The sequence below is a fragment of the Hydractinia symbiolongicarpus genome, chromosome 7 (assembly GCF_029227915.1).
Source record: "Hydractinia symbiolongicarpus strain clone_291-10 chromosome 7, HSymV2.1, whole genome shotgun sequence".
In the NCBI taxonomy this organism is placed as follows: domain Eukaryota; kingdom Metazoa; phylum Cnidaria; class Hydrozoa; order Anthoathecata; family Hydractiniidae; genus Hydractinia; species Hydractinia symbiolongicarpus.
In genome coordinates, this window is record NC_079881.1 from 20985202 (window position 1) to 21104919 (window position 119718).

At 34.1% G+C, this 119718-nt stretch overlaps 12 protein-coding genes across 16 annotated transcripts; 6 read left to right on the top strand and 6 right to left on the bottom strand.

The window, feature by feature from the left end:
- Positions 1–8481: 8481 nt before the first annotated feature.
- Positions 8482–9826, bottom strand: LOC130648625 (ATP-dependent DNA helicase PIF1-like). Its single transcript, XM_057454681.1, has 4 exons — positions 9437–9826; positions 9058–9324; positions 8630–8979; positions 8482–8497 (listed from the first exon to the last, which is right to left on the bottom strand). Exons 1-4 carry the CDS (start codon positions 9824–9826, stop codon positions 8482–8484), a joined length of 1023 nt encoding a protein of 340 aa, XP_057310664.1.
- A 29974-nt stretch (positions 9827–39800) lies between these two features.
- Positions 39801–46199, bottom strand: LOC130649318 (uncharacterized). The gene is made up of 2 exons (XM_057455576.1): positions 45572–46199; positions 39801–41315 (listed from the first exon to the last, which is right to left on the bottom strand). The coding sequence occupies exons 1-2, from the start codon at positions 45591–45593 to the stop codon at positions 40066–40068; spliced, it is 1272 nt and encodes a 423-aa protein (XP_057311559.1). The 5' UTR covers positions 45594–46199; the 3' UTR covers positions 39801–40065.
- Positions 46200–51697: 5498 nt separating this feature from the next.
- On the bottom strand, positions 51698–54707 carry LOC130649063 (intraflagellar transport protein 27 homolog). The gene is made up of 6 exons (XM_057455256.1): positions 54576–54707; positions 54044–54123; positions 53508–53627; positions 53047–53161; positions 52599–52708; positions 51698–51990 (listed from the first exon to the last, which is right to left on the bottom strand). Exons 1-6 carry the CDS (start codon positions 54625–54627, stop codon positions 51907–51909), a joined length of 561 nt encoding a protein of 186 aa, XP_057311239.1. The 5' UTR covers positions 54628–54707; the 3' UTR covers positions 51698–51906.
- Positions 54708–55981: 1274 nt separating this feature from the next.
- Positions 55982–56975, top strand: LOC130649062 (uncharacterized protein C2orf73 homolog). Its single transcript, XM_057455255.1, has 2 exons — positions 55982–56157; positions 56325–56975. The coding sequence occupies exons 1-2, from the start codon at positions 56099–56101 to the stop codon at positions 56899–56901; spliced, it is 636 nt and encodes a 211-aa protein (XP_057311238.1). The 5' UTR covers positions 55982–56098; the 3' UTR covers positions 56902–56975.
- Positions 56976–61142: 4167 nt separating this feature from the next.
- LOC130648824 (60S ribosomal protein L13a-like) lies at positions 61143–67483 on the top strand. The gene is made up of 4 exons (XM_057454926.1): positions 61143–61251; positions 64013–64186; positions 64272–64519; positions 67275–67483. The coding sequence occupies exons 2-4, from the start codon at positions 64041–64043 to the stop codon at positions 67439–67441; spliced, it is 561 nt and encodes a 186-aa protein (XP_057310909.1). The 5' UTR covers positions 61143–61251; positions 64013–64040; the 3' UTR covers positions 67442–67483.
- Positions 67484–67589: 106 nt separating this feature from the next.
- Positions 67590–73164, top strand: LOC130648823 (nucleolar protein 11-like). 2 transcript variants are annotated; one of them, XR_008982969.1, is made up of 13 exons: positions 67590–67743; positions 67827–67887; positions 68744–68812; positions 69535–69595; positions 69780–69826; positions 70362–70486; positions 70609–70734; positions 70913–70999; positions 71098–71176; positions 71451–71555; positions 72123–72230; positions 72860–73059; positions 73095–73164. XR_008982969.1 is itself a non-coding variant. In XM_057454925.1 (12 exons), exons 1-12 carry the CDS (start codon positions 67706–67708, stop codon positions 72974–72976), a joined length of 1023 nt encoding a protein of 340 aa, XP_057310908.1. In that variant the 5' UTR covers positions 67591–67705; the 3' UTR covers positions 72977–73118. The 2 variants fall into 2 exon arrangements, 1 of the variants encoding a protein (XP_057310908.1); XM_057454925.1 differs by having other exon boundaries at positions 67591–67743; positions 72860–73118.
- A 3352-nt stretch (positions 73165–76516) lies between these two features.
- Positions 76517–79917, top strand: LOC130649132 (alpha-(1,6)-fucosyltransferase-like). 3 transcript variants are annotated; one of them, XM_057455352.1, is made up of 3 exons: positions 76517–76637; positions 76913–77660; positions 77818–79917. In XM_057455352.1, the coding sequence occupies exons 2-3, from the start codon at positions 77105–77107 to the stop codon at positions 78168–78170; spliced, it is 909 nt and encodes a 302-aa protein (XP_057311335.1). In that variant the 5' UTR covers positions 76517–76637; positions 76913–77104; the 3' UTR covers positions 78171–79917. The 3 variants fall into 3 exon arrangements, with proteins under 3 accessions (XP_057311335.1, XP_057311333.1, XP_057311334.1); XM_057455350.1 differs by lacking the exon at positions 76517–76637 and having other exon boundaries at positions 76649–77660; XM_057455351.1 differs by lacking the exon at positions 76517–76637 and having other exon boundaries at positions 76649–77660; positions 77821–79917.
- A 2408-nt stretch (positions 79918–82325) lies between these two features.
- Positions 82326–85097, top strand: LOC130649133 (uncharacterized). 2 transcript variants are annotated; one of them, XM_057455354.1, is made up of 2 exons: positions 82326–83645; positions 83806–85097. In XM_057455354.1, the coding sequence occupies exons 1-2, from the start codon at positions 82808–82810 to the stop codon at positions 84153–84155; spliced, it is 1188 nt and encodes a 395-aa protein (XP_057311337.1). In that variant the 5' UTR covers positions 82326–82807; the 3' UTR covers positions 84156–85097. The 2 variants fall into 2 exon arrangements, with proteins under 2 accessions (XP_057311337.1, XP_057311336.1); XM_057455353.1 differs by having other exon boundaries at positions 83803–85094.
- Positions 85098–88779: 3682 nt separating this feature from the next.
- Positions 88780–95617, bottom strand: LOC130648852 (ATP-dependent DNA helicase RecQ-like). The gene is made up of 2 exons (XM_057454960.1): positions 95012–95617; positions 88780–94742 (listed from the first exon to the last, which is right to left on the bottom strand). The coding sequence occupies exons 1-2, from the start codon at positions 95599–95601 to the stop codon at positions 93875–93877; spliced, it is 1458 nt and encodes a 485-aa protein (XP_057310943.1). The 5' UTR covers positions 95602–95617; the 3' UTR covers positions 88780–93874.
- LOC130648626 (uncharacterized) lies at positions 90365–93405 on the top strand. The gene is made up of 3 exons (XM_057454682.1): positions 90365–90400; positions 90625–91581; positions 91768–93405. Exons 1-3 carry the CDS (start codon positions 90365–90367, stop codon positions 93403–93405), a joined length of 2631 nt encoding a protein of 876 aa, XP_057310665.1.
- Positions 95618–96282: 665 nt separating the features above from the next.
- Positions 96283–97533, bottom strand: LOC130648854 (uncharacterized). Its single transcript, XM_057454961.1, has 2 exons — positions 97135–97533; positions 96283–97026 (listed from the first exon to the last, which is right to left on the bottom strand). Exons 1-2 carry the CDS (start codon positions 97400–97402, stop codon positions 96284–96286), a joined length of 1011 nt encoding a protein of 336 aa, XP_057310944.1. The 5' UTR covers positions 97403–97533; the 3' UTR covers position 96283.
- Positions 97534–101726: 4193 nt separating this feature from the next.
- LOC130648883 (forkhead box protein K2-like) lies at positions 101727–110753 on the bottom strand. Its single transcript, XM_057455000.1, has 6 exons — positions 110278–110753; positions 108770–108955; positions 106614–107001; positions 106227–106414; positions 105009–105859; positions 101727–103808 (listed from the first exon to the last, which is right to left on the bottom strand). Exons 1-6 carry the CDS (start codon positions 110631–110633, stop codon positions 103342–103344), a joined length of 2436 nt encoding a protein of 811 aa, XP_057310983.1. The 5' UTR covers positions 110634–110753; the 3' UTR covers positions 101727–103341.
- Between the last annotated feature and the right edge of the window lie 8965 nt (positions 110754–119718).

The following is a 119718-nucleotide window of genomic DNA, read 5'->3' on the forward strand; positions in this document are numbered from 1 at the left end:
ATAGCCTTCGACCAAATTGTACACAGGTGGATACATTGCAACGATAGAGCAGTAATTTTCTGTGATGACCGCCTTATTAACAGTCACGAATCATATGTTTTCTTTTTAGAAGAGCTGAGATAAGAATATTTTAACCGGAATGCATCAGCAAGAGGGCTTGACTACACTCAGTCTTGTCTTTGGAGAGTGACGACTCCACTTATTACCCCAGTTAAAAAAAAAAATAATAATAAAATAAAAAAATATTGGCAGGGGGGGGGGGGGGTTGATCACACATGATCTTGTCTTTGGAGAGTAACGACTCCACTTATTACCTGAGTTAAAAACAAAGAATAGCACAGTTGAACAGAAAGTGGTCAAAGTTAATTTTAGGAAGATAGGGATGTCTAGTTTCTGCTGATGACCTTCCGCGGACCTCTTCGAGGTGACCCAGCTAGACATCCAGGGTACTTAGGTTCAGAAATATGGGTCGAAACCTACCTGCCCTTGGTTAAAGTTCTGTTCATCTTTTCAAATGTGTTGTGTCCTTTTTTTTTTTTTTTATATTTTTTTAATTCCTTGTAAAAAGGGAGAATTGTGCTTTTAGAGGCATATTCTCTAGAGGAGTACAACCTCTAGCTTGTTTCCAAAGACCTAACAGGTTGAGTTCATCATTGCGGTGGCTTGCCACCTCTTTGTAAATTATTTTCTTCACGCAGGATTAATAAATGAAAAAAACACCTGTTACGCCAATTCCATCCTGCAATCATTAACTGCAATTCCATCATTTTGGTTACAGTGTGCTTCGGAATCTTCTCTTGTTTCTCCTCTATTGAAGTCTGTTATGCTGAGTATGTCCATGCTGTCCCAGTCTTCCACAGCTGTTTACCCTTCCGCCTTCTTAAGAGCCTTGCTGCGTGAGATGTCCAGCATTAATACCCAGCAGGACGTGCCAGAAATACTGCCTCATGTCTTGGGTGAATTAACAGGCCCTTCAGTTATCGCAAATAATATCATCACCAACATTATAACCACTACGACGTCATGTAATGCATGCTTCTTATCAACTAGCAGGAAAGAAAGTATGCCTATTGTGCCACTCCCTATCTCAAACAGCGTTACATGTTCAATTAATTGTTTTTTGCAGCCCGAAAATTTGTCTGGAAATGACAGGTGACTTTGCCCGCAGTGCTCTTCTTATCAAGACAGTACAAGCGAAACGGTTTTCACCCAGTGTGGAAATATTCTAATTATCCAACTGAAGAGGTTACTTGATGGAAGAACCCTAAAAAATAACAAATCTGTTACCTGCCTTGCTTCAAATGAGGACATTCGTTCGCTCTGAGCCAACGGATGACATATCATTCAACAACAAATAATCATTAGCTGCCACTATTAATCATTCGGGCACCCTAGGAGCAGGTCACTATTGTGCATTCATTAAAGATCGCAACTGTGGCTCATGGTTAAGATGTGACGTTAAAGCAGTTTTTAGAGTTGCACCATCCGATTTAAATAACTCTTCTGCGTATGTGTTGTTTTTTGTGAAAATGTAAAAATTGTATGATTAACATTCACATAAAAGGGGGAGGGTTATCTTTCCCTAGCGGTTTTGTATTACCCGGCTGTTTCTGTCATAAGCAGTCTACCGTGAACCCAGAGTTTGCTCACTCTTCACTCTCTTATAGAGTTATCATAAGAAGCATAGCAAGGGGTTCGACTTTGTCTTGTCTTTGGGTGCGACGACCGCACTTTTTACCCCAGTAGGGAGGCCAATTTTGCTCACTTGGTCTACAGGATTAACGATCCTGCTGTACCCATAGTTATTCTTGTAAGAAGCTCTGCAAGGTGGTGTGAAATTTCTCTTTCATGTCTTCATGGTTTCACGCTCACGCATAGCACCCCAGTATCTTCAGGCTGGTCCTGACCAAGGCTGGTCCTAAGCATCAATCACCTGTGTAAGGCTGAGTGTTGGGATCCCGTAACACGTGTAAAGCTGCAGCCAGGTTCACAAGTCCTGGCGCATAGGTAGTTGTTTGCCCCCTTTTTTATTGTTTTTATTTATTTGTATATATATACGTTTTATGTCAATATATGTTTTTGTTTTTGTTTTGTTGTTGCAATATTTGTATTGTCCAGAGGGTTGCTTTTTCAGTTAACTTGGTTGTACAGACCATCCTTGTAAAAGGGAGATCTTGCTTTGCATAGAGATCTTTAGAGGGTTTAACCTCTACCACTTAAAAAAGAGTCATTAGAGTAGTCGAGTCACTACAGCTTGCAATTTAAGTGATTTTTCTTCCCAAAACACAGTGTGCTCATTAAAGGTAGGTCTGGTGATTGGCGAACATAGACCGAACACACTGCAAATTTTCAGCAATCCTCTTCTTTTTTTCTCAGCCATACGACTGGCTAGGACACTAAGTCTATTAATGTTGAATTATTTTCCACTCTCCTGTACGGAAAACTTCGTTTCCAGACCTGCTCTATAATATTTAAGTTCGACTATATTGATGTCGCCATGACTTTTCTTGTATACGCGAATATTAGTCATACAAATTTTCAACGAGTTCATTTTTAAAATCCAACGTGCAGGTGATGCATGTTCTGAGATTTCTTCTTCACTGTCACCGTCGCTTATCAATGAAACATAAGGTAATGACTAGAACATAACGGAACAGAAGATGAATTAGTGGAATTAGATTTTTGTTCTATTCGTCCCTTTGCTGGTGAATCCATGGATTTTTTTCTGCGTTTTTATTTTTCGAATTCAAATAAAGATTGTGACGATAGCTTGATACTTTGTAAATGAGATTACTTTCCATGGTTATAAAGATGTTTTATTGTGACAATTCTCAGAGGGAAATATAATAAAGACAAAGATAATTGTTAATTCATTGCTCGATTTTTTTTTTATTTTTTTTTTTATGAAAGTTCCATTCATTTGCGAGACAACACCTCTTAAGTATGACACAGAAAGAGAGTCACAAAGATCATCACAGCGTTATTAGTGGGTAAACATAACCAAACAAAATAAACAGAGATCCAGATGGAATTTTTAGAAAAAAATTATAATTTATCATAATTAAAAAGTTTAGTATATTTTGCCGTAATTTCACAAAGGAAAAAAAATAAACGAAAAAAAAGTCTTTTTTTTTCTTTACACTCGCCTTAAACAATTGCTAAATAAAACGTGGGCAATGTCATAAGAATAACAAATGCTGAGTAAAGAGGAAACAAAGTTAAAAATAACTGCGTAAACAAAATTTTGCAAAAAACGTTCAAAATTTATGATTGGCGGAAAGATGAAGTTACCGATTTGTTGCACTGGTGCAAGTTATTCACATATTTAAATGAAGAAATGGTGCAAAAATGTATGTGTACTAACACAAGATTGAGAAAGGCACTACTTTTCTTTAAAAACATAAAACAATAAATCAATAACCAATAGAATTATAGCCTATATCATATATACTTAAAGGTTACCTCCCGTGAAAATTCAAGTTAAGCTCATGAATAAGCTTGAAAGGTTGTCTAGGAATTTGAATAATTTTTTTAAAATTCTTTATTGGTTCTTTAGAATTTGGACTAAAAGGTTCACTAATTATGCATGATGTCATGAGTATGCTCTGCAAGGTTGTTAATTTAACATTTTTGAAAAGCCATATAGACTTAAAAATGTTTTCTGGCCCTTTACTTTGACAAGTTTTAAACATTTTTCATAATTTTGTTTATTTAGTTACCATAATTATGCTCAATGAATACTCATGACGTCACAATTTCGCATAATTAGCGCTACTTTTAAGACAAATATCTCCAGAACAGATAAAGATTTTTAAAAAAAAATTAAAAAATTTCTAGACAACTTTCAAAGATGTGTCTTTTGAGCTCAACTTGATTTTTAGCGGGAGGTAACCTTTAAAAAACCAGTTTAAAATTTCAAGCTTGTCTACTAAAGCAGACAGCTTGCTTATTGGTTCTGTCCACATTACGACAACTACTGTTTTGACTTTTCTCCATTTCACTCTTCTTAAGGCTGAACTCTAACCTTCTAAGTTCAAATTCCTCTTTGTTTTTTTCTCTCAAGTTTCAGGCTCTGATCTTCTTCTTTTCCGTGGTACTTCTTCATCTGTGTTGGCTCGTTTCTTTGTTTCACCGAACGTCTCAAGGGATTGAAGTCGAAACTCTTCATCTTGATTCATCTCCAACTCTGCAGTCTCTTTCTGTTTTGATTTTTGTTTTTCGTGAAGCTCATCATGTCTTTAAATTGACATATGATGTCTGCTATTTTTTTCTCCCATTCTGTTTCTTCTTCTGGCGCTATACCAGATACTTTGTTCTCGTCTGCTTTTTTTTTCAAGTATTTTTTTTCCAACAATTTGAATTGATCTCTTATTGATATTTCGTCTACTTTAAAATTGGATCAGCTATTTGATTTAAACTCTCTGCAATTCGTTTCCATACGAGACCACGCTCTGGTGATCCTCTTTTTTGTTGCCATGGTGCGAAAAGAAGCATTTCTCAAATGAGAAGAACATCATGTCCTGGGGTCCAGCACATTGGTTTCCTAAAATGATAAAAAAAATTATTCAATTTGATCCCCAACTGATCAGCCAAAAAATTATGCTTAAACAATAAAATGTTAACCTTGAAAAACACATTTGAAAGCTCTCTTATAACTGACTTATTCCCCTAGTGAAATGAGAAAGGAGACTCTTTCAGAGTATAAAAAGTCTCATGGCTATGTATGTTATGATTATAAACTTACGCTTTGGCAGCCATTTTCTTTGACGTTTTCACAAATTCATAGAAATGAAGTCGGTTTTCGCGGAACAGAACGCCAAATTGAGGATTCCTTTGCTATGCGCATGCGTACATCACGAAAAACATTGTTCTCCCGTTGGCGTTGCCGTTGCGGTCTTGTTTTCGGAAACTCGCTGATGACGTGTCACTGAAAGCTACATCTAATCAACATGAACTAGTACGTCCCATACATACATAGTTGGCGTTGCTTGTCGAAAATAATTAGATAAACGATTCCCAATCGGGAAGCCATGGTTTTATATATTTTGATTAAATTGTTATAGTTAGTTTTTTGTCAAGATGTAAGATATCATCTTGAGGGGAGCAATGTTGGTGCTGCTGACACACAGGAATGCCAGCGTTTAGGCATCCCTTAAGATCGTGTTTATATTGCAGTGTGTTTATAGTTTTATTTCTGTTGTGTGTCTATAGCCTTAAGTTTTATGTTAAATGTTTCAAGTCATTAACTTTATGTTACATGTTAGTATTGTAATATATGTTATTGCTGTCTTGTCCCTGTGTTCTTATGTCTGTTAACGGCCCACTGTGTAAAGTTCTTTTGTTTCTTCTAATTCCGTATCTTCTGAGTATATCTTCAACTTAGCAGATGCTTTTGCCATTTCAAGCTGAACTTGTATTTGCTTCTTTGTTAGTTCTGCCTCTTGCTGTTTTTTTAAGAAGTCTACTCCAATTTTTAACTCAGCAATCTTATCTTTTTCTTCTTTCACTTCAACCTCAATGGATCTTTTAGTTGATGATGATCTCATACTGCTGCGAGAACTTTTCTTTGAAGATTTTTGACTGGGAGCTTCCACAAGATGTTCTTCCTCCATCCAACTCTATGCTCTTCTTCGTAGCGCATTCATTTTTCTATCAACCTCATCGATCTCATCGGGAACCACTATGAATTTTTCGCCTTGTTGTTGGAGATGTTGATGGTCTTGTTAATCTTAGATACAGCTTAATGACCTTCATATCTACTCACAACTTTCTGCAGACCTGAATTAGATTGGAAACGCGAATACCTTTTACGATAGCAAGACTCGTCATGAAATGATCTCAAAATTAGATACAAAGTTTATTATGTAATCCTTTAGCCATATTTTCTTGAATCTTCCTTAAATAAGAGACTTTATATTGCACGACTGCTTCCATAAGCAAAGAAGTGCTTTGGTGTTGATTTTCCTGATATCAACATGTCTTTGATTCATGGGAAGACAACCCTTTATACTCCCTTCCAGTAGGTGTTAACATACCAAAGTTTTTACATAACAACTTGATCAAGAAACCCAGTGCAGTAAGTCTGTATTGCACAGTACTAGCTTTCACGCCAAATCTTTTACCAATCATTTTAGGCGCTGGATAGTGATAAAAACACAAAATAGATAGATGTTCGTGAATGGATAGCTTGGAAACGTTTCCAAATCCTCTGGCAGTACACGCCATACTGTAGCAACCTGATTTCTATGTTGTTCCGATACATTTCTATTATGTGTGTCTTGATCTATTGAACAAGCCATACTTTACGAAAATGCTTTGAACAAATCTTTTTCATCAAAGATTATGGAATTGCATGACCGACTTTTGCAGTTATCGAATTCGATATAATCTCCTCTTTGTGAGGTTTTCCCATTCCATTATTTTGTTCAAATATGCAGTTATGTGGTTTTAGTACTCGTTTATGCGACTTTATCATTCGGTATGCGGTTTCGTCATTATACAGTTTCGTCATTATGTGGTTTCATCATTATGCGGTTTCGTCATTATGAGGTTCTCGTATTATGGGGTTTCTTCATAATGCTTTTCATGTGCCGTTTTTGCACTCTATGCCCCTCAGCGCCCAACACACTTTTGACCAGATGGTGTGTAAATATGTTTTTGTCTTTCCTGCAAAAATAATCAGCAAATCAAAAACAAAAGTGAGGGTTGAATTGGGCGTATATATATTATACCTTGACCAACCGTGCTTTTTAATTTCTCTCAGCGATACATATACACATTAGGTGATGTACTGAGGACCCAAAAATGAGATTTTCAGCTCACCTCTTGCGAATAAGGATTATATAAATTTTTAGTAACTTTAGGGTACATATTTTTAGAATTTCAGGGACAGGTTTGACAAATCGGTAGCTTTTATACATTATGCACACACCTCAACAGCTCAAAACCTCCACATGTACTTTGTTAGGGATAACCAAAACTGTATAACTTGGCATGTTTTAGTGACTCCAATAGTAAAAGGCAAGAACAAAGACCAATTATTATGCCAGTATATTGAAGAGAGTACAAAAAGAAGCACAGAATCGATACAAAACTGTTCCAGTTAAAGCCATATAGAAAATTCCGCCACTTTGTTCATCACAAATACAAAACCGGAAATATTATTAACAACCAGCAACATGCAATCACCTGGTTTTAATAATGACAACATTTTGTTATTTGAGATGGTCTGTTGGATTTTTGCAGTTAACGTTATGTAAGTTTCACAATTCAATTAATTAGTTTAGCCAATTAATAGCAGAATGTCAGAAATTTGCTTATCGTTTTTTATTGGTAAATAATAACACACAAAAAAAATTTAAAAAATTACTTTCTCTCGTTCTCTCTTCTTTCATTTTAGCCAATTCAAGTTGTATCTTCTTGAAACCACTCTTATAATCTTCAACTAAAAAAGTTATTTAAGGTAATTTTACTAAAAAATATGATAAGAATCAATAAAAAGATGTTAAATTATTATTATTTAATCAACTTACTTTTTTTGTTATGTTCTTGTAAAGTTTTTATTTCCAAGTTTTAAATTGTTTCATTCTGTTCTGTAACTAAGTCAAACACAAAAACTTAAATTATTCAATAAAAGGAACATAAATAAACAACTGTTTTAAACTATAAATCTTATAATATTACTGTTACCAAATAAAATGCACTAACAATTTTTTGTGATATTATGTACCTGAAAGTATTAAGCTTTAAATTGGTTAAATGTGTTAATAAACAGTGATTGTCACACAAAAAAGTTGCTTACTTTTCCTTTCCAGACTTGTATGAAGCAGCCCGTCTTCCTCCAACGCGTCAATTTCCATATCATGAGCATGTCATTGTAAGCTATGTTCAGCCATCTTATATTTATATCTATATATATATATATATACCTTTTTTCCAACTACCACAGCCAAATGAAGGGTATAATAAGTGGTCTCACATATGAAACAAACTGTTTACTAACTCCACTAACTGTTACAGCACTTATGCTTGATAGCAGTTAGTGGAGATTGAAATGCAGTTTAGAAAAGATTATTATATATTATTAAAGTGAAATGTCATTGCATAATTTTGGAGAAACTTTACATTTTTTTTTTGAACTTTTAACAGGTTTGATCATAATGTGAAATCTTATTATTTTAAAAATTATTTCAAAATCCACCTGTGTGTGCAATTTTAAGAGATTTCCGCACTGAAATGATATTTTTTTATTTTTTGGAGAAAAAGTTATTTAAAGTCTAGGAACTTTTTAAGTAGTAAGTTCTTAAAATGTAATAATGAGTTTTAAATAAATTTTTAATTCTCATTAAATGTTTTCCACAGAACTGTGAAATAACATGATACTTTATTCGGAAAAGAAACAATGTAAATTAAATTCTGTGCACAGTATTTTTATGAATTGGTATATTATATAACATTTTACATAAAATGATGTAAATGTTTTTATTTGTCACTCCAACTAAATTGAATTAATTGATTAATTATCAATAATTTTTTAAATTATTAAATTCTTTTCTAATCAAAGTATCAAAAAGGCACAAAGATATGAATATATCATATAATTCTAACTGGATATGCAAACAAATATTACAGCACTTGACTGTAAACAATGTTTGGTGTATAACATTTATGCTGAACATAACCTTGAGCTTCTGTTTGACGAATCTTTACCTTCACATCTTCAAAGGAACGTGGACGTGAAAATACAACATATAATTGTCCATGAGAAAAGCATGGTCTGTGAAAATAAATTCCAACTTTACTAAATGTTTGTCCCTGAGATTTATTAATTGTCATAGCATAGGCCAAACGTATAGGAAGCTGACGTCTTCGTAGCTGAAAAGGAAGACCAGTGTCAGAAGGCGCCAATTGAATTCTAGGTATTACCACTTTTTTACCAGAAGCAACACCAGTAATGATTTCAGCATCGATTACATGTTGCTATAACTGTTGTCATATTAATCTAGTGCCATTACATAATCCATGTTTTAAATCTAGATTTCGAAGAAGCATTATTACTGCACCTATTTTTAGTTGCAGGTTGTGTGGTGGCATACCAGAAGGTGTAATTGAATTGATAAACTCGACTGGATAAAGTGCAATTTCTTCAGGACCATCTGAAACTACAGAGTCAGCACTGTTATATAGTACTATTTGCCCTGGAATTTTATTTACTATCTTGTTATAAATATCAAGGGCACCATCATTTGTAGGGGTCAGAATAATCCTACTGGCAAAATCTGCCAAGTTACCATCAAACACTGCATCAACATGTGATTGATCATTCTGCTCACGGATAATGCAAGTTTCTGGTATTTCTGGTATTAAGTTGTAAAAGCCAGTTTGCAAAATTCTGCTAATTCTGTCCAGCTCTCACATTGTGTGTAAGCTTAAATACCTGAACAGCTGGCCAAATATAGGAGCTTTTAAGACATGTTTCTACAATTTTAGCAGGTCTGGCTCTCTTCATTACTGGCAAAGTTTGTGGAAAGTCCCCTCCTAGAAGAATGACTTTTCCTCTAAATAAGTTGTCAACATTAGAAATATCCCTAAACATGGTCTCGATAGGTTGAAGGGCATGCTTAGGGATCATTGATGCTTCATCAAAAATGTATAAGTCTTGTTGCATCAGGAATATGGCATGATTACTGGTAGAAGGAACATTGCAAGTACTTGTCTTCACAAACGGTACAGACAATCTAAAAAGACTGTGGACAGTCCTCCCTCCATCTAAAAGTGTTGCCGCAATGCCGGTCCAGCTTTCATTCCTCTTCGCTTTGCAATTCATGTCATATTACCAGCTCCTCAGAAGTTATAGCACCATGCATCCAACTTTCTCTGCACCCTACGTTACAATCTTCCTTAGATATTTTCTTTGAAAGCGAGGAGTTGTCAGACACCAATGTCTACTTCTGCCATGTTTGCAACGCTCATCAAACTGCTCTAGTTGAAAAAGAGGTAGTGTCGTGCGGTTCCCATCTCATTTTACAGCTAAAACGTTTTGCCAGTGCCAACGGCCTTGTGTCAAAAATTGCCTCTCGTATTACTGCTTACCCTGGTACCCTTTCCATACCTTTTACCGTAGATGGAGAAGTGAAATTTCGTAAAAATTTTCAATTAAGGGCTATTATCAACCATTGCGGAAACTTAAGTAATGGTCACTACACAACCATAGCCTTCGACCAAATGGTACACAGGTGGATGCATTGCAACAATAGAGCAGTAATTTTCTGTGATGACCGCCTTATTAACACTCACGAGTCGTATGTTTTCTTTTTAGAAGAGCTGAGATAAGAATATTTTAACCGGAATGCATCAGCAAGGGGGCTTGACTACACTCAGTCTTGTCTTTGGAGAGTGACGACTCCACTTATTACCCCAGTCAAAAATAAAACAAAATCCAATAAAAATTAGGTTAGCAAGGGGGTTTGATCATACTAGGTCTTGTCTTTAGAGAGAGACGACTCCACTTATTACCCCAGTTAAAAAAAAAGCATTAGCAGGGGGTTTGATCACACATGATCTTGTCTTTGGAGAGTAACGACTCCACTTATTACCTGAGTTAAAAGCAAAGAATAGCACAGCTGAACAGAAAATGGTCAAAGTTTACTTTAGGAAGATAGGGATGTCTAGTTTCTGCTGATGACCGTCCGCGGACCTCTTCGAGGTGACCCAGCTAGACATCCAGGGTACTTAGGTTCAGAAATATGGGTCGAAACCTACCTGCCCTTGGTTAAAGTTCTGTTCATCTTTTCAAATGTGTTTTGTCCTTTTTATTTTTTAAGATTTTTTTTAATTAATTCCTTGTAAGAAGGGAGAATTGTGCTTTTAGAGGCATTTTCTCTAAAGGAGTACAAACTCTAGCTTATTTCCAAAGACCTAACAGGTTGAGTTTATCATTGCGGTCGCTTGCCACCTCTTTGTAAATTATTTTCTTTCTTTTATGATGTAATTATAGGTGTAAGTTTTGCCTGTTCCACCAGGACCATCAATAAAAAATAAACGGTTATTTTGAGGAGAGTTATTATGGACATTTATAACAGCCCTAATGATTGTATCAGCTGCTTCTAATTGTTCAGGATTTAATGTGGCACGAATATTATCAGCTTCTTGACCAAGATTAACTAAATCAGCTGGAGCTTCTACTGGTGCTTGTTCTGTTTCAGGAAGACCAAAGTCTGAAAGTCGTTTGCCTGACTGACCTCTAATACCAGCTATAAAACTTAGTGCAGCCTGTTCAGCCTGATAATCTTGCATAGTATGAAGAAAGTCTTCTATCATACTGTTTCTATGGGTAAGCCATAACGTCAAAGGATCGTTGAGCTCAACGACTTAAAATAAATGAGAATCTGTCGAAGCTGCCAAAGTGTACCAATGTTGGCAACTTGTAAAAGAGTACAATTCCATTCATTATCATCTTGAAGAAATCCCCTAGCTAAACATGCTTCACGAAAGGTTGGGAATAAGTCTTATTGTTTACTAGCTGTACTGGCCTCAGCTATCAACAAATGTTGGTTTTATAATTTTTAACTGCCATATTGAAAGGATCGTAGTGGATAAAATAAATTGAGGGTATTAGTAGTGGTAGTGTAACAAAAATTATGAGTATTTATTGATATTAAATGTGTATTTGTGGCAACTTTAATGTTGACTAGCTATGGCTAATCTTGTTTCTTAATCCTACAAAGAAGTTATATATTCTATACTGTAAGTTATAAATGTTTACTAAAATTTACTTCATATAACTTAAATAATTATAATTTATATATATAGTATTTACATAGGTTATAATTAATTTTCTAAAAAAGTTACCCAGCTTTTCATAGCTAGATATTATAGGTTGAATGTTATAGCTAGCATGTACTCAGGGATGATCTGCTGCCCAGCTATGTATCGCTATTATTGTCACACTCCCCTGCTAATATACTTTAACCTTTCCATTTAATATACATTTATAATAAACGTATTTTGGCTCACCCCAGTGTACTCAGTAATCACAAATTGTTTATTCTTTTGGTTTGTATGTTCAGATTCATATCAGTATTGTAAGTTTATCATTTCTTGAACATGTAAGGCTGTCTATTTTATTTAAAAATATCTTAACTTTCTTAGGCCATATAACTTATAGGTTATAAGTTATTGTGGTAAATCGATCAAGTACTAAACATATCTAACGAAGAGTTGTGGAGTGAGCGGTTTGTTCATCTACAATTCTCTTAGCTTTTGAACGAATCACCCCCATTCATTAAAATACATAGTTTCTGTATAAAAAATCTATTGCTCCCCCCCCCCCTTCACAGTATCTTAAATTCAGAAACTCAACAAGTATAATACATAAAAGCTTTTATGTTAGTTCTATCAGATTTGTCTACGAAGAGCACCCCTTAAGAAAAATTTTTCTATATACATAAGTTTTTGATATTTGCTTTTACGTACAAATAAATTACAATACCCATAGTTATACTTGACGTGGAATAACAACCTGGCAAAACTTATATAATATTACCGACAATACTTACAGAAATACTACCTATTGACAGAAAATTTAGTGAATTTAAAAAACAACAACAATTATCTGTAGCTGCAAGCGTAACATTCTTACAGCCCATAATTTTTAAATGATCAAGGCTCAAGGATACTTATGAGAACTATCTTGGGTGATTGCATTGCTCTGTTGAATATATAACATGATGAAGACCAATATTCAGTCTAATACCACCAACCAAACATGCTTAGGATAGGCTTGAGGAAAGGGATAGCCAAGTTATAATGTTATTTACAGATGTTTCAAAAAATATAAAATCCAAACCATAGTTATAAGAAAAACAATATCTAGCTAGCTAAACACTAGAAAAAAATATAAACCAAAAATTTTAATAAGCCCAATGAGTATAAAATAAGTGTCATGTTCTATTTTTTTATGTGCATCACTTCGCTGGAAAATTAAAATTGTCCCTAAACTAACCTCGTTTTCATGTTAGTATTTCTATTCCGGCTGTGTATTTTGCGGAATAGAAATGGATATTGAAATAAGTCTATTGGAGCTGAAAGAAATGATTTTCGAGTATAAAATTCTGAGAAGAAAAAAGAAAAAACAGTTGAAAACACCAGTAATCTTACCGATAGGATCCATTTTTTAAAGTGAAAGAAACAGCACATTAATTGTTTTCTTATTGACTTTAGGATTAAAAGAAGATTCTGGAAAATCCCCGGCTGGCAGAGTTATGCTGGACAAATTTATTGGAAGGGACAATGCCTGCTGAAAAATGCTGTATGAATTTACACATGGATAATCCCACATTCATGAAAATTGCAGATCTTCTCAGGGATTTCATTAAGGTGGATTTCCATAGAGCAGATTTTTGCGCCTGATTTCATCGCTTGTGTGATTTCCATTGAAGTTCGTGTTTTAGTAACCGCAGAAACAAAACAAACAATATGGCAGCGTTTAACAGAAACATTGTATTGAAACAACAACTACTGATATTGGTTGCATACATTGCACGGCGTAGGACTCGCCGAAATCGGATGTTAACAAGTAGAAAAAAGGCTATGTGAGTTAGACCACTATTTTTTTAAAAAAAGGCTTATAAGAGCAAAACCTCTAGAATTTAAATTTTAAGACTTAACTGGTCGAGTTTATCATTGTGCGTTCACTTTGTAATTTGATCATACATACTTTTTTAAGTATTTTTGCATGTTACCAACAAGATTTGAAGAACTGTTGTCATGGGTAGCGCCTTTTATTCATAAATCCTCAAAAATACGAGATGTTACAACACCAAGTGAGAGATTGTGCATAACACTTCGGTAACTCGCCACAGGTGTTGTTCAAATCACTATAGCGGCCGAACACAGAGTGAGCCCTACAACATTTGGGTCGTATCATATATGAAACTTGTGCTGTTATATGGAGAGAACTGTTAGAGAGAAACTACTTGGAAACAACAGACTGGGGCAACAATGGAAGACAGTTGCAAAACAATTCGAAGTCAAATAGAATTTCCCACATGGCTTAGGAGCAAGTGATGGCAAGCATATGGTCATGCAAGCCCCTGCTATAGGCGGCTCTGACTACTTTAATTTTAGCAGTGTGCGATGCAAACTACACTTTCACTATGGTAGATGTCGGTGATGCAGGTTTCCAAAGCGATGGAAGGGTTTATAAGAACAGTAACTTTGGTCAACAATAAATGAGAACTTATTAATCGACCTACATCATCAACAATAAACTCAAACGACAAATCCTATCTTTGCGTTTTTGTTGCTGATGATGCGCTTCAAATTACTTATTATATGCTAAAACCATACCCACAAATTGCCCAAGATAATTTTCAATTATCGACTGTCGAGAGCTAGAAGAATGATTGAGAACTTATTTTGGAATAGCGGTAGCCAAGTTTTTAAAGTTTTCCGACGACCAATCATAGGAAATATATATATAAAGTTCGCTTGATTACAAAAGAAGTAGTTAGTTCCATCACCTACAGGCTCTAATAACTTTAATGCTACTGCAAAGGAAGCCTGAGCTGATTTTAAAGAGTTTTTTAATTCAAGTGAAGGTGCACAACGGGAGTATATTACTAAGACAATTGATCCCTTTAATGGAGAATAAAGATATGTTTTCTAATTAAATAAAACACCAAATTTATACATATTATATTACCCTGGGCAATGTAAATATCCTTCAATGATCATAATATAAGGGGAGAAAAGAAACTTGTTAAGAAATGTTCTCCAGTCAAGCACTAGACATTCTGCTACTCCCTGTCTCGCACAACATAACAGGCCCCATTAAAGCTTTTTTGCAACCAGAGTATGTCTGGAAATAACAGATAGATGTGCCCACAGTGCTCTTTCCTTCAAGACAGTACTAGGGAAACTGTCTTCACCCAGTGTGGAGATATACTGATCATCCAACTGAAAAGGTTTAACTGTCTCCAAGGAAGATCTGAGGGAAATAATAAATTTTTTTCTTGCCTAGCCCAAGGTGACGACACCCTAAAAGTATATTCGCATCCTGCAAAGAATATATCATTCACAATCCAATATAAATTAACCGCCACTATTAATCATTCAGGCACACTGGCGGCTGGTCACTATTGGGCTTACATAAGAGATCAGGGTGTTAATACATGGTTAAAATGCGATTATAGGGCAGTGATTTTTGTCAAGCCATCTGTTCTATATAACTCCACAGTGTATGTGTTATTTTTTGTCAAAATTTAAATAGTGTGAATTCGCACTAAAACGGGAGTACATTATATCAAAAGGAGGAGAGGAGTATATTATATCAAAAGGGGGAGGAATCTTTTTTCCTGGTGGTATGAAATTACCCCTGCTGTGTGTTTTAGATACTGTTTACCGGTATTCGCGAGTTCACTCGCTCGCCGCTTTCCTGGAAAGCAAATATAAGAAGCTTAACAAGGAGCTTGGCAATTGCCTTGTCTTCGAGTGTAACGACCCCACTTATAACCTCAGTTCTGTAGGGAGATTAAGTTGGCTCACTTAGTCTACAGGGTTAACGATCGTGCTATACCTGATGTTAGGAAGAAGCTATAGTAAGGGGTTTTTCTTTTTATCTTTCTTGTTTCCGTGACTTTACAGCCACGAAGACTACTCCACTGTCTTCAGGCTGGTCCTGACCTACAGCTGGTCCGAAGCATATGGCTGTTCCAAAGCGTCAACTACACGTGTAAGGCCGAGTGTTGGGATCCCGAACCACATGTGGAAAGCTACTGCAAGGTTCACAAGTCCTGGCGCTCGGGTGATTGTCTGCTCATATTTACAGTTTTATATTTATTTTTATTTTTTTATAGTAATTTTTTTGTTGTATTGTTGTCGTTATGTCTGTCTTCTGTTTTCATGCTGCCAGTTTTTGTGTACCGACCGTTACTTGTACGTATTGTATTGTGTAGAGAGGGCTGTTTGGTTCAATTACCTTGAATTTACAGACTTTCCGTGCAAAAAGGGAGATCTTGCACTGCGTTTTGATCTTTAGAGGGTGTAACCTCTACAATTTTAACTTTAAGGGTAGTTAGACCAGACCAGCTTGCTGTCTTGTTATCTTATAATCATAACGAATCTTTAACTAATTGTCCCTTTCCTATTAAAATGCTTTAAAATTATTTAATAAACAACTTTCTTTATTAAAATATTACTTTATCCTTTTTAATCGCATGATCCATTAGAAAATTTCAAAATATTAAAAGAAGAAAAGTCACCTGTTTCTGTTGACTGTGATATATACATAACAGTTGCCTACTGTGATGCGATGAACAGCTGATACTGCTCACCATCGCTTTACAGTTAAACCAAGTTTACCAAACAAGCTTGATACCGAAAAATATACATCCAGGAAAGGTAAATTAAAAAAAGATGACAGCGATGCTACGAACAAATCCCTTTCCAACCAGCATGTTCAGTTTTATTTTCGCAGAGATATTTTCTCTTTACCAGGTGCCAAGTATTTTTTTAAATTTACAGAATCTCCATCGTAAAACACAGCACGGGTCACTTTTGCAAAATGACCAGAAAATATGACATTGGAAACCAGGCCGGAGATTACCTTATTTGTCAAAATTGTGGTCGTTTGTTCTTGTAACAACTGATCGCCATTATGGAAGAATGATGAATAAAACAATACTTCAACCATTAGTGACGATCGAGAATATCCAAGCTGTTTAAATCTTTTGCTTGGTGAAATCCAAGCCATGGAGCATCATCGAAGCATTTTTCTCTCTCAAAATGTGTATAGTTTTCTGTTGACTCGCTACGATCTGCTTATATCTTTCAACAGATTCTTTTGCTTTATTCAATTCCATTTTTAACTTTTTTGTTCCCCATGGGCACCGGAAAGGGAAATGGAAATTTTTGAATTATGAGAACAAACCTAAGTAAAATAAGCGAAAAAAGAAAATGGATGTTTATTAAAGAAATTTTCGAGCAAGCAAAAACAACATCTATTCTGAAAACTTTTCTGCCTCATTTGTCTCCAGAGTGTAGAACATTATGCACCTTTGCTATGTCGTTTTCGCTTTGTAAAGAATTACATTCAGTTGAGGAATCCGCCTCTTGTGAAGGTTCCCATGTACGTTTAAATTTGAAACAAAGTAATAGCATATTATAATTGCCATAGAAGTGAAAATGTGAAATTGAAATTTCTCCTACCAGAGTACTTTTCAATGCTGCAATACCAAGAGTTATATGGAAGTCAACCTGAAGCTAAACAATAGTAACAGCCGAGTTATACACAAAAGAATTTTCTCCTTAAAAAGCTGAGCTTAATACTGTCTATAGCATTTGCTCTTCTAAAACTGTGTAAAAACTCAATATATTCTGTCTTTAGCCACCTCACTTTTATACTTTACAAAATCGTCAGCAGACAATTATTGCTTTAAAGATTTACCAAGTCAAAGCATTTAGTCAAATCCTCTTTAACATACATTTAGCCTTTCGCTGAAAAGAACAAATTATATATATAGTGTATTCAAAAATAGTTGTTTTTAATGCAAAAGAACCAAGTTTTTATTGTTGGCAAGAACTTTTCCAGAGAAATACAGCAACCATTCTTTCTAAATTTATATAAACAAAAAACTAGTGTTACAATATCTCCAGCTGTTCTCGAAGTCTTCTTAACACTGGACGCTTTTGTTTGGAATTGCCTTTAAGTACGAGAGCTACAGCCATTCTGACTTGCCTTTAAGTACGAGAGCTACAGCCATTTTGACTTGATTCCACGTGTCTTAAAAAAGGATCCTTGCGCAGGATTAAAATCACCCAACATAGATAAAGGAACATTTGTCAACTAACTTTTAATTTCTATACACCTATCTTATCAGGTAATTTCAGGTCACTTCAATTATGCTTTTTACCTTACCCTACCTTGCCTTAATAATATGCGTGCTTCAATATGCCTAAACTTATTTATAAATTAATTTGATAATAATCAATATATAATAAATTATTATTAACTCCATACATATTTACGTTTATTTGCATCAATGTGAAAAAAATAACGGCATAAATATATAGTTATTCACATTATTATTCTAATTTAACAAAAGGTATTCTATACTAAGGGCGTTGTTAATCTCATATTGGGATTTTCCATCAAGAATAATTTAGCTGCAACAAATTTCGTCAAGAATAATGCCCAATCGGGATTTGAACGTTTACATGCATTAAACCATCGTCATAAGAAAAAGAGGTAAGAAACAATGATGTTTTGTTCTCATGTCAATATGGGCGAGAGATACTGGCGCCCAAACCTCCAATCCTGCACAGAAGTTCGAAATGGCGCATTTTTAACTGTTGTTCGTGCTGTTGTACTTTAGTCAACGAGTTTCAAAACTGTCATTGAGTAGCCGTTGGCATATTGGCATTCAAAACACTAGTTATTATTACTTGTACTTTGTCGGCCATATCATCCCAAAGTATGAAATATTCATTGATTAATCTCTCTCGTTTTCATTGAGAATATTTGGATAGATGTTCCCTAGTGATCATGCATTATACACCTTCTATAAAAAAATTTTTATAACATCACCATTTCAAATTTTATAACAGAACTTATTGGTTATAAATTGTGTGTTGGTATTGCTGCACAGATTGTTCTAATAGCAGGAAATTATCTTTTTGAAAGCATGCTATTTCCAAAAAATTTGAGTATTTGACAATTCAACAAAAATCATTCAAGTTGAATCTTCACCAAGATCAATATTATCGCTCAAATTTTTGCAGTATTTTAACTTTGTCTACTAAATCTAATCCTTGTGCTAATTGTACAGCACATAACGTTAAATTGAAATCGTCTACGGTCAGAAAGAAACCAAAATGCTTGAACCAGGAAAGTTAAAACCATCTATAAAATTCCCCTCTCCTGAACTCATAAAATTAACCATTCAAAGTTATCATTTAAAGTGCAAACAACTAGCAGCTCAATTAGTGAAAATGAGAAATGTGATCCAAGTTAACGGTGGCAATGTAAGTCGTGAAATAAGCTCTGATTTGGTTACCCTGTGTAGTGGTTGCGACAAAAAAAGATGTATCACTGTTTATGAAATTGTTGGGGAAAAGCGGCAAAGGTATTTTCAATCCTCTTTATTAACTAATGTCAGTTACCATCCAGTGATATTAAATTTTGTCTAAATCTGGCTGCAAAATCTTTTTCTGCTTATTCGGATTTGAGATATGATCCTAAAACTGGTAGTGGTATGCTGGTTTTTCTAAGCCTGTGAACACTTCCTGATTACAGAAATTACATACGACCAACCAGGGGATTTAATCCTGAAGTTATAAATGATCTTGCCAAAGAAACTGAAAATTCAGGAAGATTTAGTATGGGACAAATATTCTGGTGAACTTATCGGCTTTGTTGATTTAGGTGACATTCATACAAACTTTGCCACTTTAAAAACCGTTAAAGAACTTGCCACACATGTACTTGTGTTCCTTGCTAAAAGTGTTGTCAATCCTTTTCTTGTACAGTATCGCAACACTTGCTACATCTATAATTACATCATATCAAATTATGCCTATGTTCTGGAAAGCTGTTCTTTATCTAGAAAGAATGAATTTAAAAGTTATAGCGGCTAGAGCTGATGCTGCTTCACCAAACAGACGCTTTCTCAGAACGCAAATATTTTTACATGGTGAATCTGGCAAGGATATAGTTTATCGTGCTAGAAATACCCATAACAATGCCAACCGTTACATCTTTTTTTTTTTTTTTTTTTTTTTGTTTGCTGATGCTCCACATCTTGTAATAACATCACGCAATTGTCTCTCAAATTCTGTTTCTGGTCGAGCTACACGTTATAGGTGGAATAGTGTTTTATATTCTTTGTAGTCATGTTACACCTGGAAAGTGTCTTAAGATTAGTTCACAAGTGGACAAACGATAATGTGCAATTGACATCTTTCTTAAGTTCGTCTTGCCGCTAAGTCCTAAGTGAAACTGTTGGTAGTGTTTTGAATTAATTTAGTCCACCTGAAGCAGCTGGTACAACACAGTTTTTTCTGATGTTGGATAAATGTTTTAATTGTTTGAACGTAAAGAACACTGTTGAACATGAGTTGAAAAGAATGCCATTTCAAAGCCTTATAAGTCGGTTGATGATGTACGTTTTGCATGGTTGGATGATTTCCTTTCCTATTTTGCATTATGGAAAGAATCTATTAAAGAACGTGACGGAAATTTTACAAAAAATGCAATATTAAAGATGTTTATTTTTTGGCAGACACACGAAGGACCAAAAATTACAGTCAATTCAATCAAAAAAGTTGTTAAATTCTTTTTAGAACATGATGTACCATATATTCTTTCAGAAAGATTTTGCCAGGATGACTTAGAAAACTATTATTATATATTATTATATACTACTAAATTTGATCTCGTTAAGACAATCCTTCTGGAAAAGATATTGGGTATAATGATAATATCATCAAAGCTCAATTTCCGGTAAGACCAATTGCTGAAAATGTTCAGGGGACAAGCAGTAAATTTAACATCATTGATGACACTCCATTACCGAAAAGAAAGAAGACTCAGTAAACCCAAAAGATCGAGACATGAACTTTTGGATTTACTGAGTCACTGTCACAATGGCTATTCTTATAGCCACAAATTTTAAAAACATTATTTTTTAGCTTTATTCCGTAGTTCCTCTTATTCTGTGAAACTAGAAATTGGCTTTTGTTGATGGTTCACTCCAGATATGCTTATTTCATTTTTATTGTGGAATTAGGCAGATTAAACCATTATACTCAAGCGTAAGTTTGTTCGTTTTTACAATATTTTTTTCTATAAATTTAGCGATTTAGCATTTTTCAAAAAGTTAGCGAAACATATTTTGGCGAATGGTCTGATTTATGAATTTCAAATCCGCAAAAAAAGTTGTCACAAATTTCTTTAATAATAATAATTTGAAGCTGCAAAAACTTACTATGCAGCAGCAGTTTTTTTTATTTAGTAAGCTAAGCCGTTTTTTATTAAATGTATGGCTATAAAAATAGCCGTTGTGGCAGTTTTTAAATTTTATCCCCGGAACTAAGTCAATTAGTGTCCCATGCCTTTGCTGCTGCTTGATTTCTTTGTTTCAGTTCTTAGTGATCTCTTTTTTGCAGCCTTCTTAGCAGCTTTCTGTTTTTCACGTATATCTCTTGCATATGAGAAGCTCCGAACTCTTGTATACAAATTGAGCATATGTTCCAAAAGGTTCATACTGACTTCTTTACTGACTTTTGGATCTATGGTATAGGAAACACTATTAACGTTTGAGAATATAGAACAGTTTTTGTACATAACTTCAACAAGATAATGACATTTTAAAGTTGTGCTAAAATGTGTAGTTTTGGAATAAAAAATTGTTTGGAACTTCGAAAAAGATCTTGAATTTGTTTATTTACTCTCAACAATCCACCTGTATCCCGTATATTGATTAGTGTCTGCGAATCATCACAGCCAATTTTGCACGCCTGTAAAATTAAAATAGCCTGCTTGTTGTAATCGGTACACTTCTTTGACGGAACGGAATTTTCTGTGAAGCTTATGTACAATAAATGCAACTATATATTGCAAACTTTTCAGCTCATTTTCAGAAATCGCTAATACAGTATCAAGAAGAGACGCCATAACTTAATCGGTTCCCGAGAGATGAATTAAAATGTGATTAACAGTTAATAAAAAGATTATCCCCTAGTAACCCATAAAAATGTGAATAAAAATCCTCAGCATCACCATGAAAACTTTCAATCAGGGGCTTTATTTTGTTCCAAGGTTCGGCAGTTTTATCAGTTGAAAATGTAAATTTATCCTCTGAAAACATACATCTTGCTGATTCAGGTAAACATCTGTCACCAAAACATATCTCAGCACTTTTTTTCTTTCTTTCTTCTGTATGTAGCTTCTTTAGAATTTTTTCTTCTTTTGACAATTTTGGAAAGGACAGAGAAGGGCTAGTATCTGGCATTTCTTACAAGGCATTCTTAAAATTACAATGTCTGGTTAGACCACGTTGTGATTTCAAATCTTTTTTGCACCTTTCAACTTCTGTTACAACAGCATCTAACAATGTGTTAAAATTCACATCATCTTCCAAAAAACCACCATCAATTAAAACAAATAAATCATCAAGATCATCTCCAGCCAAGTAATCATCTCCTAATTGTGCCGCCATTATTAACTTCCGTGCAGTATGAGAGGGTCGTCCGACACAACTTAAAGATGGATAACGATAGATGCGTAAACAATGTCTTTTTTCCTTATGACTGTGATTAAACGGGCCTTGAAAGCGCTGTTTACGACGTTCTGCGATAAGTCGGAAACGAAGTTATTTTTCGGATTCTGCACTACAATGTAACCAAACCTTTCGGGTAATGCGCATGCGCATCAGAATAGTATAAATGTACGTGTTGCATCCTAGGCCAAGCCTGGGTCTTTGGTCGCGTGGAAAGCATCGCAAACTTTCCATAGCCTTCGACCAAATGGTTCACAGGTGGATACATTGCAACGATAGAGCAGTAATTTTCTGTGATGACCAACTTATTAACAGTCCCGAGTCATATGTTTTCTTTTTAGAAGAACTGAGGTAAGAATATTTTAACCAGAATGAGTCAGCAAGGGGGTTTGATCATACTAGGTCTTCTCTTTGGATAGTGACGACTTTACTTATTACCCCAGTCAAAGAAATATATATATTAGCAGGGGTTTTTTTGATCACAAAGGATCTTGTCTTTGGAGAGTAACGACTCCACTTATTACCTGGGTTTATAACAAAGACTAGCACAGTTGAACAGAAAACGGTTTAAGTTTCTTTTAGGAAGAGAGGGATGTGGAAGCGAACCTCTTCGAGATGACCCAGCTGGACATCTAGGGTACTTAGGTTCAGAAATATGGGTCGAAACCTACCTGGCCTTGGTTAAAGTTCTGTTCATCTTTTCAAATGTGTTGTGTCCTTTTTATTTTTTTATATTTTTTTACTTAATTCCTTGTAAAAAGGGAGAATTGTGCTTTTAGAGGCATTTTCTCTAGAGGAGTACAACCTCTAGCTTATTTCCAAAGACCTAACAGGTTGAGTTCATCATTGCGGTGGCTTGCCACCTCAATTTATTTTACGTAATAATAATAATAATAATAATAATAATAATATTTACTATTTGAAGCTGCAAAAACTTACTATACAGCAGCAGTTTTTTTATTTAGCAAGCTAAGCCGTTTTTTATTAAATGTGTGGCTATATTCGTAAATTGCCCAATAGTGTAATGGTGTTCTACCATTACACTATTGTGTATAGTTTTTAGTTGGCATCATGATGTGAGAGGGTATCGTGCCCTCCGCACATTTCGTTAACAGCATTGCAAGCACACATTAATCAATGTTATGAAAATTTGATTATAAGGTCAATTTTTTCATGGGTTATTATTTCCGTGGCATTACATCCACGAAGATTACCCCCACTGACTTCAGGCTGGTTCTGACCCGCGGCTGGACACGACACGAAAGGCTCTCATTTATAGCTTTAAATTTATTTTTTGTAGTAAATTCTTTGTTGTAATGTTGTCGTAATATTTGTCTTCAGTTTTTATGTTGTCTATTTTTGTGTAGCGACCGTTAGTTGTACGTTTTGTATTGTGTAGAGGGTTGTTTGGTTCAATTACCTTGAATCTGTAGACTATCCTTGCAAAAAGGGAGGTCTTGCACTGCGTTTTGATCTTTAGAGGGTGTAACCTCTACAATTTTAACTAGAAGGGTCATTAGACCAATTTCACCATCACAGCTTGCTGTCTTGTTATCTTATAATCAATTTCCTTAAGCTTCTGCAAAATACCGCATACGTAACTCGGCACGAAACTCATTTTCTGTAATATCCAATAATATAATCCCAACCGGTTGTTCATCACAACTTTGAGGGGACTTATTTGGAAAAGTAGAAAGTTTTGGAAAAAATAAGTATTGTTTTCTTAATTGGCCCACTAATGTGAGTTGATGTAGATCAATTTTTTTTTCCACGGGACGTAAGCTATAAGGTCTTACCGGTAAATATATCTCCATAATATGTTGCCTCTGTTACGCCTCATACCAATTATTATGCGACATGTTACTGTTTAATTGAATGTATACTGATTAATTAAATAAATTTTTGTTTTTAATCTTGTATGCTGTTGCATGGGTTGCTATTAAATCTTTCGTCCCATGACAAAAAACTTAACTCAACTAAGGACTCAATATTTCCTTCGGTTTAACAATAACTTTCTTTTTGCACTTACTTGAGTGGGTGGATGAGTGGGTGGGTGGGTAGGTAGGTATGTAAGTAGCTAATCCCTTGAGAAGCGGAGATCCTAAAAATCTAGCTAGATATCTATGCATCGCCATATGGCGCCGTGCTTAGTAGTTATAACTCTCGTACTTTGTGCGGAAGACCGGGTTTCAATTCCCCTTGTTGGCGATTCAATATTCTTATCATAGCCATGGGTTAACCCAAGCCATGTGAGGGAAATTGGGGAGATGGCACAATGTGTGGGCCTTTGGATGTTGCAAGGATTTGTCTGGTAGAGCACGGACCCTAAGTTGGTAAGTGGGTCTGCGTAGCTCAAAATGAGCATTAAATACTCTAGAAATCCCTATGTAAGGCATGGCCCCTCCTGGAAAAAATAGACAGGGTATTGTAGCTGTAAAAAATATTTGCATTTTGGTAAAGTGTGTGCCGCGGCACCTGACTTCGTCATTAAAGATCTTATGATAAAACACCGCTTATAATTTTTTTTTATGTTTTTCCACTCTTTCCTTAAAAAGTCTACTAGAATTATAAATAAAATTTCAAGTCAAAAATTCTAGTTACCTCTAGATGCCTGTGCAACAAATACAAACATTTCTTTCACACCAATCAGTGTGTATTTCGCAAAAAGCCCTTACCAGGCTTTCCAAACTTCCCAGATAATATTTCCCTGCAATTTTGAAAAATATTTTGGTCGTGATGAGATGTGGCTAATGTGTTCCATAGGCTGGGAGAGTTACGCATTTTGTTGATAAATGCCATTTAGTTAAGAATCTCCACTATTCTGCGGTGATGCTGCTGGTTCAAGTAGCTGTTCCTTGCTTTCGCGTTTTTAAAATGCTGCTCTATGGAAATCCACCTTCCCACCTGATCCAGGATCGTTTCGACAAAATGTCGTCTGTGTAGAGAAACGAGTAGCAACAGCACTTTACTACTTGAAGGATCAAGGTTCATTTGAATGAAAGCTTTCACATTTGGGGTTTCAAAGGCATTGGTATCAGTGTTGTTCCAATGTACATCAAATTCCCGACATTTAAAGATCAGATAAACATAGGGCTTTGTAAGTTTCAAAAAAATGAGTTTCAAATCCCACAAGTTATAGGACGTGTGGATGGTACACACATCCCTATCATAATGCCATCGGAGAATTCACAGGACAAATTTTGCTATAAGATGAAGTACTAACTGAATTGTCAGGCAATTTGCTACGAGAAAGGCTTATTGATCAACGTCCCCTGGCCTGGCAGGATTTATGATGCTAGGGTATATGCCAATAGTAATGTAAATAGGATGTTTGCGTTAAAAGAATTACCCAGCCCATATCTGGAACTCCTACCAGGATATGAACCAGTACCAGCCTTACTTCTTGGAGATCCTGCATACCCACTTTTACCCAATGTAATAGAGGAGTTTGCATCGCCAAGAAATTGAAAGGAAATCACTTTTAATAATATGCTCACAAGTGCACGTAATCTGGTTAAGTGCGCTTTCTGGAGGTTGAAGGCCCGTTGAAGAATCTTCAACAGAACCGTTGGTGAATACAGAGCTCGCTACTAACGTCATTTACTGATGTTTCATGCTGCACAACTTTTGCGATTGCAAGATTAATGGTGTCGACATAAATCCTGAAGCTATTCCAACGCAATTATTAATCGAAAATCGTGTTGTGGGCATCATGAAAAGGTCGGTAAATTATACTCTTACTCCTCCGCACGTGATAAACGAATAAAAGATGTCGTATTTATGTAACAGACTGTAAATGAATAATAGAATTAACTCTTATAATCACTGTATGCAAATACAAAAACATTATTCAACTCTGATTATTTTTAGTTGTCTGTAGCAGAGATACCAAGTCACTGTACGCATGTAGTTTTGATCTTCAAAATACAATGGATGATGATTTACTGGCTGATTGGAATTGCATTTCATCTGCCAGCATAGACAATCCTTTATGCCCTGACCAATATTTGAAGTCGATTTAGTCATTGCTTTGATTTTGATGTTGACTTGAATTTTCTTTCATCATACCAATCGCTTCTTTGTTCAATTCCAGTTACTTCTTTGTTAAGTCCACTTGTATCATGTCGTTCCGGTGTGCCAAAAAATGTTTTTGCATCTTATTGCGTTTGTTGTCTCTCGGTAGCTGTTGTGGCTCGTTTGTTATTGCATCTGTTGTGTGATCAACATCTCCATCCACTTGACTATCTTCAACATCGTCATCATCAAAATCACTGTCACTAAATTGCGCATCTGTGTCTCCCAAACTACATCGCTTATTTGTAACACATGTGACAGATGGCGAACCATCTCAAATTTCTTGTAGATCCAGATCTTGTCCCTTTATCAATGGCAGTTTTGATTTTCCAGATCCTAATTCTTTAACTTTTAAAAGTGAGAATTTTAGAGGCATTTTCTCTAGAGGAGTACAACCTCTAGCTTGTCTCTAAAGACCTAACAGGTTAAGTTCATCATTGCGGTGGCTAGCCACCTCTTTGTAAATTATTTTCTTATTCTGCTGTACCCGTTTTTTCTTAGCTTCGACAACTGATCCACTTTCCTTTTATATTCTAACAGCTCCTCTCGATCCATATAGTTTGATTTAAAGGATTACCTACTGTTCTAAAATCAAATCAAATAAGTTCAAACTGCGCACCATTCCCAGCCTAATATGTGCATAACACAACAACAAGTCCAATTGGAAAACAAGCCCTCTGTAGGTCATGTCATTTTTATAAAGTATCAGATAATCTAATAATGTCTCTACCATGTTGACCACTTCCATCTTTTTTCTTTTTCAGATTTTTTTTGTCCTCGTCAATTGATGTGCTGCATTAACCGTGGATAAGTTATGATCAGCAATGCGTTTCGGTTCTCTGTCAGTGGAAAATATTTACTTTAAGAAGTAGAGCTACTTATATTACTGGATACACTGTTCCCAATAAAATTATAATTTATTTTAAACAATTTTTTTTTACTTTTCCCCGCTGACTTCTCGATCAAATTTCCCTGATTTTATTTCATGGCCATTTTAGGTTTGCCAGAAAGAGTTATTTATTTAAACATGCGCATCGACTTTTTTCACTATGGTCTTTTTACACGATGAATCCAATGAAGTGAAATTTCATTTCTGTCTTTCAAACACATGTGAAAATAACCAGTCCCTTGTTCATATAAACAGTACCAGTGTTTTCATAGCGCATATTAGGCATATTACCAGATCCCAAGCATGAGAAATTTCACCAATCCTCATGTTTCCACATTTATAGGTGTTTGTATCAGTACAGCCGAAATCCATTAGCTTTGCGATCATCCCTGTAAAGGGGGTTATACAGAAGTTTTCCAGTGGCTTCTTATTCTTTGGAGAGAAACCTCCTTTTTTCATTAACATCTCTGTCTTAAAAGGCTAGTTATATCTGCATTGCGATTTAGTTATCTCTGTTCTCTTATTGAGGTATGAAATTTTGACTTTGAGCAAAGTGAAACCTTCATAACTTCTGAAAAATTCAATAAACTAAGGCACCTTTTGACAGAAGTATGGTATTTTTTTATCGATATAATCCTAGGTCAATATATAAAATAGCACAAAAATAAAAATAAAGAAAATGATGCAAAAACGTATAAAATTAACCCTATCTTCACAATAAATGTCGCTGTATCTATAGCAAACAAAGTATACCGAGTAAAAAATATCAAGTATCTTCCGTCAAATATAATAATTAGAAACTGAAGTGAAAGTACTAATTTGCTGTTAAAAAACCTTGATTTCATTATATTCCTGCTCTGTCTTCCCCAGGTCCAAAAAAGTAACAACCAATGGAATAAAAGTGAGCAACTGAGTACTTAACATTGATATCATAATAAAGCATAATAGGAATACTAGGTATATTTTTTAAAAAAGGAGGTTTGAGCGGCAAAGGAGTTTGGTCAAAGTTAATTATTAATTCGTTAGGTATTTTGTGCCAGGTTTGCAGTTGACAAATCTTCTGACAAGAGCGCTGGTGCCACGGGAATTCTGGAAGTGGTAGCGTCATCTTCCGTCCGAGGATGTCCATTGAGTATAAAACCTTTCTGGCCCAATCATTTGATAAGGACAAATATCCTCCATTTTCAACAAATAGGGTTCTATCCTTAGCCTGGCCAATTCCTCTTGCAACGACGTTAATGACGGAAGAGGTGACAGGTGCTCTTCTTAGTCTTAACGCACTGACAGTATCTATTGTCTTTTTCATAATTTCTTCTGAAAGCAATGTTGGTCTACCCCTGTTTTTCATGATAATTCCTTCGGAAAGATCAGTTTCTTTTGCTCTGTGGGTAACTTTTTTTTTAAATCTGTAATGGATTGCTTAGTCAAACGCGGATATTTTGTGGAAAGTAATCGGAGCGTGCTAGCATTTCCAATTTTTGCGGCATGTTCGCCAACTTCAAGCCGTTGTTTAAATTAAAAATAGAGTCTGTTCTGATTTGCGAAATTGCAAGTCATGGATGGCATTATTACGGAAAGAATACGTGGAAATGACCAAAAAAGAATGAGACCGTATTTGATGAAAAGGAAACAAACAAAATAGCCTTAGAAAATGATCCCTACTCCATCGCTTGGAAAAAGAAAAACAACAGTAAAATAACTTGTGACGTAGTTGGACTTGTTCAAGGAAATTTTAAGAGCTGTATTATATTAGGCACTTCAGGGCATTTTTGTTGAATCCCAAATCAAGCACTAAAGCAAATTAAGATTGTTCTACAGACTAAGACAAATCCAACGAGAGGTCAATGACCTCTGTACGTTGAGTAAAACCAAAGTTATGGACATTTTAGTATGTGCAATTGATGGCATTTTTTAAACAATTGCATTGCAATATTCTGCAGGAAAAGGGGAAATAAAATGGCACAAAAAACAGGGTATAAAAAAGTCCGTTTTAACGACAAAATCGCCTGAACTGAAATTCTCATATCTTTCGTTCTAGAATTAGGAATAACTTTAAATTTTTAGAGGATATTAATAAACACTTATATTTTTTATCATCATTTTTATTAATCAAAATATGACGTCACAACTCTGCCATTATGGAAATGACCAAATATGGTTAAAACTAATAAAAATACCAATAAAACATTACTCGAAGTGTTTTCATAAAAGTTACTGCTTAGAAAACCAATATATAGGTAAAGGATGTGCCCAAAATTTTCCTGAAAGATTATCACGTGATAAAAGTGTGTATTTTACAGACCAGATTTGTGAAAACATAATGAACAAATATGGTTAAAACTAATAAAAATACCAATAAAACATATTTGAATTGTTTTATGAAAGTTACTGCTTAGAAAACTAATATATAAGTAATAGATGTGTCCAAAATTTTCCTGAAAGATTATCACGTGATGAAAGTGTGTATTTTACAGACCAGATTTGTGAAAACATAATGACCAAATATGGTTAAAACTAATAAAAATACCAATAAAACATATATTTGAATTGTTTTATGAAAGTTACTGCTTAGAAAACTAATATATAAGTAATGGATGTGTCCAAAATTTTCCTGAAAGATTATCAAGAGCGTGTATTTTACAGACCAGATTTGCGAAAACATACGTTATTTCAATACCATAAAAAATTTATATCTTTTGGTCTTTTCAGTGAACGTGGATTTAAATTTACATATCCTTCAAACCCAATTAAAATATGATGTCACAACTCTGCCATTATGGAAATGACCAAATTATATATATTTTAAAAACTACTAAAAATACTGATTTCAAAATTGTCACTCTATAAGAATGCTGCCAAAACATGCATTACTTCAAAAACCAACAGAACTATCACGAAAACAAAACTTTTTAATTAAGCATCAATTTTTAAAAAAAATAATATCTTGCAGACCAGACTTCAAATAAGTTGTAAATCTTAATTTTTGTGTAAAAATATAAAAAACGCACAAAATTTGCACAAATATAATCATTGCGTTAAACATATGAGGATAAAATAATGCAGATACTTTCTAAATTAGCAGTACAAAATTTATCGTTCTATTATACTACAGAGTTTCTGTAAATGGTATATACGCAAATAGTAAAAATTAAAAATCACTTATATAATGATGAAGGATCCAAGAACCACTTTTACTTCCAATACAATCGTTTGTGCATCCAAAATATCACAAATTCGTACTCAGTTTGTTGTATATTAAAGAACGATGAAGCAACATGAAATATCAGGCAGACACTGGCTCATATGTTTTTTGAATACACCTAGAGTTAGAAAATTAAGTTGATAAGAAAAAAATTATCTACTAAAAGGTGTAAGAGGAACACTAAAAACTACTAGGAAGGTACTACTAATATATATACATATATCAATCGAAAAACTAGGAAATAATAATCAGTTCTCCTTTCTCTAAATCGACAAGAAGAGGGAAGTTCCACGTCTCATCTTCTCCTTCATACTGCACAGTATACGTTGACTTTTTAGAATTTGATAAAACTAATGACATAACTGTTCCTCTACACCAAAACACATCATCGCACCCTTCCTCGCGTACTTTATGCTGAATTAACTTTCCAACTAAAGACTGTGGGTTTTCCAAATATTTTTGAAGCTGTGCACGTTGCTTATCAATAACAAGCCGTAAATGACCCTCTTTCAACTTTCTTCCCAACTTTACCTTTTGCTCCGTAACATTTCCTAACCTTGTATTCTTGTCCATTAAAACTGGCTTAGGTGCAATAGGTCTTTCACTTGCTAAACTATACTTTACAACTTCTTTAAAATTCTCACACAATTCCTCCCACAACAACTTTCTACGCTTCCCAGAATCAACCTTTGTGACATAGTAAAATTTCACTGGACATTTCACACACAATGCAAACCTATAAAAATTTAACTGTGCAATCAAAACCTTTTCTTTTCAACATCGTCCTTAATACATTTTAATCCATTCTCAATGTCACTTTCAGACGACCAAAGATTTACTCGACAACCTATCAATGAATTAGCTGCTGTTATTTTTTTCATTGTTTCCTTTTCCTCAATTTTTTTTTTTTAATTTTTGTTTGGCTAGCAACTGTTGTACTTTTTTTTTCCTTCAAAACAGCTTTTCTTTCAGCATACTTCATTTTCATTTCTGGAGCCAATTTCCTTGCACGGTCTAAGATAAACTCCCTATCCTCATCTGATTGCTCAGCAAGGCAAGAACCAGTGTCATTCCTCATCCACATAGTGAGAGCTTGAATTGTTTGGATGTTTGAATTTGGTTTTGATCTGACCAACATGTCTAATATCGCAAAATCAGATTCACTTGCTTTGTTAGTGGTAGGTACAACAGCACCGATTTTTTTTATATTGTCATCAGCATTCCAATATTTCCCACCTGGAAGTTGATCAACACATTGTCTTTCTAGTATGACAAGAATTCCTAGTAAAATAATCTCCAAAGCTTGTTGTATCATAACATCAAAATCAACATCATCATTATCTTCAAACAGTTTCTCGTAAAGGCAATCCGTATGAATGGGTAATTTAGGAAATATCAACTGTTGATTTAGTAATGGTGATGCATCTTTTCCAAGTTCATCAATTTTTATTTTTAAGTGAAAAAGATGTACATTTAAATCAACTTTTTTTGCTTTCAATTAAACGCCACAATGGACCAGTTAAAAATTTATCAATAATTCCTAAAGCTCTTAATTCAGCAGTAAACAACTCATTACTCAGGTCTTCCTTCACAGCTTTCAATAAATTATTTGGATTTGGCCAACCATTGAGAAATGCCAACATTGATTCTCGATGGTAGTATACAGCTGCTGCATTATAATATAAAACATTAAAACGATTACCAATGAAGGGTATGAGCATTCCTTTTTCACCTTTTCCATGAAGGTAAGAGTTAAAGTAAGATGCAACACCTGCTTCATCACTACCTCTTGAATGAAATGCTTTGCATGCAGTACGTACAAGACGGGCAACACTGGATTCCTTTGTAGTAAATGCGTACTCTGGTGAATAATCTTCTGCTAACCCCATCCCTTCAAACTCTTTCAACACTTTATCAGTCTCACTTGCAAAGTTAGCTAAAAGATGTAGTTTGCAAAATAAATTTCCCATTTGCGATAACTGTTTGCGTTCATGAACTGTTAATGTACTCCAATTTTTTATCACTTTAGGCAAAAATAATTCTCTCATTTCTTGGAGTTGTTGATTAAAGACAGGGTTAACTGGTCCAAGATCACTCATTGTGGATTTTATTTTAGTTATTAAGGTTCCAAACAGCTCTTCATTATTACCACCCAAACTATCACAAATATCGCCTAATGAATTCCTAAATGTGTCAAGAGTTGCAGACGCATTTCCTTGGGCCATCTCATCTAAGCCAAATGACAATAACTTTCCACTGGCTGTAGTGATTTGAAAATTTTGGTAATGACGGTGATATTTAGTTGTTCCATCATTATGAAGACAATTACCCCCTGAACTGTTAGTTGATTGCAACATTGCTTCTCCTACTTGTGCCTGGGATAACAATAACGCTTCACTCATTAGCCTTGATTTCATGCCAGTTGAAGGTAGCCTGCTAACATCCTTTCTTGCCAATGTTCTTAATACACATTTTATTACATTATTTACTTTGTTCATACTGACATTCAACGACACTAACTCCATAATACACTCCCTAATATCATTTGTGAATTTCCCATCTGCAAAGGAGACTACAATGTCATCTCTCAAAAGTTCCACAAGTTTTTCTAAGTCGTTATTTTCAGCTTCAAGTGTTTTTACTTTCTGTCTTAATGACTTTAACTCTATTTCAATTTCTTTAAGGTCACCGTGATTAGTCACACTTTCACTTAGCTTTTTATTTAATTACCATGCTTTCTTTTTTAACGATTTTCTTTCAGAGTTCAACTCGTCTATTACAGATACAAATTCATTCTCCTTTTCTTCTTTCGCATTCAACTCTTCACTAACTGCATATATCTTTTTTTCAAGTTCACTTTTTTCAGAATTCAATTCGTCTATTTCTTTTATTTTTTCAGCAATGTTTTCATCTCTACGTTTTATTTTTTTATTCAAGTTTCTTATTCTCTCACTACCATACTTTTCAACAAAACAACCGAATTTTCTTTCTGACTTCTCAAGTTTTTTTTCCTTTTCACTATAATCTTTCTTTAAGATAGTATATTTTCTTTCGAAAACATGTCCATCGTGGGAAGTATCCAAAGCTACCGATTTCAATTTTTCATTTACTTCTTCTAAAGCTGTTATTTGGCTAGCATATGTTTGCACTACTTTTTCTACACCTTCAAGTTCACTTAACTTTCTTTTTAAACCCCTTCCTTCTTCTTTAAGTACGTTTACTTTCTGCATTAATGTCCTTTCTTTATTTGTAGCAGAAAGAGAAACGTGTGTGACAATAAGAGGCAACGAAAAAGCAGTATCACCAAATTCTTTAAAATTACCACTTTTCCTTCTAAAAAATCTGTCCTTGTCGACGACTCTTAATTTTATTAAAGAGTGTTTTATCATTAAACATTGTCCTATCTTTCAGAAAATTGCTACAAAACTGTTCACATACATTTTGAACACAACTGTCAGTTAATGTCTTAAACCACTCAATTACATCTCTATTTGTCAAACTCATGATTTGTTATATTCTGTCTATAAAAAAAGTTATTTATAAAACTGGTTAAGAATAATATAACTAGCTAAAGTAACTAAAGTAAAGTAACAAACCTAAAATGGCGGTTGGCCTTTACTAAATATGCGCTTTAGGAGAAAAAGTAAATATACAGTTTTTATAAACACGAAACTGCTGCACTAAGAAAGGTCTAGAGTACACAAAATAACAAATACTTGGTAAACAGATAGTTAAAAATAGATTTGAAAGGTGAGCCAACTCCTTAAATTTAGTTTTACCTCCAAATATCAGCTTTTTTGTCTTCTCTTCGGCCCCACAACAACATATCTGCTTCTCCAATATTGGCTCAGGTCGTTATATAAACTCGTATGTTCCTAGTTTCAATATCTGCCCAAGTTTATACTTCTAGAGGTGCCGAAGGTGCCCAGATGTTTATATATAAATGTGATAACAAAAATAAATCACAGAAAATTTCCAGTCAGAATTTCCCCTGAAATTGCGCAATTTTTGATCAACGGGAATTGTCACGTGACATGAAGTGCCTAATTATATTTCATGTCGAGAGGCGGCAAAGTAATTGGGCAAGTTTTGGAGGAACAATGTTATACCTCTCCGATTTCCAAAGGGGGCTTGAAATATTATTGATGGTCAAATTTAAAATAGCCGATGTAAACCAAAAATATATAGAGCGTTTGAAAGAAATTACATCCACTAACTTTAATGTAGACTTTCCAGTAGGCATTGAAATTGATAATCAAGAGGTGTAAATGAAAACTGTCAGAGAGGACGAACAATCGGGCGACGCCAGTGATAACGATCATATTGATGTCGAAACTGATGATATAATTTGTATTGATTAGTAATTTCGGACAACTCAGAATTTTGGGTGGATTAATATTTGGACAAAAAAAATCCGAAATTTTTTCCCACCGAAATTTTTAGGTGTTAATGTATCTCCATACATATAGACTAATTTTGTGGGCAACATGGCACCCTAGTTGCAAAGCGAGATTTTGGCGGTCGATAATAGAAAATACTTTCAAAAAAGAAATACTAGTTCGTCGGTTAAAAATATTCGTCGGTGAAAATAATTCGCCGGTGAAAAATATCGTAAGTGAAAAGTTCGTTGGTGAAAAATATTCGTCACCAAGACAAAAAATTCGTCACTTTACACCGACGGATCTTTTACCGATAAGATATATATTGCTGAGACTGAGTGTATATATTGTTGCTGTTAGTTACTCACTATTTATATTGTCGTTTAAGATAATATATTGTCACTACTGACTGACTGTTGCTATTGATTATATATTGGTGCAACTGACTATTTATATTGTCGTTTAAGATTATATATTGCAGTACTAACTATAAATATTGTCACTACTGACTATATGTTGCAGCGTATATTGCAGTACTGATTATATATATATTTAGTTGTTAATTGTCTTGGTAATTCAGTAAAAACACACTCATCAATAGAGAATATTGTATTATGACACAATTTTTTGCATGCAACATCATTCGCATGGAACGCAATTTGTAAATTTGTGGAATGGATCAGGATGCCGGGTAATAAAATAATCGAAGTAGGCAGGACAGATAACACATGCTGCCAATAATCATAACAAGGGGATCATACCAAAATGCTTGCCTAAGGCAAAGAGGGTAATTACCCCAGAGTATGCACGTTATGGTTGACAATTTTATGTCCTTATGGATAATATATTGTGAATGGTTTAAGGTACACTTTCACTTCACTATAAAAAGATAATCACGCATGGTGACTTTCTGCATCCAATAAACATGTGCTATCAAATAATCATGAGCTAAAGGTAGCATGCACCAGCTGGTGCAGTATTAGCCTAGCATGTGTTACCACAAAATAATAATATCAGGATTCATAAAGGGGTGTGCCTCACCGTAGTTATAATAAGTGATAATAATATGAAGTAATAATACGATACACAAACCTCACACACGCATCTCTCCAAACTTTTTATGGCTGACGTAGGAAGCCCGACATCCCCAAATTTCCCTAAATTAGTGTGGGTATTTTGTAGGAAAAAGTCAGTCATTTAGAATACCGGCTTTCTCTCTGTAAATTATTTGGACCAAATGTCCCAGAGCTTAGGCACGTCATTAAGGTAGGCCATTTTAGAACACTACTTGATTCTAAAATATCTGCGATAATATTCGATGGACCACCTGCCTAAGACCTTAATGGCAAGTCATGTAGGTAATGAAGTAGCTGCCAAATGAAAGCAAGGCAGTGAAAAATCCAGTCAAGTAAATCAGCGAAGTGATTAAAGGTGAACGTTGATGACCGTCCACCGAATGGGAGAACAATATGAAAAAATATTAACCCTGCCATTTGTAAGGCAAGTTCTACATCTAGTTTGCTAAAAAGCACTCCTGTCCTAGTGCACGTACCATATCAATGGCATCGTCCAATGATGAATATGTAACAGGATGGGGTTCTGAGAACTACCATGGTGAACTGAAAATCATCTTTTTTAGGAGCTGTACCCAATAGGGAGCAATGAAAATGGAGAGGAGGGTAATCGAAGGGGCCAACTCTATGTCCTCTATTTATGGCTTTAAAATAGCCTCATTAACCATGCTTAAGGTTCCATAAAAATGTTGTGGTCGTTGACGTTAAAAGTTGTCCATTTTGGTACCCAAGTGTAAACCCATAGGTGAAGCCAGATGGAATAAGTAGATTAAGACCTGATTGGGATGTGAAATTGATAATTTGCCTAACAATGCAACATTAACAGGAGTGGAAACAAAGGACTGAATAAGGAAAGAATTATTGGGTACTTGGCTGAGAGGGCCTAAAATGAGCAACGGTGTGCTGGATGGTTTTTTGAACAATGGGAACGCATGTGTGGAAAGGGTATCTATTGGAGCAGGTCATGCCTTTCTTGAACCGCCAGCAAACACTGGAAGTGGATGGAAATCTGACCTGCTGGAAGCCGCAATCTGGAGGATACTGGGAAGCACTTCGAGACTCTGGGCCACAACCACTTTTACTGGGAAACATAGTGCAATTGGGGGCTAAATGTCCTCGCTGACCACAATTGAAACATGCATACGAAGTATGTGTCGATGGAGGGTTGGAAGGGAGCCCCTCTTATGTATTGGGTAACGGGAAAATCGTCAAGTTGGTCCCATCGGCGCAAAGAATCATTAGCTAACTGCTGCCTATGTAGTTTTTCAAAGGCACACACAGCAGAGAAAAGGTATTGGTTAGCAAACTGGGTGACTAGAGTTTGATAGATGACCAGCTGTGTGGCAAGATGTGGATAAAAATAAAGGAGCCAACGTAGATAGTTGTTGTAGTTGTAGTTCGTACATTATGATCGTATTCACCCTCGGCGTCTGGGACAAACAACGAATTTAAGGATAGTGGGAGGAGTAATTCCAAATTAACATACTCCTAACGCTTGATTTTATCCAAAACAGTCTTGGGTACTGCAGGGAACGAAGTTACAGAATATTGCGCCGGTGGGATGTGAAAAGACAACAAAGGGGCCTCAATGCGCACAGATTTATCTGTAGGCTGAACATCCGCAGCAGCATTCGCGCCATCTTGATAAAGAACTGGGTCCAAATAGCCGAGGAAGAGCGCGAGGAAAACAAAGATGGCTCGGAATAATGGTTCCCCAATGACGTGGTTGGTTCCAGTAAATTCAAATTATTTACTTGGTTAGCCTCTACTTGGCTACTAATTTCCGTGCGGACAAAATCAAATAAGTCCTTTTTTAAATTGTCAAAAGTTTTATTTTTGCGTTTGAACACGACTTGTTTATTCGAGGCTTTCTGAACTTTCGAAGGTATGGTTTTGTGCAGCAAAGGATTTTCCCCACCAGAGGCGTTGCTGATGTCGGCATCGTCCGAGGATAATTCGGTTACCACGTGTTTCTGGGGAAGGCCACCATCTTTAATGCGCATTTCGATAGTAACATGACCCATCATAAGCTCAACAATATTCAAGAGAGATTTCCCACTGGTAGAGGCCCACTGCTCAACCGTGCGCATATGAGGCTCTTTTTCGAATACAGACGTGTCAAAAAACTGCTTACCAGACTGTAGTGTGAATGAGCAGCATGGTTCTTCACTGGGCGTGTCAGTTGCTGGTGCTTTGGTGCCTTTTTGAGGTGGTTGTTTATTTTTAGGTGCCATGATGTTGCTGTCAAGATACCTGTTGATCAATAGTTTAAAATCTGAGGAGCTTTAGTCTCCAACAACCTCAGTTCTTTATGGCTAAAATTAGACGTGTCTGTGTTTATTGACTTGTTTCATTAAGCGAGGCAAAGTAAGGCATGTTGACATGGGGTAACTGAGACAATACTCTAAGCTTATACAATCCAACATGGCTACCTGTTTACTGGATCAAAAGTGCCTTATTCTCAGACCTTATTTGAGGTACATTACTAAGCCAGAGCCAGAGTGGTACCTATTATTCTACAGGCCAGCTAGAAGATTTACTCAGCTAGAAGATTTACTGAAGTCTCTACAATTAACATGAGCTAAATATTCATTTAGCTCCATTTAGTTTTACTTCATCTTGCATATGCGTACGTATGTTCGTAACTAGGATTGTTGTATGGCTGTTCTAAACAAAATAAAAATAACCGTAAATAATCAAATCACCTTAACATATTATCTATAAAAGAGACCTGTTATAGGAGAAGTAGATATACCAATACTGCTTTCCCTCATCTTCCAATTTTTGTTGTTCAATGTTGACTTGTGTGAAATTATCAATGATTATATAAAAAAAAAGCAATATTCGTGTTTTTAGTGCATTATCGTTTCATTCCGCCGTTTATCAGCTAATTTATTTTCACGCATGTTAACCATTCAATCGGTTTTTATTTCTCTAGGGTTTCATGTAGCGTTGTTTCGTTATCTTGTCAAACTAGTTTTTATATCGTTTTTTCTATAATAGCCCTACGTTTTTTCTCGTTTTTAGTTCAATCACTAGTTGATTATGAAGTAGTCGAATGAATCAGGTTTTAATATTTCTTACTGGCTCACTATACTATTCCAGCGCACACTCTTGGTCAGCTGGTAGGTTTTTTCGTGTTTTTTTGGTTTGTCCTTTTTCGCTTTTTGCAGGTTTTGTGTGTGTCTTTGCCCTTTCAGTGTTTGTCGGGCCTTTAGGTTAGTTAATCTTTGTAATAATTTTAATATTTTTAGTTTGAACCATACATTACACGATCATCACCAAAACTGTGTTGTGTGTGTTGTGGACAGAGCCCCCACGTTTTTATGCATCAAATCTCCCAAACCTTGTTTGATTTTATGTTCTCCACGCCAAGGGTGAATAAAAAATATTTTTTTGCTAAGCGAAATCTTGCGTTTCGTGCTGTGCTAGTTGATTTCGTGTAAACAAACAGCTATCAACATTATTGCTATCCCAAAAAGATGCGTGCGCAAGAATGGAGGTAACACAAACATTAGTTTGTAAAAAATATGGCTAGGGCGATATATTTTATCCACTTTGTAGCCATGGACGAATTTTTAGGGGTAATGATTACTCTTTATATATCACTAGTCATTAACCTTTGGAGAAAATCCACGGGGTCATCCATCGGTTAAATGACGTTATTTTCGTGTGGTCGTAGCACGACTGCGCACTTACACACAGACAGGATACAGATCACAACCAATTGAACTAACATTTTCAATACGGAAAAAAGGAGGCAAAAATGAAAATTTTTAACCAGTTTCGCACAATTGTAGGGCAAATATCTTTTGTCCGAGAAATGTTCCCTAAAGAGACCTTCCTACAGTTAATAGTAAGAGTTACATGTTTACGCAGCACCATAAAACGTATTCGCTTAAAACATGTTCTAATTTAACTGTATTTTCCGCTGCAGAGCAAAAATCCCGCAAGTTCTTTGTTAGCGCGTGCGTACTTCAAAAAAATAAGTGATGATCTTACAAGCACACATGCGTTAACAAAAAACTCAGTCAAATATAAACGAACTTTAATGATGTGTCGTTTTATAAATGCATCAGATAAGAGAGGTTTCACTGTCTTATTCAAGCTTGCTTCTTTATTCGTAATTTGAATGACATACCTAATGTTATATTTAGATGTTTTTTCACAGTCACTTCCAAAATCTTGGCGTGTTAAAATCATCACACAGCTTATTCACTTCCTCCTTTAATTCGGCTGTGAGAGATCTACAACGTCCATTCAAATCGTTTGTTTTAGTACGAGAAGAAAAGATGGAATCAGCTTGAGAATCATTCGACATAACGTGTGTAAGATCATTCGGGACGAGATATTTTGATAGATTCATAAATGTGAAAATTTGGATCAAAACTTGATATGGCTCTCCCAATAACTCTTCGTATTTTAGCGATTTAATAGCGTATCCCTTAGCACACAAGTTCTTATACGCAATCCATTTTGAAATCCATGTCAGCGACAGTTTAGAAAATATTGAGAGATTTTTCAAATAATCTGGTGAACGAGATCTTTCGCCATTTACTATGCTATGTTGACCAATCCCGACAAGACACTGCAAAGTTTTTATATTGGATAATGACCAGTTGTTCATTATCATTAGCTTCTCGTAGGATCTGACGTAGGGCACTGGATCTCTGTGCATATAAACGCATTTTATTTCTGGAACGGCTTCCATCAGGATATCCAAAACAAATACAACGGTACTCTGGCATTTAAAGAAGATTATTGATGACTTTCTCGTGTTTGCATGCTTTAACGTGCACATGAGAGCGCTGAAACACAGAGATTTTAACGTGTCGCGATCGTGTGTTCCACAATGGGAGACGTATGCAATATCTGTAAACGCGTACGTTTCAGATATGGATAACGAATGCGGAATGGCTTCAAAGACCTTGGTAACAACCGTAGAACCACATCTTCCATGGTGTGCCAAATGAATAATCGGTACGTTGGGTAGAGTTATATCTTTTGAAATTTTGTGGAATGAAGAAAGAGGTAAATAGATGACTTTTCGAGCGTTAACACCTTGGAGAGGAAACGCGAAGGGGCCATTTTTAGAGTTGAAGACATCATAGTCTTCACAATCAACAAAAATTGCATGCTCTCTCGTTATTCTAAATAGTGTTACGCTATCGTTTAAAATAATGTTTGGATGGTCGTATCGTTCGTGAGTGTGTATGAAATCTCCTGTGAACAGTTCGTCTAAGCATGGAGGACGCCTGTGGAAAAACCAAATTGTACACACCTCAGCGCTTTTCTCATACATCTGTTGACAATGCTGCGGGCGACCAATCAGAAATGCGTACATTTTTTCAACCGACATCAGCGAATACTTTAATATCAAGAAAAGAATCCATAAAATATCAACGACAAGAGTCTTTCCCTCTAGAGTGGAAATAAAATTAGATTAAAAGATAAAAAATAGTAAACATACAAAAATGTATTTGTTCCTGTTCATTTAATATCATTTTCTGCATGTTACAATACTTGTGAACTTTTATTTTAAAGCCCCTTTTCTGAAACTATGAAGACTGTTCCTATCTAATATGATTGTTATTATAATCATATAAATAATAAATTTTAATGTATTGACGGATGAGGGCGGACAACACAGATTGAAGGGGGTAGGGTGTAGAGTTCGGAGTAATCACTATGGTTTGGCCTGAAAATTATTTGCATTTAACTCAAACGTGTTTGCCAAAAAATCTGTGAAATCATTAATTATGATGTATTAACAAAACACTAACACACAAAACTCCATATGTGATTTTTCTGGGTGTTCATGGGAAAATGTAAACACCTAAATGAAGTCTTTAAAATTGTATAGTGTCGTTGAAAGGTTACTTGAACTCACAGAAGCCTTACGTCTGAAAATTGACTTTAACAAATAAACCGTGATAACTCATCTTTCAGTCCTGCTTGTAGGACCTCGTAGGTTTTGTTAAATGAAATGTTTTAACCCACCTTAACACAAAAGTCACCGTAGAGCATTTAAAGATTAGGGCTTCGGAACAGTTTTAATAAGCTCTTCTTCATTTACTGCGAAATCAGAAATTTTTAACTGTGCGATTTCATGTGAAAATTGTGAATACAGTGAATTACCGGCAATTCGAACCCCCAACGAATCGAGAAAAATAGTTCGATTAAACAAATTTTCGAGTTAAACGAAGCTCCTGTTTAGTCGAATTTAGTCTAAAATGAGATTATTGTTCGAGTTAAAGCAATTTTACCCAGAGGTGTGGCAACAGTGACTAGAAAAAAGGGCAATCTTAGCGATAAAAAGGTGCGAGTCCCTTGTAAATTGAATTTTCTATGACAGACAACATTATTTATCTATATTACTTCGAGAGTTGATAAAAAAAGAATCAGAATAAATTTTGGCATTTATCTAGTGATTGATCTTGTTTTCTGGAATAAAAAATATGAGTTATCAGAAGAAATTAGCCTTAGGGGGCACGAAAATGGTTCGAGATAATGAAAGTTCAAGTTATCCGGCGTTCGAATTACCGGGAGCGAACTGTGTTATCACATATCATCAGCCTGTAATTAGAAATATTTCTGTCGCGATTTTTTTTAAATTTATCTGACATGATTTGGATGGCACTTCTTCCCATTATCAACTCATACATTCTCGACCGCAGAGCTCTTTGAGATAAACTCAAAGGTAGCTCTGGACCTGTCTGCTCACGTGATGGATTCTCATTGGTCTATTATGAGAATTCTATATAATTTATGTAAGAACCAAAAATTTGGCAGTAAAAAAATTGTTTAAAGACAAAATTCGTAGAAAATGTTCAACGAAATAAGTCACTTTTAGAACGACCGTACAACAACTATTTGAATTTTTATGGAATTAAATTGAAGAGAATAAAATTTTCATAATATATTGTGGCAAGACCGCTAATATTTGTAGATTGTGATTTTAAGATATAGCCATTTTTGCTTAAAAATTTTGGATCTTGTTTTTATGTTTATAGATTTTGTTGACGGATTCGTTAAAAATATATAAAAGCTTTTGTCTACTATTTTCTTTATATTCCTTTTTTGCAAAAGTGTATACATTGAATATTGCATTTTTTTTTATCATTCGCAAATGTAGGGATTTTTCAAAAATCTTTTGTCAATTTTTTAAAATATAATATACATAATGCTAAAGTTATTATGAAAAAAAACATTTTTGGGTAACTTTTTTTGATTTTGATCCTATATGTGCAAGATTATGTTCCAAAAATTTGGAGAAATTCTACGAAACAAGAAGTGTATTCCATTATATGTAAATAAAAATAAAATATTTTTCTGTGATCATTTTTCTTTTGAAAAAAGTATTCAAAATGTATCTATACTATAATACCCGTATACGTCTGTCCGCCCGTCTGTCTATCACGCAAAATGGTAGCTTAGCTGCGCAGGTAGCGAGACGCACGCAATGCGGTATAAAAAGGACGAGCGAACCCGTGGATTTTTCCACGGGCTAACGACTAGTTTGTTTATAAGAATACCTTTTGATCACGAACATTTTTTTTATGGCATCCTAAAAAAGTGTTTCACAAAAATAATTTTCTTGCCTTTTTTTCCAAAAAATAGGTTTTGAAAAAATCATAAACGAGACAAGCGTTTTAAAAATAAAACAAGAAAAAACTTGCTTGGAAGGATGTAGCCAAAGAAGCAAACTTGTTATGGTACTTAAACTATTTTTTTAGAAAACTTAATTTTTAGCATATAAGATTTCTCGAAAAAATGTTGAAGCTATTATATTGATATATGAAAAGTACAAAGCATATTCCAATAATGTTGATGTACTTTTTTTTAGCCAGTAACGCTGAAAAATCGTTCCGAAACATAAGAAACAGATATGGGAGAGGAAAAAAGTAAAAGTTTAAAAAAATCAGTGCTTTTTCACCATCAATATTGCTAAGCTTTTGTGTAAGTGTAAACGGCTTGCGTTTTCTTACTTCACTCCTGCGTTGCTCTTAAAGCAGCTGCTACTGCGCATGCGTACTTCACGACGCAGGCGCAGACGCAAGCAAGTGTGAATCAGGCTTTAGTACCACTTGATCCATCATCTTTGCAGCACGTGGAAAGATAATGTGTAGGGTTACTAATACCATCATTTTTTTAAACGAATTTGTTTATCGGATTTGTTTTGACTAGGTGCAGGGGAAGAAACTATAAACTGAGGCAAACTAATAGCAAAATTCTTTTATTCTTTCTGCTTCATTTTTTTATCATCTAAAATTGAACTTCTAAGGAGTGCGAATTCCAATTAGCTATTTGCTGTAAATGTCTTCAAATAAACTCTGCCCACGACTTGCATTACAATGAATGTTTTGATTTTGAGTTGAAAAAAAAAGAATATGCGCACTCATTTCTGTAGGTAGAAAATGTAAACGACAGATGGTAAAAAAATAGACCTTTTTACTGATAGTGCTACCATTTTTAAGTTTATGAATTCGCAATGCAGTATGGGAAAATCAAGTTCTCAAATTGGGTTGGTAAACCATCGAACGAGATACAAGAAATCGTTATGTGAGTTCAACTTCCAAGTGGAGCTATTAGCTATTGGGATTTACAGCACTTTTGGATTATCCACAGGAACTTCTTTTAAAGTTTACTGAACAACGTCCACCAACTTAAATGAGATTTTATATCCGTGTTACACCAAGCCCGGTTTGTTATATCCATATTACATACCAAGCCCGGTTTTTTATATCCGCGTTACATACCAAGCCCGGTCTTTATTTACACACGCTTTGTCATAAGAACAATTTTATAAAAACATTAGTTTCAGATTTCGCTTAAAATAAGAACAGAATTACTTTCATGGTGAAATTGTTTTTAGAACTAAAAGCAACCCAGAGTCTAAATTTTGCTATGAAATAGAGACAATCCAGAATGTAATTTCTCTCAATACTTTCTCAAGCTATCAAATTATAAAATACTTCTTTATTCAGTTTAATAAAATTGATATACTGGACCAGGGGAATGTTTATGTGGAGACATTTAATTCGTATGAACAAGGCCCTGTTGGTGGCGACTTTTTAAATCTAGTGTACCTACAATCTTAGTCAAAATATGTTGACACAAGACAGCTATCTAATAGGTTGTGGTAGAGCGTTCGTCTTCCATGCGTCTTGGGTCCAAAGACGGCCGAGTCATGCCAGGGACTATAAAATTGGGAATCCATCCTTTCTGCTTAACGTTCAGCATTAGAATAGGATTAATATCTTAGGTGGTTGTTCAGTTAAGGGGCTGTTGTGCTCACACGCCTTTCGTAGCTTAAATGGGAGCTTTAAATGTATCTCTTATCCGCTTTACCTTTATTGACAACAGTTTCATTAGGAACTAAAGAGGCTATCCTGAGTATATCTATATAATAATAAAAAAATCAAAATCTTGCTAAATAAAGCGTGGAATAGTCATTATTTTCTTCTAGCTTAAATTTGGCGGGATTTATTTCCTTGCGTAACCCACTTTAAAGAATATTTTATGATTTACTTATGACTTATGATTTTCTTGGTCGATATGTTTTTACTCAAGAGGTTGCTGTAGTTTTTGTAGAAGGGTAAATTTTCCTAAAATAACATAGTTTTAATAGGATCATGTATTACGTAAGTATTAAACTAAGTTAAATACAGATTTACCTCGATGTTGGCTGCTCCACATTTCGTTAAAAAAATTTTTACGTTGACCCACAACAAAATTTATCGCTCAACAAATTTGCTTCTAAATGCTTTTTTTTTTTTTCGAATTTTAAATAACTGTGTAATCTTTTTAACAATATTCCCTTGTCCAAAATTAAAACAAATAATGAACCCGTTGTAAATCTCCTCCCTTGAGGTTTTTAGGCTTTTTCTATTCGAGGCCCCAATGTAAAAATTCTCAAGCTCTTGGGAGTCGAGGTTTGATGTTGTAAATTTTTAAACTGATCATCGCGCTTGTTTGGATTACAAACTTTGATGTTTTTGATTGTTGAGTTCAACGCGATTTGATAAATGTTTATTAACACACTCCAGCTTGTTGATAAGTGGGACTCTAACCAAAGCTACGAATTTTTAGAATTCCATTGTACTCGACACAATAAATTTACAAATCTCTAGATCAATAGAAGATAAGCGAGTCGTACTAGCCGCGCACGAAATCTTGAAATTTTAAAAACAAAAGCGGATATGTTTAACGGTTTTGTTGTGGAAGTCCGATCGTTACAGATAACCAATGAGCAATTTTTTCGTCATCTTCAGGATAAGCACTAACTTGAAAGTAACGGTGATTGTTTTTCCATTCCAGAAACAGCCTTAACAAAATAGCAACTGAAACTTAAAGAAGGTTTGTATACAGGATGGGAGAACCCTAACCTCTTTTCATCTGTTTATCCATTATTTTTTTTTTTGCAAATTTTTTATTCGCCTCATCATCTAGTGTAATTAACATGTTATTGTACCGAAATTTAATGTTTTGTTTTTTATATTTGTAAGTAGGGATGTAAATTTAGCTAGCCTTTGGAAAACATTGTGACATGATAATAATGATTAAAATTGCCGAAATATGTCGTTTATTTTTCAAAGGCAAATAATAAATTGAGTTCGTTTTGGTCCTGTTTACTTGAACCTATTTTCTACCATTGGCTAACGGCGTATTATTTGTTGAGGAGGGTAGATTCTTTTTACTTGCAGCTAGCTTGTAGATAGTAGAGATAAGTGAAAATTAATTTTTGTCACAGCATCCACTAGAGCTAAAACTAAATTTGTTTATGATCCGACTGAGTTAGCTTTAGCTAGATTTAATGCTAAGAAAGTGGAATTCAAGATAAAGAAAAAAAGTGAAGCGATTTAACCATTATCTCTTTGAAGGTGCACTTAAACATGTTATAGCTTTCCAGCTCCTTTGCTTCATGTCTTCAAAGATTTTTCGTTCGAAACTCTGTTTTGCCTTTTTTAGAAAAACAATACGGCTTAATCTTTGTGCACAAAGAAGATATTAGGCAATAGATCTTACCTTGTATTGCGATTGGCATGAAGATTAAGCCTCATTAGTTTTAAGCAAAGCTAATTTAACCCTATTCGATCCGGGGGGCGGATTCCGCCCCCCTCCCCCTCTGACGGTTTTTTTTAATAACTCTTTAATGCTATGTTGCATGGCTACAATACTTACTGAGTTTCAATATTTATCTATTAGACACCTGCACGCAAAATTTTTAGGTCCCATATCTTTCAGAGGCTTTGATATTGGCTATTATTCAAAACTACCCCTAAAAATCTCTATCAAACTCCTATAATAGGAAAAATATAATAACTCTTGTTAGGTTTATGTTTAGAACTTGAAACTTACAAGACAACTTTGTTTCATCAAGAAGAATCATTTTGCATGTTTTGGTCACGTGGTTAATCCGATTTCCCGATTTTTTCGGATTTTATCCAAAAATCGGGAAAAAACCGGATTTTCCGGGAATATTTGGCAATTTTTCATACGATCTGTGTAAAAACCGGAAAATATGTTAAATAACATTTATTTAGCTTTCAGAAAATTCAAACAGAATGTAAAAATTCGCTCTAGAACTAAAGTAATTGAATTTTATTCAGATAGTGGCATTTTGAACAAATTTTAAGCTTTTGCTGACGTCACAGAAAATGTGCTGACGCAAGCAAAAATTTATTGCTGCCAATTTGTTCCTTTTGTGACGTACTATAAGTGTGCCAAGTTTGATTCAATTTGGACAAGCCTATGAAAAGTTATTGAGGGGGGGGGGGCGGATTCCGCTTACTTCCGATTACTCCCAGATTTATTTTAAAATGTTAAAAAATGCAAATTTGCTACCATTGTTCCAAACGCACTTATTGTGAAATGTTGTTCGATTTTATATGGAAAAGACGATATGTGTTTTCCTTATAATTTTTATTTTTAGTTAAATAGTATGAACAAAAATAATAAAGAGATCTGTCATAGAAAAAATTACGTTTAAATTTTACTGTTCAACTTATGGTTATATCGTCATCATTATACTTACAAAATACTTTGTAACAGATTCTTTCCACATGCGTTACAGGATCCCAACACTCAGCCTTACACGGGTAGTTGCTGCTTTGGACCAGCCATTAGCTTCGGACGAGCTTGAAGACAGTGGAGTAATCTATGTGGATGTGAAGTCACGGAAACAAGAAAGACAGAAATGAAAACTCTTTATGTAACTTCTTCCTAGCATCAGGTATAGCAGGATCGGACAGTAGTTAATTTCCAGGATGTCACGTTTCTACAGAGAATAAGCAGTTTTAATCAATCTGTTTTGTAAACCCACAAAAAATGTGTGAAGATTAATTTACAAGGGCAAAGGTTGGTCAAAGTGTAATAACACGTTTGCATTGCAATTATGACTTCAAAGTCGCTTATAGACTTACAGTTACAGACTTTAATAAAACACTGCTTACTGGGAAGTCTTGAAATATCGTGATTTCAAAGTAGCAAGAATGAAAAAAATGATTACAAATCAAAGAAGAAGAAGAAGATGAGCAGGTATAAAGGACGAGTACACCAGTTTAATGAAAAATGCAACAGTACATCTTCTTCTAGAAGACAAAGAAAACATTTTAATAAAAAACTGTCAAATATTTTCATAACTTATTTTGTTTTTAAAGTTTAGAATTACAATGAGTCGTGAAATTCAAAATGTTTCTCCTCCATTAAAAAAGAAGAGCAAGATACGTGGTGGTACTGAATCAGATCTTTTACTCTTTTTCTCTGTGTATTGCCTTCCCTGTCAAACTATGATGTAGAAGAATCAATGATGTAACTTTGCAATCACGAAGTGACAGACACTTGCATGTCTCTTCACACTGAACATGCTAGTAGCAGTTGGAGAATTACTGATTTTTTTTCAAAACAAACATCGGGCTGTATGGTCAGTTTGATTGTAGCTTTCTAGAAGAACTATTGGCTTTGTTTTGTACGGAGAAAATTCAAGGCTACACAAGACGTCATTAAAAATATTAGCCCCAGGTATCTTTTTATATCTTTTTCAAGCAACCACACAGACTGAAGACATTGTGGAAAACATGGATCAAGTTCAACGATCTAACAAAAACCCTTAAGTTGATTCACTTTTGACAGGTCAAAACAAATAAATTTTTGCAAATCAGTGATCGCGAATTTTAAGGTTTCATTGACCTTTACCATTAAAGCCTTTTAATTATTTTTAGAAAATTACGACATTAATGAAACCAGAAGCATCAACAATGTGTCGGAAAAAATGTGCAATAAACGAAATTTTATGAACGATGATTATATTTCACTTTATTTTAAAAATTAGCAGGATAAATATCAAAATAGCATGGCTGGTAGCCTTGTGGTAGAGCGTTCTCTTCCAGTGCGGGAGGTCTTGGGTTCAAACCCTGGTCGAGTCATGCCAGAGACTATAAAAGTGTGAATCTGTCCTTTCTGCTTAGCGCTCAGCATGAGAACAGGATTGATATATTAGGCGGTTGTCTAGTTGGAGATTGTTGTGCTTGCACGACTTTCGTAGGTCAAATGAGAGCTTTAAATGTGTTAGGACCCCCCTTGCAGAACCCTCTTGGAAAGCAGAACTGAAGAGCCTATCCTGGGTAAATTATTTCAAATAATAATAATAATAATAATAATAATAATAATAATAATAATAATAATAATAATAATAATAATAATAATAATAATAATAATAATAATTTCAACTTCCTGTTATTTTTATAATTTCGGGGGGTAACTTTATCACAAATGTTTGTTTACAGCGAATCTATTTTATAGTCAACACATGTATTAAAATGTTTTTCAGTTTTAAAAGTGAATATTAAATTAAAGTGGATCTCACGTTGTCAACACAAATACAGTTTTAGCTGGAGTTAGCCCCTAAAGCTTCTTATCAAATTTGATGTCCTCGATTGTAAGAGCCTTTTTTAATCAAGACACGTACAGTTAAATCTCCATAAGCGGTAAGCATCTTGTTTTTTTTTGCTTACTGGGTTGAAGTTTGTCAAAGATAAAAACAGTCTAATTTTTTGGACCAATTTTAGCCTAAAGCAGTACTTGATTGTCACAAAAAACATTTCATCAGCATGCAGTCAAACCTCCGCATAGCGGACATACTTTATAACGGGCACCTCTCTACAACTGACACTCCTCTTAGGAACGGATGAAATAACGGTCAATCTCTTAAAACAAATATAGCGGACATGGTTTCAAGGTCCCAATTTGCTTCCCCCTTCTAAACTGACCTTTCTATGGTGGACATGTCCAACAATGGTTCATATGAAACAATTCGTGTAAGACATCTGCATACATTTTCCTTCAAACAATAAAATACCAAAATATTATATTGTCTGCGTTAAGATAAAACAGAATCCAAAAAGTTTTTGTGAAGTTTGATTCTATTTTACGTTTTTAAACGAAAAATAGTATATTTACAGTATATATATATAGTCTTTAAGCTTTTTCTTCTTTTCCCAAACTTATTCTTTTGACAAACTTTACGTTAGGTTTTACTATACCCGAACACCTCAGAACAGGTTTTTAATGCAAGTTGGGACAAACCTCTGTGTAGCGAATATCTCTCTATAACGGACACTGCTGTGAGGACTCTTTTTCCATTGTGGCAGATTTGTCAAGAACGAAGAAATTTCATTTTTCGACTAACTTCGGCTTAAATTGGTATTCAGGTAATCAAAAATTACCTTTTCAGTGTCAGAATCATGTTTAAGCATTGTGTGTGACAAGTTTTGTCGACTGCGTAACGTTTCTAATTTTTGGAACAATTCTGTCTTAATAAGGAAGTTATTTGACAAAGCAATATTCAGCAGGTTTTATTGGTTCAATGTGCTAACTTTATCAGTAACAAAGTAGTTTTAATTTTTAATATAATCTCGGCCGAGAATGGTTATCAGGTGAAAAAGTCAATATTTTATTGTCAACATCATTTAAAGCACGATTTTCTGTGTCCACCTTTTTCGTATGATGTTGAACAGGATAGTAAGTCTCGTAAATTTCTCGTCTAAATGTCTCGTAAATCATTGTTTCGCTTCTTTGTTTCGCCCTTATTGCCTTTAATTAAGTTACTCACTTAAAGCTGGCCTGTTTCTTATCAATTGAGGCTTTGCGTTGATTATCAAAATGTTGCCTATAACAAAAGATTAAAAATACAAGATAATAGGTAAGTAGCAAAAGCGTCAATGCAAGGGCGTCAATGCAAGAGCATCAATGCAAGATCATCAATTCGGGGGCGTCACGACACGGACGTCACAACGAATGACGTCAAAGCAGTTAAAAGTACGTCATTTTGATAGAAGCACTTTTAACACAGGAAAAAACCCTCCAAAAATGTAACATACATATATTTTCTATATACAATATACAAGATAAATATAGATTTATTCCTGAAATATGGTGCGCAAAGTATTAGAAAGAGGAACACGAGAAAACAGTACTCTATACTTCAAAAAGTTGGGGAGGTTCAAATTGGTTTTTGTGGAAGTTTTAGAGGTTTTATTAGGCAAAAATTTAGAGGCATAATTAGACTTTAAGTATCGTTTTTTTTACCCCAGCCCTGTGACGTCACTTTTCAAGTATTCACATCCAAGCACTTAATAAAATTCCACCATGATAAAAATTAATACAGCGGGACCTCCTTACAACGAATACTTTTTTTAGAAACGAATTGAATCTAATTCTTATAACAAAAACTCTATGTAATAAGTACTTTTTTAAAGATCTCAATGGCGTCTAACAGGTTTCACAGTACAATGCTGTTAGTGAAGAAAAAAATCTAAGGCCTGAAAAAAATGGCATTCCAAAAGATCTAAACGAAATTAAATGGAATAGAACTCTTAAAAGTAGGCCTCGAAATACAAAAATTATCGCACAAGAGTGTATTGCAATTACAAATGTCTATACAATATTTTTAAAGAGATGAATCCCTTGAGAATAAAAAAAAGCAGAAAGAAGTGTATTGACATGACATTAGTTACAAAGAAGACGTGTCAGCACATGCAGTAAAGAAATCAGCGACCACTTGTTGGAAGGGTGATTCCACATCATGCATCTCTTTCTAAAAAAACAAACAGATAAAAAATATAATTTAGCAAAACTAATTTCAATTTTTGGTTTTTGTCAGATAAAAAAGGGTCTTTTATTTTATGTTTGGTCCTGCTTTTGAAATATCTAGCAGCTGTTTCATTTTAGAAAACATTTATGAAACTTTTTTTAGAAATCCAAGACCTTTGGACCGTTAAATTGTATCACCAATTCAAAAAGAAGAAATCTGATAATCGGTAAAAAAACAAAATTAATGTCCTTCAAGCCAAAAAATCGGATTGAAATTAAATGACGCTAATACAGTTGATGTAATTCGATGTGAAAATGACAACATTTTTTTAATTATATATGTTGTGTGGTGTTGATTTTAAACAAAAAAAAGCTTTGTTTTCAAATTGTAAAAAACTAAGAACTAAATGGTGAGACTAAAAAAGCGACTAAAAGTAAGAAACTTTCCTGAATAGCTTTCTCATTAACGTAAAAACGCTTGAGAGCGCTGTAAATTTTTGAAACTTACAGCACTCTCTCAACAATGCGAACCTTTATTTGAAACTAAGAATATGATACAATTGTAAAGTATTCGTAAATTTAACGCAGCAGTTATTAAAAATCTCTACTCACTGCAGATGTGTGAAAAATTTTCATTTGCAACTGCGAAGCAAGATCTTCTCCCATTTCATTTGACACAACCTGACGATCTGTTAAATCACATTTGTTAGCTACGAGAACACCTATTATAAAGATTAATATGTCTAATTAATAGCCCATGGACACAAACACTAAAAAACATTTACACTGTAGAATGACAGAGAAGCTAAAATGTCAATCGTTAAACTTGATTTCTCCGCAACAACAACAACAACAACAACAACAACGACTCTTATCCTCTTCATCATCACCGTCAACATCATACAGTGTTTCATCACACACCCGTCTTGGGTAGAAAAGTCAAGGGTCTGATAATGTGAAGGTTGACGTCAACGGTAGTGTCCCCTATCGTCAATTTTAGCATATATTCCATCACCAAGTCATTTCTGAACAATCTCTTAAAATGTTGCTAAACCCTTACCAAATAACTTTCCAGAATTAGCTGCTTCCACTTTCTTATGCCAACTTCTAATGTTATCATACGACGCCTGATTAGTGACATCGTAAACAAAGATCGCCATTTCCACGTTTTGTAACTAAAATGCAATTATATGTCATGTTATGCTTTGAAATTACATGTCCCCAACATCGAGAAAAAAGTATAATAATATAGCATCATTGGTTTTATAGAGCAAGCCAGTAAATTTTTTTTCAGAGATTTAACGGAGAGTCCTTATCCACTTGCTAGAGCATTTTGGTATTTTCAAACAATGTGAAGGTCAATCTTCGAGAAACATTATTACTTATATTATTGTTGACCGTATCGCCAAATTCTCACAAGCTTTGCCTTTTAAGTAATCACACCGCTCACACATGTTTGCATGATCCTAGCTAACAACCCTGTAAATATATGTGCACACCAAAGAAAAAAGTTTTACTTACATGTGCATCAACAATATCTTGAAAAACATCTTTACCAGCTGTATCGTACAGAAACATTTCAACAGTGTGCGGTGTTTCGGGTATATTGACACTTTTTACGACTAGATCAACACCAGTTGTCTAAATAGGGTGAATAATATTCACATATGGTTAAAAAAAAATAGTAGAGTAAAAGATTTAAGCTCCATTTAAATTTTTTACTAACTTATTTTTCGGCTAAGCCATTGTGTTCCCGTACTACATAACTTTATACAAATATGTAAACTCAGTAGCAGTATTTGATTGCATCTGTATACAATTAGGATTTACAATAACTAACTCTTTATTAATTATTACAAGAATTCGAAATCTTAAAGCCTTCAAGGGCTGTTTTATTTTGTCATAAGAAGAAAACTTTTTATGGATTATATGATACACCTTTCTGCGACTGTAACTCCCAAATAGCTTTGTTTAATTTGTGTGATAGATTTAAATTAAATTTCAGTTTCAAATGTTTCTCCAGTGCTTATTTATGTAGTGAAAAAGAAAACACTTGCCATTAAATATGTTTTCGGATACTGTGCGCCATCACTACAGTAAACTTGTGTTAAAGCACTTTTACCAACAGTTGAATCACCTAAAAGAGATCATTACACTTAAAAGCAAAAAATTCGTCTTGCCCTATGTTATAGTGGTGAACTAATTTATATGAAGAAAAGAGGAAAGAAATTGTGTAGGGGTTGACTACACCACATGCAATGCATAGTCAAAGCTTGAGAGCTATAAAAGATTAGTTTCATTATACAAACTGCACTGTACAACATTGCCCATCTTTTCATAAAGAGGAATAACTTCAAATAGCGACTCAGTTTTGCAAAGGCAACTGGTCCGTAAATTATTATGTAAAAATTATATATAGTGGAGCTATGCGTTGAATACATGATGCATATTTACAAAATATATGCTTTTAATATCAAAATTAGCTACCCCAACCACTACCCCAATTGGGTCACCCCATGTTTTTAATTAACCCTAAATAAATTTGTATGCTAAAACAGTTGGTTGACTACATCAAATGAGTGTTCTTACCACATATTACACACTTGCCACGAAAATTTAATTTTTTCTTTTCTTCTGGCATAACTTTTTTTATACTTGATTCTTCTTATCAACACTAAAATTATTATTTAATAAATACTAAATCAAATGTGCACAAAAATTACTTTGGCAGTTAAAAAGTTATGAATACCTTAAAAGCAAGGTTCATAGAAATTGATTGTTTTCAATCTTAAAATTAATGCTATACTGTTACAGTGGCGCCGTAGATTAGTGGTTATAGCTCTCGTACTCTGTGCTGGAGACCGGGGTTCGATTCCTCTTGGCGGCGATTCAACATGGGGGAGTGAATGTTACCATAGCCCCAGGTTAACCCAAGCCATGTGAGGGAAATTGGGGAGAAGGCACACTGTGTGGGTCGTTAGATGTTGCCGGGAGTTGTCTAGTAGAGCACGGGCCCTAATTGGGTCTGCGTAGCTCAAAATGCACATTAAATACTCTAGGACTCTCCATCTAAGCCCTTCCTGGAAATAATAGACAGGGTATATCCCTCGATATTTGTGAGGCTAGCCATGTAAAATATGCACATCTATCTATCTATCTTTAAGTGATGCTATACTGCTTGCATCTGCATCACTTGTATTATTTATTCACGGCCCTCCCAATTTCTAGGCATATGGACTGGTAAAGTGGTCTTCAAACAACAACAAAAATTCAGAATTAGCTCTACACTTCATCTAGGGCAAAGGAATTACATTGCGGTTTCTTGTCCACCACAAGCATGTATTTGCGCACGCACGAAAAAGTTCATTATTTTTTGTAATTATAGCTGTAGCTACTTGCGTAGTAATCAACAACAGTAAAAAAAATTGTTACCAAAACCAAAACTATATACTATAAAAAACCGTGCCATTAAATTATATACATGATTGTGTCATAGAAGTCATTTATTCTGTTTATGTTCCTCTTTTACGGATTTCTCGTAAATCGCCATCTAAATATTGTAGGAATACATCAGTTGCTGAAAAATAATTATCCTACGATTTCTTTTAGAACAGATATACTAAGGTGTGTGCAAAGGTGCTATAACTATAGATAGCTAGTTACCATATTCTTAAAAGTGAATCTACACTGGTTAAGATTGAATGTGTCTTCAGCAATTTGAGAAAACATTATTGACTAAAAATTATGTAGCTAAACTGAGTGAGAGTGGGTTAAAAATAAATAATAGCTAAGCCGATCTATGACGCTATATTTGGCTTAGCAAGAGGTTTATAGACGTTGTACAAAAGTTTGATGTCTTTGAAGAAAGCTTAGTAAACTACATTAGTAAACACATTAAAATTAGTTTCATCTTGTCTTGTTTTTCGTTACTCGGTCGCCATTTTTTAAAAGTTTATAAACAAACTAAAAGCTATTCCTTGGAAGTACTATTACCTTAACTACCAAGCATCCATTCGTCAAAACAACATACGAATCAAGGCAAGCTTAAGTGTTCTTTTTACTACCTACATGTTTCTTGCCACGTTCTTTGGTTTATTTTTTTGTGGGTTCCAATGAGTACAAGTTTACCATGTCTTATGACACGAAAAAAGAAAATTCCAGGCACAAAAACGTAGGTTAATTTTGTGTCTATCTTGCATGCAGAGATTAAATTTTGAGATTCTCAAGCTCAGGGCAAAAAAAGGATTCTGCCTTGGCTTTGACGGTCAGGTGGATAATTTTTTTCTTCTTTTCTTCTATTATACAGCCAAATAAGATATCATTATTTTGTTTTTCTAGCTTTGATGCAGAGAAAGTTTTGGCAGATTTCACCCCAGGTTTATCAACTCAACCCTCATCATACAGAAGTACATATTACTCAAAAAAGAAATGTTCTGCTCCAGTGGCTGGTAAAACGAAAAGAAATAACTCAAATAATGTTTGCTTTTTATATGAAAACCCACGTTTTATAAATGAACCAATATGCTTTGCTAATTCAAAAGAGACTTCACCAAACCAAGCTATGTGGTGGCCGGATTCTGTACCAGTTGATCAAAAGCCCAACCCTGCTTATAAAAAAGACACTGTTAATAGATCAGATTATGCAATCTTTACCAATGCTCCTCCTGGCCTTACTCGATTTGGATGCAATAAAAACATGTTGAAAACAGCACAAGGTATTGTTCCAACTGGTAGTGACAAGCCTTTAATTGCAAAGGAGAAAATATCTTATGAGCATCAATTTGATTGTCGACAGAACAGAAGGGAGAGAGGGAAACTTCATGGCAGTTTTGTGTGGAAGCCTATTTCTGATCGCCATATTCAAGAAAGGATTAGACTTAGATTAAAACAGCAGAATAGTAATATTTTTGATTGATACTGTGTATAATAATTGTAATTATAATTTATATGTATATATATATATATTTTTTAAGATGGGGATTTTCCTAACTTTTTTGTCATTTGTTACAGTGTTTGTTTACTGATTTGGTAAACAACTTGTTATTGTTATTAAAGTGATATTGTCTTTAAAAGAAAATAGTAGTTTGCTGTATCTCAATTAAAATTAAGCGACACCATCGCATTCTACTCTCAAGCTAATGATTAAAAATAAATAGGGACCTTCAATGATTACTTTGGTATTTGTTCATTAAGATCAATTTTTGGTCCTTGGACTAAAGTTTCAACTCCAATCAAGAATGAATTAATTTTAACTGATTTTAAATTTCCAGCAAATATGTATATTATATATCTTTGGACAGCAAATCACTTTGTAACAATATTATGATATTATGCTCAATGAGTGATTATAATGAATGAGATTAAATAATCTCCCAAAATAGTTCAATTTTTTAGCCGATTGTTAAAACGTCACAAATAAAAAAACTGTAGACAAGTGAAAGTTTTATTGTAAAAACAAGTCTGAACCATAAGTTCCCAGCCGGCACAAGACGTCTTAAAGACGTCTTAAAATGTCTTTTTTAAATCTTCTGTTAGAAAACGCTATTAAGATGTCTTTAATGCATCTTCTTAAGAACGTCTCTCAAAAGACACCTTTTATACGTCTTTTGAAAGTAAATAAATTCGAATCTTGTAGTATACGCATTTTAGATGTCTTTTAGAAGATCTTCAAAAGACGTCTTTTAAAAGACATCTAAAAGTTATCTAAAATATATCTTTTAAAAGACGTCTTTCTCTTCTTGCTATAATGCATCTAAAACGCGTCTTTTAATAGACGTCTTGTCCTATTTCTAAAAGTGGTCTAAAATGCGTCTTTCAAAAGACGTTCGTTTTTTATATAAAAAATTCGATTTAAAAAAACGGGGGTGTTCGCAAACTTAGATAGCATGTTTATTTTTTTCGGAAATCAATTTTTCACGAAATTGATGAAAGTGGTAATCGTCACTTTTAATTATTTTTAAAAACTAATGTATTTTAACGACCCTTAATAATACGATTTTTTCATTACATCGTAATTTTGCTTTCCTGCACCTCCTGGCGGATATTCTTCGATGAAAATTAGCGGTATTTTAATGAAAGCATCAGAGAGATTTTAATTTTCGTCAGGATCTTCACTACTACATTGATGGCGCAAGCCAATTTAAAAAGCAACAAAGACAAAGTTCCGCTGGAAGGCAAATTAATTTATAAAATTATAGTAGGTAAGTGTATTAGCTGATGTATTACGTTGTTACCCTTCTATGTATGGTGTGTTTTCTGACTACGTTTCTATGAAAGTTCTTTCTCTGGAAATAAGCTTTTTTTCTCTCTAGATTCTGTCCACGAGCGTTTCAAAGAATGAGCAAGAAATGCGACGCATAATTGGGACCAACCTGCGAACGCTCCCAGTCAGAAGATCAGGGACATTGGTACCTTAAACGTATAAATTTCCAAAAAACAAAGGACAAAATACATTTAATATATCTCTTTTGTTTATTTCATATAATGCCTATTTTTTCTAAAAAGTTGAATAAAAAAAAACAAAAAAAACAAAAACCAAGGAAGACGTCTTATAGATAGATAAAAGATGTCTTTCTAAAGATGCATTTAAAAAGTTGCATTAAAGATGCATTATAGTCGCTTCTACATCTATAAAAGGTCTAAAAGACATCGTAAAAGATTTCTTAAAAACGTCTAAAAGACGTCTTTGAAAAGACGTCTAAAAGAGACCTTTTGAAATGCATCTTTAAAAAGACCTCTTTTAGATGCTTAAAAAGATGCATAATAGACGGACAAATCAGCGCCAAAAAAGACGTCTTTTAGAAAAGCAGAAGATGTCTAAAAGACGTCTTTTATAGCTCTTTGTGCCGGCTGGGTTTTAAAGGGAAGGAAGGGACAATTGCCTAGTCCTGATCGTGCGCAAACAAGCCTAAGATTAAAAACATTTTTGGGATAAACTAGGGCTGATGTTAACTGAATTTTGTCACGCTTCGTAGATTTATCCGCAATAGAAAAAGTTGTGAAACTTTGTAACTATACGAAATGTAAATCACGCGAATATGAATTTTATTTTACCCTGACAACCTCGTCCCCAGGCCTATTTTTCTCTTTCTAACACTCGGACGGCAAGCGGATATCAAAAAAGCGAAAAATTGCCCTGGGAACGAGGTTTGCACCCTGATTGTAGGTAAGGAAAACATAGTTCAGAGCTTAACAAAGAATTTACATCCTGAATTATTTCTTTAAAAAAATTCGAATAGGGTTCTTTTAAGTTTTAGAAACTGCGAATAAAACCTGAAGCTGTTCGTATTTCTTGTTCTTATTTTTCGATCTATAAAAATGTATTATTGCGTCACGTGAATATAAATCTATGTCAAAGTTAAAAACAAAATTCATTATTTTTTAAAAAATAACATTTTGACGAATTTTATAAACGATGCAAGTTTTGCATCCGCAAAGTCCGCGAGATATTTGAAATATTATCCACCAAGTCGCATTTCCCAAATTTAATTCCAACATCAATTTTGTATTATATAGCTATATATACTTTTAAATTCAAAATTTTTGCATTTTTAGAAAGGGCAGAAAAAAAAGGACTTTTAAAATGTTCTTCCTAGACTAAAAAATCTGTAAAACATTGGCTTTTAAAGCACCATAACGGTTTTATCGTATTCTATTTGTGATTGATGAAATTTGCAGAATTTATTTTTGTGGTAGCCAACTTGCGGAACTTAAATTAAAAAACTGAGTCTAAAACTGACAAAAACTTTCCCCGAAAATTTCTTCCTTCCTTTCAGGCTAGCACACAGTATTAGTATAGCGTTTACAACTACTTTTAAACCGGGTGCGAGATTAAATTTTTGTCTAGCTAGCTACCTCCAGTGCCCAGACACCTATAGAAGAATCACACATAACCATTTCAGTATATATAGCTTGGTAGCATTGTCACTCTTAAACTATTAGAAAGTGTGTTAGCTAGATGTGTAACCTTATATAATACATTTACTAATTTTCAGCAGCACCAGTAGCTACACAATCCTGGTCAGAATATGTTGAGACAGGACAGCTAATTTTGAAGTTCGCCGACACTAGTATTTGCGTAAGCTATTTCTATATTGTGAACTTGTCAATGTTTAGAGTGGACTTAGGATTTGTTAAAGAATTGTCAGCATGGGTATTTTTGGAACTTTCGTGGCACCGGCGTGGATTGCGTGTTAGAGAATGTGACTGCGACTTTTTAACGCTGTCTGACTGTCCTACGTTTGTGCAAAAGTAGCAACTTTGCAGTCTGCCGGATGTAGCGCATTGACCGTTTGACACTTTCGTCCATATTTAAAAAATAAATATATATTCTTGGCACAAAATTATAGCTAGCTAGTTACAAATTTTGCAACCCATACCAATACTGCTTTGATACCTAATTCACATAGCTAGTTTTCTTGCATTCGAAACAAAGCTCAATTGATTCACCTACTGTATTTAATCTACTATCTCAAAAACTTTATTGTTTTTGCTTTTCTAGTACAGCCGTTTTGTTAGCACGGGTTGAATCCCACTTCTCCTATAATCCCCGACGGAATTGCTGTGGTTACCATCATAAAGTTCGTACTGTATATACATCCTTCGATCTTCAGCTTTATAGCAGTGTAAGTAGCATTCACAACTATTTGGAGTGCATACACGTTTGGAATTTCAATTACAAAACTGTTTGTCCTATTTTTGTTGTTCTACGGTTTTTACGTGTCATCAACTCTTTGCTTTTTTTAAACGCTTGCTGAATTTTTTATCTTAAAGGATAATGCTAACCAAATTTCGATACTTTTTGATAAAATAATACTGCATTTCTTATCATTCTCCGTCTCAGTGTGAACCCGTCTTTTATTTCTGTATAAGTAAGGTTAAAATGCATGTTAAAATGCCAATCCCTGCTGCCAGGCGGGGATTTATAGAGTAAATAGAGTAAATACGGTATTTGTGACTTAAAACACTAAACTCACTAAGCATGGTGGGGCTACATACAAAACTTTGGTTCATAAGTTGTGTCCTGACAATGCCACGTGACGAAGCCTCCCACACTTTTAGGACTTCCTCTCTCCTTGTCGCTGAAATTAATGATACAAAAGGCGCTGGAAACGGGGTTGGCCACGCTTTGGATGCCAACAACCATATTCTTGAAAAGGGACATTGGGGCGAGGTTGGTTTTCGTCTTACTCGCCGCAACATGGTAGAAATAGTCGCGCCGTTCATTCTTTTCTGACATCTACCCGATTCCAACACACGTGAAGAAGTAAGACATTTTTAATTCTCAAAAAATTAAACTTTCCTTTTTTCGGGATTCTTCCTTGTTTTTTTCGAACAACTGTTTAATTGTATAGGGGCCAAAAAATTTGATTCCTAGAAGTCGTAATTTTGCTAAAAGCATTGTGCCAAGCTTGTACCGTGTTCCAACGAGTTGCTATATTATTTATTTAAACTTTAGATAACTCATGAAAGTGCATTCCATCAATATTTTTCTAAAGTATTCAGAAGATCCACCTTTATTTTAAGAGATTGTCTTTCTAAGCCTAACATTTGCAGTAAAGGAACTCGCAATCATGGTATATAAATACTGTGATTGACTTGAAAAATCAGAAACAGGGTCTACAAAATTAAAACTTTTACTTCACCCGTCATATGATTTGTACAGGGTGATATTTTGAGAAATGCAGAAATTGCAGGATCATGTTTTTAGTGGCGTTGTTCATAGTTCCTAAATCTCTTGTTCAAATTGACAGGTAAAATAATAGATGTACGCTATGGTCCATCCCTGTTTCCCACTTTGAGCGAAGTTATCTTTGAAATTAGCATATGGTTTAAATATAGTTTGGAATATTTGATAAAATATGTTACTAGTTACAATATAAAAATTTAAGTCGACTTCATTTACCTAAAGTCTATGTTTTATTGTCTGTCAATTTTTCAGGGGTTTTCTGCACAAGAGTCCCATTAAAACGTAAACATTAAAACTTGTCTATGCAGTTGTTGTAAAGTTACAGAAACGTGATTATTTCTTCATAGAGCAATTTATTATTATTTTGCATCCCTAACTTGAAATAAACTTGTTAGTTACACATCCGCCAAAAGATCAACCTGTAGTATTATTCAAACCAAAATTGTGGCTATTTTAGTAACATTTATCATGTATATAATAAAGGGACTACAAAACACACTCTTGACATTTGACTTCTGTCGAACTAATGGCCATAAACAACAAATTTTTGCAGTGAGGACAAAAACAACATCTAAAATTATCTAAGTATATTAAAGTTTGTTTTTATTAATTGCGCTATTGGTGCACTTCTGTATATTCAAAAAAAATAATAAAGTTAGTTTCACCATATTAAAATGAAGTTTAAACAATGCAGTATTTTGTTCTTAAAGTGTCACAACGTGACTGTGATGTTTAAACAACACCGTATTTTGTTCTGCACGCTTCAACGCAATTGTATAAATTTTAAACAATCCCGTAGTTTGTTCTAAAATCATCAAAACAAATTTGTCAAAACTTTTAAAAACATATCGTACGCAATTTACTTTAATCTTTTGTTTTTGACATCATATTGAAGTAATTATATATAAGTTTGTTTTACCTTTAGAAACAAGATACATTTATTTTTCACTACAGAAAAGTTTGTTTAAGTTCACATCATTATTTTAAATAGTTTGTTTAACTTTTTCATTAAAAACGAAGCACTTTGTATGGCTTTTGTTTAACAAAACAATGACTTTAAAACATTCTTAAAGCAAGTAACATCGCATTTTAAACAAATATAGTTTGAATCCACCCGAAGGCAGTTTTTCTCAAAAAAAATTTGCATAAAAAAAGCTTGTTGTTTGGACATTGTTAGATGGTTAGGAGTTGAAGAGCAATACTATCCTTGCAAGCGAGATAGTAACAATCAAACTTGAATGGAATGACCCTTTCTTTGAAAATAGTAATTAATTTATCATATGTAATTGTTGTGAAGTAATAAGTATAATAATTTCTGTTTATTGCACACCTTCTTTCAGAGTGCGCAGGGATTGGGAGTAATGTCCATCTTGAAGATATCACTTAAACCGTTTTGTAGTCCCTTTAACTGTAATACACGTGTTCACAGTTATTATGATATGTAGTAATACACGAAGTCTATGAGGGTATGAAAAAAATCTGCGGGAAGGCTACTGCGCAGAAATGGAAAAAACAACAACACGTTTGCCAGCCAACAGCAGTGGGTATTTTTTGGTAAAAGGGAAAGTTTTCAGTTGTAATATTGAAGATATGTCTTCTAAATTCATTTTAAGATGATTAGTACGGTGCAACTAGTTATAACTTAAATTGTATATAATATGTAATTTTTACTCAACTGTGAAAAGGTGTATTATTATGGAAAATCAGGATCTGATAAATATTTAACTTAAACTTATCAGTTATTCTAACTCGTGTTAGCTATAATTAGCTATATCAATTGCTGACACAAATTCCAAGATGTTAACACAACCAGCTGAAAAATACAATTTCTGTCACCAATTTTAAGTTGACATTAAAAGAAATTAAGCTATTAAAATTCCACTCTGTTTTATGAGAAAACTGACCACATAAACAAGATGTTATCCTCCAAATCATATGCCAGGAAATATAAATTTGAATCAATTATTTTGGCTTAGCATTTAGCACAATATAAAATACAAGCGTAAAGAAAGTATGTAACCAATAAGCTGTTAATCAATTGAAAAAATCTTTATAGAATGTAGGTATACAAATAAAACACTATAACTTTGTTTGCTATAATAAAAAGTGTCCCCATATAACCCTTTGAGATGTCATTTAATTTAAGAATTTACTATGTTTCCTTGTAAGCAAAAAGTACATCGAATCCTCCAGACATGTTTTTAAAGGTATTGTGTTAGTCAACTCAAAAAGTATGGCATTCTGCATACACCATGAAATTTATGCACCATATTGTGTTTATCTGGACTATTACGCTTTCAGAGGAGACATTTTGATTTTTTTTTATCTTCACGTATAGGTTGGTATATCTGGAGTTGCAACACAAGATGGCCTTTGAAAAAGTCATTGTCATTGATGCTTCAACCCATATGATGGGAAGGCTGGCATCTGTTATAGCCAAGTGTATTTTGCAAGGACAACGCATTGTTGTTGTGCGATGTGAGGATATCAACATCAGTGGTAATTTTTACCGGTTGGTGGAATTCTTCTGTTATCTAGACGCTACACATTGAAATATGTTGGATTATAAACAATTTTTAACATAATTTTTTTTTCAGTAACAAGCTGAAGGTTATGGATTACTTAAGAAAGCGAATGAATACGAAGCCATCCAAGGGGCCATATCATTTCCGTGCCCCCAGCAAATGCTTGTTCAAAGTTGTCCGCGGAATGATCCCACACAAAACTAAACGTGGCATGGAAGCTCTTAACCGCCTAAAAGTTTTTGATGGTATTCCCCATCCTTATGACAGAATGAAGAGAATGGTTGTGCCATCTGCACTTAGAGTTTTAAAACTCAAACCAGGTAAGTTTTTTGCATTGTGTATAAAAGTAACTAAATTTTCATATTAATTTGTAAATTGCTATTTCGAAAAATATGGATGTTGATCATAAATTTATGGAACTTGAATAGTTGTATTGACAGAATAGCTATTAAACTTAGTGCGAACTCCACAAAAGCTGCAAAGTATAACAGGTTAACACTTAGTGTGCACTCTGTCAGGAGTGAGTTTAAAAACATAGCAAAATGCCAGAAAAATCTGATCTTTATGAAATGACAGCAATTTGAAAGTTCCCACTAAGTCCCATCGTGCATAAGCTTTTCATCTTGAAATGTTTTTAATGTCAGTTTCTATCTTTTGCTTGTATTTGTTTCACCCTTTACTTCCTTTTTTCTTAACCCTTAAACTGCCAAGGACCTATTTGATAAATCGTACCCAAAAACCAGCCACTTTTGCCCCAAAAGAGAAAATGTTTTACACCACTACATAAATTTAGATATCTGGAGTTCTATAAACAGTTAAAAGTTTAGTGAGCCATTTTGGAAAGGTTATGAAAAGAGATTCTGCTATGTTATACAAAAATCTTTATCATGAATACAGTAATTATTTTTCATTTAAGTTAAAAAAAAATGCAGTCGGCACGGTTTAGAAAACAATGAACATGCCTTTTTTGGAAAAACATTTAGATAAATTTAACTTAACCTTCATATGTAAATAAAATATAGCCACAAAAACTGGTTATAAACATGTATTTTCCAGTATATAACCCGCACATCGTATAACCCGCAGCTCAGCTTTTTTAGGGAGTTATAAACTAGATGCTATCAGATAGCCCGCACCTTTGTATAACCCGCATCGTGTTTAAAAAAATCAGCGTATTTTTACTTACCCTAATCATTTTATAAACATGTGCGTGTGTTCTGTTTTTTTCATGATGGAGACAAGTAGGGACGTTTAAACTCGTGAACCCCAAACACGAGAACTGAGTGTCTGAACTAGCGACTCTCAGTCTTAACTTCTTTGTCTCCGATTGCCGAAATAATATGAATTAAAATTAATTTGATAATGCTGTTTTCCCTTTATTTGTAAACATTAGTTTCAGCCAATAATATTTCTTGCTTCTTGTGATTAAACAAACAAACAAATAAAAAACCCAAGCTATCAGGTTATATATCTAAAGTAAAATCTCTGTTTTTATGCATATTTAAGTTTTTTTGGCTAAAAAATAAACAACATAATAATTATCACGGATTGTCTGTAACTTCGATGTATGGAACAGTCTTTTCTAATGTTTATAGACATTTGTTATCTCTTTATATATCGGCAATCACAGTGTGCATAATAAATGAATGGCGGCAAGGAGGAGGATATTGTTGCGTGTGTCTTATTTATTTTTGATATTTTCACTGGCCACCTGTTGCTCAAAGGTAGCAAAGATAAAGAAAATTATTATCTGTACTTTAATTTTAAAATTTTTCAATATTTTTAACAGGAATTAATAATTAAGTCCCAGTCACTAGGTTGTGAAATATGTGTCAATTAAACTTAAAAATGATACCTGCTATATTGCTCTATTACCAGAAGCAAATCATTTCAATGTGGTCAATGTGATTCCAAAGATATAAATAGATTAGAACTACATTCAACACAAAAAAAATGATCTCCAGAATTGTGTTTAGAGAGAGCTCGTAATTAAATCACGTAGTTGAAGTAAAATTACATAGATATAGGGTCGCGCATGCAGTTATATTACTGTACGCATTTTATCCCATTGCTACTATTTTCTGCATTAAATGTATAAACTTTATATTTCTTCACATTATCACATAACCCGCACCACATTATAACCCGCACCAACAGTGGAAGTCCAAAAAATCAACTAAAACGCGGGTTACATACTGGAAAATGCGGTAAAAGATTAAATATAAATATATGAAGTTCTTTATAAACCTCCTCATATTGTTTTTTAACGTAAGATATAAACTAAAGCATGGCCTATTTTAAATCCCCCTGGAACACACTTGTCAGTGTATCTACCATATGGAAGGTTGGTAGGTTAACTGTCACTATCAGCTTGGCTAGCATTTTGGTCATTTCTAGCCTCGAATTCTACTTCAAGGCCTTTGAAATCAGACCACTCATTTTCTGAACCAAACAAAATATTATACTTGTTCTCTCCAATTGCATCTGGAATAATTTCTTCGTCGAAATCGCTGTCTGCATTGGTAGCAATTTCAAATTTTTCGGGGTTTTTTTTGTTACCAAAAAACGTGTTGTTTGCTTCCGCCATTTTGAATCGAGTTATAATGGTAGGGGTGCAAATTTCACCAAAGTGCGGCTCAACTATGTGCCTCTGAGGCACCAAAATTTCAATAAATATAAATGGCCCGTTTTCGAGTTCAAAGTAGGGTCGTAGGAATTATGGGACCTGCCTGGGGTAGGGTTTTTTTAACAGAAGACAGATCCTGTTCCAGGACTGGCAGGTTAAGGGTTAATGTATAGCACTTTTTTCTTCTTCCTTAAACGGTCAGTTTGTTAGGGTTCAGTCAACACTATGCAAAAAGTAGGGGAGAAACTTTGAAAATGTCAGGATATTCAGCTAAAAAATATCAAGAAAATAGAAACTAACTTTTAGTAGCATTTCATAAAAGTTTATAATAATTTTCCTGCATTGTATGTTGTTAGCTTAAACGTGTTCATAGTTATTCTTTATTATTATTTGAGAATTTGTATTTTTTTTTAATTCTTGGCAGTAAACACATGATCTTATTTGTTCAGGTCGTAAATATTGCAGACTTGGACGACTTAGCTCAGAAACTGGATGGAAATATGAGGGTGTCGTCAAAGCCCTTGAAGAAAGGCGAAAAGCTAAAGCTCAAGTTTATTACCAAGCTAAAAAGAACGCTTTGAAACTACGTGCTGAGGCTGAAAAACAAGTTGCATAAAGTGTATATTTTGAAGACGTTTGAAATAAATGAACTCAAAGACACAGTTGTTTTAATTTTTACAGCATACTAAATCTGGAATTATTTAATGTTAGTGTCAATTCACGACAGGCCCTATTCAAGATTGTCATTAAATACAAGTGATCATAATATTCTTCATTGTTTTTATATAATATGCTTGTGAATTTTTGTGTTTAATGTTTAGTGTTTACTTTTAAGTTACACAAATTTTACTTTTAGGCAAAAAATTAATAAATTTTTAAAATGGCTGCACCTACTTTGTTAACTTGCTTAAAACTCAGGTAATAAGCATTTTTTCTAAAATGTGATTATAGAAATTTATTTTCAGTGCCATATACAAACATTTAATTTGTTTTGTTTTTAGGAAAGAAGATTCTCAACAAATGGAAGTTGCTGCATTATATACTCTTGAAAAACCAAAGAAAGTACATATACTAGTTACCAGCATTTTTTAAAAGAAAAATTACCTAGGTGTCTACCAGACCAGGGTTTAAATTAACGCTTATAAAGTGATTCGGGATAAAATAGTGATTTGCTTAGCACAGTGATTTCAAGAGGTGTGCGCCGAGGAAATTGTTTTGGAAATATAGGTCTCTAGATTGGCTGAAAATGCACTTGCGGCAATTTATATTGGATTTATTGAAAAACACTATTTTTACAGTGTTATTCTCTTCCTTCGTTTGTTTTCTTGTTCAATAGCGAGTTAAAGCTGGCATTAGATTACATGCTAACACTTTAAGCTTTGGCATTTCGTTGATTTACGATGGAATCAGCAGCCCCATTTGGAACCATACCACAGGGACCTGACTCTCCGAAGAGCCAGAAAAGTCGAAACTGATTCACGTTTTATTCAACTCAACTGCAGGAAAGTGCACGCCAACGAAAGCTATATATGATAACCAGAACGAGGGAGAACCTCAATTGCCTTACGACGGAGTCGTAACTTTTAAGCGAACTCTCTTTCTTCTGAACAAGCAAACAAACCAACGTCGCTTCTGAGAAATGATTTTGAAGTAATTGTTAAGAAAATTTTTCTACAATTCATTATTTGTGAAATCACCTTCAGCACATGGTTTTCTTTAGCTTGTAACTGGTGTAACGAAACATCAAGGGGTCAATGACAAGTGGCCTACAGTGTTCCTGACAATTGCAAAGAGGTTTTCTCCTCTACAGTCAGCAAATTTTTGCAAATTGACTTTCTATTTCAAACCCTGTACCTGGTTATTAAGTTAGACATAATAATACATCACAATTTTTTTAAAGTTTATATTTTGTACATAGGAGAAAACTGTTTGGACATCTGAAGTTACGACAGCAAAAGAATCAGCCATATTTAAAAATGTAGAAGAGGTAAACTGTAGTTTTCTATTATCTTACCTAGACACTTAATAAAACCTATTGACTACCTTCTTACCGTGCAGAAGAAGAGTTAAAAATTATTCAAAATTTACTGTTCTGAGTTTATACATTGAAATTAAAAGTGAAAGCAGATGTTTAAACAATCATCTGTCATTTCATGGTTGCAAAAAAAGCTTTCTTGCAGGACATGTTAAACACATTTAATGACTAATGAGCACTAATCCAAAAAAATAAGTATGAATCCAAAAATATGTCTTGACTTTATTTGTTTGTTTGTTATGTTAATGTGGAAATAAAAGCTAATTATTCCAATTCGTTTCGTTGTTCAATTCCTTTGACATCCTTGATTTTGTAATTTTAGTTACACTTTATCTAATTGAAATTTCCTAAATTTTTGTAGGTGTTTTTCCCTTAAAAAAATCTTATAAAAAACAGCTAAAATTCTAAAAAAAGTACTTGTTATAAAATAAGTGGTAATTTTCCTCTGATGTGCTTACAAACATTTGTACCAAGTTTTCTATCTTGTAACGCAAAATGGTAGCTTAGCTGCGCAATTAGCGAGACGCACACAATGCAGTATAACAAGGACGGGCAAACTTGTGGATTTTTCCACGGGCTAACAACTAGTCAATTAAAATAGATCAATACAATCTATAACTTCAGTTTAATCAAATACGTAGCCGTTGTTAACTATCAGGCATGTGATTTTTTAGTATCAGACATTAGACAACCTTGCAAAACAGCTGGATGCTTATGTATTGGCAACAGAAAAAGGTGATTTTTTTTAGCAAAGCATTAGGGTTGTGTATGTGAGTAAAATTGTCATGATTATGGCAAGAAAATTAAAAATCTCTGTGGAAAATGTCAAGTTATGTTGAAATGTGGATTTCTTCAGGATTGTTTGGGATCTCTTCCAATTAACTAAAAACTCAAAAGAAAATACTTTTCTTTTTTTTAGCTCTCAGGAAAAGAAAATATGATGACGAAAATTTGAGATTAAGCCATGTAAGTTATTTTACCTGTTATGACAAAGATAACTTAAACAAGCTGGTATTTCCATCTTACATAAACATTGTACAAAATGCAAAAAATGAACAGCTTATAATAACACAAAATAAAAATTTGGATACTTCAATTTTTTCTTCTGCCACAATATTTTAATCCCTAAAAATGGCTTGCAAAGAGTAAATTCAAATTCAATAGCTCCTTTAGTGTATGTAATAGTGTTTTTAGTGTATTTGATATGGCCATTTTTATGTGGTAAAATGAAGTACAACAACTTTAATTTTATCTTAAACATTCCCCATGTCTTTGTTTTCATAAAGCACATATGATGATTCTTCACTTCTTATTTCAAACTTGATGAGATTTCAGTGAATTCCTCGTTTCTGATGTGTATTATGAAAACAGCATTTGCATTCACACTCATACCAAAATTTGACACAAAAGTCAAGCTTTATATACAAGTCAGCATTAAACCAGTGCATTTTTGGCTGCATATCTCAAATCCTTGACTGTGCGCTGTGTTTGCATCTTTTAGCCTTCATGTAGCTATGTCACTGAATCTTGCCTTCGTGCGGCTTTGCAAAGGTGTAAGAGAGATCCAAAGTTTTGGTCAAAGAATGGTTTGGAATACTTGATTAAAAATAATTATATCTCAAAAAGGTAAGCAATTTATTCCTTATATTTTCTTAGAGAATCTGAAAAAGCCAAGTGACTCCAAACATCGATGATATTTGTGGAGGAAGATTTATGGTACTTTTAACGTCATCAAATTCTTTTTCCAGCTTGCAAGGAGATGTCTTCAGCTGTATTTTTCAGTACAATGTGATTGACTTATTGAAAATCTCTGTTCGACACATCAAAGGCATATCAGAAAAATGCATTGTCAAATGTTTAAAGCATATAATTAAGTATGGTATATATAATATGTCAGCTTTTTAATAAGCGAGATGAATGATTTTAATACATTAATTTCCACTAATGCTATTCTGTTAAAAAGTGGCTAAATTTTGTAGGTTTTTCTTAACTGTACGCTTCAGATGTATCTTGTCTCTCTTCCGGATTTACCAACCCTCCTTTCTTGTTTAGGTCAGTGGATAAATCTGATATCGATAAATTAACGCTAACGCTTAGTTGGGATGGTTGTCCAGTTGATCTGGACGTGGCGAAAATATTGTATCCTTTCTGTTGACGTGGAAATCTGTAATAAAAGCGATTTTTATTTTAGTTTTGTGTTTAATTTTTAAATGTTTTTGCACCTTGACTTGAATTAGGTTATGCATGATACCTGTTTCATTTGATGAGACATGCATGACAGAGTATTTGAAATTGCTGACTGCTGATGAAGCTTTGGTAAGAATATCAATTGTGATTTTTGTTTCAAATTCTTTTAGCCGCAAAATTAGAAAGTTAAATTTCTGATCCACCGGAACTCTGTTTTTCGCTGCTTTTAAAACAACCCTGCTCAAAATTTGATCATGTCAATTAACTGTATATGTGCAGTGACAATTACAGTTGGCTTGCTGTATAATATTTCTCTTAATTCAGGCTAAATTGTGACTTCACAACTTGATGTCATCTGCTTTGCAAACACAGCCTGTTTATTTCTGTTAAACTTTCTTTGTAGGTATTTTTGCAGTTCTTGCACTACATACTAGCAGTTGTTTCACCAGCATTGATCAGCAACTGTATAACAGATATTGATGTCCCAAAAGAAATAACAGAAAAAAAGGTTGCATTATTTATGCTGTCAGCAATAATAGGTTATGGAATTGTGGTCTGGAAAAGGGACGTACAGTTTTAGAAAACGCCATGAATTTTGTGTATTGAGGACTGCCTCCTCCATAATGATAATCACCATTTGTGTATCATTTGTAACCTGCACTTTATCGACGAGTTCAATTTTAGATCAGTCGTTTTTTGCGATAGTTTTTTAATTTTAAAGATCCACTAGTTGTATCATAAAAAGTTTTTATAAACATTATGCCAAAATTATAAAGTCGAAATTTATTTTGAAATTTCTGTAGCCACATGGCATGGGATTGTAGAGCTTAACTAAGCAATTTGGATGTAATATAACTGAGCAATTCGGATGTGATAAAACTGAGCAATTCGGATGTAATACAACTGAGCAATTCGGATGTAATACAGCTATGCAAGTGATGAAACTGCGCGTCTTAAGTTTATGTTGACAAAAAATTCTTAGCGAATTCCTCGTTTCTGATGCTCTGTAGTACTCTATATTGTGCTTGTAAAGTGTATTAAACGCTGTCTGAACATCCTTTCTCTTTTTTTCTAGGTTTTCAGCTGGGTTAACTGTCTTCTGTCCGCTCAATTGATGACTTTTAATACGTCTCCGACGTTAAAGCAATTAGTACCTGAGTTAAAAAAAACACTTTCGAGACTGGTGAGTGTTTGTTTTAATAACTGTATTCGTATAGTAATCAAGCATCGTCTGTTAACCTGTGCAATTGATGATTTTTCACTTCTAAAAAGTTAATGTTGATATCATAGTGAATTCCTCGTTTCTGATGTACAGGTTAATTCAGGACTCTGCAGTACATTTACGAGAGAAAAGTGACACAGCATCTTGAGTCACATCCAATATAAAAGATTAGTTTTGCAAATCCGATATCAAACGAACATATTTAGAACGTATGTTTTTGCAAATGATAGGTTTCCAGGAGTAATTTTTTTTCTGATTTTTAATTTGTACATACATAAACTTTCATTTTACTTGCATTGCAATACTTTTGGGAAATACTTGTCCCCCCAAAAAATGAGGGGAAATTTCCCAATTTTCCGAAAGTTGGCACCCCAAAAATTAATCCTGTAAGTTTTCACGTAGATTTTATTAATAGTCTTAAAAAAAAGTATCGTCTACAATTGATGCGGAAAATATGGAATTTATTTTAGCAGAAAAAAATTGTGAATTTGTTCTCATGGATTCGTTGTTGAAGAAAATTACTTAGGAACTTACACCCCCGTAAACATCTAAAAATAGATTAGGTATTCAGAATGAACTTTTTATTTTAGGGAAATTTTTACAGCGACGTTGCATCGTTAGCACCTTACCTGGAACACTTTAAGAGTGATCGAGTGCTACCTAAGAAAGTTCATGGAAAGTACACCATTGAAACAATCACTTTGTGAAGTTGTGGTTGAGCAATGTCAAAGTGTTAATCCCGTGTTCTAGATGTGTACTTTAACATGGCGGCATGTTGAATAAAAACATATATGAAGTGGAATTTTCTAACGAAAAATATCAACGAGAATATATTTTCAATTGTAATAACTGCTTTTTGTTCTGTGTTTTAAGCTTTGGAATTCTCTGTTCTGCACTTCTGATTTTGTTTACTCGTATATTGATTGTATTCTTTTCGAATCAAATTCGAATTTCGTTGTAAATTCGAACGCCATTATGTTGCATAAAAAAATTAGAGTACCTGCACATTTTATCGACTGTTTGCACTTTACATACACGCTACCTCGGTCGTTTGCCTAGTTTTGTATTCATCCAGATTACCCCTAGGCGCGCGTGTTCCACGTCTCCAGCACGGCCCCTTTGCCTTGTTTTATATTCGCTACTCACAAACTGTACATTACGTCACTTACCCGAGGCGCAGTGGTGCTCTCAACCAATTAAAATCTCACCATTACAGGTGCCTTTAACCTACCAATTATATGTACCCATGGAATCACGTGACTTAGTCTTCTTTAACATCGTGATAGCACATTTTTCCCCTTTCCTGTTTCACTTCGCTAATCATCGCCCGTAGTTTGTTATCGATCACTTACCAAATCTGTTAATCATGACCAACAAAAAAATCGAGAAAGAATTACATAGATGTAACCCTTCCGTTATAAACAGACCCTTCATAATGACGTATCGCTTGCGCCAGGTCGGTTGTTTTGATTCTATCAGGGATCAATTACACTACCCCAGCAGAAGGCGGTATAAGAAACAAGGCCTGTGCGTCTGATGAAGTCCTTGTTTCTTAGGTCATTCCTTTACCCACACCACATCCTTTCTCTGCATACGATACTTCGAATCCTCCACTGGAGAGTAGGGACACCCAATCGAATAAAATGTTGGGTAAGAGAGTGTAGTATGCTGATGTGTACTTCGTAGTAAAAACAGGGCCTAAAGACAAATAATACTGATATATATTGCAACCAAATCTCAGTATTGGTTACGGGAAATCGCAAAGAACGGTTTCCTTGTTACGTGGCGTCATTCGTAAATATCAGCCAATAGCACAAATACTTTTGTATCTATGTACCGGGATTACACTCACTGAAGAAATATACATATAAAATTTAGCCCTTATATAGAAATACTACCGGAAATGTTTACTAAAGAGAACAGCCTTGATGCTGTTCTTGCTATAGTTTTAGTAGCTATAGGAGCTACTTAAAATAGCATTAAAAGAAAAATTACATCACAATTTTTAGCCTCAACACATGCAGGACATTTCATTGTTCATCAAGTTACCCCTCAAGTTGTGGATAATTAAAAAGATTTCTTTATACAAGAACAATGGAAAAATTTTCATGAGGATTACTTTCGCATTATGAGTTAAAGTCCTATAACTTCAGTAAAATTTAAAATAATGATTTGAAACCTATATTATATGCTTTTGAATCAGTTTGATGAGATGAAGCCAAAAATTTTATTCGCTACTACCATAGTTCCTAAATTTATCCATTTTCAGAGACGCTGATAAACTGTTTTTGACAATTTTGTACAAAGATATACATGTACAGAAAACATTAAAAGTGATTTTCAGGATTAAAATAAGTCACAGTTAAAATTTGTCCTAGGTTTAGAACCAAATACTTTATCCAAAAAGTGAGAATGTGCTTCTAAAGCACAGTGCTAAATATTCAATCTTAATTTTATGCCGTATAAATACTGTTAAAAATTTATTTTTGTTGTACGCCTAGATCTACAGCACTGCTTTTTTCTTGTGACAACATATTTGACCAACATACAATGTCTGCATACCTAGCTACAATCATGGACAAAAATATTGAGGCGAAGGCAGTTTTTTACTCATTATCCAAATATGAAAAAAAAACTGTCAATGCTCTGTAGCCTGCAGGCTGCAAAGTCGCTACTTTTGCACGCACGTAGGCCAAGCAGACAGCGTTGAAAAGTTGCTAGTTACATTTACCGAAATAATTCACGTCGGAGACCACGAAGGACCCGTAATTCGTAAAAAATGGCCATGCTGACGTCAGCAACAATTAGCACATTTTAAGAATTTGGAATATACCAAATAACCTAAGTCCTAAGTGCACTCTGAACACAATTTTAGAATGTGTGAGTCTTAAGTAGAAATAGCGTACGCAATTACTTGTTGTGACGAAATTCGAAAGTAGCTGTCTTGTCCCAACATACTATGACCACGATTGTAGCTACTCATACTCGAGTCATGACTTTTCATTGTTATGGGAAGATAGTAAAAGAAAATAAGCAAAGGTCCAAAATAGCTAGCTATCTTTGTTTAAAGTGACAGAATACTATAAAAAATCTTTTATGTAGTTAGTTACAGAAACATAATGTATATAGCTACTTGTACTTAATTATTTAATAAAAAAATGTGCCCCTGGAGTGCTGGCATGGTACTATGTAGCTCAAAATTACAAAATAAGTGATCATCCCTCATCATCAGACATCAGAAAGGAGTTTCTGTTCTTTGATTCTCATTTTGGGGTGCCTGAAAATCTTGTGAATCCAATTTGAGATAATTGTTCAAAACTTCATCTTCTTTCGCACTACTCATGACATTTCTATGCATTGCCTTCAGTTCCAATTCATGATTACTTAGCGTTCAGTTGTGTCGCTTACAAGTTTCAGCTCTAGCCAATACGATGGACAGCGTCGAGGAACCTTGGGTAGTTTTGAAAAAAATGTGGTTCTGCCTTATGAGTTTCAGATTTTTAATGCTGCTATTAGCATATTTTGGCCCTCGAGTGCCACCCTCTGTATATATAAGAAAACATTGTCTTTAAAGACTCGACTTTGAATTATCCGACTTTTTAGCATGGTTTATCCCCGCCTCAAATTGCAGCTTCATAATTTTCTCCCAACTGCATGCTTCGTAGCTTAAGTTCAGCCATTGTTCGTCGAATAAATTAACATATCACGTATGATGCTTGGGCATAATCTGGTCATATATTGATCAAAAACGCTCAACAATACCAGGGTAATTTTTATCTCATCATTTACAAGCATGATCCAAAGTTTTGGACCTCAGTTTGATACTGAAAAAAAATTTTATGTTAGATTTGATTTTTGGTGGAACAAAAGTGTTACCTTAAGATATATTTGGATATTTATGTTGAACTTTCTTAGACAGTTTGATAAATATATTTGGTCTATTAAATTTTCAATCTTATACATGAAAAGAAGGCCTTGAAAAATGTTTAGCTGACATACATTAAAAATGCCCAGTTCTTTTCTCAATGGCCTAGAATTGGATTACTTGTTATGTCGTAATATAATCCCACTGGCATGTTTTTGCTGAATGTGTGTTTTTTTAATCTTTTTATATTAGTTTTTTCCCATGCAACGTATGCAGAATTTAAATAGCAGTGTATAAAGGAAAAATATATGCTTCTTATGCAGTTTTTATTCAAAGCGAAACGAGCTTTATCTAAGATTCGTAAGCGTTTAGAAACTTTTTCCTTAATTAATTTAATACGTTCTCTCTAAGCTAAATTTTCGTCCAGGGAGTACTCCAAGAAATTTAATCAAATATTCTCTTCTTATGTTCACACAATCAATAAAGCCACACAATCAATTCAGGTAACCTAAGAGGGAAGTCATCTTTTTTACTAAGTATAGGAAAAAAGGTATATCTGCTCTTAATCAGCACTTTAAGCTCTTTACAATAGAGGCAACGAATAAACGAATTTCTGATAAATCATCAACAGTCGGCGGCAGAGTTATACTTTTTATCGTCTCGAAAGCTCTTATTTGGTTGCAATCAAATGATGGAGATAAGGCCAGTATTAAGAGTTGTAGCGTTAATGTCATTTCTTTTATATATGTACGTGCTAACATTGTTTACCTTTCAACAGACATCGTATGAACATTTTACTTCGGAGATACGAGAAGAGCTGTTACAATTGGAAAACCGTTCTAAGTATGTTCAAAGTGACTACAATATCCGAAAAGTGAAAGTAGAGGAAGATAAAGACGCGCTGACAGAGTTGTTATCTGTTCCGTTTATCTTGGATCCAAAATTGAGAACAATTCAATATGTTCATGATATGGTTTATGAAACGTTAGATCAGCTTCAAAATGAAGAAAACTGTGAAGAAAAGAAAATAATTCGATGCACATACTCTGGTGATGGTGATTTTGCATCTATAATGAAAAAATATGCGATATGTTTACAGATTGCATTTGCGACGAAACGTATGTATTTCATTGATTATGAACCCAAATACAATAATTTAGGCTGGTTTACTGAACTTGAATCGACGAAATGCAGATTCTTGAAACACAAGCTTTCATCTATTGAAAATAAATGCAATTTTAACGACGCAAGATGCAAAGAGTCCGTCTTACAAGTAAACAATTCATATAAACTATTACAACTAACAGATTTTAAAAATTTATCCAGTTCAAGATACATACATGGTATGATGTCAAAGAAAATGGAAGAGGATTTGAGAGAGTCAGGTGTTAAAAATCCAATCCTTTGGTTCACATCCCAGTTCTACGGTTACATGTTAAGACCAAGTAAAGTTTTTAAAAAGAGATTTAATTATCTGATGAGATTCGTTAACATTCAAAAACCAGCAGTTGGGTTTGCAGTACAAGGTAGTAACAAAACTCTTTTTTATATTCTGGTCAATTTAGGAATGTCTTTATTTAGTTTTTACAGAAAAAATTAAAATTCGTTTGAGATTAAATTTATGGAAGGAAATTCAGGACTCGACGTTTACTTCATTTAACCAATTTATTTATTTTTTACTAGAAGGGGATGTATCTACGCAGGTAGCAGCGTTGAAAGTACAAACATCATTATTGACAACCGCAAGGGATATCTATGTGGCTGGTAAAAAAAAGGTGTTCATTGAAAGACTGTTGAACCAAAATGAAACCCGTTTTCATGTTAAAAGAATACCGGAACTTAAGTCGTACAGTATTAAGGAGTACCGCGATAATACAGACACAAAAAGCATGAGAGCTTTGGTAGATTTATATATTTTGCTGCAGTGTGATCAAATCATATTATCATCACAGACGAGTTTTGGAAAGCTAGTACTAGCGCTGAAAAGAGCGGTTTATCCTTACCATACAAACCACGTAATCGATCTTGCAATATAAAACTACTTTAACTATCTATATGTTTTATGTACTAGTAGGGAGGGGCAGACTTAATTTTTTGCACAAGTTAACTGTAATTTATTTGTAAATGTTAACTTAAAACATAGAGATATCTCTATGCTTCGAATACACCTTTCCCGAATTTCATAAATTATAATAATTATGACGTCATCCAAAATTTTATAATGATTCTGTGCTCTTCAAATAAGGATATTCAGATAGAATATCAAACTATCATGATAAAAATGAAGTTTTTAGGATTCTGGTTGGATTCTATTTTAATTTGAAAAAAATAATTATTTTGAAAACAAGGCTATTCTTAGAAACCTCGGCTATATAAGGGGTTTAACCGTAATTTCAGTTTGCAATTGTGGCACTTAACGAACAGTAATAATTACGATATTAGGTAATTTGTTCCACCTTTTGCTAAGGAACTTAGGGATAAGAATCATTTTTGATATCGACCTTTTTAAGGCGTGAGTATACGAAAAAAAATGTTTTTTTTTTGAAAATTTTTTTTTTCAGGGATTAGATAGAAAAGGATCTGCACTTTAAAATGGTGCAAAAATATTTTTAAAAAAATGTATTTAGGATAGATTATTATCCCCCCAAAATTTTTTTTTCATAAATTACTTTTTATGAGTTTTCTGACAATTAGAGGTTAAAAATTGTGAAAAAAATTTTAATACTAAATAACTCCAAAAGTAAAAAACATTAAGAAAAAAATAACAAAGCGTTTTTAGATCAATGTCTTGTGATCACAAAAAAGCAAACAGTAAACTTGAGAAATTAGTCGTTTTGTAAAAAAGATCGCATTTGTAGGAGAGGGGTCATTTTTTTTTCGTGTCTATTAAACCTTCAAACTTTATTTTTTTTTTCTTTATAATTTTTATAGCATTATATAGGTAATCATATAGGCTTTCTAAAAATATATACATTAATATATCAAAATAAAGTTTTGGTGAATTAAAAGCATTTCAAAATATCACACCTTTTTTGTATACTCACGCCTTAATTGAGTTTGACATAATTAGGAAATACGGAAAGGTCTATTATAACCAAGTTCAAAAAAAAAGTTTTTTTTTTCTTGACATAAAGGGGCTGCCCCAAAAAGTGTCCCTAAAACCTCTTTCCGACCCTTTTAAAATTAATCCTTTCTTTCTCTTTTATTTGACTAGAATTAATATTTATTAATGTTTAGAACTTAAGGCTATTTCTGTCTAAGTGTTACGATATTGTATTTATTCCAAAAATGTGACTTACATTCCAAAAGTCACAGACAGACCAAAGTTGATTTTAGAGTAAGCAAATACCGAAAAAATTTACATTCGCTAACGCTCTGAGTGTTTAATTGCGTACATAACATTATTATCTAGTTGTTAAAGTTACATTTTCGGCATCACTTTGATTTATCAAATTATAATTTCTTCCCAATTATCCTGATTAGCATCTACCTTTAGAAAATAGCACAGAAGGAATAATGCAATCATAAAAATAATTACGGAATAAAAGGTATTGATCTTTCTTAATTAACAGATTAAAATTACTAAAGAGGCGCTTGTTTGGATTATTATTATAAGATACAGTCAATACAACCGAAACGTCGCAAAGGTTTGTACTAATTAATTTTTTATTTTATGATATGTAACAATTATACTTTTTTTCAGCATTGGCTGAGGCCGGATTTGCATATTTATTTGGGACATTATAAACTTGTTAGCTAGCTACATACACATTTTAAAAGACATGGCTGTTGTTTTTTCTTGTTTCAACAGTGTAACTTTTTCTAATTTTTTTATATCTGCATTGCTAACGTCAGCAAAAAATCTAAACCAACCTATATTTTCATTATCCTTTACCTGAGTGGACTTCACTGCGGGATTTAGCGACTAGTCTTATATAATTCCCTTGAATGAGTGAGCAAATGAGTCCACCGCACTAAAATCATGGGCCACTTTCTTATGGCTCATGCATTGTCTCCCCAAAGGGTGGCGTTACGATAAAAATAACTAAAATTAAAAAAATTGCCAAACAGGGGTTTATTTTTTAGAAGCCGTACAGGGTCGTTATGGTTGAAATAATGAAACTCTTGCTTTACCATGTGCACGCCGTATTTCACCGAAACAAGTTGTTTATCAACTGAAAAAATAAAACTGAAGCGAAGAAAATTGTTTCTTTTTCAAATTAATCCTGAAAAAAGTTACTTCAAACAAGCATGTCAATGTTTACTCATCACGTGGTTAGCCTAAGTGCTTACTTTTTGTTCTATAATCTCAATTTTTGTGATCTGGGACAAAGGTTGCTTACTTTGATAAAAAAAATATATGGCATTCGAATATGAAGTTAATTGAAATCTAAAATGTAAAAAGCAAACTGTTGTAGTCGAGCGAGTATAAAAAATTAATGTTGTTGTCAGAAATATTTTTTTAAAAGAAAAAAAAAACGTACGATGATATAATATAAGAAAAAGAATTGATTGTATGTATTATGTATGCATCAGAAAATTGTATACATTTTTAATCCGTTCTTTTTGGGATAAGACGAAGTTTAGTAATCGAAGTAAAACACTGATTTGGCTTTTTATACAGAGATCGCTAGCTAGCGACCTACTGAGAAAGCGAAAGAAAGCAGGTGTGTTGTTTAGATTATTTGGTAGGGAAATGACTTTAGGTGTATAACAATTTTTAGCCGTTTTAACTTTCGGGGCTAAATTGTCCCTAAAGCATCAAGTTTCTTGTTGTGTCGTGAGCTGGAAAATATTTTCTTTAAGCAGTTTTTTATAAGAATGTATGGATCAGAAGTTAAGAATATCCTGAAAATATGTCTAAGCTTGACTGCTTTTTTTTGAAATATGAACATTTGTATGACGCACAGAGTTAATTAGAAGTTTCCTTTTTCATTGAATATAAAACAGACTGAAACAATGGGTGTTCACAGTGTCCATAATATATCTGTTCCGTATATAGATTTCACAGACGATGTGATGTTATGTCACTTACCTGGCTTGCTTAAAACACCACGGCCTAAAAAGACTGATAGGACCTTGATGTACAGGGTATTCCCTTCTGACACAGTTTTATGCCCACTCCAATGTACCAAAGCCTACGTGTTAAAAAGAGACCAATTGATATCTAAAGAAATTGCTCCGCTTTTTGTAACTTTTAGGAAACCTCATTATGCTGCCTCTAAGGATACATTATGAAGATGGACACGGTATCTATCATACATCTTGAAACATGATTCTTTACCCAAGTGTTCTCATTCACAAATTTGTTACTCAATATCGCAGTAATATGATGTGATGATGGTACAAACAGGACTTGCCTATTGAGCTTTACAGGAATCGATTTTTTCGCTTACCCAGTGTTGCATCCTTACTTTTGTTATATACTGTAGTGAATTGGGTATCTTGTTATTTTATTTATGTTTTTTGACAATAATTTAATGAAAGAAAAAATATATTATTGATATCTTTTTTACAGTAAATGTTCTCTACAATGATTTTTTTTAATGTGACATCAACCTCTAAATGCAAGTATTTCTGTTACCCCTTACGATAGAACATTTGCACAAAAGCGTAGATAGTTAAAAACTTTCTTATTTCAGCTGCCAGAAAGTCAAAACAACCTTCTAGCAGTTGTGAGTGCTTAAACCGTCCCATTTTTTTGTTTTGTAAATTAGACATGACATAAATAACATCAGTTTTTAGTAAATACCAGTGATTATTTTTTCACACTTCGTAATATTGGAACACATATCAGAAAAATCGCACTAATTACATCCAATTATGAATAAAATAGCTTACTGAAAATAAGTTCATCACAGTTGGTATTTTCTAAAGCGGATCACGAGAGAAAAAAATCCCATTGTATTTCAACTAGAAATAAAAAATGATTTCCAACGATATGTGACAACATGAAGATTACATTCATTACAAATGTTTTCGAAATATTCAATGATGGAATTTGCAGTTAAAAATATAACAGTTGTCCAATTGACATAAAATAATATGCACAATCACATTCAGCATATAAAATGATATATAATATGTACAGTTTTTCTTTTTCTTTTTCCACCTGCCAAACAATTGGCTGTCACATCAACAGGTTGGATTGTTTAGTGGAATATCAATAACCCAAAACCCAACAGGCGGGATAGTATTTTTAGGGTTAGGATCTATGTAATGAAGACAACAGGTATATAAATTTTTGACAACAAATTATTTTGTGTGTTTTTTTTGCCTTGCTGACCTCAGCAAAAATTTTAAACCATTATATCTCCTTAGGCGTTCGTTGAGAACATATTATCCTATACATTATTTTTATCTTTGTTTCAACAACCTATACATATTATAAGCAACGGATGAACTAAATATAGCCAATATTTTTTTTGTATTTGTACTGCTAACGTCAGCAATAAACTAAATAAATAAACTAAACTAAATAAACTTATTTTTTCATTGTCCTTTTGCCTAAGTGCAATTCTCCCAAGGGTTTATCGATTAAATTATAGCCAATTTAACTACATCGTACAAATAAAAATTACGAAAGCATGTAAATAGGACGCGTTGGAAATCAACGGTTGGTATAAGAGTTAGACCTTTATCGTTTTGGAAACTCTCATTTGGTTGCAATCAAATGATGGAGATAAGGCCAGTATTAAGAGTTGTAGCGTTAATGTCACTTCTTTTATATATGTACGTGCTAACATTGTTTACCTTTCAACAGACATCGTATGAACATTTTACTTCGGAGATACGAGAAGAGCTGTTACAATTGGAAAACCGTTCTAAGTATGTTCAAAGTCACTACAATATCCGAAAAGTGAAAGTAGAGGAAGATAAAGACGCGCTGACAGAGTTGTTATCTGTTCCGTTTATCTTGGATCCAAAATTGAGAACAATTCAATATGTTCATGATATGGTTTATGAAACGTTAGATCAGCTTCAAAATGAAGAAAACTGTGAAGAAAAGAAAATAATTCGATGCACATACTCTGGTGATGGTGATTTTGCATCTATAATGAAAAAATATGCGATATGTTTACAGATTGCATTTGCGACGAAACGTATGTATTTCATTGATTATGAACCCAAATACAATAATTTAGGCTGGTTTACTGAACTTGAATCGACGAAATGCAGATTCTTGAAACACAAGCTTTCATCTATTGAAAATAAATGCAATTTTAACGACGCAAGATGCAAAGAGTCCGTCTTACAAGTAAACAATTCATATAAACTATTACAACTAACAGATTTTAAAAATTTATCCAGTTCAAGATACATACATGGTATGATGTCAAAGAAAATGGAAGAGGATTTGAGAGAGTCAGGTGTTAAAAATCCAATCCTTTGGTTCACATCCCAGTTCTACGGTTACATGTTAAGACCAAGTAAAGTTTTTAAAAAGAGATTTAATTATCTGATGAGATTCGTTAACATTCAAAAACCAGCAGTTGGGTTTGCAGTACAAGGTAGTAACAAAACTCTTTTTTATATTCTGGTCAATTTAGGAATGTCTTTATTTAGTTTTTACAGAAAAAATTAAAATTCGTTTGAGATTAAATTTATGGAAGGAAATTCAGGACTCGACGTTTACTTCATTTAACCAATTTATTTATTTTTTACTAGAAGGGGATGTATCTACGCAGGTAGCAGCGTTGAAAGTACAAACATCATTATTGACAACCGCAAGGGATATCTATGTGGCTGGTAAAAAAAAGGTGTTCATTGAAAGACTGTTGAACCAAAATGAAACCCGTTTTCATGTTAAAAGAATACCGGAGCTTAAGTTGTACAGTATTGAGGAGTACCGTGATAATACAGACACAAAAAGCATGAGAGCTTTGGTAGATTTATATTTTTTGCTGCAGTGTGATCAAATCATATTATCATCACAGACGAGTTTTGGAAAGCTAGTACTAGCGCTGAAAAGAGCGGTTTATCCTTACGACACAAACCACGTAATCGATCTTGCAATATAAAACTACTTTAACTATCTATATGTTTTATGTACTAGTATAAAAAGGCAAGTGTGGAGGAGAGTGAGGGGAAGATTTAATTTATTGCACGAATTAACTGTAACTTATTTGTAAAAGTTAACTTCAATTTATTTATTTTAAAATGTGACTTACATTCCAAAAGTGACAGACAGATCAAAATTGATTTCAAAGTAAGCAAATAGCGAAAAAATAGCGAAATTGCGTACATAACATTCTTATCTAGTTTTTTACGTCACTACTTCAATTTTCGACTTCACTTTGAACTTATCAAATTATGATTTCATCCCAATTATCCTGATTATGATGATATACCTTTAGAGAATAACTCTGAGGTGATAATTGCGTACGTAACATTCTTATCTAGTTGCTTACGCCACCACTTGAATTTTCGGCATTACTTTGAACTTATCAAATTATGATTTCTTCTCAATTATCCTGATTAGGATGATGTACCTTTAGAGAATAACTCTGAGGTGTTTAATTTCGCACATAACATTCTTATCTAGTTGTTTACGCCACCACTTGAATTTTCTGGCATCACTTTGAACTTATCAAATTAAGATTTCTTTCCATTTATACACTTGTGTTATTTTCTAAAGGTATATCATCCTAATCAGAATAACTAATAATGCAACCATAACAAAAAATAACAAAATAAAAGTTGTTCATATTATTTTAATCCAGTGCTCGCTGTCCTTTTTATTTTTTTATACTGCATTTCACTTGTCTCGCTACAGCGGTTACCATTTTTCGTGACAAACAGACGTATATGGGTATTATTATACACAAAAAAAAATTCACGGGTTTGGCCGTCCTTTATATTTACCGGTCGCAACAAAATGGATGAAAATATATATTGCATTTGATATTCGTGTTTCCGCAACATCATTTTCTAACTCAGCGTGGGGTCCGTGCAGAGCAGATAGATAGATAGATAGATAGATAGATAGATAGATAGATAGATAGATAGATAGATAGATAGATAGATAGATAGATAGATAGATAGATAGATAGATAGATAGATAGATAGATAGATAGATAGATAGATAGATAGATAGATAGATAGATAGATAGATAGATAGATAGATAGATAGATAGATAGATAGATAGATAGATAGATAGATAGATAGATAGATAGATAGATAGATAGATAGATAGATAGATAGATAGATAGATAGATAGATAGATAGATAGATAGATAGATAGATAGATAGATAGATAGATAGATAGATAGATAGATAGATAGATAGATAGATAGATAGATAGATAGATAGATAGATAGATAGATAGATAGATAGATAGATAGATAGATAGATAGATAGATAGATAGATAGATAGATAGATAGATAGATAGATAGATAGATAGATTATTTCCGGGAGGGGCCATGGCGTAGATGGAGAGTCCTAGAGTATTTAATGCTCATTTTGAGCTACGCAGACCCAATTAGAGCCCGCACTCTACTAGACAACTCCCGGCAACATCCAACGGCCCACACAGTGTGCCATCTTCCCAATTTCAGACAGAGTACGAGAGCTATAACCACTAATCTAAAGTGTTGTACTAGTTATTAAAAGTGTGGCGTTAGTAGAAAATGCTCAGCAAAATAGATGACTTGCCAATGTTTACAAAATTTAAAACGTTTGAGGTTTTTTCGCACATGCACAAACATTTCTGAAAAAAATATTCGCTTAAAATTAGTAAAAATTTTTTAAGAAGAATTAGAAGAATGCATTTACAATTTAATTCCAGTTTCACTTGGATCTTATACTACTCAAAAATCTTCATTACCAGCCATTTTACTTCTTGTGATTTCTTCTCAAAATAAAATCAAAACATTTACGACATGCGGAAAGTGGTCTATATAAGGTATATGTGTTGTAACCCAATTGCGAGTTTGATCCAAGTAGGCAAAATGATGTACTTGGGTTAAACTATGTCTTAAATGCCTACTTGGTTCGTACGGCGAATTATTTTTTTGCAAGTTGTGTCGCAGACCTCGTTTTGTTGTAACAATATGGCGAAAATGGAGGCGCTTAAATTGGTTCAATATCTTATTTGGGTTACAACATATATATATTTATTCTTTTTCAAATTTGAACATGAAATTAAAGCACAAATAATTATTTTATAATTTAATTCCTCTTACAGAAGTGGTTGTGCCATTATTTGAATTTTTTTAAATTAAAATTTAAAAGAACAGAACTTTAATGAAAAAGTACAAAAAAAATAAAAATTAGAAAATCTCAGCATACAGTTGAATTGTGGCAAGACAGCTAATATTTTTGTCTTATGATTTTTGGATATAGGCATTTTTCCTTAAACATTTGTATCTCATGGTAAGAGCAACCATGGCATGATCTATGCTGTTCTGGGGTTAAAAATACGGTATTTTATTTTTTGAAGAAATAACCGATCAAAAGTGTAAACAAACCAGAAAAGTAAATATAAAATTGTCCACGAGTCAAATTCAAAGTATAATTAATGTTGTAGATATAGGTGTGTATAGATATAATCACCTGCTTCATTAATTAAATATATTATGATCCAGAGCTGAGGGAGAGTTTATTAATCCATAGGGATAAACCAGTTTTGAATAGAAATATTGCATCTGTTCAATTATTCATATTTGTTGATCAATATATCGTATAATAATTGTATCGTTCGATCGTAATGTATTTAAAATAGTGTTTTACGAAATAGTGTTTGTAAAATGACTTGATAATGGCCGTACACGGCCATGTCGTCTAAATAAACGACCATCCTTATGTATATCCTCGTCAGAACTCAATTTTCATTAATTTTGTAAAAATTCATGGTGCTGACACTAGTCCAAAATATATGGCTAGAACTTGTACAGATTACCTTACCATAAAAAGCGCAATAGTATGATCTTCGTGTCTGTTTTCTAAGGCTTTAGCTAAGTAGAAAGTGAACTCATTCGCTGACATACAAGCACCTTGAGGTGGTCCTGTGTCTGTTTTAAAGAATGTAGTGGTATGATTTCCAAATTTTACTGCTAAATCCACTTGGATAAGTTTATAGACAAGAATTGAAAGCTTTACTCATATCATGCATGACTATGTGAACACTTTCGGATTACGATGTAATTGTTCGATCTACCACTAGTTTAGCTGCAAAGACATGTTCAGTTGTACTTCTGCGTTTACGATGTTATCATCAAGTTTGATCCCAATTCTCTCGATTAAACATATGGCAAGTATGTTTCGTATGCTTGAAAGAAGGATGATAGGTCTCAAATTTTGAGGTAGACCTTTCGGTTTACTAGGTTTTTATAATGCACATAATATACCTTGCACAATTTTTTTTGAGTTCATCACCTGTTTCAGCCGTTTTATTATAACTTAAAGCAATGCGTTGATGTGTTTTATCAGGTGCGTATTTTAGTAGCTCGACTGTTATTTCGTCACATCCTGGAGTTTTATTACTTTTCATTTTATTTGTAGCCTTCCTTATTTCTTCTGTTGTGAAAGGAATTATCATTTTCGCCGGCCTAATAATTGGAAGCGGTTGGGTATTTTTATAGAACTGATATTTGAAATACTTTGATATAATTTCTGCTTGTTGCTTTTCATTGGCGGTTAGCCCTGATTCCATCTAAATGGGTAAGGTTTGTTTTGGTGTTAGTTTTTAAAGTTCTCTAACTGCTTCAGAAATTTTTCTAGAGTCATTTGGTGTATTCTCTAGATCTTTCAGGGTTGACTAACTTTTCCTTTTGTATATATTTTATGATGTTATGTATTTTCGTCAGTATTTCATTTTTTTCTTTTCGTTATGCCTTACTTTGATGTTATCATTTGCGGAGTTTCGATCTATGCGAAAATTGAAGACCCAGTTTGCATAAATAATCTCATTTGCATAATATATCTTTTAGAAGTCTCCCTATTTTGAAATGCTGATAAGGAGTTTAAGTTTTTTGAGGACGCGACAGAACGTTTTCAACCATCCATTTTGCCCATTAAAAATAGTTCACTAAAGAACTGTTGAGAATGTGAGTTTACAGTACAAACTGCCTCTTTCCCTGTCCTTTCTTGTACGCTTTTAAGGTTTTAAGTTTTTTACATCCGGATAGGATCTAAAAGGTTCCATCCCGATGAAAGGGGACAAAATTGGAAAATAAATGAGATCTTAAAGCCTTTAATGACAGGCTATATTTCCCAGTCCTTAAAAATGTTTGAGGCTGCCTATTAAGGATACACTTGGTATTTCTCCCTGAAACACACTCTTTACATCTGGATAAACCATGGATGAACATAACAATTACTGTTGGAAAGTTATCTTAACTGTTGCAAATATTAACCCCATACCCGAATTCATATGTTTATATGGTGAGAAATAATCACTCGACAAAGCTGTGTCTGGAAATTTTTCAATGGTGTTTTGAATCTTCGAATTCCAAAGACCTATTCAATCTAATTTAAGCCTTTTTTCTAAAAAAGAATCATTTCGTGTTATCCGGAAGATACTTCTGCTCGCACGATTCCTCTTTTGGTTTCGAACAGTAAGTGTATGGTCCCTGTAAGTAAGTGTAGCCAGTGTTTTTTTTTGAGACCCTCATGTAACACTTCGCAGACAAAACAAGTAACATGTGTGTGAAAATATATTACCAAATGACTAAGATTTTAAAGGGAAAAAATATAGCTGTACGACACGAAACAAGACATACAAAAAGTTTACAACACATTCGACAACTACTTTCATTCATCACTTTGAGCATTGAGGCAGCAGAAAGATCTCTAGCTTCGTACCTTGGTCAAATTACTGGTTAGGAATGAAACCTACAACCTTGACGTTCTACCAACTGAGCTTTCAGTGAGGCCCAAGACAGTAAGCTGCCAGATCAACTGCTTTTTGTGCTCATTCAGACTAATGAGAGTGGTCTTCTGAACATTACAAACAAAAAGTACAACCACGATTGCTTCCCTTTAAGTATACAAAAGTATACAATATATGTGAAATGTTTTAAACTGGGAGGTATCCAAAGGGACAGCATCTTCCTGTTATGTCTGCGATGTTGTACAGGTTACATCTAACAAAGCAACACGTTTTGCAAGCTTTCTTTCAATGCTGTCGGTGTGAACTCCAAACTCCCTTCAACTGTGTTCAATTTAGTAACGGATTTTTGAAGGAAATTGCGGACAGTAGCCTAAAAAAAGAATAAAAACGTAAAATATAAAATTAAAATGAATTTGTCCTCTTCCCAGGCTATTTGTAACTTTAGCCTTAAAGAAAAGCAAGTTATAAAGTTTTGTTTTACGAAAAAAAGTTGTTACGGTGACGCTATGTTTATTTATCTCCGCAATAAAAGTTAGAGAAATTGAAATTATTAACTTGCTTTCATGTTACATTAGCTTTAATACACGAAATTTCATCTTTTCTCCTCATACCGTTTTTCTCTTTACCACTGCGAACCAATTTAACCCTGTTTGGTCCGGGGTTTTTCGAACACACTATGACGGGGGGCGGAATCCGCCCCCCACCCTCAATAACTTTACATAGGCTTGTTTAAATTGAATCAAATTTGCCACACTATAGCACGTCATAAAAGGAACAAAATAGCAGCAATAAATCTTTGCTTGCGTCAGCACAATTACTGTGACGTTATCAGAAGCTTGAAATTTGTTAAAGTTGCCACTATCTGCTTAAAATTTAATTACTTTTGTTCCAGAGCGAATTTTATCATATTGTTTAAAGTTTCTGAAAGCTAAATAAAAGTTATTTAACTTAATTCCCGGTTTTTACATGAATTGCATAAAAAATTGCCAAAAATTTCCCGAAAATCCGTTTTTTCCAATCTTCGGGTAAAATCCGACAAAATCGGTAAATCGGATTAATCACGTGTCCAAATTATGCAAAATGATTCTTCTTAATAAAAAAGTTGTGTTGCAAGTTATAAGTTCCAAGAATAATCCTAACAGGAGTTATTAAATTTTTCCCATTATAAGGATTTCATAGAGATTTTTAGGGGTAGTTTCCAGTAATAGCCAATATCAACCTCGTCCCCAGGACTATTTGCTTCTCAACGGCGCTGCGCTTTCTGATAGTTCTAGCGAAATAGCCCTGGACCAGGCTGGTCACCGTATCGCATCTGATTGGCCCACGGCGTTACCCTAATTATGCAACGCTTTTAGCTGGCGTCAGCAAAAATCCTAAAAGTGATACATAAACAAATATGGCACCGGAAGATATGGCGTCGTTGTTGTTGTTGGTTTTAAATCCTTAAAAAGCATTATTTTTCCTTTTTAATCTCATTTCCTCCACCTTTTTTTAAAGATGTCTTAGCTAAAGTAAGAATTTCTTTCAAATATACGATATTTTTTGTTAAAAAGTAGTCGGTGTTGTTGCTAGCCAGCTAGGTAATGCATTCATAAATATGGCTCGAGAGAGAAGTGAAGTGTTGCAGGTGCTCTTCTTGTTAATCTCTCGTTGCAGAAGATGTTGCCATCTACGCCTAAAAAAGTTTATAAAGGTGGCAAAGGAGTGTGTCGAATTTGTGCTGAAGAAACATCAGCACATCACTTGACCAGAATTTTTTCAAAAAGTGGAAAGGAAAAATCCTTACATCACAAAATATTCAGAACATGTGGATTAAACGTTTCCGAGTTTGAACTATTGCCTACAACAATTTGTTCAAAGTGTGACAGGTTTATCAATAAAATGTTTGACTTCCAGAATAATGTACAACAACAACAAATCCATTTACAACAGCAAACAACAGTAAAAAGATGTGCAGCTTTTTCACCAAACCAGCAGTCAAAACCAAAAAAAATCAACATTAAAAATAAAAATTATCCTGTCCAAAAAAACTGTTTCCAGTCAAAAAAATCTCTAAAATTTACGCCTTTACTAAACATAACAAATGAAACAGACATAAAGTCAAACACAAAAATACTTCCTAAAGAACTTGGCAAAACAAAACAACCTCAAAACGACTTCATTACTGAAGATCAAGAAAAGAAAATTATTACTGCATTACAAACAAGGACAATTGATATTATCATAACTACCATAAAAAATAATTGCCCTAAATTAATTGATGCCATTAAGCAACTTGCTACAGATGAAATAAGCACTGCATGCAAAAACTTATGCAAGAAAAGTGGTGGCTCTGTCTTGTTTGAAAAGAATTGTGACGAAATGATGTTTTTTAAAGAAAGCAATTTATGGTCAGAAGTCACACAATATAATCCATTTTTAATAGACATATTGACGGCTGTAGCAGGCAGAAAACATATTGAGCATGATCTACAGATAAAATTGTGTTTTATTTACTCAATTTTAATGCAGCACAGATGGCATGAATTGTCCTTAATGCAAAGAATAAATACAGTACTTGTTATTGAAGGTGGCTGCAGCAAACAGGTAAAAAATACATGTTTATTGATTAAATAACATAAGTCGTACAAATCTTAAAAATCAGTTAAAAAATGTGACAAACAATACAAAAAAATTTCACACCATGGTTAACTTCCTCTCAAATAAACATCCGTTGGTTAGTTATAAAAATTGTTAAATAGTTGTTTAATAAAATTATTATGCTTTATATTCTATATTTTTATTGCAAATTTGTTTTAGTTACAAAAAAGACTCAACAAAGTTGGCTATTGTTTATCTCCTTCATCAAGGGATACGTTGTTGAAATTAATTGGAGGTAATTTTATGTCAAGTGCAGTACAGATTGTCAAAAGTGGTTTTACGCTACGTGGAACGACTGACAACTGGGATTTGAAAGTTTTAGTTAATTTGAGAAAATCAATCAACAATGAAGACCTTCATCTTCTTGCTTCAAATCTTATAGAAAACAGAATCACATTCAACCACCTCCCTAATGACCACCCCAAGGAAAATTTAAGAACAATTTCCCGTTGTAGGTTCATTCCAAGTAGAGAAGAATGGGAAGAATATACAAAAACATCGGCAATAATCGTTGGAAGGATAATGGCAGATTTTTTTACACAATTTAAATTTTTCAAGAAAGTGTTACCAGAACATATTAATCATGAATACAGTGAAGAAATGAAGAAAAAATCAAAAATTATTAGCATGCCAATCATCAATGCTAATAAAAATAACTATCAAGATTGTGTTGTTGCCCTGAGGACATTTGAATGTTGGATAGCTGAAATATATCATAAAGCAGGTTTGCTTCAAGATAAGCCTGATGTGGATGATACAATCCACATTCCAGAAGGTCCTGCAATGCCTGGACAAACCTATGGTCATGTCGTTCATACAGAGAATGATCCAATGAGGGATATGAAGATTCCCTTCTCTGGAGATCAGCTAACTCGTGTCCGTTTTGCCGGAGCCAAAGATTTGATATCTGGTGCACACACACCGACTGATCGATTAGAGCACTGTGGCCCATTTAAACCAGTAATGTGGCATACAAAGGCTTCATTGCTCCAATATTGTTATGGTGTTTTATTTTCAAATGAATCGACAAATGAACGGGGAACATTAAAATTTTTCAAGGAGAAATATAATCGAAAAGATGCAACCCCTGCTAAAGTATTGAATTCATACGAAAGCAGTGAGGAGTTATTTTTAAGTGTCGGCACGTCATACATAGTCGTTGCAGCAATGAAGTTTTTTGGCATGAAAACCATGACAGATAAACCTACAAAGCATGAATTTCCAAAAAATATTTCACATGCAAGTAATGATAAAAAAGAAGGGTATTTCACACAAGTTACTCAACTTTTTATTCAGGAATACATATTACAAAAACATCAAAATATTCCAGATGATGAGGACTATTTGAAAAACTATTCTCTTTGTATTTCATTTTTGACAGTCTTGGTTCTCCAATTAAAAGATGCAGCAAAAGAAGGTGATGGAGGAAGAAATTTAATAAATCAAAAAATTCTCCTTTCCGTTTTTAGATCACTGGGATCATATAGCAAATATGTCATAGAGATGTTTGTCAGTATAGCCCAAATTGAAGCAATGCTTCCACCTAGACTATCAGAACAATTTAAATGGGGCTTCTTTGTTAATTGGAGGGGAGGAGCTGGCTGTAATATGGAAGAGGATTTGGCACAAGAGATCAGCAACAAATTGAGTAAAAACATTGTACAAAGGATGGGTCCAAATAAAACCCTAGAATCAATCAGTAAGGTATGCAAAGCTGTCAATGGTATAAAGCAGATTGTTGAAAATTATGATCATCTGTTAGGATTCCACAATGTTTCAACACAACATACAACTTGAGATTTGTTGAGTGACGAGAAGGAAATGGTTGAAGATCTGTTAGCAATAAAACCTTTCGATCATATTACAGGACGGTTTCACTATTCATTCCAAAATGTAAAAAGATCTCCATTGAGATATTTAAACGTGGTTGAACATCATGCATGGCTTGAAAAACATAAATCACAACTAGCAATTTAAAAATATATAATGAATGATTAGGTAATATTTTCTGTCAAATTTTCAAAAGCTTTTATATATATGTGTTTATTTATGTATATATAATGTAAATATGTAATATTTGGTTTTAACTATATAGGATGCTGTTGAATAAGTTCATATATTTTCAGAGCTATGTCTTCATCAAATATACCATAGCTAAGAAGATCTTTTTCGGATGTTATTTTATCAATATTATCTATTATTTTAGCATATGTGTTAGCAGTGCATATATCAGCAAACAATGGATCAGCTCTTGTTAATTTATTGATCAATAATTCCAAGTCAGGCAGAAAACTTTTGTCAAAAAAGGGTGTTCTTCTTTTGCTTTTCTACTTTCCAAGGATAGAAATTCACAGTTGCAACAACACAATTCTTGTTTTGTGTGTTTGAAGCCAAAATAATTTTGTAAAAAACTTCTTAAACAAGTTGTCAAGTCACAAAATTCTTTCATATGCTGGTCAACATTTTTTTTATTTGTTGAAATGTCTGAATTATTGTAATACAATATTGCTTCTGCTGGTTGACCACGTTGGGCTGCCCGTCCAATTTCTTGAATGTACGATTCAATGTTGGACGGGGGAGAAATATGTATAATCTTTATGACAAATGGTGTGTTGACACCCATACCAAGTGCTGTAGTGGCAAAAATTATTCTTATTCTAGAGTTTTCACGTTTTATTTCTTCTAAAATAGTTGTTTTCATCAACTTTGTTTGTGGTGAGTGATACTGATTAAAAAGTCGAGAAGATGGATGTTTTTTATGATCAACATATTGATCCTCACCCAAAATTCTTTCAAACAATCTGTATGCATAGCCACAATATTTTAACTTTAAATAAATAAGTGTCATAGGGCAGTTTTGTTTTTTGTGCTTTAACTCTGTTGCGATAGGTAGTAATATATCCTCATATCCTGCTAAACCTTTGCAATTACTCATTCTTATTTCTTTTTTTAAAAAAATGCTTTTACGATTTGGATTTGCAGTAACCACTTTGCAATTTTCTATTTTCAAAGCTTTTTTTAAATTACGTAATTTCGTTGGTGAAGCAGTTGCAGTCAAAGCTAAAATGATACTGTGAGGGAAGAATGCTTGTAAAACTGATAAGTTTTGAAATTCTGTACGAAATTCTTCACCCCTAGATATAACATACAGTAATTCATCAATTTTTTAGCTTAACTGTATTATGGTGATAAATTTATATTATTCAATTATTATAGCTATACATATACATATATTTTGTTTGTGAAACTTTTTCAAATGGATATATAATATATATTAGTTTGTTTATATATATTTAGTTGCTATATTTAAGGCATATATATTATTTTTTATAACAGCTATGTATGTAGATTTTTGTTATGTTATTTTATATACAAAGAAAACTAGCTAGCTAGCTATACTCACCATAATTCCACACAATGCGCCTCGTCTATCACACAAGCCACAACATTTTCCTCATAAATTTTTGATCGTAATATCTTCCTTCCCTGATCTGATAACAGTGACTCTGGATGTGCAAATAAAATTTTACATTTGCCTGCAACAATGCTTTTTGAAATTTTAAAAACAGAATTTGATGCATCATTCAAATCTTCCTCAAACAAGGGTTCGTATCTCTGGCTATTAGCTTGGTCTTCGAGTTGTAAGAAACCACATTCAATGCCTACTTTACTTAAATTTACTAACTGATCTTGAATAATTGATGTTAAAGGAGAGACAACAAGTACAATATTGCCTGCCTTTCGTTCTGGAACAAAGTCGGGTAAAAGTTGATAAATTAACGATTTACCAAACCCAGTAGGCAAAACAGCTATAACGTGGTGTCCTTCTCCTAAATACTCGAAACATTGAACTTGTTTTGGTTTCAGAATAAACGAGGGCAACTTTTCATACTTTTCGAAAACATTATTCAGCCGCTTGAAAACACGTACCACATCTTCCCATTCCATCAGCTTTAGCTTTATTGCTCTGTGTCTTTCAACCAACTTTTTCATGGAATTCACAAGAACGACTTTCCTCTTTCCAATGAAGATTGCAGCTTTTCGCAGGATTTAATACTTTCGGTTCTTCCTGGTTTTACTGAAAGCAACATCTTCACAAAAGATCACTTTGCAGTCGTTTCCATTTCCATCAAAGACATGGTCCAACTTATCTTTGTTTGTTTCTTCTTCAGCCAAGGTTTTAACTTCTCTTGTTGTTCAATTTTCTCCATTGTCTTTTGTTTTGTCTTCTGTTTTTGTTGTGTTTTAATTCTGAATGACACAGATTTTCTTTCCTCTCTTTTGTTCTGTATTTTATTTTTAATGAAGCTGAATCAGTGCTTTTTATCATTGATAATGGACCATTCTTCTATTTTGTTTTTTATTTTAACTTTTAATACAGCTGTTTCAAATGTATTAAACATTTTGTTTCAAGATTGAAGATTTCAAGATTACATCTGTATTTTTCAACACCAACTTGTTACATTGTTATCTACATAAATTCTGCTACAGCATCAAGTAAAAGAAAGTATATTTCTAAGGCTTGCTGAATTGTACTTGGACGTCCATTTGGGTGTCCTTTCATTGCAAGGACTGTGTCTGCAAATTCAATAAACTCAGGCTCGTTGTCTGCAACAGCAATAGCAAATGTAGGATCGTTGAATTCGCTGATGTCACTAATGTCAACAAATTTTTTTTATGATTTGCTATTGTATAGCTCTGGTATAAAATGTAAGGTATCTGGACGTCCGCGTGGTAGGGTTGAACCTCTGCTCGGTGCAATGATATGTTGATTCCAGCGCACCGCCATATCATCTAAATCTTTTCGAATCAAGTGCATGAAACAAAAACGAGCGCATTGAGCAATCAATACATTGCCACCATCCAAATAGCCCATCCCAGAAAGCTCTGCAAAAAACTCTCTCCACCACATTGGTCTATCCTTGGCCAACTGCGACCAAAAACATTCAATCCTTTGATTGTTCGGAGAGGATCCCACGATGAAACTGCCGAGACCAGCATACTCATCCGTGTGATCAGCCCTCATGCATATCTGAATGGCCTCGATTATGCTGTTCTCGGTCCCGTCGTCGCTTCTTATTCTAGTAGGTAGTCTGTTCAACTGGGTTACAGCTTCTAAGAAATAGTTGGCAACAACTTCTGGTCGTTTATTTGTGGGTCCAACTTCGAGCCAAATTAATCGGCGGGAAAACCCGTCAATACAACCGTGTATACTGAAACCGTAGGGCTTCAGTTTGTCATGCCCGTCCAAGTGCCATAAAAAATCTGGCCCAGGTACGCTGTAGATTCGGCGCCTCAACCGTTTCTTTGCGCGACTTTCAACTCCTACTGGATCCAACTCTCTTAAAATTTCCATGACAGATGATCTTCTGGCTGGTATTCCGTTTGCCTTTATGGCCTTCCACAGCTTTCTGTAGCCTAAAAAAAGTAAACAACTGTAATAACAGTTTTCACGCCTGGTAGAAAATGCTTGGGAACTAGACATTAAAAAATTTAAGTCCTGTTCGTATACTCATGCTATAATACCTAGTGACTTTCCACTTCCAGTCAATTCACTTGAAATCGCTTGAATCACTTCCTCTCTGGACTCGTACTGACCAATGCGTCGTCTCAAGCCCATTTTTCTTAAACTTCTTTTCAATGTTGACAAACTTATGTAAATACTGTGATGAATTGCAAGAAAAGATATTATTTCAAGATTTGTCATGTCTTGAGAGAAGTATTGCGATATCAAAGAATCACGATCACTGTTAACACTCACTGAAATGCATGGCAAGTGCGTTGGTATAGGCATTATGGCTTCGAGCTATGCTTTCGAAAGTCCATGCTGTTTCCATTAAAAGAGAAAAAAAGCGCGAAAGAAAATTAATTTTAAAGACCAGATCGATGATATGTAGGCCTGCGATATTTAAAATATTTTTTCGTCCAGTCTATATAAATTTTCTCGCAATATTTGGAAATTCTCGCGCATTGTTGAATATTCTCGCGCAGTGTACAAAAAAATTCTCGCATAGTTTATAAGCTCTCGCGCAGTGTAGTGGAAAATTCTCGCACATTTTAGAATTCTCGCGCAGTGTATAAAAAATTCTCGCACTGTGACCCTTGTGGGCCATCGTAGTAAGGTTATTCTCCTCCACAGGTCTCTCTTTATCTCCTTCTTCTGCTTAGCAATCAACTATTGGCTCAACTTTTCCCGCTCGTTTCACCTAGAATTCAAAGCTTCTGTGTTACGGCAGTGCAAGTTCTTTTTTGTTATATATGAAATTCAAAAGCTACTATTGACATTTTGTCGACTATATTTGTACAAAAAACTGTTACCTTCACTCAATTCTTTTGCTGCTTCGATAACAGCAAACATTTTCGAAATGTCGTCATATTTTATTATTATATGACGAAATTGTCGCGTTTTCAGGTAATTTTAAAAAATCACTGTTCTACGACTTGTTAAAAATTAGAACTATGTCCACTTGAATGCTTCTCGTGCAGCTAGGGACAGCGCTATGTATTGTAGTAACGTGGAAAGTTGTAAGAGGTTCCATAACATAAGTCTTGCTTACACGAGGACTGTACGTTTTCTTCTAATGTTGTCAGGTGATAAAAATGTGTTTTGGATTTACCTTAGCAAAGACGTTTATAAAGGGCGGCCGCTGTCGTATGCTGTTCCATGATATATTAAAATTTCGCCCTGATAATACCTTTTCTATACACCCATATAAGAAGTATGTTTATTTTCTTTTGAAACTTCTTTCACTGCGTCAGTCATATGTCCTTTAAAGACATTCATACTTAATAAAGCATGGTGACAAATTAGAAAATCAGGGCGGCGGCGTTCTTTTCCACATAATGGATGATGATTTTCTTCAGGATTTTTAAAGATTCTTTTTCGTTACAGTAATGCTATGGGTTAGCAATGACAACGAAATCAGGTGAAAAGGTCATCGCGGGAATACTTTTCGTTGTTTTGCCCCCATATATGAGTTGGATTGTGAGAAAGTCACCGCTCAAAGTAATTGGAAATGTTGCTGTAGTTGATCCAGCGAGAGAAACGGTCTTGCTTCCTTTCTTTGAAAAAGTCTTGTTACAATTGGGAACAATTGTTGATGGTGTTTGATACAAATTAATAACAAGAGAGACTGGAATTTTGTTGTTTTTGATCTTTTTAACGATGGGGTATAAAAGTATGATTATTTAATTTCAATCTCCAGAACTTCTAGTATCGATACTGAAATCGCTTTTATAACCCATATGCTTGAGTACTCTTTTCGACTAAGATAAATCTTTAAAGTTAAAATGATTTAGGTTGAGTTCAAGATGATGTTTGATCAACGCCTTGTCTGTTGCAACAACTTCAGCTTTTTTGAAATAAAACCACCATGGGATCTTTAAGCCTAAAACAATCAGTGAGTACGATTGAATTATTATTTTTGGCATCTAGAGCTAGGCAGTTTTTTCAGCACCAAAACAAACATAAGATACTATTTTGATAAAGTATTAGAAAGCCTACAGTTTTGATTCCGAAATTTTACGGATTAACTTTGGCGAATGAGTGATTAAATCTATTTCGCGTAAAATAATCTTTCGCGTTTAACTTGTAAAGTGGATTTCAGGTGGGATAAACCTTCCCGATTTTTGGTTTCTGTGCAATTTTATTTTACTAACTATTTTTAATTTTGACGAACAAAACAGAATTTCATGACGAAGAATCGTTGAAATTGACAACAAAAAAAACTACATTATTTGCGACGTTTCGGGTGTTTCACACACCCATTTTCAAGAAATCAAAAACGTACAAAGTTCTCCTAAATATATACAAGTTTAACAGTAACCAAAGTTACAGATTAAGTACTAATTGTATAAATACAATGGAGCAGATCTAATGTTGTTATTCAACTGGGGACTATCCCGCATTATGAACAAAATCTCTTTAATCTCTAGCAAATACCGGTTGTTACCCCTAGAGAGTATACTAAAATTGTCAAGAAATGATGTGGTGTGACAGGCTTTAAGATGATCTGTAATTGCCGTGCAATTAGATGAGGTTGGTTTCTTACCTGTTAAGGGAAACACTCCGAGGTGCTCGCTTGTCCGAACCATAAGATGACGTGACTTCTTATCTAAAAAGCGGCGTTGCAGCCACTGCACTTATATTTGCAAATGACGCCTGATAGTTTCCCTGTACTTTTGACTAACGGTACTTTCATGGAGTGTAGTTGATTTTCGCATAGTTGCCGTTTTTCCCAATAGCGAATCGATCAACATCGGAATATTTTGTGTGCTCTCCTCTTTTTACTGAAGACACCTCCTTAACTATCGTTTGGAGTGCCGATTGAAAATCAAGTATCATGCCTGGATGCTATCTTCAAATAACGACACACACAAAAATAAAAGGTTGTCTAAAGGTGGATTTTATTAGGTAGAAGTATCCAAATATGTTAAGGCCGAGGCAAACCAGTCTAAGATTTCATCTAACTCGCTTCTCCCATGTTGGATAAGATACAATTTTACGTTTGTGGGCACTTCTTTCATGCAACATTTGAACATTGGAAAGTTTGATTGTTCATTCATTCTTTTAAAATAAACTAGCGGACGAGTACTTGTTGGTTGCTGAAAGAGCTTTTTGATTCAGACGACAAAAAGCCAACACGTGGTAAAACAAGAGAAAGTGGATAAAGATGAAAGAGTAAAATAGATATTTTATTAATATCGTAAAGGAATTGAGAATCGAAGACTCGGGAAAAGTTTAGAATGCCCTTAATTGCAAATGATGTTTTTTGGCGCATTCAAATTGTAATTACTACCACCAAACCAACCCAACATAAAAAATGACCCATTTCAATCAGAGACTTTCTTTGATTTGAAATTTTTGAATGAAATTTTCTGAAATTATTGGATGAAATGCTTGACAGCGACCAAACTTGATCCAACAACATGGAACACATTTTTTAAAATTTTCAAAACCTTTAAAATGCGCAAACCATTTGTCTAACATTTTAGTTTGCTTCAGCCTTTATACAGTAGAAAGAAAAAATAGGACTATGAACACAATAGATCCTTTTAATTTTCTGCCGCTGTTTGTGGATTGCACGTGTTTCGAAGAACATTGGAACCAATACAGAATGAACTATTGATTTGCCTTCATGGATCTAGCAAAGATTGTGATCCGTTCAACATCAAAACATGCAAAGTTGGGAGTCAGGAAAGAATTGTGGGGCACTTGGCAAGGGAAATTTCCCTTGCAACAAAGTCATAACTCGATAAAGGTGCGACGGTTTCTGCGAAACTCACTTCAACACACTACAGAAAATTACCTTTGATTCAAAAGGGTGGGGGGGGGGGGTGAAAATACCTTGTGTCGTGACAGCATTTATGCCATGGACAGTGAGGCATCATATCATGTTGGACCGATATAAAGGAATTGTCGAGTTTACTGTGAACAAAAACAAAATAGAGTAGATGGAGATGTTGTTGAGCCTAATGCGGGTGTGCCTAATAAAATTAAAAAAGAAAACGCACAAGGCCATCCATCAAAAACCATCTTAAAAAAAATATCGTTATCTTTTGTATAAAATTTCCACGGATTTAGCGCAAATTTAAGTTTTTTTTGAAAATTTCGGAAAATGAAGAAAATTGCGCGGAATTTTAGTTTCGCGGATAAGGTCGATTTGGAAATTGCACGGAAACTAATCTTAGCGGATCAGGTGTGTTTAGACCTTTCGCGGTAACTTTTTTCCGCGTTTTTGGTAAAAACCCGCGAAACTTAATTCCCTTCAAGTTAGTACTTGTGGCATGACAATCAGTGAGTGCAGGATGTCCACTGTCACTGACATTTCCTGACAAAGTGGTAAGCTTTTTCCAGCTGTATCTTCTAAGATTTTTGATACAAATTGTTTTGACATTGTTTTACCCTATTGCCCTTACATCTTGTTTCGTGTTCTATTTATTTAGTGCAAGCGTTACATAGAAATTTGACATGAAACAATTGTAGATTTTGGCAGCCTTTTGGCAATCTGTCAAATTTTGCCACTTTGACTTAAACGCTTCTTATCCCTATCATGATATTGATATTTACGTTCTTACAAGTCGCAGAGGTAAAGTTTGGAAAAAATACATCGTCGACGGTAGCACATCGTTCAATGACAACCTTGAAGTACTCTTTGCTCACAATATATACGTATAAATATATACAAACAGACAAGATAAAGCTTTAAATAAATAAAAATTGTTAAAAAGAACACAGGAACATGGATAAAAAAGAATGTTATGATTTTTTGACGTCATAAAAACAAAGGGGACATGAAAATTTATTTTGATTGCCATCCACAAGACGAGCTAAATGAATTTTGACTGCTACCTCATCCGCACTAATATTGGCGCTTTTGCGCAATAAAGTTTGATCCTGCAAGCAATTGAATACATATATTACCTGCAAATTGTTATGAAGAAAAAGAGCTTTGAATGGTTCTACTTGCTACCTGTGGGACAGAGTTATCACTCTAACGGTATTTTCATAGAAAGAATTGAAATTTGAGGAGATTTTCGTTTTTTTTTACAGAAATTGATTTGATAGTATGAAAAAATTAATTTTCGTTGCACCTATGTAAACTTTTTATGTATTTGTTCCAGATAGTTTAGTTAAATGAAAAAGTGAGTGAAAAGTTTTTGAGGAAAATTGGTGAGTTTTAAAACACTAAAATTCAGGTGAATTAAGGAGATTTGGGGAGACTTTTCAAAATTGAGGAGAATTGAAAAGGCTTTCAAAATTGAGGAGAATTGAGGAGTTTTGAGGAGCTTGGCTCCAATGTGAAAGAATTTAATCTAGCGCAGAACTTATTTGCGCGAAATTTATTAATTTTCGGTGCGCGCAAATTAGTACGAATAATGCAATATAAATTATAAATAATGTTCTAAAAACACAACCTTCTAACTTGAGTTTCTTAAGATCTTTTACTTAATCGGAACAAAGTGTTTTTATGTTCGACAAAGTACTGCCATGAAGGTTTTCTTCAGTAAGTAAATATTAAAAGTAATAATACTTTAGATCTTTCTCAGTTGTCCGCTGATCACAGGATCCAAAACTTCTAACCAATACTAATCAAAAAAGTAATAAAATTTCACCTCAAACCATCACAGAATCTCAAAAAATACATTATAGTTTAAGAAAATTCGTGACATTTGATTGAATGCACATTTGACTTCTCTTCAGTTTTCTGGACATCATAGACACATATACATAAATACGGCATCGTCTCCGTATTTCTTTTTTAAAAAATGTCTACTATAGTTTACCCTCATCAGCGTTTGCCAGCAAACTTTAGAGCGATGAAATACCTCGACAACAAACCAGACTCTACGAGGAAGCACTCGAAACCACCATTTTGTAAAGCAAAGGTTGTTGTTGTCAAAAATTGAGGAGGATAACACATAACTAATACAATACTAAAAACATCTCTATTAATTTATCTTTTTGGAACAATAAAAATATCTTTGGAACCGTAAGAATTTCAAAAACTTCCATCCGGTTACGCTAAATGTTAATTTGCCGGATGAACAATTTATATAACAATTCATATATCCAGCTTTTCATGAGCACAGGATTTTTGGTTTTGAAATACTCTAGTACGAATTTATTCACGTACGTACGCATTCACCAGCGTATGTGTTCTTGTTTAACCTTGCGGAAGTCTTGAAGCGCTTTAAACCACAACGCTCACTGTTTGATATCACTATATCTTTTTAGGAAGTTGTGGAAATGTTCATAACAGGTTTGATATCAGTATCAGTTGGAAGACCTTTTGTTTCACTTGTAGCTTCATACAAAGGTACTTCTTTTCCCTGTGTAAAATTCGCGGTCGTTATAGACGTCAATGTTTTTGGCACGGCTACAATAATGTCTTGCTTTGTGAAATTGTTTCCAACAAATGACTTACTGAAATTATTCCCGGTACTAATAATAACAGACTCTAGTTCCTCTTTTACAACTGGCTTCTCTTCTTTCACTCCAGATAGTTTTATTTTTTTCTGTTCTGAATGTATCGAAGCTGCGTGCGGGTACGCCCTTTTAGCTGCGTGTAACGCCTCAGTAGGGTTCTTTAATATTTTTGAATCATGCCCCACCACAACAACTGTTTGACCAGCGCTAACTGCTGCAGTCGAGAACGAAAGTGGTTTTGCACCATTAACAATTGTAGTAGGTTGAGAAGCTGCAAATAAACGCATACTTTGTAAGCACGATTGCATAAACACATCAGAAAAGACGATAAAAAAGCTCTTCAAATACAATCTATAACTAATGATTCGGGAATATGATTTGATAGCAAAAAGTATTTTTATTTACATTAGAAACACCTCCCTTGTGAATTAGATATTTTTTTTGAGAAGTCGGCAAGTTCTAACATTTCGCAAAAATTAAATTCTGTGAAAAAAGAATTTGATGACACTTCGTTTCTCAATTTGTAACTTATTTTTAATGAGTGTTTAATTATTATTCAAATGCAAAAAAATCGTAAATTTCGCAGAAATAAATTTTCGAGAATTTCGCGAATAGCGAGTTTTTCAATAATTCAAAATTCGCGGACACTAATATTCGCGTTAACAAAAACTCGCAAAATTCGCAATAAATTTATTCCCGCGAAAATTAATTCCCTCATAATGTACGAAAAATTAAAACATTTAACTTTGGTTCCGAAATGACCAACTTTGGTCAAATTTTTTTTTAATTAAACAGTTGGAAAAGCCACCAAATTCCAATTATTAACCGTTTTAAATACAGTACACGTCCGTTAATTCGAATGCCGCTTAATTCGAACTTTCCGTTATTTCGAACAAATTTCCAAGTCCCTTGAGTTTGGTTTAATAAAGTCTTATATTTTGAGCTGCTTAATTCGAACTTCGGTAATTCAAACGCTTCCCTAATTCGAACAATTTTTTAATCCCAAGGCTGCATTATGCTCGTTTATTCGAAATTTTGTGTATCGATAAATAAAATCTTATGGAAAAATAAAAAATGTTTTCATATTTATTCATTTTATTGCATCAATGGTGGCAAAATTTCTTTCAATTTATCAATTAAATTGGCATTTCCATTAAAATGAAGTTTACAAGAAATATGGAGGCCTTTCCCATCGCCAAGCAAAAAACGTTAAAAGATTTTTATAAAAGTTTTACTAAAGTTGTAATAAAGTTATATTAGCACAGTTTATTAAAATTCTTTTTTTTTTGAACTTCCGATAATTCGAACATTCGTTAATTCGAACAAATAATTTAGTCCCTTGCGTGTTCGAATTAACGGACGACTACTGTATCTTTAGAAGACAATACAGTTAAGACAAAAAACAATGATCGAGACGACTCGGATGGTCTATGACCCTAAAACAGTACTTAAAATTACTACGGCTACTTACCTATATCAATCGGTTCTGCTTTAACTTCTTTTCCAGACAAAATATCTGTTATAGACGTAAAAGGCTTATTTGGATCTTTCGAAACGCTCTGTATAGCCTGCTGTTTTATCACACTGACAGTTTGAGCAGTATTAGTTAAACTGAGTGATGTACCAACTGTTTGTGCAACAGAATGAAGAGCTAAAACTGACCCATCTGAAAATGGGTTTTGCGGTCGAGGTAAAGATTGTGCCATAAATGTTTGCTGAGACATTAATTCACGAGGAAGGAACGATGCAGTAATTGACGGTCGATGAGACTGCAGTTGAGGTGGGTGTACACCTTTTACGAGATTAATCTGTTGCTGATTTAACAGTGAAGATTGAACTTGCTGTGAAGTGGGTCGAAATAACAACGTCGGTGGGTTCTGATGTGATATAGACGTTATGATTTGTTTTTCATTCCCTCTAGTTTGCGGTAAAACAAAAGCTGTTTGGACGGTAGTGGGAGAATTGGCACGCACAGCATGATTGGTTACACTTGCAGCCCCAACAAATTTAGTAGTTGTAAAAAAAACAGACCTGGGACCTGGCTGACCACTAACCATAGTAGTCTTAAGACCACTGGAGGAGACCTTTAATGGTTGAAGTGCTGGTGGAAATCTGGTAGTTTGTGAAGTAAGATGTGGAATAGAATCGACAGTTGTTCTTACTAATACCTTTGAAACATGGTTTTCACTAGTCACTCCATCGGAGTTAGTTCTTTGAACAAGCTGAGGAACCTGCTGTTCATCAGATATACTGTCACTTCTTGTCATTGGTTTGAAAGGAGGCGGCATCATCATCCCATGCGTTGGAGAAGCAGGTGCAGATCTGAAGATATTATAAAAAATGTCCTATTATCTTCAATCATTGATTGGTAAGAGAATTTATATGGTTAAAGCCTTCTTAACTTTCAACCTGTAATAGTAAGGCTTGTTTTCCAGCAGAGTTTAATAAGTGCAAGATTAAAAATCTTGTAGTAAGTTGTTTGTTTGCTCCATCAATTCGAAATCTTTACAATTTAATAAATTTTAGTTAAGGATTTTTTAAAAAAAAAGTTTAGAAAAAGCTGTTGGTACATGAACAAACAATAATTTTGGAAAAAGGGTATTTAAAGTACTAAGCAAGCAACATTACATTGACTGATAACATAAATATGTATGTACAGGTTAACATAAAAAAGTAAATGCTTGCTAACCTTGAAGAAATGTAGGGTGGTCTAAAGCAAGGAACACCTCTTTGTCTTCGTTTTCGAAATGCTTGTTCCATTAATTTAGATTCACATGAGGGATCAATTCTCCAAAACGATCCTTTTCCAGGTTCATCCTGTGAACGTGGGACTTTTAGGAAATAACGATTCAACGAAAGATTGTGTCTAATTGAGTTCTAAATGGAAGTGTATAAAATTAAACACACTTTAAACTGCAGGAGTAAAGGTGATACATTTTCATCTGGTCTGACTACGGGTTCGTTGTATTCCTCAAACAAGTAGAAATGGCTACAACTTTTTAAGACACGAACAATATTGATATTATAGGCTTTTACAATAACATATAACTCTCATTTATCTCTCTTGAAATCTTACCTGCCAACCTTTATCATCAACTCTGTAGTAAGGATAATTTTTCATTATGAATTGATAGATGCCGTTCAATGTAAGTTGTTTATCTGTAGCGGAGGTTATAGCCTGCACTATAAGTTGTGCATATGAATATGGTGGTTTTTCACCAGGATTTCTTGGTTTACCATCTAGAATAACTGGTGAAGTAACAGTTGGAGTTGTAGCTTCATCACTTGAGTCCTGCGACTTTTCAAAAAAATCATCCATATTTTCATCCTCCATATCTTTTTCTTCTTCTTTTTCTTCATTCACAGCGCTAGCAGCAGCAAGTAGCTCTGATGTTAGGTTTTGTTGAGTTGTTGCGGAGAGAGGATTCATGGAATTAGGGCTAACTGGACATGAATTTGGAACACTAAAAAAAGGAAAATTATATCACACAGTTAAAGCTTCTCACACACAAGTAAAATATCTAGATTTTCAAACATTTAATTTACTGCTTAATGTGCATTACAATGTTTTTTGACCAAATGCAATCAATGTAATCTGTCATCAGCTTGTTTTAATTCTGTTTTACCTTTAAAAAATGTAAATTTCTCTTATGCAAAAGCTACACTTGCACAACTAGGGCTGCTTGTTACAGGGTTTCAACTATTATTGTGAGAATAAAGAGTTACTAATAATCAACCCTTTCCTTTATAAATGCCAGAAAGTCTATTTATTTGAATGACAGTAATTACATAAGTTATCAATCCTGTTGCAGCCCACTGAATTAACGACAGCATTTAGCTGCAAAGTTACATCATGGCATGAAAAATGTGATTTTAAACTCTGGTATGGTATTACAAGGTGTTTGTTCTTATTATGTGCAAATTAAAGTAGTCGCATGTAGTAGTACACTTTCAAAATACTAAGCGATATTTTTTTTGTATACCTTATTATAGATTAATAACTGCAAATCATCATCATCATCATTCTCGGCTTAACTTGGCCGACCATGAAACATTAGTTTTAACCAATCAGAAACTATTACAGAAAGATAGGAGTCCAGTACTCTGCACAGGATTTTGTAAAAAAACAATGCTTATCCAAACAAAATAAAAGTTTGAAAAAAGATATATAAGATACCCCAACAAATCATTGAACATTAAAAAATATTACAACTTCTTGTAACAATCTTCTTGTAAAAATTACACTTTTTGTCTAAATTTAAAAAACTGAAAAAAGTAGTCTATACATTTGGTATATGTAATAAAAAATCAAAAACATAAAAATCTCATTCTTTCTTTGATATTGTTAACTCAATAATTAGATCTTTGTATGTGCACATAATGAGCATGGGGTGAAAATCCTAGCCCAGTTGTTCTACCACAAGTTAAAATTTTGCCCTGGACGAAATCTTAACCTGGGTTTAAAACTTGTATAATCACAATTCCTAATCCCAATGGATTTCTAGTGGAATGCGGGATGAAATTTTTGCCACCAATACCAAATTAAAATTTCAGCCAACACTCAACAAAAAAATTGCATCAGACTCTTGTAAAAAAAATGCATGCTAAGGACAAAGTCAGCATGACAGGATCAAAACAAAGACAGCATTATTGGATCAAATCCAGGGTCATTTACTGAAAATATTACGATTTTTCAGTGCCTTTGTTTATTTTTTTTTAAAAGTCAGAGTCATAAAAGAATACAATACTGCCATCTTAAATAAAGTATATAATTTATTTGATCATATTTGTATACGAATTAGTAAGCCCACTTGTTTAAATTCAGGGTTTTAAAGGGTTCTGAAGGTCTGTACAGCATATAGCAATATTGATGTTGTTCATTTAAAAATTACAATATTGATGTTGGTCATAGAAATTATTTCAATTAATTCAATTAATCATTAATATACCCCGTCCAACCCATGCTAGCATGGAAAACGGACGTTAAGCCGAGAATGATGATAAACATGGCAGCATAAGCCTGGCACAGAAGTAAAGTCTTGTGCAACAAAAATTTGTTGTCTGATGTGTGCTTTGATTTTGGAAGTTTCACAAGACTGGCTAGTGTGGATAAGTTATTTTTTCAAATAACTTACAAATTTGGAAGGAAATTTCAATATGTTTTTATCTGTGATTTATTATATATAATAAATTTTAACAATTCAAGAAAACGTAATGTACATAGAAATATACCTGATAGTTCCAGAAGGTGATGGTGCCAGCGAACTGTGTAAAGAATCTGTATCTGGAATACTAATTCGTAATGGTATCAAAGGTCTTGTTCTTGGTGGACTCGGAACACGTCTATATGGCACATTTCGATCAACAAGTGAAGAAAACCATATCTTTATATTTGTAGAAGGAAAGCGAATAACACATCTAAAAGTAAATAGGAATAATTCTTAATGCCAACAATCAGAAGAACATGGAAATAACCAACATGAAAAAACCAACAAACTTAAATTATATAAAGTAACACAATTTAGATGCATTTTTTTGTTTATTTTTTATATTACCAAAACTATGTGGGTGCTAACTTGCAAAAAACGCCCATATACAAGAAGGTATAAAATTTGTGTTATTTGCCCAACTTGCTCGATCTACTCCCAAACCTGACCAAATTATTCCACAAATGCAAAACAGTGCTTTTAATTTTCTTGATTCAGCCACAAGGGGCAACTTTTAAAGTATTACAGAATTGATACCAACTACCTTAAGTGGATAAATTTTAGGGAGGATTAAATTTGGCGAATTAAATACCCACAAAAATTTTAATAGCTGACCATTCGCCAAATTAAATACTCACCAAATTTAACATAACCGTTCACCAAAATAAAAATAAAAAAATTCTTTAATTAAGAAAAGCAAAAAGAACTTTTTTATATTAACAACAAGTTTTATAAATACAAGTATAAACAGGATTGTTACAGGTAAATCTTAAAAAAAGGTAGTAAGAATTGTCTCAAATTCTTTGCTACTATTCTTTGTAATGCTCCTTACCGGACGTCTAGCAGCATTATTAAAAAAACTTGTAATACATTTGTGTTACGTTGGGTTAGATAAAACTCTTTGTGTCATTCGCCAAAATAAATCGCGCCAAATTAAACAATTTTTGTATTTGTCAAATTAAATCCTCGCCAAATTTTTTAAAATTTATTATTTTCCAAATTAAATCTCCGCCAACTATTTCAATTTGGTCATTCACCAAATTACCAAACACGCCAAACTTTATCCACTAAGGTATATACATATTTATTAATCAAATTGTAACAAACACTTTTAGGATACAAGGTTCGATGTCCTGCTGTTAATAAACTGTTAATGAAAACTTCTCTCACTATCGTATGCTCTACTACAACCAAAGAGTGCAGGCTTTTTCAGGCAAAATTTAAATTAAATCACAGCAACGACTCGCTCACATCCTTTTCACTAAGTATGAGAGCTAACACATAATTCACAATGGTCATCAGACCAAAAAGGAGAAAATACAGGATTATGGATAATAATTTTAAATATTTATTTCACCAAAATCAAAGTGAAAGTCTTTTTTCATTTTGAGTGATTTGAAATAAATCAGGATTCACCAACTAAGGGTTAGACTCAGTTGAGCATAAGGCCTAGCTACAATATTTACTTTTCCTTATTACACATTCACTTGCTATTCACGTTTGGAGAAAAAAATCAAAACATTGCAGACTTACTTATTCTTGAGTTTAACACGTTCTGATCCTTTTCTGTGAAAATGACCATTAACAAACACACCATTTTTACCACGCGTAGAGAGAAAAAACTCTGGTGGCTCATATTTTATTTCCAGATGCCTTCTTGAAATAAAACTGGAGTAACCCATGTTTATGTCAACATCTCCTAATCTACTGTTTCTTCCAACAGATAATTTGTTTTGGCGGACAAGATACTCGAATTCACGTCCTTCCAATTTTGCAATTGGTGCAACATTACTCCATGCATTCTTTACCTTCGCAGGATTAGGCTGGCCTTGCTGCAAGGACAGTAATGTAAGAGCAGGATCTTCGTGATCTTTAGGAAAGTTAGCCATGGCAAAGCCTTTCCCTCCAAAAGTTTCGCTGGTCGAGAAAACGTGTTTTCGAATACGGTTTTGATGTATGAGGCAGATTGTAATGGAGATAACAGGTTCACTGCTATGGTGCTATTGTATAAATACAAAACCAAAGCGCGAAATCCTTTATCTCCACCACTACTTAACTACTCGATTTTGGGGGACTGAAAACAACAACATTGGTCTGTTTATCAACAATGTCGCGTTGCCTCTTGGGTTTGTAACTTCGGTAATTTTAAAAACATTGGAAACCCAAGGCACTCCAGGGCGCGAAATGATGAAAGGGGAGGAGGCGAGTTTCAAAAAGGACATTGACAATAGCTTTTAATTAAACAGATCATAAACATGAAAATAAACGCTAAAGAATAGTACGAAAACGTATAAGTAAAGTAAAAAAGTACTTTGTGCCATTAAAACTTGACACATTGACAACTTCGTCCTCAGGGTTTCTTTTTCACTTTTTAATAATGACATATGGCGTATGGCTTTCTTAAACGCCATTACAATACAAAAAAGAGAAATAAGATCCCTGGGGACGAAGTTGGACACATGGTGTATTATGGAAAAGGAAAAGCTTTCATCGCAACAAGGTTGGACTCGACGGTGAGAATCTAAAATTAAGTCTTTAAAATAAATTTCCTATGCGTATGCGATGACACCCTCGTCCCCAAGGTTTTTTGCCTTTTTTATATGAGAGAAGACCTCATATCAAAAAGGCAAGAAACCTTGGGTACACAATGACACCAACCTTCTACCCATGGCTCTTGTTTTTATTCCCAAGCAATTGCCAAGGGCTTAATGACGTCAAATATGACAAAGTATAAAATAAGAAGACGTCAAATAAGAAAATTAGTCTTCGCTTAGAATTCTATCGCGCAAGACTTTTTAAATACTCAGTAATATAGAATCCTGATAGTATTATGGATTGTGCTAAAAACGCAAGCTTGGAGGGAGATGAAGGAGAAGAAGTCAAACAATTAAAAGTTCGGCTGCTTCAGTTGGAGGAGAAATGTTTAAGCAGCGAAAAGGAGAAGAAAGAAGTTTTACGAGCATGCCAGAAAGAAAGAAATGAAATTCAAAACTACCTCAAGAGACAATGTGATGAATTCGCGTTTTATTATCGTCTTGAACGCAACAAATCGCAGCAGTTGGAGAATCAACTTAAACTTCGCTTTGCATGCAACAGAGGCTTGATGAATGTTCTAGCAGCAAAAGAAAGGAGCCAGATTGCGATGAACAAAGAGTATAATGAATCAAAGCGAGCTACGGAATCTTATAAAGAAGAAATTTTAAGATTACAGAAAAGCATTAGGGAGTTGGAAGTTATTGAAAAGAAATGTAGTAGTGAAATGAAGGTTAAAAGAAGTAGAAAAAAGAATAGAGCCTTAAATGATGTCGGAGGCAAAGAACGGTTTAGCAATGCACAGACATTATTGCCGCCAATTAAATCGAAACAAAGAAGCCTGACCTTTTTCATTCCTAATTCACCACCACCTTCTACAGGTGTTGCCTCATTTTTTCCGACGCCCCCATCATCGAGCAAACCAGAAGTTCGATATTTACGAAAGACATCCGTTCCGTCTGCAAAGAAACGAGACCATACACCGCTTCCACCTATCGGACGAGAAAGGGAAGTTCTGCTACCGTTAAGAAAACGGTTGCAGTAGATGAAGAAAGAAGAGCAACACAAGCAAAAAAGGTGTCCTTGGGTTTTGACACTTTAGACTAAGTTATTCTAACAGATTTGATCTAGTTGCGTGACCCATATGACAGAAACACGTACAGACAACAAAATTATACAAACTGTTCATAATTAACATTCCACACAACATATAAATGAGAGAAGAGACATCATTTGTACAATTTATAAATTGTTAAAAACGGAAAGATATATGTTATGTCTTCCACTAAAGCGGAAGAAAGTGAAATATAAAAAATCATTGAAACTCAAAGGCTATTTATTACCTTTCAACAACCTAAAACTTCTCGTTTGAAAAACTACTACTTCTATCAAATTGAAGCTAGCCCTTACTGAAAAACTCCCTAAAGCGGACGTCTCTTTAGGGCAAACGCCTCTTTAAAGAGGACATCTGTATAAAGCAGACGACTGTTTAAAGCGGACTTTTGAGGTAAACGCCTATTAAAGGGAACATTCTTTCTAAAACAATCTCAACGAATGACTCTTCAACCTCAAAGAGTCGAGAATATTGGTCCGGTCTCACTTTAATATTTCTGGCTGAGTTTGACCTTCATCAAGAAAACTTTGAATAAAGACGACTCTCTTACATTTTCATTTCTTTTCTAACATTTCCAACAGTGTGATCATTAGGAATATTTTTTATTTTCATTTTTTAAGAAATAAATGCTCTTTTGACATTTCAAAAGAATGAGAAATACTACGAAGGACCCGCAAAACACAAAAACAGAAATATATATATACTAGTCGTTAGCGTGACAGACAGACAGACAGACAGACAGACAGACAGACAGACAGACAGACAGACAGACAGACAGACAGACAGACAGACAGACAGACAGACAGACAGACAGACAGACAGACAGACAGACAGACAGACAGACAGACAGACAGACAGACAGACAGACAGACAGACAGACAGACAGACAGACAGACAGACAGACAGACAGACAGACAGACAGACAGACAGACAGACAGACAGACAGACAGACAGACAGACAGACAGACAGACAGACAGACAGACAGACAGACAGACAGACAGACAGACAGACAGACAGACCTCTTTGAGAAAAACTTTTCTAAAGTTAACGCTTTAGGGATGTTCCACAATACCTTTGTAATAAAAACCAGCTAGACAGTTTCTAGTATTCGCGCTGACTTGATAAACAAAAACATCGCATGCTACGTTAGCTCTTCCTTCAAATATTACTGACTTTCATGCAGCGCAGTCTGGACTCGACTAAAACGCTTGTAGGGACAAATTTTCTCATGATAATAGCGCAATAAGAAGAAAACAACAACATCCCAATACTTTAAGCCTAATTCAGAATTCTTAAAAAAAACTTTTTTTCCTTTTTAAGCTGTTTGCGCTTGCCAATTTGCTTCCCTAATTTTTTACGTTCCTTGCCAACGAAAATACACGCTATAGGTAGCAAAGAACTGTATTACAATTGTCTAGAAGATGCTCCTAGAATTCTTCAGGTTGTGATTGGTGAAAGCATCAGATCTTTATTCATGTTGGATAACGACCTCCCTGTAACACTAACCACAGCAACGTCCTGTAACTTTTGATATTATTCTTCTTCCAGAGATGAAAGGCAGTTCATTCTAACCTTAGAATCTTTAAATATTTTTTCATCTCAGAAACATTTAGGCAATTCTTTTATCCACAGTGTTTAGCACACGAGAGAGCAACAGTCGAGACTGTGGAAAGCCCTTGTTGTACAATTGCTTCATTTTACATCAGTGAATGTTTCAACCGTTAAAGACAACAGTTTAGTTAGGTGTCTGCCTAAGAAACAGAATGTCTTAAAAATACCATCCCACCCCCATTGAAGACGTGTGTTTCAATTACACACCCACTTTATTCGCAATCATCACAGTGCGTGACATTAAGAGCAGGTTATTGCTAGTATTTTAACAAGATTTCTTTTCAAACTATTTTAACGCTCGCGCGTATTTTTAAGACAGTAAATTTATATGGGCTTGCGCAGTTGTTATTCAAACCGGTGATTGCATCATTCTACAGCGCGCAATCGGTCCAAAAAAGTAGAAACAGATTCTACTTGTGCGATCGTGAAAACGGTCTTGTTAATAATTAGCCAATCATAATCCTAAAGAATGTAAAAAAAACTTTATCAATGCTGAAGCAGAGCACGAAGTTTTTTTGTTTTCTTTAAAAAAAAGACACAAGGAATATAATTTTTAAAAAAATTTGATTGGTGAAAATTTGTCGGTGAAAGTTTTTGTCACTTGGCAGAAAATTCGTTATTTTTAACCGACTAATTATTTCAATCGGTATATTTGAAAGAAAATATTTTTTATTGTTTCTTTGTCTTTGACGTATATCAAGCAAGAGGATAAAAATTGCTGAATAACAAAAAAACCTTCTTTGGGGATAAAGTTCTTTAGTTAAAAATATTTATCGCCCAAAAACATTTGTAGATAACTACTTTGTCGTTGAAAAAATGTCGTCGGTTAAAATTTTCGTCACCTGCTAAAAAATTCGTCACTTTTGACCGACGGATTTTTCACCAATAAGGTCAAAGCGTCACAACCAAACAATTAAGCAGCTAAAATATTGGTCTTTAGTTAATCTTCTTTTGTGAAACAAAGAAAACTGGGATGGAAATCCATTTTCTTAGCGCTCAGGACTTATCCCAGCTGACCAGTAAATACACACCCTTCTCTTTATAGAGTCCATATAAAAAGCATAGTAAGGGGGTTTGATTTTTTTTCTTGGCTCAGGCTTAACTATCTTACTTGGTAACCCTGTCCAGTAGTGTCCTCACTGGACACCTAGTACAGGCGCGTGGTCACTTAACAATCCCTCTACCCTGAGTCTTTTATATTTTTTCTTTTCTGCTAACTAGAATGACTTTTTTATAATCTCCCTCAGTGACAAGTTGGAACTGTGAGACTTACAATCCTAGACATAATATTATTGGAAAAGACCAATTTTTGGCTATTTCTCGAAATGGCCAAATGGAATCGCCTTGTCAAAACTCTGCAGCCGGCAGGCTGCAAAAACTTCGCTTTGGGAGATGTGTAAGCCAGGTAAATAGCGTCGGAACAATCCACACGACGGCCCGCTAAGGTGCTAAAATTCGGGGAAACGGGGTGTGCTGACGTCAGCAAAAATTAGTATGGGTTAAGAATTTAAAACTAACCGAATAACCTACAAGTTCGAAATGCCTTTGTCTTTTGTAGAAACAGTGTTTATAACTGCTTGTGGGACGAACTATGAAATTCGGCCCTCTTTTCCAATAAATTAAGTCCGGGATTGTAGGTCAGACTGTATGCTGGGCCCAATAACAAGTGTATAGTTGACCTGCTCATATATAGGCAAACTACATCAGGCAACGATCTATGCACCTGTGCTTGTGACTTGCTTTCAATAATGTGTTGTTCATGTGTTTTCCTGTTCGTTTCGATGTTTTTATTCTTGTTTACTTTTACATACTGTGTTATATAGAGTTATATTGGATTTTATTTTATCCTTAACTAGGCTTAAATTCTTTAAAATTTAAAAAAAAAACGATCCACGTTAAATTTATTCTGGAACTTGTGCATTTTTGTGTTTGAAATTCAAAAGCAAACCTTTTGATTCAACCTAAAGATGTTTAGATGAAATGATAAAAATCATTATAAACCTGTAGGAACCTTCCAGATTGTCATTCGTTGATTACATCACAATAAATATCAATAATATCCAACTGAATTTCTTGTCTATTTATTAAATGCAGCTAAGGTTATTTGTTGCCATTTGTTCATATATATGCGCAAATTAGTTCAAAAAGTTATGAACACACAACTGAAATGTTTATTCCCATCCTCGTCACCAGGGCTTATTTCCAGATGTAAAAGCCGCTAGCGCCTACTTGAAGACCTAACAACTTTCTTCGCTCCCAGCCGTCAATGTCAGAAAGGAAAAAGTCCGGGGTAAGAAATTAATTGGTTTAGTCCTAAATTTTATAAAAAAATTAATTTTTTCATTTCGATCTCAACCCCCAACGATTTCTGCCTCGAGGCTGCTACGAGGTTGCTACAAGGTTTCTACGACGTTGCTACGACGTTGCTACGAAATTGCTACGAGGTTGCTACAAGGTTGCTACGACGTTGCTACGAGGTCGCTGCGAGGCTACTACGAGGCTGCTAATACTTAATACTTAAGTTTAGATTTGAATTTCACACTTCTATAATTTATCTACAAATAAGTTCTTGGAATCGTGATTCTAAGAATCATGCAATATTTGCAATAAGTTGAATCAGCGTAGTTGCAACGGAAATTAAACGATTTTTTTATGAGAACAATTTTAAAAGAATGGCATAAAGACAGCCTAAGTCTCCACTAATTATGAGCCTAGAACTATTAAGAAACATTTCAGAAGAGCTATTTTATACTACACTATGCTTGTGTGCTTTTACTGTACGATTCATGTATTTTTTCAGTCCTAAAATATTCATAAATTGCAAATCTAACGAGTATATTTTTCAAAGGAACATAAAAAATAAAATCATTTAAGACTGAAAGAGTGTTAAAATAAGCACATCCAACGTTAGCTGAAATTTAGACCTCCTGTTTACACATCATAAAATCGCGTTAAAAAGTGTGATTCAAAGAGTTTGTAAATGGCTTGATTTGTTACGGACTAGCTTTAGCGGTTGACAATCAGGGAGGCTCAATGTATCAAAATTTCATCATTATAAGTGCTGTCGATTTTCCCGCCACATTTTTCGCGATACGTAGCTATGATGGCTTTGGCCAAAAAAGCACAATAACACTGTCCATGCTAACTGCCAGCATTTGCTGTATTCTTGTCGCCTTCATCCAAATCGCAGGTGATTATGGTGTTGCCAGAATCGTTGTAGCTTTTCTTGGAAAATATTTAAACACCACAACTTATTTGCAGTTTATACGTGGACAATCGAGCCTATTCCAACTTGTATAAAGTTCATACTTGGACAATCGAGCCATATTGGAACTTGTATAAGGGGGAAGGGAACTGGATTTATAGAAGTTGCAAACCGGATTCGTGCAGCGAGTTCACCTGGGGTTGTGAGAGGTCTCAAAGTAGCAAGCCGCTGACTTCCATTTATATCTGTGGGAAAGATAACACTTATTTGTGGCATTACTTTATTGTATTTACCAGAAACGAAAGATTTAAAGATACGAGACACTGTAGAAGAAGAAGAGAATAAAGTCAACAACAGAGCATCCAGTGTTGTGTAACAAAACTTGGTTTAACGTAACTTTTTGCTTAATTGACAACTTGGTATTCGTGGTTTATTTTTAGCTCGTTTTTTAAATACAACTCGGACAAAATATGTCACTACGAAGTATGATTTATTTTTCTAACGGTGAAAATATTTCCGTTGAAAGTTGGAATAAGGTTTTATTTTTCATCAATTCAATTCCTTTCAGAGCAGTAACGCATTTTGTATCCACTGAAATAATATACATGGAAACGAGGTTTTTATTTCTTCTAAGCGTTCAAAGTGGGTTTTTTTAAATCCATATAACATGAAAGAAGGAATTAATAATATTTCGGATAGTACATCTGTCTTCGACGATATACTTGTAGTCTCACCTTCGACCGACGTCTTCGAGATGTGCGCGTTTGTCGTCTGCAAATTTTCTGTCGTGACGGAAGCACCCGAGTGTAACGGCGCCGTGTCGGTATTCGAATGACACGCCGTCTTTTCCATGAGTAATATTTAGAACGTGAAAAACTTTTTCGAGATTTTCTTCTGCGATTGTACCACACCCTGTAAATGCGAGCATCCTTTTGAAGTTCTATAAAAAGAAAAAAGAAATTTGAGAGAAGTATTTAATACAAATTGACTCGTGTAACTTATGGAACTTTTTAATAATCGGCTGCTTAGAAAATCTCTAACCCGCGCATGTCCCTGAGGCCCGTATGACCTGCGCTCTGGCGTTGGCTTTAAAACAAACTTGCTTATAATAAGCGTCAGTTATAATTCGTGCTCTCTGTAAACATTTTTCATTTTTGTATGTCTGACGCAATTTTATGCTCAAATTTATTTTTACTATTCTAAAGTATTTTCGGTGCTGGTTTCCTTTTGCTGTTTTTTATGCTAATTCTTTAGCCCTTTGACTTTTTTAAATCTACGCTTTCCATTTTTGGAAATTGGATTTGAAATAGATGTTTAAGATAGCAAGATACGATCGTATGATTAATGATTGTACACCAAGTAGCGGTCATCCATTATTCCTTTGAACTAAAGTGTTAATGTAGGGTGTGATACCTGTGTGTTCTGTCTCTGTTAGTAAATTGTCGTCTGATTTTATTTTTTCCACGTCAGTTGCATCATTTGTCGATTCAATGGTGCCTTCAAACGAAATATCAATAAAAAATTTAGAAAACTTCATCCAAATACCCCTTACCAATAACTGCTAAATTTGTGGATCCGACTTTGACTTTGTTGAAAGAAAGTACAAAGGAAGTTCTTAGTCCCCTTTTTGGAATAAAATTCGCAAAATTCCAGCTGAATAAGCGAATTTCTTGTACCAAGTCCTATCGTAGGTTTCGTGTCTAGTAAAAAATGAAACACTGCAATAATTCTTACCGCTTCCTGTGTTCAACTTTAAAAGGTTGTTTTCGTAGCAGAGTGTGAAAAAGGACTTTTCATTCGTGCAAGTTACAAGAACTGAAAAATAAATTACACTAAAAAAATACTTACAAATTATGCTAGACAAAACTATCAACAAGAAAAAATTTAGAGAGACCATTGCTGTTTTTACACGACCAAAACAAGTTCCAGAATGAGTTTACAACAAATTGATATAAATATTATGTCATGAGCAAACGAGTTTATTCTAGGCTGTGTTTTAACAGCTACAGCTGTCATTGACAGTTACAAAGGACAGTTTATTTTTTCATGAATTTACAATACTCCTTACAGGCAGCTGAATGTCATTCAAGACTGCTTAAGAACTACATACAGAAGAGCCTTGTCATATTACCCAGCGAAAAAGTCATTATGGCAGCCGGCAGCTGTTTTATCTTGTTGTAAATGAATCAATTAGCAGTGGTAATTATCATGCTATTTCCCTAATAAATATTCAATTAGTGTAGTTAAAAATATTATATTGCAAAATTTGGTTTTAATTATGTGTGCTAATTTTTAAGGCATTAAAAAAAACGCTCTACGATTGTTGTTACTGTCAATAATTATGTGTAAAAGTTTAATGACGACATATTTTAGTCATTTTCTTTACATCTTCTAGTTGTCGTACAACGATTTTTCGTTAAAAACTAATTTCTAAAGACATTTGAACAAGTATTTCTATGTGTATTTTATGTTCACATGCATTAAAAAAAGAAGCCTTTATTACAAGATCGA

Bases quoted from the DNA above. Each gene is read 5' to 3' on its own strand.
- LOC130648625 (XM_057454681.1), bottom strand. From the start codon at position 9,826: ATGAATTGCAAAGCGAAGAGGAATGAAAGCTGGACCGGCATTGCGGCA. The intron at 9,325-9,436 runs GTATTTAAGCTT...ATCCGTGAGCAG, and splicing joins ATATTTGGCCAGCTGTTCAG to AATGATCAATCACATGTTGA. The intron at 8,980-9,057 runs GTAATAATGCTT...CAACAGTTATAG, and splicing joins TGCAACTAAAAATAGGTGCA to CAACATGTAATCGATGCTGA.
- LOC130649318 (XM_057455576.1), bottom strand. From the start codon at position 45,593: ATGTGGAGCAGCCAACATCGAG. The intron at 41,316-45,571 runs GTAAATCTGTAT...TTTCCACTCTAG, and splicing joins GTGGAGCAGCCAACATCGAG to AGGGAAAGACTCTTGTCGTT.
- LOC130649063 (XM_057455256.1), bottom strand. From the start codon at position 54,627: ATGCCAGAAGAAAAGAAAAAATTAAATTTTCGTGGCAAGTGTGTAATA. The intron at 54,124-54,575 runs GTAAGAACACTC...GATCTCTTTTAG, and splicing joins TGGCAAGTGTGTAATATGTG to GTGATTCAACTGTTGGTAAA. The intron at 53,162-53,507 runs GTAAGTAAAACT...ATTGCATTTTAG, and splicing joins AAGATATTGTTGATGCACAT to TTACAAAACGTGGAAATGGC.
- LOC130649062 (XM_057455255.1), top strand. From the start codon at position 56,099: ATGAGTACAAGTTTACCATGTCTTATGACACGAAAAAAGAAAATTCCA. The intron at 56,158-56,324 runs GTAGGTTAATTT...TTGTTTTTCTAG, and splicing joins AAAATTCCAGGCACAAAAAC to CTTTGATGCAGAGAAAGTTT.
- LOC130648824 (XM_057454926.1), top strand. From the start codon at position 64,041: ATGGCCTTTGAAAAAGTCATTGTCATTGATGCTTCAACCCATATGATG. The intron at 64,187-64,271 runs GTTGGTGGAATT...TTTTTTTTTCAG, and splicing joins ATCAGTGGTAATTTTTACCG to TAACAAGCTGAAGGTTATGG. The intron at 64,520-67,274 runs GTAAGTTTTTTG...TTATTTGTTCAG, and splicing joins AGTTTTAAAACTCAAACCAG to GTCGTAAATATTGCAGACTT.
- LOC130648823 (XM_057454925.1), top strand. From the start codon at position 67,706: ATGGCTGCACCTACTTTGTTAACTTGCTTAAAACTCAG. The intron at 69,596-69,779 runs GTGATTTTTTTT...TCTTTTTTTTAG, and splicing joins TGTATTGGCAACAGAAAAAG to CTCTCAGGAAAAGAAAATAT. The intron at 70,487-70,608 runs GTAAGCAATTTA...TTCTTTTTCCAG, and splicing joins AATAATTATATCTCAAAAAG to CTTGCAAGGAGATGTCTTCA.
- LOC130649132 (XM_057455350.1), top strand. From the start codon at position 76,823: ATGATGGAGATAAGGCCAGTATTAAGAGTTGTAGCGTTAATGTCATTT. The intron at 77,661-77,817 runs GTAGTAACAAAA...ATTTTTTACTAG, and splicing joins AGTTGGGTTTGCAGTACAAG to AAGGGGATGTATCTACGCAG.
- LOC130649133 (XM_057455353.1), top strand. From the start codon at position 82,808: ATGATGGAGATAAGGCCAGTATTAAGAGTTGTAGCGTTAATGTCACTT. The intron at 83,646-83,802 runs GTAGTAACAAAA...ATTTTTTACTAG, and splicing joins AGTTGGGTTTGCAGTACAAG to AAGGGGATGTATCTACGCAG.
- LOC130648626 (XM_057454682.1), top strand. From the start codon at position 90,365: ATGGCACCGGAAGATATGGCGTCGTTGTTGTTGTTG. The intron at 90,401-90,624 runs GTTTTAAATCCT...CTCTCGTTGCAG, and splicing joins TGGCGTCGTTGTTGTTGTTG to AAGATGTTGCCATCTACGCC. The intron at 91,582-91,767 runs TAACATAAGTCG...AATTTGTTTTAG, and splicing joins ATACATGTTTATTGATTAAA to TTACAAAAAAGACTCAACAA.
- LOC130648852 (XM_057454960.1), bottom strand. From the start codon at position 95,601: ATGAAAAAGTTGGTTGAAAGACACAGAGCAATAAAGCTAAAGCTGATG. The intron at 94,743-95,011 runs GTGAGTATAGCT...TGTTATATCTAG, and splicing joins GCGCATTGTGTGGAATTATG to GGGTGAAGAATTTCGTACAG.
- LOC130648854 (XM_057454961.1), bottom strand. From the start codon at position 97,402: ATGCCTATACCAACGCACTTGCCATGCATTTCAGTGAGTGTTAACAGT. The intron at 97,027-97,134 runs GTATTATAGCAT...TACTTTTTTTAG, and splicing joins TGGAAGTGGAAAGTCACTAG to GCTACAGAAAGCTGTGGAAG.
- LOC130648883 (XM_057455000.1), bottom strand. From the start codon at position 110,633: ATGGCTAACTTTCCTAAAGATCACGAAGATCCTGCTCTTACATTACTG. The intron at 107,002-108,769 runs GTATATTTCTAT...TCCTTTTTTTAG, and splicing joins TCACCTTCTGGAACTATCAG to TGTTCCAAATTCATGTCCAG. The intron at 105,860-106,226 runs GTTAGCAAGCAT...TAATATCTTCAG, and splicing joins CCACCCTACATTTCTTCAAG to ATCTGCACCTGCTTCTCCAA.